This window comes from Protopterus annectens, chromosome 13.part0 (genome assembly GCF_019279795.1).
Source record: "Protopterus annectens isolate FY-2018-M chromosome 13.part0, PAN1.0, whole genome shotgun sequence".
NCBI lineage: Eukaryota > Metazoa > Chordata > Ceratodontiformes > Protopteridae > Protopterus > Protopterus annectens.
In genome coordinates, this window is record NC_056747.1 from 1,129,245,977 (window position 1) to 1,129,390,155 (window position 144,179).

The 144,179-nt window shown below is 39.2% G+C and overlaps 1 protein-coding gene across 1 annotated transcript; it reads left to right on the top strand.

Moving 5' to 3' along the window:
• Positions 1-8,754: 8,754 nt before the first annotated feature.
• On the top strand, positions 8,755-117,773 carry LOC122788407 (protein FAM237A-like). Its single transcript, XM_044055479.1, has 3 exons — positions 8,755-8,864; positions 18,827-19,230; positions 117,135-117,773. Exons 2-3 carry the CDS (start codon positions 18,828-18,830, stop codon positions 117,260-117,262), a joined length of 531 nt encoding a protein of 176 aa, XP_043911414.1. The 5' UTR covers positions 8,755-8,864; position 18,827; the 3' UTR covers positions 117,263-117,773.
• The last annotated feature ends 26,406 nt before the right edge of the window (positions 117,774-144,179 follow it).

Here is a 144,179-nt window from a genome sequence, read left to right on the forward strand (position 1 = left end):
AATTTATGTGACAGGTAAGATACTGTAAAACCCAATGTGGAAGTGTGAATGGGCCACAAAATAGGTATTTCTTCCCAGAAACCTGGCTCCCTTACAACAGATCTCTGTTTGTATTTACTTTGCAACAGGGGGTTCATTTATTTAATAAACAGCTCTTATTTTAAATCTTACGTCAGTCAAAAAATTCAAATTGTATCAATATTGCTAGCCTGTCAGTACTTTAAATTGTTCTAAAATAGGTATGCCCTTACGAGATGATTGTAAATATCATTGTGTTTCAGTAGGTACTCATCGTATTAGTCCCACACCCAAATTATGTTCCCAAGCTTTTTGGATATCACAACACTGGAATTACATGTAGTGTAGTGACAGATGTGATGTGCTGAAAAATGAAACCTTTCCTGAAAAGAAAATCATGAACTGCAAGTATAATTAATGATACAAGAAATACTGAAACAAATTTAGTTGATATCACTGATAGTATGTATCAGTAGGCAGAGAAAAGATACTACGTGTAATTTAAACCATGTCAAACCTGATATTAGCACATGTACTGAGCAGAAGTACTCAAACAAAAGTAAATGCCTTAGTCTCCATTTACAAGGATTTACTGTAAACTGCTGACTGCTTATGCAGGTAGTGAACAGGGTAACAATATTGCTGTCTGCATGAAAGCTTGTCATTTCTGTCTGGCATACTTACATAAGAATATACTACCAAATGAGTCAGATCCTGTGAAATCTAAGCAGTGCTGTGTAAGAAGCTTGCCAAGAAATCAGAGATGTCGCACATTCATGTCTGTGACTGGCTAATGTATAAAGATGAGTATATGGGTGGTGGACCATTTCTGCAAGAATAAAATGTGGCATAACTTACTTTAAGCATGCCACACCATTTTCAGCATAGGTGTGAGTGTGTCTTCGGATGACCTGCACTGACTGATTGACAGCCAAGTAAAATCAGCCATTAGTGATTAATTATGCATGCAGCATCATGTTGTCGTAACACTAAAGTCATAGAAACAGTAAGATGAAAATATATTTTTCATTTATGTACATTACTTTTACTAATGCCTGATTACAGCAAGGGGGCTGTCATCCCCCAACACACCCCTAGTCTATTATTGAAAAAAAAAATTAACATTTGAGAAATAAAAGATAAAGAGGATACACGTTTGTATTCTAACCACAGTTAGAACCACGGGGGGATGTCAGCAAAGGACAACACTTGTGACAGGAGGTCAGTGTGAGCAGAATGTGCTGCTGTATATCCTGTACAGTGCTTAAAGGAAGTTATGCCAAGAATGTGCATGCCATGAAGTTACCACAGAGATAGATCCAGAAAGCCCCGTTTATTATGTTTGTTGGCTCAAAGTTCCCAGATACTCCTTTGCAAAAAAAGTGATTCTATCGTATGCAATTGTATTATGTATGCAATATGCTTTACCTTGAGGAATCCAAGTTCACACTCCATGTAAATCCTAAAGTAACAACATGCCTTGCTGGGTTGAAGGCTGCCATGATGGTTAGCTATTTATCTTACAGACACAAGGTACAGGGTTTGACTCTTACCTTTGAGGGGAAATTAATAGTCTACAAAGCCAGCTAGCCTAGAACTTACTGTAATGCATCGATATGGGCTTTAATCTAGTAAAATATTTACTCTGTGACTGTGAAAATTGCAGACATAGTACATTGACTCTGTGAGTGGGTATTCATCAGTTTTCTAACTTCTTGGTTAAGCAATATGCCTTTTACTTTGTTCAGTTGTACAGCAGCTGTTGTGATTATGAAATTTCTTTATTGACATTATTTGTGTCTTATCATTTAGGGCATTACTAAAGGTGGATCTTTGTTTATTTATTTGCATTTGTTAACTAGGGTAGAGCATTGCTTCCCATGGACCTTTTTCAGACTCAGCCCAGGAGCACTGTCTGGTTAAGGTGCTTGCTCAGCCACACTAGTAAGCAAATGGAGGTTGAGGGAACTAAACCATAGACCACAGAAAGTATATCATTAACAATTCATAGCCTTAGTGCTCTAGCCAGATTGACTGATTGACTGATATGAGATGATAGGTGGATTGAACCATAGGGGCCTTTTCATCCTTGACCTAAAGTGCAATGACAACATTAAAACAAAATAATTAAAAGGTGGTTTAAACATTGTTGTAAAGTCAGAGAAAGACAAATGGAAATCTGAGTATCAAAATTCTTCAAAAAAATGAAGGAAACATTAAAAGCTGTAATTATATACACACCAAAACTACAACTACTGACTATCTTGAAATTATAACACTAATTAGATAAAGAGAAATTCACACATATCTGATTAACAAATAGACTGACAAGACAGAAGTAAAAAAATGCAGTTACTAACCTTAAAAAGTCCTGAGTCAGGAACCTAAGACCATGAACTTTAGGCAAAGAAGCTAAATGGCTCCCTATTAGAAGACCGAAGACGCATTCTTTCGAATGCGTCTTGATCGAACTCAAAAGCCTGAAACGGCAAAATATCTAAGCGACTCTTAAGCGAATTCTTTCCCTGGGAAAGAATTTGCTTGGCTGCTTTGTTACTTTGCCATTTTCTGCACTGTAATGTGGTCTTAGAGTTGGTATATTTCCCCTATGGAGGGTGTGGGGGGGGCGAAGCCCCCCAGTTAATTTAATGTTTAAAGTGTTTTATCGATTTTTTTGTTGGAACATCGATTTTCTTCCCTAGGAAAAAAAATCGCTGTTCTGACAGTTCAAAATTGTAAGCTTTCACTTACATAGGGTCGATTAATCACTGTTCACTTTTTTAAGCATTCGGTGATCTAATATAGACCCGGGTAAATTTGGATCAGTTAAGTCTCCCTGCCAATTAGTTGATAAAAATAGTAAATTGAATGTAAACAATCCGGTTATAAACTCTAGACATTTAGCATGATGACCAATTGTGAGCAAGTCATCCAACAGGTTATCAGTGTATTCTTTTTAAAAAGCCAGCTTGACTAAGATACAGAAAACTATTAATGTGTACAACAGACCTACTTTTTTCTTGTTATATAGTGTTTAATACAGTGTCCCAGGGATTCAGAAGCATTGCGTCTGAGAATAAGGCCAAGCCAGCACTATGTACTATGTATATGTGATGAGCCCAGAGTCTCATTAACAATGCATGTGTGCAGGCCAGTGTGTGTGTGATGATTAGACCTGTTGATCTATTACAGAGAAATTCATTAATGAAGGAAGTAAGGTAAGGATGACTAAGGGTGAAGGGTAGAGGTGGTAATAGGGTAACAAAACCAGAGATGGGCAAAAGACTGCAAAGAGAAATGATTAATGCATTAGGGATGCAGAACATAATAGAAAAGGAGGTATGAGACATACACAAAGATTTGAAATTTAGAGAATGGATAGGTAGGATACAGAAAATATCAGGACTCACCAACCTACACCAGCCCTGCCATCATTAGAGTTTGATCAGTGTACCTATACTATTACTGCAGATATAATGAATCTCCTATTCAAACCTGTGGGGATATGAACTATCAACTTTGTCTAGTTACACTCTACCCAGCACTTGCTGGGCATTGTGATGACACAAGCTAATGCCACCACAGCCATGAAAGAAATATTGAGGATGATCCAGATTGTGCATACTGACCTGTGGGAGTGCATGTCCAGTATGTGAGATTTCATTGATAGACAATCAAATACTACTCAATTAATATCTTCTCCTGGTCATCTAGCAAGGGTGAGGGGCCATCCTCACATCCAGTCATCTGGACATCCACAGATGTTAGCTAACATGGCCATGGACATGCACATTTCCAATCACACAGTGCTAACACTTCCACAGCACCAACTATGTGAAGATGTCTGCTCCCAGAAGAGGGCATCCCCCGTAGTTGTGACCATCATCATGCTGGTACTTATCCTTTGAGATGTCATTTTAGTTTCATAGTTTCATAGTATAGTACTAGGCTATCTGCCCTGGGGCATTTGTAAGCCTAGCCATAGTGATGTGGCTTTTGCCACCCCATGAAATGGTACAAAAATGTACAGAATAAATCTAGAATACTGTGCCTCTGTCTAGTAGTGACACAATGAAGGTCCCCTTATATAATAGAATTAGTTTACTGTGCCCTGTCTAGCAGTGACCCAGATGTGACCCCTGGGGTAAATTTTTGATCTCCCATCCACTCATCAAGATTTCTCTTGAAGAGAGTTAGTGAGGGGCTCTGCCTAATATGAACTGGGATCCTATTCCAAAGCATGGGAAGCCTTTGGGTTATGAATCTATCCCTCCAGCATGTCCTATTCATACTTGTGCTGAGGTTTAAGTCTTTAGCTCTCGTGGTCCTGATGGATTTGGATTTTTTGAGGTGGAGCATGTCCATCAAATCCTGATTGGACATGGCCTTGTACGTCAGGCAGAGATCATCCCTGAGCAGGCGGTATGCCACTGAATAGAGCTGAAGTTTCTTTAGTCTGGCGGAATAAGACATATTTTGGAGACCCTTGATCCTTTTGGTGAGGTACTTCTGTGGTCTCTCCAGCTGTTGCAAGTGCCGGGTGAGGTACATACCAAATGGGGCATTGTACTCAATCATGGGTCTGATGAGGGAGGAATATAAGGGTACAATGACATCCTTGGATCTGGATGTGAATCCCTTCATGATGAGGTGTGCAAGGTAGAATGTTTTTCTAACCACTTTGGCAACGTGGGTGTCAAATGAGAGGTCGCTGTCTACTTGGGTCCCTAGGTCTCTGATTACTTTTTCCATACTCAGTGGGTTGCTGTCTATGTGATAATTTGTGGGTACTTTGTTTTTTCCAAAAGGGATGACTATACATTTTTTTGGCATTTAGTTTAAGGCCGTGACTACGGCACCAGTTGTCCGTTTCAGTGAGGCCTTTTTGTAGGATGTGTGTGTCAGCTGGTGTACCGACTATGGCGCCTAGTTTGCAGTCATCTGTGAACTTTGTCAGCCACAGCCCTCCCATGTTTGCTTTAACATCTGAGAAATAAATGCCGAACAAGAGGGGTCCCAGGACAGATCCCTGTGGGACACCACTTGTGACTGGCTTTGAGTCTGACATTGCTCCAGCGATTTTAACTTTATGGGTTATGTCCTCTAGCCAGTTTGCAACCCATCTAGTGACATAGGGGTTTACTTTAAGCTGTTTAGCTTATCTATGATGCCTGAGTGGGGTATTGTGTCGAAGGCCTTAGCCAAGTCCAGGTATGCTGTATGGACTGCTTTGCCCTCATCAATGGCTCTAGTGACTGTTTCAAAAAAGTCAACCAGGTTTAAAAGGCAGGATCTGCCCTTCACAAAGCTGAACTGGGTGGGGTCAAGTGTATGTAGGTCCCCTATGTCTCTGCTTATGAGTTCCATAATGATTCTTTCCATAGCTTTGCAGACCAGGCTAGTTAAGCTTATGGGGCGGTAGTTTCCAGGGTCTGTAGAGGCACCCCCCTTGTGGAGTGGGACCATTGTTGCTGTACGCCAGTGTACAGGTACATAACCCGAAGTAAGGCTAAGATTAAATAGCATTTTTATGTGTGGGTTTAGCTCCTCTTGGAGTTCTCGTAACACGCACCCGGGATACCGTCAGGTCCCATTGATGCTGTGTTTTTGCTTTGTTTAGGTGGTTCTCACTTGGACATCTGAGATGACAGGGAGATTACAGTCAGCTGGGATGAGTATTTGTTCATTCGGGGGTGAAGGAGGCGAGAAGTTTGCACTGAACCTGTCAGCCAGAATGTTAGCAATATCTGTGGGTTCAGTGTATTTTTTGTTGTTGTGAACCAACTCAGAGCATATCTGAGGGTTTCCGCCCAGGTTTCTAACATAGCTGAAGAAGGCTTTGTGGTTATCTTTAGTGTCCTTAGCTATTTTTCTCTCAAAGTTTGCCTTGGATGTTTTTATGAGAGAACGTAGTTTTCTGCTAATGTTGATCAGAGACGTCTTCCCTTCATGGGATTTCGCTCTGACGTGCAGTAGCTTCCTTCTTTTGTTATACAATTTGTTTATGGCTGAGATCATGTAGCACACCAGCATCTAGCCATGGTTGTGGTACAGCCAGTGCAACTCCTGGTACAGCCAGCCCTTGTGGGTGGAGGCATGCATGGGAAGCTGAGCCCTTTGTCATGCATGCTCTGGGCCTGTTCAGTAGGCCAAAACACAGTTCTGCACCAACTACTGAGGCTGTGTCTTTGCAGACAGACACACACACACACACACACACACACACACACACACACACACACACACACACACACACACACACACACACACAAAACCACAGCCTCAGTACATCATACACATCCACTGAGCCCGATCTTCTCGACTTTAACCCCTCCATACCAGAAGTGACACTTCTCATAAAACCACTTTTCTTTTTACATACATCTGCACTCACACTCACACAATTTCCTGTGAAAGACATGCACTCCTATACTCTGTTTTCCACCTGTATAAATAATGATAACTGTGCCATGCCCTTTGTACATTGTTGCTTGGGTTGTTTATGTCTGATGGACAGAGTGGCCAGACTGTGCATAGGTAAGCACAGCATGCATTATGTCAGCAACAGTGTATCTACTTGACTCTTGTGTAGCTGTATTGTAAAACCATGAGAAATCCACTGCCTCTTTGCTAGAGCTACGACATACTGCGCCCACCACCACCATCTGACATGATCATTCCCCTACTGCTAACTCCTCCTCTTAATCCTTGTCTGTCGCAGCTTCCACCGCCTGTTGCACTGGGAGCTGTTGGCTCTGCAAGATGCGACTCTGCTGTAACTGCTTCCTAAGTATACTGTGTGACATTGCATACTCACAGTCAGTATTTTCGCACCTATGGCAGGGTCATACTGCAGTACACCACCAGATTAATCCAGACAGACACAGCATGCCTTCAGCAGTCAAAACACATGCTCAGTAATGTTTCTGGTTTGTGATAGTGCACAGTTGTACTCCTGATCTGTTTGATCGTGTGGATTTCTGACTGGTGTCATTAGCCAGGTTTCCAGGGCATATCTGGCATTGCCAACAAGATCCCTCTATGAGAAGTCATATCTCACAAACCATTGATATATGTCATGTGTGCCATATGAGGGTGTCAGGAAAACTGCCTGGGTGCCTGCACACACATTGTAGATGATACCATCTGGCGGTTGATGGGAGTTATAACATTTATGACTCATGTACCTCTTTTCCAGTTCATCCAGTAGGGCCCTTATTTCAATTTGCATACAACCTATGGCCCCAGTACATCTGGGAAACAGGCTACATGATAGAACTTCTGCATGGCATTTATTCTCTCCTCTGGAATATGTGGGGATCACATGTGATCCCCCACATACAGAAGCATGGCATTGAGAAACTGATGGAGTATTCTCAAGGCAGAGATACCCACACTGTGTCCCCAGTTGTTTGCTGAAAGGTTCTTGTAGCTAATATATAGATAAAGTGACACATGCCTTAGTATCCACTGGGATAGGTACTCCACAATTCTCACAGAGCTGCAGCCAAGGTCAACGCATTCCCACAATTTGTTGCATGGTGTCTCTATTAACATGGTCCTGGTGTAAAATGTGAGTGTTGTGGAAATGTTAAACACAGCCTGATAACCTGGTGCCTCCAGGGATCAATGTCATGCACTGTTGTGCACAGCAGCTGTGACAAGATACTCCTATAGATACACAGCTACTATGGCTGTGGTTACCTCTAGCATAACTCCACAGTGTACTCCATCTGAACATTGCATATGGCTCAGTTCAAATTTATTGTGGGGACAGCATCATTGTGTAGCATTTAAACATTTTTTAATCACTCTACCTTTTTAATTTACCTCATTTTCATACAAGACACCTCATTATAAAGACAATAGCATATAATATGGTTAACCACATTATTTAACTTAGCTATGTTATGTAGCTTGGTTTTCTGAATTGCACACACTATGCTTGTGGCATCTTGTTGCACAAATTTGCTTAGTATGATATAGCAAAGTTTTCTGAATTTGGTTTTCCTCATACCTGATTTGAACTTTATTGATGAATACTGTCGTATCTGACAAGTATGACTTCCTGCTACAACCCATGCTAGGAACCTCCTAAATATAATCATTTCCGAAATTACTTGCATTTTTAATAAAACTATAATATTGCCACCAAATAAAATCAAAAGCTGTTTAAATGTGTTTATAATACAAAAGCACTGGCACTAGTTTGTTTATGCCAGTTGTGATCCCACTGCTGTATGCAGTTTCTGAATATAATTTATATTTGTCTGTTTACATCTATCTGGTTAACAAGCAGAGGTGGGTAGAATATCTATGACTTTAATGTCTCAACCAAAGAAAAATGATTTCACATCATGACAGCACCTTCATCATTAAACTGTATAGTTTTATTAGTAGGTACCAGACTACATGTCTGGGTATGACTAGGTGTCCAAGCTCTCTAACCATTCTAATTAAGAGACAGTTTTACCACTAACATCTGCTGGTGGGTGAAAGTCAGTATTGTAGAGTCAGATAAAGCTTTAATTATTAAGCTGAAGAAGTGCACATATCATCAAGAATGAAGAGTGATTGACCATTTTAGCAGTTGTATAGCTATTTCTTTGTGAGGTGGGCTTTCTGCCTGCAAAGGACTCCGACTGGTAACCTCCTACAAGGAGTGGCACTTGAAAAGCTGTCTATGCAACTGAGCTGAAGAGCTAAAAGCGGTGTCACACTCCATCTGACGCAGAAAGGTGCACTGATGATTCAGAAAGAGGGCAAAATAAAAAGAACCACCACCCCCCCAGCTGCAGTCCTTGGGAAGGAAATCTGCAGGAAAGTAAACCAAGCAAACAGAAAAGGTAAGGAGAACAGGGAGCAATATAAGCCTGTGATTTTCCTTTTGATAAATCAATGTAGCTTTTGCTTCTCATTTAGAATTACTTTCTGTGAATTGAGTTGTATTTTACATACAACTAGATAAACAGTAAATGAATTATGATATGATAGCTAGAGGTGGGCATGCCTTAGAACAGACTTCTTCAAATTATAAATGTTAATTTTAACTTGTGCAAACTCTTTGGTGCACTTCTGGAGTTTTTTTTGTATGTTTTTGAAATCCGGATGTTCGGTGTGACTAAACAACATGAGCACTTTTAAGTAAACTGAAATAAAATTTTCTGTTCAGATGCATCCCTTGATACATCAATTCATCAAACAGAATTCATTTTGAATATAATATGCGAGAGACCAGTATTTCTGCAAGATCGTTGAATACCACAAATAGGACAATTTTCCCTCTTTCTCTAGTATTGTGCAATCTTGAAGTTGATATATTTAATTTCAAGATGAGTAACCCATGTAAGGGGTGCAGGGGGCCTGCCTCCTTTACAAAAACATTTTTTTTAAATACTTCATTTTTTAAATAGTTTTGTTTGATAAAACGGACTTCAAAGATGTCACCTTTTGACTATTTCTCATAAGCACACACACACACACAAACACAAACACGTGTGTGTGTGTGTGTGTGTGTGTGTGTGTGTGTGTGTGTGTGTGTGTGTGTGTGTGTGTGTGTGTGTGTGTAAAAGAGTATTATTTAGCAATCCCCCTTAAAACTAATAATTGTTGTGCAACAGCTGACTGTATTTTGTATAATTTGATAATTAACACACCACATCTAAAGCAGTGTTGCAACTACCCTCTTGCTTATAATAATATATCACATATGCTAGTTCTTGAGGACTTTTGACAATTTTAATTTGTTATATGAATACATTTTTGTATAGCTACTTATGTGAAAAAAAAGTTGCTATCCCTAGTTGGATGTACATGGCCAACATAAATAAAAGTACTCAGGGTGAAGCCAGTAAAAATGTTTTAACTTGAACAGAACAGCAAAATTGTAGTTCCTACTTCCCTAAAATAGTGTCTTTAGGAATGGATTTGCACTACCTACAGACCAGTGTGGGTATATGGGTAAAAAATATGTGCAGAGATAGTTTGTGTCATAAGGTATAGGAGGAATGCCAGTGTAGTAGAAACACATCACAGAAAATAGGATGTAAGACTCATCGCTATAAGCAATGACTTTTAAGTGTAAAAGGTAGAATATACACCCCTGTATGTATTTATTGTAACTGGCGGAATTTCTTGAATTCTTATGCGTAGTTAACATGCAAACTACACACTACTTTGGTTGTTCTTATCAATAAGTGCTGAAGCAGGAGCTGTCAGAAACTGTAGTTGCCACCTTTTTAGATTCTTACTGTGCCACATTTCTTATAGAAATTTTAGATTATGCAGGAAGGACCACGCTTGCAATTAGTGCAGGCTACTTTTTTATTTTATCACCAACATTAGATTTACTAATGTAGAATATAGTCATTTCTGTTATTTCATATTATGTTAAAGGATTTCAGACAGAACATCATAGATCTTTTCAGTATTAAAAGAAAACTTAGAACATGTTTCCAAACAAACGTTGTCATAGTCACTGTTACTCATATTTTTCCATGGGACACAACAGCCCAGATCAGAATCATCCTTTGAAAAAATGGATAATTGATGACCCTAGTAGAAATAATGGAAGGGACCAGGAGATCTAAAACTGGAAAAAATGGATGAAACTGTGTCCCGTTGAAGTTCTTTCCATGTTTCTTTTTATGTCTCATATCGCTATATTTCATGTTTAATGCTGATAACAGTGATTCAAATATTCAGGAGGGAAATATTATATATGAGTGAGTGACCCACTCAGACTGGTGAGTGAAACTCACTGGGCACAGACCATAATTGGAGGGTGGTAAGATTCAAAATGGAAACCTAGAAAATGTTAATTAACTAAGAGTGCTGGATACATTGGATGCATTTTCAATAGAATGACTGTCATGCAAAAGTATGACTGATTTCATAAAAAGGTTGGACACCTAAAAAGGTAGGGTGGGATGGACAAAAGGAGATGGGAAATCAAATGGGGGAGGGGCGGCTGTGTGAATGACAAGCAAGTCTTACAAACAGATACATTTAGTAAATGTCTCATCATTAAATACCAGCATATCTGAGTCTCGTATCTGTGTCCTGTAACTGTCAGTGGTACTCAATACTAGTTAATGACTAGTCCTGTTTTGTCACCAGTGGTACTCTATACTAGTTGATGACTAGTCCTGTTTTATTACCACTGGTACTCTATACTAGTTGATGACTAGTCCTGTTTTATCACCAGTGGTACTCTATACTAGTTAATGGCTAGTCCTGTTTTATCACCAGTGGTACTCTATACTAGTTAATGACTAGTCCTGTTTTAGAACCAGTGGTACAGTATACTAGTTAATGACTAGTCCTGTTTTATCACATTCATTATGCATAATCTTTTGTATCATATTACCTTTACTGTTAATCAGTCCCCCACAGCTACCATTCATTTTTCAGTAGTCAGTTGTGTTTAGCTTCCAGAATCTGTCTAGCATACTATTAGCCCTAGTATCTATATAACAACCTGACTGCATTTGCCTAAGATTCATTTTCAGCCCTGTGCTGCATTCGATCTTACTGTTTCACAAACATTGCTACTCTTCAGATGTTAGCTCTGTGATCTACGATAATGTGCGACTTTAAATGGCTGGAACCCACACTAACCTGTGTAGCCATAGTTTACACTTAATCAGTACATCTGGCCTTTTTGTGTTATTCCCTTTAAGAAATGATTCAATTTAAATTACTCCTATTACCATTAGCATTGTTTCCCATCTCTAAGTACTTTTACCTTTCTGTGTGAGTTTGTTACTGAAAATTGCACACGTTGTTAAAATAAGAATGAGCTTAGTGGCTGAATAATTTAATACCTTCAGAGGATCAGGGTTTTGATTTCCATAGTTTCTTAATCTCTGCTGAAAATAAATGCACTTTCCTTTCAGACATTATTATATACATACTTGTTTTATACTTAACAATAAGAGAAAAGTGTGTCTTTCATAGAAATAAATTTATGTCATAAAAACATGCTAAGTAAATCAGTAGGGCATTTTTTCAAGGATTATTACCTTAAATACAAAATATTTACTGACTGATTTATCGTATTAAGGAAAAATTCAAGGAAACTGTAATTGAAGGAAACTGTTAGAAAATCGGTGAAAGATGGAACAAACCCAACATTAATCTTATAGGTAACTTGGTGACATTCAGCAGCAGTGTTTAATCTAAAGAAAGGAAAAAGAAGTAAATTATAATATGCAGTGGTGAATATTTGCTCTAGCTCAAAATACCTAAGAATACCATAGTACTTCACATGTACTCATTTTTTGAAAATATCAGTGAAATAATGGAAAATGTAAGATTATAATCAAATAAAGTTTAAAGTCATACATTTCTCAATCTATTTACTATAGTTAAATGAAAAAATATATTCTGTATTGAAGGATTAGTGTAAAAATAATAACCAACAAGGATCTAAGAAAATGTTTAAATTAAAGATAAAAAGGATATGTATATGGTATTTTCAGTATTTATAATTAGACTTGCTAGACCATCCCTGACAATACAGAATCAAATCATTTTCAGGAAGGCATTCACTGACTTCCTACTCGAACCATTCACTGGGTGAAATTCATAAACTTAAAATCAAGCTCTGCAGTAGACATTTTCTGTAACCTAGACCCAACGTGGATCTCAGTTTGTAGTACTGCCTGCCTATGTGATGAATACATTAGAACAAATGACTGGTGGCATATCTGTGGCCTTGACTATATATGCTCTCACTGGTCCCACTGATTAAAGCATGTGGCAAAGTCATAGGTGAACAATAGTATGCAAGTAGATCTACAGCTGAACAAAGAACCATGTATGATCACAACAGATACAAGCGGGATTATTAAGTCAACAATACAATACAACAAAACAACATTTGTATAGGTGTATTTCAACCTGCAGTTTCCATCCCCCTGTACCTCTAAATATACAAACTGCAAAAATCCTGCAAACTTGTGAGTAAGGTGAAACTTTCCCATTACAACAATTCCACAATTTCTTTCTTTTTCTTCCTTTTTTCTTTTACTGCATTTTTTTCTCCAGTGAACCTGATTATTGGCTACCACCGGTGCTTCTCATTCACCACATCTACCAGGCTGTCATGACACCTGAGGACTTACTCTGGCCCATGTTCTGGGCTGGTCAGGAGATTGAGGTATCCCAGTACAGTGTTATATTGCTGTCAATGGTTTTTGTGCTTAGGCCCTAACTACCATTATCCCTTTCACATACTTGCATTATGCCAGTGCACTGACATGCAATAAGGATGTACAGCATATATTCTTGTCTCCATGGCAACTCAGCCAATGCCCTCTGTCTAATCTCACTTAAGACGATGTCCCCTTATGCATCCCCAGCCTCCTGCAGGGATCTAATATGGTGCATTCAGGTGTGCACTTTCCTTCCAGGATAAGCACACCCATCCATCCCGTTATGCCACAGAAACCTGATTTTCTAAATGAACCCAGGTCACCTAGCCCTAATTAAACAAATCTGCAATTTTCATTAAATACAACAATAAGTCTTAAAAGAAACACAGGAGTCAAAAAATAATTGCCATACCTATTTAGTCTAATAATGGTATTTACCATGTATCTCTGCGCAGGCAGTACATAACCTCATGCAATGTATGGGAGTATTCTTATCTAGGGACCCCTTTCCCTTCTCCATCTTTGTATAGAGTAGTGATTATTGCCAAGATTATCGCAGAGAATGAGTTTGTTGTACTCAAACATAATGCTATTGCTTTTACAAGTGTGGGAAGTTTCTGTTTTGATTTTTGTGGTTTGTGCACCATTTCAGGTAGTGCCTTGCATCTGTTTGAGGTAGTGCCTAGGGTGACCCCACCCTATATAATATAAACTGTAATGTAAGGCTTGCTGTCCAGGTGTATTCCTCTGTCCTCCCATACTATATAATGCAGTGTTCACTGATTATGGTAATCCCATCTCAACTCCCATGTCTTTTAAATTCTCATTGTGCAAGTGCAGACCTCCCACCCACACACACACACATACGCACTTTCCACATTGCATAACTTGGTGCTTTTCTGGCTAGGGCAATCCCCTCCCACCTTCTATGTCTTTCAAATATTTGTGCAGGGAAACCTCTGCTTCCTGCCTCATACACTGTATAATGTAATTCTCATTCTCTTAGGGCACTCCCTCCCAGATCTCATGTAACTTTAATGTTCACTGCTTATGGATACTACCTCCCCTCCAGCTTAGTGATGTGCCAAAGGTGCAACTGTGAACCACTGCAGTGAGACATGCATGCACATGAAGTAGCAAGCTAATTTATGAATACGCTTCAACAGAAGTGTATTATCATGTTGTCTGCATGCCATTAGGATAATATGACACAATATGTCTGGCATGGATGCTGAACAGCAGTGAGAGGGCTGCCAGTCACATGGGAAATGCCCAGATATATGGCAACTTTCCTTCTTACAGCACTAAAAAAAAACACACTGAGACTTTACACTGATGTAGACTGTAAAACAGTATTGGTTGTGGAAATTTTAACCTATGTGTTAGTGTCGCTGTGGCAGAATTCATGGGTCCATTCTTCCAAGTGAGTATAGATTCATATGTAGGATTCACAAGGACCTTTCAAAATTTAGAACAAGGTTAGGAAGATGCATAAAAGATTTACGGGCTGCAAAACCAATGAAGAGACAGTTGTGAGATAATAGCATTTGTTGCACATATATAAAGGTCTCAGACATTTTTCATAAAAATTAACAATGAGTGTTATGAAATCAAACATTTGATTACATGGTCTACTGACTGGGTTAAATATTTAGTACAAAGTACCCTTGTCTCTTTTTATGTAGAACTGATATCACTTCTGTTGTATTCCTTATCAGGAAAACTTAAGTAAAGTTGAGTGTAAGAGAGAGGCAGAAATCAATACTTGTATATGAATATATCAAAGAACATTCATACACTCACTGTCAGGCTCATATGAATTGAAATATGCTACCCTCTGACCCTGAGTGATGGACAGTTACACGACTTACTTGACAGACAGGAATACCTGTGGCTAAGTAATACAGGAGCTCTGTTATCCAAAGGATTAAATTAAAGTTTTTAAGCATTTCCATGACTGGGTCCTAAATTACATATCAGTTTACAACAGGGATGGTCCAAGATATTATGTACCGAAAATGTTTAGAACTGGACCAGGTCAGATATAGTTCTATTTTGAATGCAATGTTCACTTGTGCCCACTAGAGGTCTTCACATACCTATGAATATTTAAACTTCAATCTTGGCTGGTCTTGAAAGCTTTGTAAAAATAATCTCTTATTATTTGGATTAAGTCTAGCAATATATTTTTGGATGTAGTATTAATGGATGCAAGTTATTTTGGTAACTTTGGAACATTTCAATTGTAGATTTTTCTCTACAAAGGCATTCAGACTGTGATAGATTAGTAAGGAAAGGGGAAATGCTTATATTTTATTATGTTGTTTTTAACTGAAATCACCTGCGTTCTTTCACTCTTATAACCCCATGATTATGAAGAATATATTTTTGCAGATGATTTTAAATGTATAATCACTGTCGTTGATGTTATTTCACTTGATGATGCTATTTAAAATGGGGGATTTGTTTGTGGCACTTCGAGCAGGAATCTTAATGGTAAAGGTGATGTTTTGGCTTTGGTAATCGGTTCATAGGTGTTTACTAGGCTAATGACCACAAGGGCCTTTTTAAGCCTAACCATGCATCCCAAATCTCTGAAAAGTTTTCATACCCTTGATAAGTGTAAGTTAAATACGAGATTTACCTTGCACAACTATTCCGCAGTGCTGGGTCTGTTTATTAGTGCTATTAAGGTTTGCCCAATTCACCTGCAGTACTGTACAACCAAGAGAACACATAGCAGCACAGAGAAAACATAACAGCAGGTTACATATTAGGATTGATGATATGGAGCATGGGGCGGAACAACAGGACACTGCTGGCACAGTACTTTGATTGACTACTCAGCCCAACGCTGATGAATATGTAATTCATAACTATTAAGTGTTATATATCTTGTTTTCAAGTGCAAAATGCAGCACTGGGTAGTCAAAAAATGCACTTGGACTGCTCTGTGGAGAAGGCATGCAGATGCACCACTTAAATGTGAGTCAGAGGATGACAGCATTCACTGCCCACTGTATGATAGGCTGGTTTTGAAGTGGAAATGCTCAAATTGCAGAGGTCAGTTGTTAGCAAGCCAGTTGTGGGTCAAGGAGATGAATGAAGAACTGGAGAGTTATCACCAACAGGATAGTTAGGCTGGAACACATTCTATAGAATCAGAATGGACAGCCTGGAGAAAAGAAGAAGCTATGGATCTCTTTTACGATGAGTGAAGGAAGTGTTAACGATTAATCATAGTATGATGGGCAGGGTCAGACTCTCCATTCGCTTCCAGTCTGAGGGTTGATTTAGGATGTCCATCACTGTCATGGAACTGAGTATTAGACAGGGCTCTGATCATCTTCAGCATTGAACAGGGGACTGGATAGAATTTCCATCATTGCCAGTTTCAAAAGCACAGTTCCCTGTGTGGTACAGGTCTCCTGTTGTCCATTTTTCTGCTTACATTTCTGCAGGTTAGCTAGCCAGTACTTATAAAGCAGTGCCTACCTTACATCACAGCCTAGCACTGATCATAGTAACTGCATGTAATTAGAAGTGATATACTTGCAGAAACAGCAATCTTCAGACTCCAGTGGAGTGTCATAAACTACGATTTGTCACCAGTTAGTCCCAGGTAAGGTGCAAGCATATTACAGTAAGCATGAGGCACTGAAAAATCTTACCTCATTCTCTTCTGTCATTGATTTTAGTTTATTCCTTCTTAGTTTGTGTGGCATAGAATTGGCACTATATCATACTTATTAGCACAGTTAATAGCACATCTGAGTTCAAGCTGCACAAATTCAAAACTTTCATATAGCCTAATGATGTAGAGAAAAGGCTCCAGACTACAATGTCACTGATTCACTGTTCAATAATGGACCATTGCCAGATGACCAGAGAGAGTGGGAAATTAGATAAAGTAGCCAAAACAAGTTTTATTTTCTCTTGGAATGGTTCAGTGTTTAGCTTTTGCAGATTCATCTCTTCATGGAAGCCAAGGGCCAGCTTCCAGGACTGGATGAATCTACAAAAGCTAACTGTGGCCTAGTAGGCATCTATGTGATATATTTGTAGGCAGTGGGTTTATGCAACTAAGCACCTACAAAAGCCAAGCATTGGAGGCACCGCACACTATGGTGTTTGTGGGTAAAAGTGCACCCTTGTAAATGCCACCAACAAAGTGTCAACCCTTGTTCCAAACAGTGACTCTCAAAAGGTTGGGTCACAAATGTAGCTGGGTTCACTACGAAAGACCGAAAACCCACAAGACCGATGCCCGTAATCCCGAGACCAAATACCCGAAAGACGAGAAGACCGATGGACCACAAGCGCAAAATTTTAAATCGCAAACGATTAACACACATAAAGTACGCACATACACATACAAACAGTGTCCCCCCAAACCCAAACAAATAATCCTACACCCCCCTACTTTAATATTCGAACTCCGAGATCGCACAGACACACACACACAAGGCAAACTTACACCCACACATTACAGTCCCTCACACACACACACCACAGTTACAACACACACACTAACATACAATAAAGCCCCTCACAAACACACTTACACACAGATACTTACCTGAACCACAACACCAGAAGCGCTAACTCAATATCCCTTAACATCGAGATTTTGAATTTCGTGCTTCTGGTCTTTCGGTAATGTGGGGTATCGGGTTTCTGGTCTCAGTAATTTGGGTTTCGGGATTCTGAGCGTTTGGTATTTCGTAGGGGACCCATGTAGCTACACTCCCCTAACAAAAGGGAACACATATGAGGTGGTGTGAGGAGGTCAGAGGACAAGGATTCCAGTCTACCTGTTGTGAGATGCAGATAAAAATATATTAAAAAAAGATTTATACTTTTATACTGTGTGATAAGTTCTCTATTATATCAGCAAATGCTTAAAATAGCGAATGCTGTTTTATCGACCACTTTAAATCGAAACCACGAAATCCCGAACACACGGAACAGCGATTTTTTTCTTAGGGGAAAACAAATCACTGGGCCATTTTCAGGACTTTGCCATTTCCTCCACTGTGGTGCGATCTCGGAGTTGGTATATTTAAGTAGGGGGACATGGAAGGCACAGCCCCCCACATCTGGGGGTGGGGCAAAGCCCCCCACTTTATTTTGTGGGGGAGGGGGTCCAAAGCAGCAGCAAACTATTTCCCTGGGAAAAAATTCACTGTTCCGTATGTTCGGCATTTTGCGGTTACAGTTTTTAAAGGGTTGATTATATAGCATTCTCTATTTTAAGCGTTCGCTGTTATAATATAGACCCATGATTAAGAACAAGACACTTAACCACTATGCATCCTGTTACTATTAAAGTGTGTGAATTGTCCACTGTGCCTTATCTGGTTACCAGAATAATAAAATAAAACTAAAATAGTTTTGCAATATACTTCTTTCTGTTGTGCAGTTGCTACTACCAATTCCTATTTGTGTTGTGTGGCACTCAGTGCTGGTTTATCCTAGGATTCTGTTTAGTCCTGGCTATGTCTAATTCATGCTATATAACTCTCAGTACTATTCTATTCAAATAACTCTCCTGTACTAGTTGAATAATGCTTGCATCCTCAACTTCTTTTTGTATCTGTTGGAGTTTTAACATGTAAAACAAGTAAACAACCATTTAATGCATTTTACAGAATGAAAGTTCCTGATAAACATAAGCATCGATACCATCTTCTGCCCTTCACAGTACTGCTTCTTCTGCTTACTTGTGCGCTAAGGCTAGGGAATCCCACAGGGGTTTCTGAAGTCTTTTCCCAGCTGTCTGAGAAGGAGATCTATGACCCACAGTGCTTTGATATGGCATCTCTGGCCCTCGTCAGGACTAAGAAGATCAAGTTTGTGACCTCAGTGAGTGAGCTCTGGGACTTCATGATCTTTCTGAACAAATTTGAGAACCCAAGATACAGCGCCCTTTTCTGGGACCTATCTGAGATATTTTATCACCTCTATGTTAAATGTATGCAAGCTAGAACTCATGGGCTCGGTAGGAGAGCAATCACCACCAAAAAGAACACAAACAGCTTCACAAATAAATCATGTAAGTATTCTGATATTTAATTTTACTTTTGCATTTTACTGAATTCTACTTCTAGTAATAAGCTGCATGCATCATTTCAGTCATGCAGTACACAGAAGCTGCATATTGTTTCCCTTTGATATAGTAGCGTATAACATGAGAATGATGACATTTGAATATTTGTCATGACAGATGAGAGCTAAAACATCATTCAGACAGTACAGTACTTTTTTACTGTCTACAGGACTGGCTCAGTAGTGTCTCATCTTGCAAACAAATGACCCATCTGTTCCTCTGTTGCGGAAAAAACTTCCAATCCATTTGTTCCCTAGTGGAGGAGAGAGTGATATGTTAATGAGTGGGCCAGTCTGCAGAACTTGTAGACATGCCCTCAGCTGTGAGCACCACGAGCAGGTGAATGCATGCTTCCATTCATGCACAGCCTCCAAACTCTTTGCTGCAGATGATGCAGTTGTAGTCCTGCAACTATCACTTATGCAGTAAGCCAAAGTTGCAACCCCGGCCCAGAATGGACTAGCTGGCACTGGCCACTCACACCCATTCTCCCCTTCCTGATCTCCCCACTACCCATGCTGCTAATCAAACACAGTTCATCTGCAGTGCAGTCAAGGCTTTTTATCTCTGTGCCACAGGGCCAGCTTAGTCCAGAAAAATGTCTGAAATTTGTTATTATAGTCTTAACCAAGTTAAAGCAGGAGAGCAACAAAACTTTCAAATCATTTTTTGTTTAAGGGCAACAAATAGGCTAGTCATATAATGGGTTAAATCAAGAACAATAAAATCATATCACATACTGATCACACTGTGTTGCACAGAAAGCATCAAAACATGCATTTCAGATGTATGCTGATGGCTTTATTAGTATTAGCTGAAACTTTTCCAAATGTTGCACTGCTCTTGTGTGTGCTTAAAGGTAGCTTAATAAGGCTCACTCCTTGATGTTTTATATGCTACATGAGGCAATTTCTTGTGTAAAAAGATGCATAGTCTATAGCCGGTCACATCAGACATTTTCTTGACATTTCTTTGTACTTAACACTGAACTGTTAATCCAAAATTTATAGATATAGATCAATGTGGTATTGTGAAGTGGAGGCAAACATTTGACAACATTAACAGAAAAATAATAATTCAGAGGGAAGCAGAATGTAAGAAAATACTTCTGTTGTTAGATCTTGATGCCAAGAAGGAATCCAACAGAGTCAGCTGGGATTTTAGGATTAGGACAATGGGAACATTTGCATTCTGTAATAGTATAATAAGGTTACTTAGGGAGATATATGAAGGATGAGAGCCAAGAATTAAAGTGGGTGGGGGTTCCTCTCTGATAAGTTGTGTTTGAACAGAGGAACCAGGCAGAGTTATCCTCTTTCCCCTTTCGTATCTGTAGATCAGAGCATGTACATGTACCTTTATAAAGCATTTCCAGATGTAAGCACATGCAAATAAATAGTGAGCAAGTGCAGGCAGCAGTGCCATTTTGAGAGAACAGCCAGAGTGTTAACATGTATGAGTGTGGTAGTCAGTCTGTTTATAAGTTTATTTAAGTTTAAGTTACAAAGCCTCTTGTGTGTAATAAAGCTGCTTGAACTGAACCCACAAATGTTTGTCTGTTTTATCCTGACCAGACGAGCGACATGGTGTCAGAACCGGGATTAAGAGAGCAACTTCTTCAAGCCAGGAGGTGCAGAATTGAAGGTGAAGGCAAATTAAGCTTGTTGAGTGAAATGGAGCTCCAGCAAACCAAAAAGGGCCAGAAACAAACTTAAGGTAAAGAAAAATTGCACAAATGATTTATTTGGCAATGAAAATGAAATGGTGCATTTATAAGGCACAAAAAACATTATTAATCAAATGAGTAGCACAAAACGTATTATTAACAACAAAGGGCACAAAACGCATTATTAATTAAATTAAATGTTCAAAACTACGATATTTGATAAACTAGCCGGGATATTCATATGGGACTCAGAATTACCTTTGGCTTGCATAACGAGCATGTTTAAAATAAAACAGGCACAAGAAAAGTATAAGCATGATAAGAGATTAAAAAGGGCATAACAAGTACAATAAAAGGGCAAATTAAGCTTAAAGAGCAAGGCAACTGCATGTTTTTAGTAAAAGACCGTATTTTGGGCACAATCTACTATTTTGCATTGACCTAAGCCATTCAAAGCATAACTAGAGTTGTTCAAAGTATCTCAGGGCGTGCAAAAGTGTTTTCAAACTGTGTGCTGTATTATGGTGCAATTATTTCAAAGAGTTTGCTGTGTGCAAAGTATAGTTATATTGCAGAGTGCAATCAAAATGTTTCTTACACTGTGCAGAGTTATTTCGCAAAGTATATCCATTTTGAAAGGTTCTTATGCTGTGTACAGTTTATTTGCAAAGTGCATTCATCTTGAAATGTTTCTTACTCTGAGATTCTTCTGTTGTGTACAGTTTATTTGCAAAGTACAGCCATTTTGAAGCATTTCTTACACTGATAAGGAGTGGTTTCACAATGTACAGTGATTTCAAAGTGTTCTTGTGCTACGGAGACTTATTTGGCAAAGTGCAGTTATTTCAAGGAGCTTGTTGTGCTTTTGGGCATAATTACAAGTACTGGCATAAAATTCTGGCATACATATTTATGTGTGTATGTTTGTACATGATTTCAAGCAACTTCACTACTTTGTGTTGATACAGCGGAGGCATTTTGCAGACAAAGTCCACTTGTGTGTGTTCAAAATATAGCAGGGAATTGGAGAGTATTTGAGCAAGAATATATTTTCATACAAACAGATTTTCTGACAAAGATGCACATACAACATCATTCATCTTGCTTAATTTGCTTTAATTTAGCTGGGTCAGAAGCTATTGAAAGAAAGCGTTCATTTGTGTATGCATCAAAAGTATATGCAGGAGAGGTGGAAGCCACCATAGTGTGGTACCTACTGAATCAAGGGAGGACTCTGAGTGCTTAAAACATAAATTTAGAGAAATGCAACCCCCAGACAAATGTTACATTAGAGAGGCACTTAGTTTACACAAGAGACCAAAAGCCATGTGAAACTTTCACAGCTTTTATCACTGACTTGAGAAATAAAGCCAAAACATGCAGATTTGGTGACCTGAAAAACAAGTTAATAAAGGACAGGCTTGTGTGTAGTGTTAATAGTGCTGCAGTAAGACAGATTTTGCTTCGTGACAGTGATTTCATGTTAAGCAAAGCCATAGAGATTTGTCAAATCCATGAGCTCACAGAAAGGCACACAAATATGCTTGCAAGTGATAAGAGCATGGTTTCAGCAGTCTCTAGAGCAAACGTAGACAGTATGCAACACATGGAAATTAGACACAGGCCTAAGCACATGGCAGCTGCAACCCCTGTGGGATTCCCTGGAAGGAGCTGTAGCTTTCTAGCAAGTTCCATGGCTAGCTCAGTAAAAAGGGCATATTCAGTGCAGTATAAGGGTGAGTCAGCAAAAACCAAGTCAAGTCTTATTGTTAACTGTCGTAATTGTGGAGCCAATCATGAGTCTAAAAAAGAGTAGTGCTTAGCATTTCTTCAGCAATGCCACAAGTGTAAAAAAAAATGGAACCACTTTCAAAAGTTTTATAATCAAGCAAGCCTCATTCAGTTATTAAGAAAGGTCACTCAAAGAAACAAGTTGATCATGTAGAGAGCTTGCAACCCTACTTTCTATGTAGTTGATGCATCAGTGATCAGTGAAAATGTTAATGCAGTAGATTTGTTGGCAAAGAATGAAGTATTTTGTACTGTCCTGATCAATGGTAAACCCATAGAGCTCAAAGTAGACACTGCTGCAAAGTGTAATGTAATGTCAGCAGAAACATTTGCTAAAGTGAGGGCTGGTGAGCAACTAAATTTTGTCAATTGTTTGAAGCGTGTTGCTTATGGAGATGAAGAGATTCAAACCAAAGGCTCGGTAATGCTTTCATGCTATTCGGCTGGGAACAGTTGCAGCTTACAATTCTATGTAGCCAGAAAACATGTGCAGTCATCATTAGGTCTCAGAGACAGTCTGAGAATGAAACTGCTTTCTTTTACCAAAGAAGTCCATCATGTAAGCACATGTCCCAGTTCCAGCTTCAGTGATACTATTTTCTCAGAGTATGCTGATGTTTCCGACAACAAGCTAGGCAGACTTCCAGGTGTATACTCCATGAAGGTAGACCGAGAGGTCAGTCCAGTGGTCAGACCAGCAAGAAGAGTTCCAATAGCTATGCAGGACAAAGTCAAGGTCCAGTTAGACAAAATGGTGCAGCAAGGTGTGATTTGTCCAGTCACAAAACCAACTAAGTGTCTTCCATGGTAGCTGCTCATAAGGAAAATTCAGATGAGATCAGAATATGCATTGACCGAAGAGACATGAACAAGGCATTAAAAAGACCTCATCATCCTATGCATACAGTTGAGAAGATTGCAACCCTTATGCCAAATGCCACTGCTGTTTCTGTCTTAGATGCAAAGAGTTTATTTTGGCAAGTGATGCTTGATCCCAAATCTTCACTAATGACTACATTCAGTACCCCATTTGGTAGATCTAGATCCCTCAGGATACCTTTTGGAATAAATTCTGCCAGTGAAGTCTTTCGCCATGCAATGGAGCAAACTTTTTCAGGCTACCCGTGTGCTATAATAATTGATGATTTACTGGTTGAAGGCAATGGTGAAGCAGAGCATGGCAGAAACCTCAGGAAAGTTCTAGACAGAGAGCATGAAGTGAATTTAAAGCTCAGTCCTCTGAAGTGTAAATTTAGACTACGAGAATTTACTTATGTAGGTCATTTATTTAGCAGTACAAGCTTACGACCAGATCCTTCTAAACAAGCAGCCATTCTTGAGATGCCAGCTCAAGACAATGTCCAAGCTTTACAGTGTTTTCTTGGTATGGTTAACTATTTGAGCAAATTTATCCCTGACTTTAGTGAGTTATCAGCACCTTTAAGAGAGCTGACATGCAAAAAATGTTGCCTGATCATGGTTAGAACAACACCAGAGAGCATTTGATAGCTTCTAACAGCAAATTGCCAACCCACCTACATTAAGATGCTATGATGTCCACAAACCAGTAGTTCTTTCCTGTGGTGCTTCAAAGTTCGGTCTTGGTGCAGTTATTCTTCAAGAGGTCAGACCTGTTGCCTGTGCATCTAGAACTCTTACCCAAACTGAGATGCAGTCCACTCAAATTGAGAAGGAACTATTGGCAATTGTGTTCATATGTTCGAAGTTCCATGATTAAATTTATGGCCAAACTATCCAAACAGAAACTGATCATCAACGTCTAATCACTATTTTAAAGAAACATATGGATTCAGCTCCAGCAAGACCAGTAAATATTTAAACAGTGAAAATAGCAAAATAGAAAATAGCAAAAAAGCTCTGTAAACAGTGAAAACAGCAATAAAATTCAATGTAAAAGGCACAGTAATGCAGAGAATTGCAATACAATAGTGTAGTTTAGTACACAGTATATAAATACAGTATAAAAGTAGGTGGCAGGCAATAAAAATGCAGTAAATAGTATAAATAACCAAAAAAAAAAAAAAAACAGACAACTTATGTTTTTTTTGGAAGCTCAGAAGCCTCTAGTCGTCTGGTATCTCAGCTCAGAGTTGTGTCTGGTAGCCCACCTCTGTTCAGCTCTGTACAAACAAGCAGAAACCTGCTCAAATGGAGGGCCTAAGTACCAGAAGCTAAAAACCTGAAAAAAAATTTTTAAAAGATTCAAAAGGATCAATGAGTATGCTTATTCTAAGTCCTAGACCAGCCTCCCTTTACCAGACAGGTATCAGTCACCACAATCCTCTCACTGAAGTGCAGATAGGCACCTTCCAATCTAAGATGACCTGGAAAACATGATCACAACAAACAAACCACTACAAACAGACCCAGATGCAGCAAGTCTGTAAATGGACTATGCTACAGCTACTAGCTACCCTAGTTTCATCAAGAAACACTAGAAAATGTTTAACACGGCAGAAAAATACCAGTGAGACACTAAAAAAATATTTAAAACAGAAGATCAGCAAGGAGGCTCTAAAGAAAAGAGAGACTGGAAAAGCAGTTTATAAGGGAACAATGGTAGGAAATATGTATGGCTACCAAGTATGCAACAAAGTCCAGAAGATTTAGGAATTTTGCTTGGAAGTGTTTACATTGGTATTTTTATACCCCAAGCAGACTTCAAATTTTTTTTTTCTCAGGTAGATAGAAAATGTTGAAGGAGTGATGGAAAAGAAAGAGGTAACTGGGTACATGTTTTTGTTGGGAGTATAATGAGTTTGCGTATTTAAAAAATTCCTTGCCTCTATCAGAAATATCATGTCATCAAATGGCTGTAACTAAGGAAATGATTCTTTTGAGCTGGGACACAGGATTTGCCTTATTAAGTTTAATTTTGTTGGCTGCCAAAAAAAAAACTATTTCTAGAAATGGAAATTAAAATCTATACTTTCTGCATTTGAAGTAGAGAATATTGTAAAACAGATAACAGAACTGGGGGAAGGATCTTTAGAAAAGGGAAGGAATGAATTACATAGTAACAAATGGAATTTGTACGAGCAATACATGCAGTATAATTCTCAGAAGGAGGAGGAATGAGGTTTAAGAGAAGGCAGGAATTGTGTAATATTAGACTGAAAGACAGTTGTCATAAAGAAAGAAAACATATAATGTAGAATTTGTATGCATGTTTTTTTTTCTGTCATCTCATTAACATCTGTGTGGTGTGGAATGTCACATCTGTAGCAGCCTACACACATTTTGCATTCCTGAGCATTTTCTGAAAAGTAAACTTAAAAAGCATAAGTCAAGCACATGCAACTATTTTGTGAACAATAACATCTATTAAAACTGTACAGATATCAATGCTATCAGAAAGAAGTATTCTTCACAGTGATAGTAGCCAAAGCAGTCATAGATTTTTCCATAAATACTGTAATGAATTATAATGCACACAAACCCCAAATTATATATTTTTCTAAACTTTCATAAACAAATTTTAATATATTGAAAGCCATACAACCTAGACATATATAGTTAGAACATTTTTTGTTAACCATACATAAGCTTTCACATGACAACAAGAAATCCCTAAGTCCATGTTTATTTACATATTTATATTTTTGCAGAAATATGAAAAATGTTTAATTGTATAATTATCAATAGAAATAACACTAGATATTCATCAAGATGTGCAACTTAAAGTGCAAATATCAAAGATAGTTTTTTTAACAATATCTAAGGTTTCACCTAATGTCATGCAACACTTTGTAAACCACTTGTTTTTTGAAGTATTAAGTACATATGGAAATAGTACTTGTTTTCATAATGCCTAACAAACAGCTAGAAATATTTCCAACTATAGTGTGATATAAACTAACATTTTCAGTGAATTGTCCTGTCTCCCACATTCCCTGGGATTCATAAAGCTTGCGCCAGGTGCAGGCGTAGCGTTGGCGTTCTAACACCAAATATGGCCGCCGAGCGATTCAGGTACGAGCTGTTTCCACGTGCACTACCTGCGTACGCTACTCCTGCACAACTCCCGAGCCTTGTACGCTAATTACCCCATGTGCAACAGTGTAGCATGCAAATGAAGGCATGTAGCGATTCAGGAAGTGGTGCAGGCGTAGTATAAGCATGCAGAAATATAAACCGTAGAAAACGGTTTGCATGTTTGCAAACATAAAATCGGAGCCATGACAGCTGACCAAACACATGTAATATGTTAATATATGCCAATGGCTAAATATATAGCCATTGGCATAAAAACAAAATTTACAAAATATAAAATTAACATTTAATATATATAGTCGCACTATCGCGACATGGAAGTGCAGGGAAGCGGTGCGCAAAGGGGATCACAAGGAATATATAAAAATATAAAATAAAACCACAATGAAACACATATCATGATTTCCCCATAATAGTCAATGGCAGGCATGCTACACCATACTTATGGCGCAAGGGTTGCTAAGGGGCAGTGACAGTGTTATGCGCAGTAGCTAGGAATTAGTAGGCAATGCCATGCAAATGAGAGGAGTAATAGTGAATCGCAGATTCCCCGCTGGTGTATGGATGCACCTCACAGCGTAGCATTATAACACCGAGGTGTGCCCTTGAGATAAAGATGACATCAAAAGAGGGGTGTGTCACCATTGCTGTAAGCACACTGGAGCATTGCTAAACCGGTCTGCCCCTAGCTAGGCAAAGCTGCAGGATAGGGGTGTGTCGAATTGGCCATAGCTATGCTTATCTGAGAGTACACAAGGTAACCAAGTATGCATGTGAATGGAGATGAAAATGCGCGTAAACCCAGTAAATGGGTATGCGCGGCGCGCACTGCAGCTGAAACAGGAAGGATATAGGAAAGAAATAAGGAAATGCTGCAGCAGTGAAATTGGAGTACAAATGACTAATTAACACCTAGGAGCCTACAGTAGGCCATTGCCAACAGCTAACATGGCTGCAAGCAGCTACCTGCAGAATAGGAAAGGGGAGCAGCTGTACTGCAAAGAAAACAGTAAAGTGTCAAAGCAGAACATAGCCGATTTACAGTATATCAGCTACAAGGCACATTTGCTATGACTGGGTAGGGAAAGTACAAAACAAGAAAGACGGCAGGTGGATGCATGCCTGATAATGGGAGGGGATCCAGGTCTAAAAGTGAATTAAAGGGCAACAGATTAATCAAGGCAGGCAAGTAGATCTCCACAGTAAAGACCCCACACTTGCAGTACTCATTGCAAAACTCATAATTAAGACACCCACTAACATCAGCAGCATCCATAGCACACTACTATAAAGTGTGAAAGCACCTCACACACATTTGTGTATTCCCATACACTCTGCACCAGTGGTGTATACAGATGGGGAACTTTTAGTATGTACATGTTAGGGGCTGCCATAGCTTTGATCCACCAGCATGTGTCGAGACTGAAGGTGGTATGGAGGATGATGCACATGACCACCTCAGACACCAGAGGAGGAGGAGAGTGTTCAGACCCAGGGTAACCTACCAGGGGCTACATGATCTGGAGATAGTAGAGCATTACAGGGTGGACAGAGACATCCTACAGCAACTTATGGAGCTGTGCCGGCCATGCCTCAGAGCCAGAGCAAACAGAGGGGAACCCATCCCAGTGGATACGAAGGTATGTCTAAGCCTGAGAATACTAGCTACAGGTACCTTTCAAAGACCAACTGGGGATATCATAGGGATTTCACAGGCATCAGCATCCAGGTACTACACCAGTTCCTGGATGCCATGTTACCACATGTCAATGAACACATATACTTCCCCTGAACGCAGGAGGAGTTGGCCAGCAATATGCGTCTCTTCCACCATGCACTATGTGACAGAATACCCGAAGGTACTGGGTGCAATAGACTGCACACACATACACATCAAGTCACCACCCGGTGAGCAGAGTAGGCACTACATAAACCACAAGAGATACCCCTCCATTAACTGCCAGGTCATGTGCAATGCCCAGGGCATTATCATGGATGTGCATGCCTCACAGTGGTATCGGTTATTTGCCAGGGGGGACATCCCAAATGGCCACCTGGTGGGGGATGCTGGCTATGCACTGGAACCATGGATGATGACTCCCATCAGAAATGCACACACACCCATGCAGGAATGCCATAATGAGGCACACGCACAAACCAGAATCATCATAGAGCGTGTGTTTGGGATGCTGAAATCATGGTTCCATTGCTTGGACATATCTGGTGGAGCCTTGCAGTACTCTCCACGCACATGTGCCCACATCTTCATAGTATGTGCCACAGCTGCAGCAGGGACAGAATGATGAAGGCCCTCACAGCCCACCACCATTGCCAAGGGCCCCACAGGCACAGATGTACTCAGACCATGAACACCCTGAGCCAGCCCCATTAGGCAGATGGAGGTGTGCCCAGTATGTCCATGCCTTGGCAAAGAGGGAACGTATAGCACACACACTGACAGTGTAGGCACCTAGGGACTGACACCTTTCTGCACCTGCACACACAGTAAAAATGGATGGCACACACACAAGACTACCTGTAAATTGTCATGTAGTCAACACCTGAACTATAAATTAAGCTATCAGCATATGCAGATACTGTATGTATAGATTCATAGGTAGGTAATTGGCCAACTGCCAGAGGCCATTCATAAGCATTGATTCATTAAATGTCCCACTGTGGAGCAAAGTCAATGGCAGGATCCATGGGGTGCATCTACTGTTCCCCATCCACTATTCAAGGTTTCTCTTGCAGAGTGTTAGTGAGGGGCACTGTATAATGTAGTTAGGGATGTTGTTCCAAAGTATGGGGAGTGTCTGTGACAGGAAGCTGTCCCTCCAGCATCTTCCAGTTATTGTTGTGGCAAGGTTCAGCTCACTACAGTGTGTGGCTCACTGTGACATGGATTCCCATAGGTGGTGCATACCCATCAAGCCTGAGTTTGACATGTCTGTGTTGGCCAGCAGAGATCTTCTCTGAGTAAACAAGATGCCACTGAGTAAAGCAGGAGTTTATTCAGTCTGGCTGCATAGGCCATATGTTGGAGGCCAGTATTTCCCTTGGCGAGGTACATTCGTGGACCTCCCAGCTGTTGGAAGTGTTTTCTGAGGTACATCCCACATGGGTTATTATACCCTATGATGGAACTGATGAGTGATGAGTCCCCAGTATGTCTAGATGGGAATCCTTTAGTAATCAGATGGCCTACATAGAAGGATGTCCTAACTACTGTGGAGATCTGATTGTCAAAGGGGGAGATCACTATCTACCTTAGTCCCCAGATGCCCCATCACGTTGTCTGTATTAAAGTGGCTGCCACTTATGTGTTAATATGTGGGTGCTAATTCCACAATGGAATGACCATGCAGTTAGTGGGACTTGGCTGGTGGCCATGACGTTGGCACCCTGTGATGTTCTCCGTAAGGCCCCTTGAGGGATGTCTGTGTCAGCTGGACTATCAATCATGGCTCCCAGTTTGCAGTCATTGCCAAACATGGTCTGCCATAGTCCACCTGTATTTGCCTGTACCTCTGAGATGTATATGCTGAACAGTAGGGCTCCCAGGACTGAGTCCTGTGGGACACCAGTTGTGACTGGTCAAGAGTTGGACCTGGAGACTGCTAGTCGTACCATGTGGGTTTGTGTGTAAGCCCATTGGCAACCCAACCTGTGATGTATGGGCATATGTACAGGTTGGTGTGTTTATCAACAATACCTGAATGGGGCATGGTGTCAAAATCCTTGGCAAGGTCCAGCTAGTATGTGTGAACCACGTATCCCGTCATCTGACGTCTTGGTGACTGTATGTAAGATGTCAAACAGGTTCAGTAGGCATGAACTGCACTCAACCAAGCTGATCTGGGTTGGGTCACGTGTTCGGAGGTTACCAATGTCTGTTAATGAGTGCCATGAGAATGCAAACCATACCATTGCAGACCAGGCTAGTCAGGCTTATGGGGTGGAAGTTACCATGGTCAGTTGTGATTCCACCTTGATGGAGTGGAATAACTGTTGCCACGCGCCATTGTATGGGCATGTAGCCTGTGGAGAGGCTGAGGTAGGAAAGCTTAATTAGGTGAGGGGAAGGTTGTCTTGTACAGTTTGCAAGATGCAGTCTGGGTCAACATCTGCCTCCACTGATGCTGTGTTCTGCTGTTAGAGAGGGCCATTTCCACCTGTGTGTCTCTGATGTGTGGGCTACTGTACCTTTTGGGTAGTGTTGTGGGCTCTTTACGGGTGAAGTATGCACTGAATGTATCTGCAGGGATGTTGGCAAAATCAGTAGGGTCAGCATATTTTGTGCTATATTTCACCGGCACAGTGCAAATCTGTGTGTCACCATGTAGATCCTTGACATAGCCAAAGAAGGCTTTGTGGTTATCTTTTGAATCCTTGCGTATTCTCCTAATGATGTTAGCCTTGGATGATGTCATGAGGGACCTACGTATCATACTAATAGTGGTCATGGATGTCTGCCCTTCGTGGGATTTGCTGTTTGTCTGGAACACTGTCCTACTTCTGTAGTATAGCCTGTTTATTGCAGAGGTCCACCAGACCGGTGTCCTTGTCTAGTAGGAGTGAGTCTTGGTTTACCAGTGATGGCACGATCCATACATCCATGTAGGTGCTTATAGACTGCATTTGTAAATCTGTCTGTATCTTGAGCAGTGTTTCCCCTTAGCATGGGGGCCGTGAAACCCCTCACCCCCTGTCACTAGTAGTGTAAATTTAGCTGTAGGAAAGGTATACACTGTGGTATTCATGGGTGGGAGAGTTGCTTGGGTGTGGAAACAGTGAATAGTTCATGGTCAGATCTAACCAGTGACTGGTTAACCTCCGCTGTGGTGCACCTGTTGCCCATGTTGGTGATGACCACTTCTAGTAGTTTCCACCCCACGTTAGGGAAGTTACCACCTGATACAGGGCATATGAGGTGATAAATTCCAGGAAGCGCTGGTCCTGGAAGTGAGTACCGGAGTAAGTTTCCCAGTTAATAGTATGGTAGTTGACATTGACCAATGCCAGGGTGTGCGTTAGGACTGTCATGTTCTCCACTGTCTCCAGGTAGGTGGAGTGGTGGTCCTGGGTCATGGAGGGTGATCCATAGCAGGCCACAGTTTACATTGCAGTTGTGGCTGATGTTAGCTGTACATGGATGGTCTCAGAGGTATCATGCTGCCCCACTAACCTGGAGGTGTAGGTATCCCTGATGAATATGGATACAGCCCCTCCATGTCTGTCAGTCCATGTTCTGTGGCTGAAATGTGTGGTATGGATTGTAGTCTGGTAGTGCTGGTATGCTCTCAGGAGCCTTAAGACAGATCTCAGTTACTGCACAGATGTTGATGTTGTCCATCCTGAGGAGTGCTGTGAGTGCATGCATGTTGTGATCACAACCCCTGGTGTTGAGTAGCATAACCCTCATTGAATCTGCTATTGTGCTGTTTATGGAGCTGGTATTCACCTTTGAGACCCTCCTAAATAAGGCACCATGGGGGCGTTAATAGCCATGGCTAGTATTCCAAAGCCTAAGGCTGACACATAGGCCGGTATGGTATCATTGCATGCATGTTCCCCATCTGTGCTTGTTTTTCATCTCTCCTGTAGGTAACCTACTGGTAAGCAATTGAAAGCCTTAAACTTATACAAGTCTTCTAGCTTCCAAAATAGGCTTTTGGAGTGACTAAGTATCAGTGTTCTGTATGTTCTTGCTATACTTAACTGTTTCCTGACTACATGGTGATTTCTCACTGTATGTTGTGATCTGAAGATCTGTTTATTCATATTATGGCTGTGATGGCCTGCACATTAGAGGTTCACAGATAGCCTACTACCTATCTGCCTGAGGGCAATTACAAGCATAGCTACAGTGTGTTGACTTTCCCTGCTCCATTGATGAAGTAACTGAGCCTCTGTCAAGCATAGCCAATGAAGCAATTCCGGGCAGAGTTGCTGGAAGCTGTTGAAGACTGGGGTTGTGGAGGGTGACAGGGGTACTTAGTGATCTAAAGAGGGCATGTTAATATGTTAATGTGACAATTCAACACCATTCAATTCCCCCAACAGGTCTCACAGCTATCAAACTGGACAGGATCCCCCAACTCCTGGCTGTATGGTTCTGGGACACATGATCCCAGGGTTGTTTATTCTGTTACCCATTCACACAACAAGGTTTACCTTGAAGTGTGTCAGTGAGGGGCTATGTCTAATGTAGTTAGGAATGTAATATATTGTCTCACAGTGCATTTGTTATATGTTGTTGTTTCAAGAGTACATGAAGCTCAGTGAGTTTGGGGGCCTTTGCCCTTTGCTTAGCCTAGCTTACACATAGACATCATCTAAATAGGAAATAGGCAGAAGCAATGTTAATGTCAACAGTGTAATGGTTACAGCATCTGCATAGTATCTGTGCATTCGAGGTTCCAATCCTGATAAAGGCAGGGATGTTTATCATGTTCAAAAGTATACCTTAACCACAGCTTGCATATATAGGTAGTAATCTTCTGTATAATAAACATTCGAAACACCCATATAAACCCATGTGTGCTGGAGAGTACAATCAACAGAGAATGTAATGTTATGTCAGCACATAGTGAGATGTTACTTCACTGACATGTATATATCCTGAGTAGTTAGCGGATTTGGCCATGTTTGCGTGCACAGATTATACGTTACAAAGTTTGTTTAACTGTGTTTAACCGCTGCTATAATGTCACACAAACACTTTTAAACATGCTTACAACTGCTTAAATGACCCTTATTCTGGAGTAAAAAACATTCGTAAAGCATCGCAGTTGCTGAACCCTGGACCATGCACACTATAGTCATGGGACTTACCACTAAGCCATCCGAGGTATATACATGTTTCATGGTCTTGAGACTATACCTTATACCATATGCATTTCACTGTAATAATCACAAATGGGACAGTCACTTTGTGTACATATGTACAGTACATTGTAATGTACTGTAGTTTGTGAACCAACACATTCCAGTCTCCATATGTATTACTGTTACAAATGAATATGAAATATATATATATATATATATATATATATATATATATATATATATATATATATATATATTATACAGTTACATCAATAGCCATATATATAAACATCTATGAACACACTTTGTGACACAGAAGCACTCCAAAGGAATTGGAGTGTACACAAAACACATGCAGCTCTGGTATTATAACAATTAATATTAACCTAATTCACCATAGAAGGGGTGATTGTGAAGATTGGGGAGGGGGAGAAATGATGGGTAATGCAATCATGCATCAAGTAGGGCCTGGGTTGGATGTCCAATAAGTGAAATGGAGGAGTGTACATGGAGTATGGGGACAAAATAAAAAGGACACAAAGCAAGAACCTTACTCATTCATAATACTCCCTCTCATGTCACATTGCAACACCTAATTTCACAAACATATGAACATTAACATGTATCAGACATATGTACACCAACTGACTGTCACATTTGTTTTCAGTAGTGAGGAATGTCTATAGTACAATGTATATTCTAAACACCATAACATTTGTACATATCTCAGATGCCTTAGTGGTAAAATCAGTGACTGTGGTGTTCATGGTCCAGGGTTCAAGACCTGCAAGGGCTGTTAGGTTAGGTTATTTTGAAGGCCAGAATAAGGGATTTTGGATGCAGGTGGATTAAAGCACTCTTAAGCAGATATAAGCGGGTTTCCATGGGTTTGAGTGACGGTAAGCACCTCTGAAACAAGGTAAACGGAGAAGCGCTTCACAGGTTTAACCTTTGCTTAACGTTGCGCAGACCACAGACAAACCTGCTTACAACCGCATAAATGTGCGTTATTCATACTTTCCCTACCAGTGCTTACTCTGAGAGGTAAAATAATAATACCTTCCAGGACTAGAACCTACAACCATGTACTCCATCCTCAGAGTAACCTAACACTAAGCTACCTGGGATGTACCTATCCCAGCTGTGTATGCAGACAGGTTAAACCACAAAAGGGAGGAATGTGTTGAAATAGGACATCCCGCCATGTACCCAATTAAAGGTGTATGCTCATATATAGATATATATATATATATATATATATATATATATATATATATATATATATATAGAGAGAGAGAGAGAGAGATACATAGAGACATGTCGATATAAACAGGTCTACATATATATGTAGATATATAGATAGGTTAAAAACATCTACACAACTATGGAGGTACAGATAAATGTATGCAATAATATATATATATATATATATATATACATATACACACACATATATATATTTATATATATATATATATATATATATATATATATATATATATATATATATATATATATATATACACACACACACACACACACACATACATGTCTGTAGACAGCATCTGAAGTGTTCATATCTGAGTATAACATGGACCATAGCAATCACACATTCAGCCCCCCCTCCCAAACAATATGAACATAACATATGAAGAGTATATGCCAATACACTATTACAAATATGTTCTATGGACACAGCCACCAACACAACTGCAATGACTGCAAATATCCATGGCAGAAATACACAGACAGCTTTCATTTTGCAAAACTTTATTACATTCTGATGTATTGCCAAAAGGATTCAAGGACTAACAGTACCTGCATGCTATACAGGAAGCATTTAATAGTGCCTTAATGAATCAGCTTGCAATTACCATAGTATTAGTCTCCTAAGGGATAGGTGTTCACATAGGGAAAGAACACCCACACACATATAGATGTTGTATAAAAGGGGTTCCTACACACCTGCATGTGCTATGTACACCCACCAACATCTACCCCACAACCAAAATAATTACATCAATACATACTGTCATACCATAACCAATTATTCAACTACTATACAACATCTGCTGAAACCTTAACATACCTGGACACAGACACACTAACATAGCCCTATGTGAAATAGCTGCCATTATACAATTGAACAGCTGCTGATGTAACAGGGTTTGTATGAACTAATCCTGTTTCAGAGGGCTGAAAGGTTCGTACACCAGGAAGTGTTACCGAGTACTGATTATCAGCACAGTATGATACACAGTAACACCAAACTAAATATGTCTGGTAAGCACACTGTAAACCCCCTAACATTATATGCATAGCTATGCAGCCTTGAGCTGGTCAAACAACCTGGCCAGACTGAAACATATGTAGAAGTATTAGGTACAGACAAACCCTGCACAAGTAGCAATGTTCAGAAATATAACAGCAGTACTCACATTTAGACCAAATCCTCTAGGCATTACACACAATATATTACTGTTCGTCTCCATACAGCTGTTGCAATAGATTCCAAACAACACTTCCACGCTGTCTTCCTCACAAGTAAGGCAAAGGGACAACGCCCAAGTGGTGTACTCAATTATACTCCACTGTAGCCATGGTATTGGCTAAGGCAGTAGCAGCGCAGCTGATATGCATGTAATTAGCTACTTAGGAACACCAATTGGTTATCGGGATAGCACATGTTACTGATCTGTAACTATAAAAGGTTGCCTTGTCACACATTCAAACCGTCTGTATCTACCTGTAGGACAGTACAAAACACTGAATGACAAACTGAAAACGAGTATTATACTAGTCAATAACACCTCCAATTCCTAAGAAGGTATGTATGACATGTAGTATGTCTGTGTATGTAGTACCTGTACTGTAAGAATTATAGTGTAATGAATGCATATAGTGGAAATAACTATCTTGTAGCGATGTATTGTTGAGCAGTAGTAATGCTTGTAGTATTCTATGTGTGTACTGCTGTAGGTCACACGGCAAACTTCACATACACCACAAGGGATGATATGGGCTTGGAACCCACCAATTTGCTTCCAGCCACTGTCAGTGTCAGGATTGGTCCAACAAGTATGTGCTATAACAGGGAATAGTATATGTCGATATATTGTAACAGTCTACATATGTATGGGTGTATAAGTAAGATAAACATGTTAAAGGTGGGCTTACCATGCAAATATGGTGTGCATTGTGGGATATTGTGCCAATAACTGTGTAATGTACAGTATTTTAGGCAGATCTGTATTCTATTCTACATAGCAGTTCTGTTATGTTATGCAAACAGTAGTTATGTCTATTGGCAATTACAATACTCAGTAACAGGATACATATCATTTGTATTCATCTGACAGTTTAGCAGCATGATAGCAAAGATAATTGGAAGAGCCAGGTAACTATCCATGCACATAACACATGTAATATCCACCTCTCTAGTATTGTTTGCAAGCAATAACAGCTGTGCATGTGTACATGTTATGCAAATGTGTAGTGACCCTTGTTACAGGGCTGGACCTCTCTAGTATCATTTGCAAGCAATAAAAGCTGTGCATGTGTACATGTTATGCAAATGTGTAGTGACCCTTGTTACAGGGCTGGTCCTTTCTAGTATCGTTTGCAAGCAATAACAGCTGTGCATGTGTACATGTTATGCAAATGTGTAGTGACCCTTGTTACAGGGCTGAACCTCTCTAGTATCATTTGCAATGTACATGTTATGCAAATGTGTAGTGACCCTTGTTACAGGGCTGGACCTCTCTAGTATCATTTGCAAGCAATAACAGCTGTGCATGTGTACATGTTATGCAAATGTGTAGTGACCCTTGTTACAGGGCTGGACCTCTCTAGTATCGTTTGCAAGCAATAACAGCTGTGCATGTGTACATGTTATGCAAATGTGTAGTGACCCTTGTTACAGGGCTGGACCTCTCTAGTATTGTTTGCAAGCAATAACAGCTGTGCATGTGTACATGTTATGCAAATGTGTAGTGACCCTTGTTACAGGGCTGGGCCAAATGGCTATGTGCACACCTACATAGAGTGGATATTGAGAGTAGAGACACACTGGTTGAACTACCAGGTTTGTGTAGCCCAACCTCTCATTGCCAACCTAACAGCCGCTTGCACATACTGTATGTAAGGTAGTGCACAGCACTGGTAATGAAACAGGTTGCATATCATCTTTAACTCCAGTGTAACATCTGCAGTAGGAGTGTAAGATGTAGGAGACAGCTGCCCATGTGTAATAGCCGCTTCATAGGTGATGGCTCACACTATCTGATTATATCCTGATCATGTTGATAGTGGCATCAGAGTCTATTGATACATGACTCTGTTTGGAGAGTGGGTGTCTGTGCCCAACAGAGCTCATGGTCCTGGTGGATATGTGAGTATATACCCAGAGAAGGAAACAGACCTGTAGACACTTGCATCATCTGTAATCAACTAACAGGATGTGATGTGCTCCTCAGAGGAGGATTGCTGCTAAAGGTAGCTACAATGTTTCTGTAATAGCCAGTGTTGTCACGTCCATAACACAATTATTTACATGTGAGCATCACTGTCTAAAACATCTTCATAAGCAATACATAAACTAAATACAGTACTTGGTACTTGTAGTACTGAATGCTCATACAGGCATGTCCACTAGTCAGCTACTGGTGTTTACTAATGTCAGCTTTGTGTATGTGGCCATCCTGGGGGAATGTAATCTCTATGCCATGTACACTGCCAAACCCAGCTAACACCACACCCCACACATTGTTTGGGATGCAGCTACAGGGTAAGCTGGAAGGCAGCCCAGTCTACAGCCATGACTGGACTGGACAGTCATGAGGTGTAGGTTAACACATGCAGCTCATCAACACAACCAACACATACCCTTACCAGAACACAGTAAGGACACCCACACACACTACCAGAAATCACACACATTCACAGACGCTTCTAAGTATCTGGCCAAACAAGTGACCCCCAAGCAGGAAGAGACAGACACCGAAATACACAAACTGTATGACATAGTTTGCATAATTGTGCCACACCTCAGAACATGTGACTGGAAACATGCCCAACAGTACTCATTTGTGAATGCAAACTCTAGCACTATGTTACACACCAACCTATACGAGGGCATACATACTGTCAGCTGCCTGTCTGCCATGATTAGCCACATACCCATACACTCAGACCACCTTTTGAACTATACACATGGCTCTGGCATATTCCATGTTGTTGTGCAGGACCTGTGATGCAGTAGCCTGGACTGCATGGAAACACATGTAGGAACTGTCAGGTCTTGTAGCCCATGCAGGTATGTCCCAAGGCCTGGGTAGCATTCTGCCATTGGCCAGAATGATACTGCAGTACAGGGACAAAAGGATTGTATTCCACAATTGTCTAGTGTAGTGGTGCAAGTCAAAGGGTATCCAGTATCTGTCTGCCTGGGATAACATGGTTGACAGACCATGATGCTTTGCCAGACAGGGCCTGCACCTGTCACCCTGGGAATCTGGATACTGCCTAGGGCTCATGCTTCCCCTATAGTGCCTTCATCATGCACAGTTCAAGTGAAGGTCCACTGCTGTTACAGGGACAGCCAAGCAATAAACTGCGGGTCTCGCTACACAATGATACATGTCAGAAACACTATACGGACACACATATGTCAATCCCTAACATGGAGAACATATCTGTGCAGTGGCTGAGACATGTTTCAATGCTCTGGAGAGCACACCTGCATGACCATGTTATAACACATACCTCACCTCTTGCCCATTATCCTTTATTGGAACACATGTACACAGGTGTGTCCATATTCCTGAAGGATATGTACACCCCCACGCTAGTTGCACTTGCATAACTTCAGATGCATTATGCTGAGCAACTACCTTTGTGCCAAAGTGGAATTCAAATTGCACCTTGAGACAGATCACCCACCAGGCCGCGGATTTCCCAACTGTCATAATGTGCTGTAATGGGGAAGATTAGGTCTGAGACAGAACCATAATAATGGCTACTCTCAACTATTCCATTATGAACTGGGAAGACTCCTCATGTACCAACACCTGCGCTCAATGCATGTTGGATTCCATTGACCCCACTGACCTGGATCACAGTAGTCACACAAACAGGGCTAACAGTATGCTACACATAGTTAGTCTCCAATGCCAATGTTATGTTTCCTAAGAGCAGAGTGGTGACTGTCATGGCACCCATGCAGATGGACAATGCATGTGCAAATGCTGAATCCTACACAAATGAACCTTAAGCAGTCACATATGTGCAGTGATTGTGCCATTGAAACAGAACCAGGATTCAACCCAACACAAACAAGAAGGCAAACTGGTGGTACCATGCTTTAAACTGTACCACAGAAGGTAGTAACTGTTGCAAGAGTGAACACACATGAGTGTAGGTGATCCCTGGTCAGCCTCAGTAAGATGCAGATACACCATATAAAACCACACAAAGCTACTGTGAAACTAATCAGCCACATATTATGAGGCCAAGCACAGAGCATTCTATAGCTGTGTCATTAATCATAATGGCAATGACAAGACCTGCCGTGCTGCACAGCACTATGGCATGGGAAGTACTGCACCTACAGAAATAGCACCCATTCATCCAGATAGGGTCTTGGAGAACCTAAACCCACTCCCACCCCCCCAACAGGTACACTTAGTAATATATCCATGTACACTACAGGGACCTGTAATAATGACTATGCAGGTACAAGCTGCACTCTCTAAAGCCATACATACAGCTTTCATGGGACCTGTCAACATCCCAGGGTGTATCCTACACAAATGTAAGAACATTCAGCTATCCACATACACATCATGTTCAATCATAGCTCCATGTCAGGCTGTGTACACACCAAATGGTGCACAGCAACAGTTATCACACCCCACAAAGGGGGAGACACCATTGATAATGGGAAATAGTGCACAACTACCCTGCTGAGTCTGGTCTGTAAGGCCATGAACCGTGATCAACGTATTTGATGTACTCGGTACAGATGTAGATGACAGTAGGGTTGATTCACACTGCATATCATGACCTTGCCAGGTCATAGGACACCATCACCCATACTGTGTTCCAGCTACACTCAGTAAACTAGGTGTATATTCCTATGTCACAGGAGTGGTTGGCAACTGGACTGCTGGCAGAACCAACACTACAGAAGGTGTCTGACTAATACATGCACATCAAACCAGTGCCAGCCACAGTAATACAGGGTTCATTCCTGGTACTCCCCTCTTTGTTATCTATACCACACAGACTAACACAGAAGGCATCAGCCTATTGATGTTTGCAAATGACTATGAACTAGGAGCAATAGTCGACTCAATGTGTGCTGTGTTCAACATACAGAAGGGCCTTAGTGTGTCACATGTGTGGTGTGTTGCATATGGCCACAATCTGACAGCTAAGTATTGCATTGTCATCCCCTATGTTACAAACCCTGTACCCATGAACTACCACCTAGGCAGCGGTCAACATAATGGCAACTGTGTGTATGGGATGCAGCTGGACAGTACTCTTTCCTTTGATAGTTACTTCACCACACCAGACAGGTAGTAGTATGTGGCACCCCTAATCATGACAGGGTGCCATCCAGGAATATAGAGATAATTGCTCAGCCATACTCAACACCCATGTGACCCATAATAGATCACATATTTCCTTTAAGGGTTATTGCCCATGTGTAGATGGCCTACACTGCCCTTCCCAATCCCTAGCTGCACTATGTAGCATGCAGCCTACCCTGAATAAAGCCATGTCCAACCCAGAGGTGTTGGACATGCTACACTTAACACATCCTGATCCCAAATAAACACATACTTCATGGACATCCACCTTTCTAGTACAAGGATCACAACATGCCTGACAGATCTCTGTCCCATACACTTAACATACTCTTGCCATACTATGCATCCCTGTCCAGCAAAGCTGCACATCGCCCCTCTCTGTGACATGGTGTGATGACCGCATGCCAAATATATCAGTAACCCTGTGGATCAGTTCTGTGGCACTGCTTGAACTGGCCACTGAAACTTACCTGTCTGTTGCCTACAGCTAGGTAACCTGTCTGCCTAGGCTCATAAATGGCCCAGGGCATATAGCCTACTAGATCACTATGACCATACATGCTATAGTTGATATCCAACCCTGCAAATACCATCAGGCTAGCTATTGTCCCATGTGTTACACATGTGCAACACAGGCAATACATGGCAGGATGCTACACAGCTGTACAGTGCCATGTAGATGTATATGGCAAAACACATACATGCTTGCAAGTCTGCAGGGTCACAGGTCATGTCCCTAATGGCTATGTATGACTATATATGTGACATATACACAGCATTAAGGTCAATTGCATTAATGTGAACACATCCAGGCATGTGCTGATAGGTAAAGACACCAGTACAGGCAAACAGACATGCCCACATCAAGACAACATCCACATGGTGTATGAGCAATGTCATCACATGACACACACATATATGGCGATAACATCACATCACCAGTAAGTGTCAAATGTGTGTGACTTATACATGTCAGTGGTGTTAGTGTCATGTAGATTTGCAAAGACATATTTGTAATCTTAATAAATGTGATACACATGTATGTTCAGCTGTACTGCTGTACTTCTCTGTGAGTTACTGTGACCTGTCTCCATCATTATGTCTTCCAGGTATGCCACGTAGCAGACTGCCAGCATACAGCTGCTTGGAGGATGAGGTCCTTGTCCCATACCTCCTCGACAACCACACAACACTCTTCAGCCATGTGCCACAGGATGCACAGCAGCGGGATGCCCTGTGGGAGGAACTCTGCAGGAGGGTAAATGATGTTGGTGGTCACAATCGCACCTATCAGCAGGTGTGCTGACACTGCACTGACCTCATAAGATGGGCAAAACAGCATGCTAATGCAATCACCAGGAAACAAGGTGCAACAGGTGGGGGCCACTCACCCAGCCCCCACTCACACGTACCGAGGAGCTACTGGCCAACCTGGGGACACCTGCAGACCTCCATCCACAAGCTTTAGCTGGTATTGTGGAGGTGGGTGTCTCTCAACCACCGAGCCTGGAGTTGCCTGGTAAGTCACTACTGCACATATAACACAACTATATTTCACATAGTTACATGTGTTACTGTACAATATGTAATGTAACATCATATGCAAGGCATGTATGCACACATGCCACATACTATAGTCTGCTACTCTATGTATGCACAGATGTGCATACTCCATAGTATAGTGTATTGTACTGGCTTATGTGCTAACATGGACATTGCACCCTGTAGCTATCACACAGGTGTGGATAATGATCTTACTGCTGTGACACTCCTGTTTAGGTACCTCTGGCATTTTGCAGTGACAGCAGCCTGTGTCAGGTGAGATTGTTATTATTTACCAGGCTTGATAATGCATGGAACATATTAATTGCATGCTATCTGCCATAACACATGTACACATAATGTATGGTGGTCCTGTTAATGGACACTGGTCAGACCTGCAATGCATCACAGTGTTTACCCATGTGAAACAATTGAAGACTATATGAAACACCTACACTAAACCTTCCAAACTGTCATTGCCAGATGTGTGGACAACAGTGAATACAATGGTGGAGGTGTGTTCCACTGTAGGGACAGGTACTACATATCAGCATTACACATGTTGGGAATATGAACAGTACTGTACAGAGAGCATATGTGTGCACACACTCTAAATGTGTTGGAGCTGGAGTATGACCGACCCACAGGATACACCCTTGTGGATTATACCCTTGCTATGAATGTCACACAATGTCATGTGCTATCTGACATGTCCATGACATGTAGTGGGCTGACTGCAACACTGCTCAACTATCCTGCAAAACATGTCTCACATCCCATACATACCACCCTTTGTCTGCATAACCCTGTCCTCAGTGGAGCATATGACATCTATGGGTGTATGTCATATGGGATAACACTGACATGTGAAATAAGATGGCCATCACAACCATTGGACAGAACATGTGTACACATGGCCATGGAGGATGGCCAGAGACATGAAGCAACACACACAGTAGAAGTGATGTACATGTGTGTACACCCTGTTGTACATTGGCTCGACACAATACAACTATGGCCTTTGTGTAATGGTGATATTGCAGATGTGAAACACTAAACATCATACAGGCCTGTGCACAGCTTGTGTAGGCATAACATGAAACCACCACATAACATGTCTTGAACATCTTGAGTGTGTCACGACATGAAAGCATTCACCTATACAGTATCCAAATACATACATGTGTTGCACAACATACACATACAACCACATCAGGCCACAGATACAGTACATTCACCTTGCTGGTGTCAGACATCACTGTCATGCCTGCTCCTCATGTGTGTGAGGTACACAGATGGCATGTGGGACATAGAGTACTGCTAAGTTAGCCATGTGTGGGCATAGTTGCCAGGCATCAGTAATATGGTTGCAGATGTGCAGGGGTGTCATCCATATACCCTTCTGTGACCTGTGTCACACATTCCACATTAGGGTTTAGTGTGTATACACCTCAGTGACGTGGGTCACATTCCACATTAGATATGTATTGTATGTGAACATAGTCATGGCTATGAACTGTGTCAGTAGCTCACACTGTATAGCAATTGTGAAGCCACATGATGCCCTGCAATGGCTATGCACATCAGCTCAATGTGCAGTATGTCCCTGCATATTTGTAGGGTGGACAGACAACATTGCATCAGCTGAAGGCCCATGTTAGTATAACACGTCCCTGCATTGGGACACCATTACCATACTGTAGATTGGAAAGGACACCATTGTGTTACACATGTATGCATGTCATTCAACATGTCAGCAGAAGACATGTCATACTACATGTGATTGGCAAGGTCATATGCCACACAGCAGGCTGGTGTACTGTAAACCTGTGCTGGTCTGTGGCACCATTGCAAAGTAGGGACAGCCATGTCAAACATGTGTGTACAGCCACATGCACAATGTCTAGACTCAGCTCAGGGGTAGGCGGAATAATGTTGAACAGACATGCACTGCTTTGGGGAGATATGCAAGCTAGGGCTCAGGCAAACATAGTATGCAGTCAACATACCCTACTGCTCATGTCCTCACACATAGGGGCAGTGGCCAACACAAAGCATCAGTGGCAGATGTACAAAGGTCAGCGATGGTCTGTTAACATGTGGTGTATGTTGCACACACCATGGCAGTGTGGTGCAATGGTGCAAAGTGCATGCATTGTGTTGCAGGTATGGGGCATAGGCTACTAACACAAATGGTGCAATACAGGTATGTATGCTAACCACCACTATAATTGTGTAAGGTGCATGCCATCTGCTATAACACATGCATGCTGTTGTGTGCAACTCAGGGATGTATGATAACTACCACTATAATTGTCTAAGCTGAAACTATAATTGTCTAAGCTGAATGCCATCTGCCATATCACCTGCATGTAGCATGTGTCTGTGTGTGTGTGTGTGTGTGTGTGTGTGTGTGTGTGTGTGTGTGTGTCTCTGGTATAACTTGTAATGTACAGTTCTTGTCTTCCCCTCACAGGTGTTGATGTAGGTGCGTTGCCCTCCTGCGGTCCACCTGATGTTAGTGTCCCCACAGACTCTAGCAGTGATGATGATAGTATGATTGAGGCACAGGCAGGGTTGTCAGGGGCTGAATCTGTGCCATTGGTTGCCATTCCACCTGTCTCCCCCTCATCCTCGCACACAGTTCCCCTGCCTACACATACCCCATCACCACTGGCCATAGAGGAAGGACAGTTGGTGGGTGGTAGCATGGAACAGGGAAGTGTGGAGACTATGGAAGGTGTGCCTGCACACCATGATCCCAGTCAACTGACTGGTGATGTCCCACACAGGCATGTGCCCAGCGCTGCTTGTAGGAGGACCACTGGCCAACATGCCCCTGTGAGACAAAGCACATCAGCTGGAGTCACCAGATGCATGTTTTGGGCTGTAATGGAGGCACAGGCATGTGCTGAATGGCACAACAGAGAAGGTCTGAGGCTTCAGAGGGCTGCTGTCCATTCATTAACTGACAACATCCAGGCACTTGCAAATGCTCACCATCATCTTGCAGATGTTTTGGATAGATGATTGGGTGACATGGTGGGAGTCCTTGACCGTGGCATGTCAATCCTCGAGCGTGGAATGTCTGTGCTGGAACATCTGGTGGGAGTGAGGCATCGGGCACGTGGACGTAGGTCAGCTACATCACCTGTTGAAGGTCTACGTGAACATGCTACTGCACATGCCCGCTCCCATAGTGGTGGTAGCAGCAGCAGTGCAGCTGGTGCTGTGCAGTCCACACCAGGACACAGCAGGCCATGTGCACGTGGTCCTGGATGGTCCCAACAGGGACACGATTCCAGTGGACATGTGTCATCAGACAGTACCCAATCTGGACCTCTGCCTGGTAGTGCCCGTGCAACCCCTGGCAGGCGCAGGTCACGTGGCTGGACACCGTGAACTGTGAAACCTGCCTTGTACAGTCTGCAGCTGTCAATAATACCCCTGTGTAGGCCAGCCACATGCCAGACCTGTGTGCATGCATACACACACACTGGAAACAAATGTAGGGCACCTCAACACACACGCATAACATCCACACACGCCCAATGATATCACAGGCCCTAACACACACACATGATGTCATCCAATGGTGCAGCCTAGGCCTCTGGCAAACATTATCACCCTGTGCATATGATGATGCCTGTGCGCATCCCTGTCATCCACACCATCGGTGCAGGGACATGCTCATATGGTCTGATGCACAGGGTGAACATACTAGGTAGACAATTGTAGATTAATATTGTTGAGTAGTGTTGACAGGCAGCAGACATACCATGTATTACAGTTTTAGAATGCATTTTGTACATTTGACAGTATGTATCATGTGTAACAACACTAACAGCATGTTGATCTTGACGTTCTGCCTTCCTCTTTCAGGTGTAGTTGCATGTGCCGGGGATGTCGGTGTTTGCGGTTAGTGTCCCATATGTACATGTTGACTACCCACAGGTCAGTATGACAATACCTGCATGCACTTTGTAGCTTCCACATCACAGTTATATTCTCCCATGTTTCAATTATGTTTACTGTTCTAATGATCCAAGAGCATGATAGCTGTGTAGTAAGCTACTGTGTTCAGAGCCATCACATCCATAGTGGGTGACATCACAGGTATAGTTACCTGGAGCGGGAGGAGGTAAAAGAGTGGTATGCTGGATGACAAGGGTAAAGGCCAGTGGAAATAGTGGCTTCTCATTGGGAAGCAGTAATACCCACTGCCATGACAGCATGCAAACACAGACACACCCACACACTCAGGGATTCACAGACACAGTAACACACACTCTGACACACACACACACAGTTGCCAGTGTTTGGATGAGAACCCCTGCCTATGTGCATATCATCATTATAGTACTATGCAATTACAAGATGCCACAGAGATTACACATGTACAGGTAGTTGGAATGGCCTAAGATCGAGGACATCGACAGGGATACTACAGTGCAGTGAGTGTATGTGGGGAGGGGGTCCATCAGTAGGCTATGTAACAACAGGTCACACCCCAGGGTGTACATGTTAACAGGCGGTTAGAATGCCCATCTACGATTGATGATATCAACAGGGATGCTAGATTGCATTGAGTGGATGGGGGGAGGGGGCATTAACATTTCACTATGGTAAAATACAGCCTCACTCCAGGGACCAGACAGCCATACACACACACACACACACACACACACACACACACACACACACACACACACACACACACACACACACACACACTGTGGCATTCACAAAGATATACACCTATGTCACACACATACAGACACTTTACATGTGTGAGGTTCAACCACCTGCCTATGCCTTTCTTTCTACACTTCACTCTGTACTGGTGTCAACAACAGTGTTCAGGAGAGTGATAACATGTGGGATGTATTCCCAACCATACGTGACATATATGGACACACACACACCCACATGTGCCAGTACTGTGAATCAAACACCTGCCTATCTCATGATAGGTATTACAGAAGTACAGCACTATCACATCTGGTACAAAGCTTACTGACTCTTTCCTTTGCCAACTGTGCTGATATATGCACAATATATGCACAGGGGAGGTATTACTGTTACAGGTGTCATGAGGTTTGCCTTCAGTGTCACCCTTACAGCATTCTACATTGTCTGTCTTCCACTTCAATTAACAAAACCTGACCTTAGCAGTTACACAGGTTATTGTAGGACTGGTTGTAACACACCAGTGAGCTGTCCTCAGTAATCATTCATCTGCAAAGAAGCCCCACCACTTAGTAGTCATGTCCAAACATCTGTCCATACCTCATGTATGGCTTACTGTACTTAGAGCATATCACCATATACAGTTGGCAATGTTGAGGCTGTATTGCAACAGCATGATGTACTAAGACAACAGTCACCTTCAGACATCAGACACTGCACACACATGGAATCTACACAAACATCAATACATGTACACATATGCGGTCTACATCAGTAAGTGCACTAGCAGGTCAAGAGGATACATTCCACACCTTCCCATGCCATGTGTGAAACATAGCTGAGCATTACACCATAATGGATGTTGTATTCATGTACTGGTAGGACACCACCACCTTCACCGAGTAGCCAAGTGTACATATATGACAACAGCACATATCAGCGAGACACACACAGCATTATTCCATGTCATGCTCCTACAAACTGTTACTTGACAGTGCCATGGTGAAGCCAGGGCACTGTAATGGTCAACAGTGAGCACATCATATTTGCCACACACACCTCATGTTTACTGGAAGAGTGCCAGCAATGTGCTCTGTTAGAGCTAGGCAGTACACTCATTCAAGCATGTGCGAGGTCTGTGGCTTGTAAACATCTCACCCCAGCATGTACTGGCTATTGTGGTACTAAGGCTAATGTCCAGACAGCACACAGCATGCATGGCTTGCAATTGTTGACATGGGGTATATGTAGGAGCTGTGGCCACACATGGCTGTACATGTCATGAACATATCACCTGTGACTACTCAGGAACATACAGAGCAGAGCTGGATTTCCCTGAGTCTGTCAATACAGGCCTTGTGTAGGTCCTATGATCCTGTTATTTGGGTATGTTTGTAGGCATTGCATTAGGTGGACATGTCTAAAGACATACATGCCACATGGGGTGTTGTATGATATGATAGGTGTCATGGGTGACCAGTAGAGAGGGAATATTACCTCTGTTAACATAGATATCAAACCTTATGTACTGTTAGCATGCTATCTGCCATGTGCATGTGTGTAATGACTGTAGCCACCTGTATGTAGAAAGGATAATGAAAGCTATGGTAATGTCATTTATGTTGTATGAGTGTGGGATGTACATATCCAGGGCAGGTACAGTTAGGTCATATCCAACCATGAGGGTGTTGTTTACTGGTGTACAGCAACAGTCGACCGTGTTAATGCTGACAACATCTGAGGGACCCTGGTATGTGTACAACTGAGCTGGTTACAAACAGTGGTATTATTGCATTGCATAACACATTATGCAGCTGTGTCTGTACATGGGTACTTTGCACAGTTGATGTAGGCCTAGGTACAGTCCACCAATCGAGGGTTATCTGGTGGTCTACCATACTATGTCATACCACATATGGATGTGTGTTGGTAGTCTGGGGACAAGGTGGTGGATGTATATGAGGATACAACCTAGAATGCAGCATTTGCCACTGTCACCTGTACCTGACTCATCTGTGATGCGTTATGTCAGAGTAGTGGTCTTTACATGTGAGTAGCCTTTATGAATATGTGTACACCACCACCTGGAATGGTCCATACCACTGTTATGGCCCACATGTCTGGATCTGAGTTATATGGTGGTAGTGCAATTGTGCACTACAGAGCCTTCAGCCAGGTGTTCCTCACTGCACAGATGTCAGTATTCCCCATTGTAGGTTCTACATTGAGCAAATGGATTACTAAAGCCACACATCTAGCACTGGTTAGCATAAGCATCCAATGCAATTGTCTTGTAGGTGTCAGGGTGTTACTTCTGGGTGTAGGACATTTGCCTTGGAATGTGGCTATATGGGTAAATGCGACCTAGGTATTATCCACACACACGTGAAACATGGATGCATGTGCTCTGTGTTGAAGGCTTGTCATTCAGTCATGACAGCCCAGAATGACAGACACTGGACAACCTCATAATAACAGCAGGACATTGGCTCATTGTTTTGGTCTAGCAGTTGCCACTCATACCATGACATCACTGCGAGTGGCAGTAATGTGCTTGGTAGCAAATGCCTCATGTAAGGTGATGGACAGCAGCAGAAATTGTGTATATGACCAATGTGAGATATACTTAGGGTAGCAGTCCTGCTAATAATGACAACTACTAACACAGCCGGGAGAGGTCATCTTGACACCTGCACCTCAGTACCATTACACAATGTGGCTCACACATTATGCTTGCACATGCCACTGTTCCACATATAATGCCACTGTCCACAACCTGCTATCAATGTATGCCTTTCAGGGCAGCAAGGTGTGTGACACATGCTGTAGGTAGCATCCACCTGTGTGACCCAGGTAACCTATTGTCTGTCACGTCCACACATGCATGAATGTGTATACTTAACATATATATGTCAGTACTTCATGTACATGTATGCATGTGTATCACACAGCACAGACACAGATATATCATTTACGGGCCACATACAGGTATCAGGTAGTAAACCAGTATGATGTGCATATATACTGACAGGTAAGATGTACATAGCTGTAAACCTGTGTGTTTACAATAGGAGTCCATTACAATGTGTTCTGTACATGTAAGTGTATGAGCATGCACACTGTGGCCTTCTGTGGTTAGAATTGGAGTGCATCCCAAACAGCCCTGTGCTACTAAGTGTATGAGCGTACCCACTGCCACCTTGTGTAATTTGAGTCAGTGCATCCAACAAGCCCTTTGTTACTAAGTGTATGAGCATGCCCAGTATAACCTTGTGTAGTTGTAGTCATAGTGCATCCCAAATGGCCCTGTGCTACTAAGTGTATGAGCATGCCCACTGTAACCCTGTATAGTGATAGTAGTTGTCCATTCCACAGATGGCCATACTCCAGTTCAGGTTCCTGTTGTGCTACAACTATACCTCTCAGGCCTACCTGCAGATGATGTGTCTTGTTTGTGCATACAGGTTGTAATGGACACCTACTTTAAACACACAGGTTTACAGCTATGTACTTTGTGACTGTCAGTCTCCCTGTTGTTGTCCTCAGTCTTAGAAGGGCAGTCTGACTGCCTTGGAATGTGTAATCTCTGTGGCGTGTCTCGTAACTGCGTAGTACTGTAATAGTGATATGTAGATAGGCAGGAGTTCTGATCCCACCACTGGCAACTGTGTTTGTGTGTGTGACAGCAAATGCCTGAGTGTGTGTGTCAGCAAATGGCTGAGTGTGTGCGTATGTCAACAAATGCCTGAGTGTGTGTGTCAGCAAATGGCTGAGTATGGTTGTGTGTGTGTATTTATGTCTGCATCCTGTCATGACAGTGGGTTATGCTGCATTCCAAAGAGATACCTCCTTTTGCACTGGCCTTCATCCTTGTCAACTGCTAAACCTCTCACTTCCCCTCTCCCCACTGCAAGTAACCGGACCTGTGATGTCACCCAGCTCAGAAGTGGAATCAGAGTAAGTGTAATTGTATGTGTTCTGTGGCACATACCACTATACTAGTTACCTTTACATAGGTAAGACGTGTATGCACAATACTGGCAAGTGGGTGCGTGTTTGTGTGTGTGACTACCCTGTAGCCAGGTATACACATGTGTAATGTCTTTTAGCACACCATCGTAGCCATCTGTGGTAACCGGTGTCTACAAAGTATTACATAGTTAGGAATGGTAAAGAATACACAGTCAAGCATGACTACAGTTGGGTATGTTATTTTCCTGTACCACTGTCGAGCAGTGACACAAAAGTGGTCGCTGGGGGTGTAAGTCCATGCCCATCATTCCTCCACCCTAACTCCACAATCCCCCAGGTAGATTTCATTAGCCATCATTCCCAAACCCAAACTCCACATACACAACAACCATCCCTTCTCTGGTGAACTGCTTAAGATTTAAATGTTATAACACAAGAGATGTCTCTGTTTTGTGTACACGTCAGTTCCTTTGGAACCCTTCTGTGTCACAAAGGGTGTTCAGACGTGTATATATATATATATATATATATATATATATATATATATATATATATATATATATATATATATATATATATATCTATATATCTATATATATATATATATATGTATATATATATATATATATATATATATATATATATATATATATATATATATATATATATATATATATATATATATATATATATATAGTTATGACAGTTGTACAGATGTAGACTTGTCTTTGTTGTTTCACAGAGTACAGTACATTCAAGGGTACTGTACATATGTACACAAAGTGACTGTCCCATTTGTTTTCAGTACTATGGAATACCTGTAGTAAGATGTGCATTATAGACTCCATGCAACATGTATACAACCCAGATGGCTCAGTGGTAAGTCCAGTGACCTCAGTGTGCATGGTCCAGGGTTCAAAACCTCCAAGCCTTGTTGATACTGTCAATTAGGATTGCATAAGGCAGTTGTAAGCAGATGTAAATGTGTTTTCGTGACAGTAAGCAGCGGGTGCACGCAGGTAACAGACATGTACAACTTGCAGTACACTTGAAATGCCCTTCTTTGGCAATCCGGCTGATGTCACCACCTACGAATATAACTCTGGGACTGCTGTAACCCAGTAATCTCCATGGCGCGTGCTGTAACTTTGGAAGGTGTTCTAATCCCAGACAGGTCAACTGTGTGTGTCTGCCTGCCTGTGAAAGAAACAATGCTTTTAGAGTATGCATACTCTTTACAATTCACATACCCACCTTTGGCAATCCTGCTGATTTCACCCACATAGAAATACACCTCTCAGACTACTGTAACCCTGTATTCTTTGTAGCGCATGCTATAACTGTGTATTGCTGTAGTGTGATAAAATAGGTAGGGGTTCTATTCCAAGAGAGGCCAACTGTGTGTGTGTGTCTGTCTGCCTGAGAAATTAACAATGCCTTTTAGAGTATGCACACTCTTTATAATTCACATAACCACCTTTGGCAATCCTGCTGATGTCACCCACCTAGAAATACACCTCTGGGACTTCTGTAACCCAGTAATCTCCGTAGCGTGTGCTGTAACTGCATAATGCTGTAGTGTGATAAATTAGTTAGGTAGGGGTTCTATTGCATGACAGGCCAACTGTGTGTGTCTCTGTCTGCCTGAGAAAGGAACAGTGCTTTTTAGAGTATGCACACTCTTTACAATTCACATAACCACCTTTGGCAATCCCGCTGTTGGCACCCACCTAGTAATACACCTCTGGGACTGCTGTAACTCAGTAATCTCCATAGCATGTGCTGTAACTGTGTAATGCTGTAGTGTGATACACTAGTTAGGTAAAGGTTCTATTCCAAGACATGGTAGGTGTGTTTTTTGCCAGTCAGAGCCTGTGTGGAGGTGGCTTTGAGTGTCTAACCACTAGACATGTTGGGAAGCAGATTTTGTAGTTTTCCTGTATGGTGTCTGTATTATATGTCACAATGTTCACCTCATGAGGAGTACAGATGTCAGTCAGCCAAGGGACTGTGTTGGCAAGCCATACGTCTACATCTGGCAAAAGGCCTGGTGAACAAAGTATGCAACCCTACTATTACCCTGAAAACATTTTGAACCCATGTGTCATACATAAACACACTTGCCTAGAATATCCCGCTATATTGCTAGTACCCTGCACATTGATGACAGATAGTAGGCATGGTGTGATTGCAGTGGGGCTGCAGAGGGCATGGCACCCTGTGCAGCAGTACAATAGGCACATAATTGCAGACTATGTGCCTTCACTATGTTCCCCACTGGATGCCTGCAACATATGTGGTGCCATCAAATGTGATCCACAGAGGCCATATTTACACATGTGCCCTGTATGGACCGATGCCACTGACACCAGGGAATACCTGTATCATGCTATCAATGCAGGTGCAGGGTCAACCTGCTGTCTATAAGCAGATCCTGCCACACTAGGCCAGTATTGGCATATCTGAGGATAACAGTCTGTGTACACATGTGCCTGCCAAACCAGGTACACTTGTACATGTCACTGTACATTATTGTGGGACTTGCACATCCCAGGCAATGTCCATGTCAAGGACTATCAAACACAGACATGGCATGCATTGTAAAGCTATGGCTGTACACAATGGTAACCAGGATGTCAGGACAGTTCATACAATACCCATCTGTGTGGGACATTGCAGACACTACACCCCTGTACCACACTGCACACCATTGTCAGGTGGCGTGATGCCAAGGATTACCCCTCACCCAGCCTTGTACAGCCATCTTGCACAGCCAACCACTACACACCCATGAAACAATGCACACATGCATGTCAGTACTGGCACCTTGTGTCTGCATTTGGGGTATGATGCTCCCAACCACAGTCACACCCAGTATAACTCCCATTGGCATACTGACTGATGTCAGACACGTTCACATGCACTAGCCCACAGAACCTCCGGATATCCCCTGTGGTGCATGTAGTACCTGTGCATTACTGCAGTGTGGCAAACTAAGTACTTAGGAAGTGTATTTGTGGGCCTGGCAAAGTGTGTCAATGTGAGTCCATTAGAGAGTGTGGTTGTGATGACAATGACATCTGTTCATGTGGACAGCCATGTGTGCTACACCTAATGTATGTCTACTATATCTCTGTTGCAGATGTCGCTCACCAGCACACATATATGTTCTTACAGCACACCAACATGTCAGCTTTGTGGCACATGAAGTAACTGCATGCACTTGTAATAGTAATGACTAGTCAGTCAGTGGTTTGAACCCCCGTGCTGGTAGGTGTGTGACAGACGATGCTTAGGTTGTAGTGTGCAAGCCCTTCTCTGATGTACTTTGCCTCTGTCTGTCCCTCCCACACACTATCTGGTGGATGTGGAGTTATACACCTGCTCAGCAGCAGCTTTTGTTTTGTAAGTGATGGTCATGATCAGGTGATGGCCTTTGAACCTATTGCAGTCCTCCTCTATCTGATTGCATGTGGAACAGCTGTGATGATGTTCCCATAGCCAATCACATGGAAACACAGTACAATATCTAGGAACATCATGTTGGTGTTTGCCCATGACATTCGCTGTGAGTGGTACCTGGATCTGGTGTTTGGTAAACGGCATCACAGATGATATATGGATGTTCCTCAAACAACATACACAGTGGGAAATAACCTAAAGACAGGAGGGTGATGTGCCAGACATGACTACAGCATGTAAATGTAGCTATGCTTCACTGAGACTACTGCCAGTTTAACAAGTTGTATGTGGTAATGGCTATTCTTCATGTTTTAAAACTGACAAGACTGTGCTCTGTTTGTGAGGGACCCCCATCTGTAGGGCCATCTGTGGACTGGTCAGTGTGTGGAACCATTTGTTTCCTGTGTTACTCACTAAACACACATCTGTGAACTGCAGGAGCATAGTGTGAGGACTGCAGTCAGTACATGGTGATAGTGATGAGTTACTGCCATCGCATCCCTGATTGCACATATGTCCCATGAAACAGTGGTATGACAGACACTGTCTGGGGTTCTCAGTGACATGCCAGTAATGGGCCACTGTTCATAGCTGCAGTCACAAGTCTTCTACACTTTGTACAGATGTCATGCAGTATATATGCATGTGTTGTGCTCCCTCTGCAAATGTATACCATCTGTTGTGTTGGGTTGATGGTCATATCTATGCATGCTGTTATAAGTAATCCTGAATGCTGTTGACTATTAATAAGCCATATCTGTGTTTAAACTGCAACACCATAGGCTGTATGGGTTTGGAGGTCCCAGCAGAACCTCCTGTCCCACTTCAGCTGGCCATGGCACTGGGCACCAGCACATCTGGGGCCCAGCCTTGGACCTCCACCTCTCCCTTCTGGTGGAACCGCCACTGAGGATGGGGCTTGTCCCCCCTGGGAGCAGGTCCAGACAGGAACATGTCCACTGTCATACAGTCCCAGACGTGGTGCATAGGGGGCTCAATAAGGGGTTTTGAGGCCAGATACGCCAGCTCGAGGGCAGACTGTCGCAGACTGTGTTGTTACACAACACTACCGGTCCCTCTATGGTTACTACGAAAAACAAGTCCAAACAACTGTAGAGTCAACACTATAAATCAGTTTAATACGTACTTGAAGCACTTTTCGTTTGCAAACTATGCAAACTTCATCAGAAGTAAATCTTACTTCTGATGAAGTTTCATAGTTTGCAAACGAAAATCGCTTCAAGTACGTATTAAACTGATTTATAGTGTTGACTCTACAGTTGTTTGGACTTGTTTTTCGTAGTTAACAGTTTTTTGTGCCGTGGAGTTCCCTCTATGGTTACCCCATTTACCTTTTTCATGATGATGATGTCGCACACAGCACCTTTTAAGAGTACTGTTCTCACATAATGATTGGACAGGAACTGTTGTGTTAATGTAAATAAAATGCACAGAGTGATGTATTTGGCCAATGTACAAATGTTTGCGTGTATTAATGACACATGTCTGTCTGAGGGAGTCTTGATATTACATAGGACAACACCACTACATAATACAGGCGTTGCTGGTGTTTTCCTTTTCATTTCTTTGTAACGCTTTGTTGTCACATGGGATGTTTTTGATATATCTCTATATCTATATCTGGACATAAACACACACATACATCTACATGATGGAATAAATTTCCAATACTGTTGAATGACTGCTGGGTGATATGTTTGTGATAAGATGCAATGTCTGTATATCTGCCATGGCTTAGTGGTAAATCACAATAGCTGTGTGTGCAGGGTCCTGGTTTTGAGCCTTGCAGAGGCCATTTATTTTGTTGCTGGCCGTTGGATATGGAGTAATTAAGGCATATTAAAGCAGTTGTGAGCGGGTGTGCATGGGTTTGCATGGAGCTAAGCAATGCTAACCTCCGGTTACAGTTTCTAACACTCAGTTAATATCTACATTGCTTCACCAGTGTAATACTTGCATACTGGCGGCCAAACAGGCTTACACCCACTTGCTTCCGCACTGGCAAATGCACTGCATTTGGTGTTTGCATCTGACACTCACACCCCTGGGTGGGAGTGAGGACTACGATATTACCTTGTGATGCCTCAGATTACATGCCTACAGTATCGGGAATGGCTGCCCATTAGGTGAAAGCATGCCGTTCGACTGTACGGAATCCACAGCCTGTCCAGAGTTTGATTCATATTATTGGTGTGTTCCTCTTACAATCTGCACCTGTCTGGCTAATACATGGGAACTGACACTCTTCAAAACAAACAAGTAATTGGGTTTTGGAACCCACATCCTTTAGCCAAGTCATGCTACTGCATACCTAATATTCTATCATCTTTCTAAGGTTGTCAGTGGAATATGTTCTTTCTGTTCCTATCAGACCTCTCATACAATTGGGGAAAAATACCAACTGAATCAGGGACACGTCATAATAACATCAGGGACACATTTAAATTATTAGTGCTATTAACCTGACACATTGACAGACTCAGAGCATATGAATTCATACACATTTTCTGAGGTAAATTATGTTAATAACTCTTAATTGTTGTCATTATTCATTATGTATAATTCACCACCTTTCCTCCAAAAGTCACTAGTTTTAGGAGGGATTAAGTGGGACAGAGTTAGAAATTGAGTCGAAATCAGGGACGTCCCTGGAAATTGGGGACAGTTCAGAGGTATGGTCCCTATTTGTTCCCCCAATGGTTTATGTCCTGTCCAGTGGATTTGCTCTTAGGGGATGAGAGGTATGGGTGTCAGCTATGCCCATTTCGGAATATTACTTACATCCCCGGGGTGGTCCTAATATGACTGTGCCAGCCAACATCTGCATGCCTAGGCCCATAACTGCATACCCATAGTTCCCCCACCTGCCCCTTCTCTACAGCACTCATCCTTACTGTGGGTGCAGGTGGGGTGAAAACACACCACTACACACTGCCCACTCTCCACGTGTCGGGACACATGTCGTACGTTCTGTTGACCCATGGGTTATCAGGCTTGCACAACCGAGTGGTCCATCTACATCTACAGCCTGGTTTGATGAATAATTACTGGGACTGACTCCGATGATCATTAATTTTTGGGTGTTCCACAAGGGACATCGATGTCTATGTTTCAAGATTACACCTGGCAGGTCTCTCCCACTGGTAGTATCCTGCCGGTGGTCTGGGAAGCAGTGGTGTGTTTACTTTTATTGTGTATCTGTATGTCTCAATGGCCTAGCTGGGGGGGGTTGATGCTACGTGTTACATGTTTGTTTATTGGACCCCTCACCCCCATATGCATGGCCTGTGAACATATGTAACTCGTAACTGCTGTATCATATCCTATCTATATACACGTGTATATTTACAGTCACACACACACACACACATATATATATATATATATATATATATATATACATTACTATATACAGATATATCTGTATATGTATGCATACATGTATATATTTATATATTGCTGTTTTATATATATATATATATATATATATATATATATATATATATATATATATATATATATATAACAACATATGGGTCTATGAGTGTCTGCATATGTATATATCTATATGTGGGTATGTATATGTATTCTGTTTCTGTATGTATACATTTGTACTATGGAGAGGGAGAGGCTTATCTCTATGTCACTATGGGTAGATATACACACACATACCTCTACATATATACATCTACATTTGGATATTCCATTCCTTGCCATATAGATTACACTTTGCTGCAGTGGGACTTGTAGTGGGTATGGCTGCTCGTTGGGCGATGCCTCTCCCCAATGAACACATTTGCTTACATCCCTGGGGCTGTCCATATAGGCCCACATCAAGCAACACCTGCACACCTAGACCCATAAGTAGCTACCCATAGTTCCCCCACCCACACCTCCTCTACAGCACCCATCCTTACTCTGGGTCCTGGTCAGTTCTGGACACACCACTACACGCTGCCCACTCTCCACTTCACAGGACACATTTCATACAATTGTCTCGACCCATGGGTCATCAGGCTTTTCCACCCTTGTATTCCGGGTATGTATATGCCCCAGCCAGAATGTTCGGTTTATCTCCTTCTTTTGGTCTTGCCAGTTTTTGGGGTGTCCCACAAGGGACTCTCCTGTCTGTGTTCCAAGATTAGAATTCACAGGTGTACTGTGTACCCCCCCCCCCGGTTGTAGCCTGCCTGTGGTCTGGGGAGCAGTGGACTCTTTACATTGTTTGTGTGTATGTTTCCCATGTCCGGCTGGAGGGGGTGGAAGGTCATGCTATGTGTTTCATGTTTCTTGCTTGGGCCCCTCACTTCCATTGGCATAGCCTGTGAACAGATGTCATTCTTCTGTGCTGTTTCCTATCATAGCTGTATATCTGTGCATATCTATGCACACACCACACACACACACAAATACACACACAAATGCACATGCACACACACACACACATATATATATATATATATATATATATATATATATATGTATAAATGTATATGTATATGTCTGCAACTACATATATATATATATATATATATATATATATATATATATATATATATATATATATATATATATATATATATATATATATGTATATATATATATATTTATATATATATTTATATATATCTATCTATATATATATATATATATATATATATATGTGTGTGTGTGTGTGTGTGTGTGTGTGTGTGTCTGTAAAGCAATGCATACCCCATGCAAACGCACTTACACACGCTTACTGGTGTTTACATATGCTTAAACCTGTTTACTAGTGCCTTATTCATTATGACACTGACACTTCGCTCCAGTTAACTTTTAATTGTTATTTTGCAGGTTATACAGCAGACAGATGTCGCAATATGTTCATGTACAAATTACCGATGGTAAATGGTATTGATGCAGTGGGATTCGGAACGGGAATGTCTGTTCGTTAGGTGGTTGCTCTAACCAATACACTATTGCTGTGCTGCTTCATTTGCATATATACCCATATACCCATGGCTCTTGGTTCCCCAAACACCCACCCACCCCAACGCCTCCCTAACACTACAGTTATCCATTCTCCAGTTGGATTACACATTGGCCACTCCCTACTCTTATAGACCCATCCCTTCAGTTGACTCACTCCACGTATCCTCAGAACTCCCAAACATTTAGTCCACAAACATTGGTGACATAAGCGACCAAAAGGACACTATTCGCAATTTTTGGGTTGTCCCACACGGGACACGCATGTGTTTATGTCAAGATTAGACTCTATACTTCATTACATCCTTACTCCCGTTAACATGACACTACAATAAATTAATAAGTATGACTATGTGGTAACGCACATGTTACACATGAGAGCCTAATTATGCACGTGTTCGGTGTATTTCTTTTACAAACAGACCGGTTTAGTAATTGGCATTGCCGTAGCAGGCAGATCACAGGAATGATTCCATGTGTGGGAAAATCCTCACATTTGATTTTTTTCAGCACAGCACTGACTTCGGACATTGTACACAGTTTTGGATTTTAGCAGTTTCGTCCCTTCCCTCTTATGAAGAACCTATTATTCTATCTACTGTCGAGGTTTGTAAGGACACATTCATGTTATTTATGTCTGCAAATGGAATGAACATATTACAGAAAATGTACTTCTACATATTGATGTCTACATGTGTGTATGCATATATACTTATAACAAACTCACTGACATCCACGGGGCGGTCCAATTGGAACCATCCCGTCCATCCCTGGCACACCTGGCTCCATAATTTCATACCCATAGTTCCTCCACCCCACCCGAGTTCAACATACACACATACCATCCATTGTCCAGTTGTTATCGCAGCTATGGCATATCTCCACACATTGCCCTCTCCCTGCGTTAGGGGCCCTACATGTATGTTGCCTCAACCCATGTATTCTCAGGCACTCCCACCATTTAGTCCTTGAACATACCTGCTCTTGCTTGTGTAATGGTCGGATGGCCAAATAGCCTATCAATTCTGGGTAGTCCCACCAGGGACTACCCTCTGCGTGTAAAGTAGACTTAGCAGATCAACAATGTTACTCCCACTGGTAATATCCTGCCTGTGGTGTGAGTAGCAGTGCTTTGCTCACTCCTGCCCAGCTTGATAGGACATACGCTGACATCGCTATATAATACTGGGGTTGCTGTTGATTCCCTTCTCATTCCTTTTGTATGCTTTATTGTTACTTCGTTCTTTCTTCATATATATATATATATATATATATATATATATATATATATATATATATATATATATATATATATATATATATGTGTATATATGTATATATATATTTATGTGTATATATATATATATATATATATATATATATATATATATATATATATATTATATATCTGTACATACTTATATACATTTCCTATGCTGGGCACAGCTTAGACCTGGACAAGCGCACTCAGACTTGCTTACTGGTACTTATATGTGTTTACTGCTGCTTATTTGTGCTTACACCTGCTTACTAGTGCCTTATTTATTATGACAGTGCCACTTTGCTTAAATGATATTTAAGCTAAATATCTCATGCGATACTCTTATGTCAGTTTTACAGAAAAACGACATTTATTCCACATGGAAAATGATATGTGCTATTGTTGGGCTCAAACCTTGAATGCCTGTTCATTAGGTGGATGCCCTAAACACTACGCTATTGACATTTACATTGATTCTCAATGTTTTTCTCTATTTGAATGAATTTGATGTGTAAGCTACGCTCGGCAGAGGGCAGCAATGCACAAACACGCTGCGCTTTGCTTACACCTTTGATATTGCAGCAATTCAAATGTAAAATAGGGACACGGGAAATCTAATTGTGAAAGTTCTAGAGACAGGGTTCAACATTCCACTACGTGCTTGTGTGTTTACTACTTCAATTTTATTTCACTGTACGTGGACACTCTTGTATGCTTAGCATACATGTCGGTATCCACAGACAATGAATTACTGACTTACTATTAGTAGGCATAGTAGGTTTCGCAACTGTCGGGGCATGTTTTTGCCTCCGTAGAGCACTTGTACATGCCCCCTGCACTCGCACATGTTTCCTGTGCATGTCGAGGGTGTGGCAGCTCGCCCTTATACATATTCATATGGTGCTGCTGCACCATCTGTAGTAAGGATCTCGGCGCAAGGCTAAAACCGTCCTTGTGCTGAGCTTCTTGAATCCCGGGGAGTGTATTTCACACCATACACCTCAATAAAGTGTAGGTCTTCAGTTATGAAAATGTGAACATAAATATGAAACTATGACTAATAAGTGGCAAAGAAAGTTTCTCCACTGACAAGCAGATAAGTGTCTGAGCACTCCTTTCACCACTACTGACTGAACTTTAAAATCACTTCTGTAATATATTTCCAGTTAATATAAAAAGTAAGACAGGGTATGAAACATCTTTCACAATATGTAATTAAACTAAAGACAAAAAAACAGAAGTTATTCACCGCTAATTATATTTCCAAGTAGCTGACTGATCACATATACACTTCGACATTTTCCCTGCTCTTTCAATGAAACAAAGAACTGATCCCCATTTATTGAACCGAGACTTGAAAACTATAATCTCAACATCCTAGGTGCAACTTTATGTTAATGCAGTAAAATTATATAAAAATATACTTTAAAGCCTGTTCATATTTTGCATGGATCAGCTTCAGAAATGGACATGAAGACAACATCATGTAGCAGACTGAGGCATTATACTGCATTTGTTCGATGGTAGAAAGAAACATTTAATCTGTCTATCCTTTAAGCTCCAAAGCCAATTTTGGGTTTCTAAAAACAGAGGTGGCTAACTTCACGACACCCATGCAACTGGAAAATAGGTGCATGACTGCTGAATCATATACCAATGCACTGTATGAGCACATACACAAGTGCATGGAACAGGCCATACCAAACACAACCAAGACGCTCTCCTTCAAAAAACGGAAGCCAATCTGGTGGTCCCCCACCATAAACAAACTCTACAACAGAAGGAAAAAAACTGTTGCAAAACAGAGTGAAGTCCCAAGACTGGAAAAAATCCTTTGTTAGCCTCAGCAAAAAACTGAGATCCATCATCAAATCCTCTAAAGCTAGCTATAAAAACAAAACTGCTGCAGATTCTAAAGACAACCACAAGGCATTCTGTAGTTATGTCAAGAATCTGCATGGCAATACTCAGATCTGCTCTGAGTTGCAGCACAATGGCAATACACAAACAGAACCAACTGATATTGCCAACATATTGGCTGACAGGTTCAGTGCGAACTTTACCCCCTTTTCACCTCTAAAGGGCCTATCACAATACCTGAGGAATGCCAAGTCCCTATTATCACAGCTACACAGGTAAAAAACGCACTGTCCAAAGCCAAGAATGCATCTTCCATGGGACATGATAATATCCCTGGCTGTGTTCTACTTGAATTACAAAGTGAACTGGCACCACACCCGAGTACCCTGTTCAATCACAGCCTCATTTCAGGCTTTGTTCCTACCGAATGGCACACTGCTACAGTCATCCCACTCCACAAAGGGGGAGCGACTACAGACCCTGGGAACTACTGCCCCATTAGCCTGATGAGTCTGACATGTAAGTCTGTGGAGTGCATCATCATGGACCTTATAAATAAGGACATAGGGAATCTCCAAACTCTAGACCCCACGCAGTTTGGATTTGTGAAAGGTAGAGCATGCCTTCTCAACCTGATAGACTTCTTCAAGTCTGTCACCAGAGCTGTGGATGAGGGCAAGGTAGTTCACACAGCCTACCTAGATCTTGCCAAGGCCTTCGACACCATCCCTCACTCAGGAATCATAGATAGAATCACTAAACGAGCCATAAACCCCAATGTAATAAGATGGGTTGCCAACTGGCTCACTGATATAACCCGCACTGTGAAAGTAGCAGACTCCAAATCTGACTGCTGACCAGTTACAAGTGCTGTCCCACAGGGATCGGTCCTAGGTCCTCTCCTGTTTGGCATCTACTTCTCTGAAGTTCAAGCCAACACAAAGGGACTCTGGCTGACCAAGTTCACAGACGATTGCAAACTAGGAGCCATTATTGATTCTCCAACTGATGTAGACATTCTACAAAAAGGCCTCACTGACACCAATGACTGGTGCCAGAACCATGGCCTTAAGTTCAGTGCCAAAAAGTACATTGTCATTCCCATTGGGAAAAATTCAGTGCCCATGAACTACCACATAGGCGGTAGTCCACTAAACACTGAAGGTGTGATAAGAGACCTGGGGGCACAGGTTGACAGCAACCTCTCCTTTCATAATCACATTGCCGCTGTAGTCAGAAAGTCCTTCTATGTGGCACATCTCATTACAAAAGGTTTCTCATCCAGGAAGAAAGAGGTTATAATCCCTCTCTACTCGTCCCTCATTAGACCTATTATAGAATACAATGCCCCATTTGGTACATAACTCACTAGACACCTACAACAACTGGAAAGGCCACAAAAATACCTCAGTAATAGGATCTTAGGTCTTAGACACATGCCCTATACAGACAGACTCAAAAAAACTCCAGCTATACTCTGCCTCTTATCACCTACTTAGAGGCAATCTCTGCTTGACCTACAAAGCCATGTCTGACCCAGAGCCGCTAGATATGCTACACCTAAAGAAATCCCAATCCCTCTGTGCCACATGCTCCAGGGACCTTAACCTCATTACCACAATAAACAGAACATGCTGGAGGGACAGGTTCCTAACCCAGAGACTTCCCATACTCTAGAACAAACTTCCCATTCACATCAAGCAGAGCACTTCACTGGCCCTCTTTAAGAGAAATCTTGACGAGTGGGTGGGCAATAGGAAGCTCACCCTGGGGATCACTTCAGTGGCCTTGCTTGACAGGGGCACTAGGAACTAACCTTGGGTGGTATGATGCCAGGGAATCATCTTGGGCTAGGCTTATATAGGCTCCAGGGCCGTTAGCCTAGTACACACCTATGACCCTATGAACATTCTTCCTTCCCTCCTTTCTTTCCTTTCCCCTCACCACTTTTCTACCTATCTCATGCTCTTTTGAATGACTTTATGGGCTTCCTCTCCACTATCAATTCCTGTAGTTTAGTTCAAGGGGTTCACAACCATAGGTTCATAGGAATATGCTAGGCTAATGTCCACCATGACCTTTGTGAGCCTAGCTGTGCAACCCAAGCCAATTGAGTCCCTATATATCATGGGAGTTTATTAAGTGGGGATATGTTAGTTAGGAAGTTTCTAGATGTTATGTGGGGGGAGATATGTTATTTGGGCATTTCTGTATTCCTCTGTCTGTCAGAGACATGACAGCCAGACCCCAGATGAATTTCCGATTTCTCAGGGCTGGAGTCTGCTTAACATGGACGGGCAACCTGTTCCAGGGCATGGGGATACCCTGAGACACGTATTCTCACCAACATGTCTTATTTATGTCATAAGCAAAATTTAAATCCTTGAATTCTAGTGGCTCTGAAGTTATTCATTTTGTGGATGTGCAAAAAGTCGATCATGGCTGGATCCAAGGATGTCTTGTATACCAGGCATAGATCATCTCTCAGTAACCTGTCACAGACTGAATATAGAGAAAGGGATTTAATACAATCCATATAGGACATAGCTCAATGATCATCTCTCAGACAACCTATAAATCTATGAATGTGTTTATAGGTTCATAAGTTCATAGATTCATAGGTGTATACTAGGCTATTGACCACTAGTACTCTTGTAAGTGTAGCTGTGCAACCTAAATGTGACCCACAAATTTGATTTATATAAGGGGTGATTTACTGACTGCCTCTGTCCACCACAGACATAGGTGACAGACCAGGGTGAATTTCTGATTACCCATCCATTGGTCCAAGCTTTGCTTACATAGGGATAGGGAGGAACTGCAAATTTTCTGAGAAACATTTGTGTCTCCCTATCATGTCCTGTTTATATCACAAGCAAAATGTAGGTCTTCTAATGTAGCAGTTTTGATATTGTTTGTTTTGTTGATGTGCAAAAGTTCATCAAAACAGTGTCCAAGGATGCCTTGTATGCAAGGCAAAGATCACCTCACAGAAGTCTGCCGAGTAAATAGACAGGGCTTTGTGGCGATCAGCATATGATATTGTGTTTATTCACTGTATTCTTTTTTTGTAGGGAATATTTGTAAACATTCAAGTTGCTGTATGTGTCATGGGTCTGATGAAGGCCAAGTACAGTGATAAGATCTCTTCTCTGGACCTAGATGCAATGCTCTTGCTTATATGTTGAGCAACACAGAAGGATTTTCTTACTACCTTGGACACACATTGGTTGAAGGCTAGGTTGTTATCTACATGAAGTCCCACATCTCTGACTAATGAATCAGCTTTAAGGGGTGTTTTCATAGGTTCATAGGTAGGTACTAGGCTATCGGCCAAAGGGCCTAAGTAAGCCTAGCCAACAAGGTTCCCTGGTTTATGCCACCCAAGAAAGTTATTTTCCTGTGCCACTGTCGAGCAGAGCCACAGGAGTGATCCCCGGGGTGTATTTCCTATTTCCCATCCACTTATCAAGATTTTTCTTGAAGAGTGCTAATGAGGAACTTTGCTTGACATAGATGGGTAGCTTGTTCCAGAGTATGAGAAGTCTCTGGGACAGGAATCTATTCCTCCAGCATGTCCAGTTTATTGTGGTGACAAGGTTTAGGTCTCTAGAGCATGTAACTCGGAGGGATTGGGATTTCTTTAGGTGTAGCATGTCCAACAGCTCTGTGTTTGACATAGCTTTATATGTCAGGCAGAAATCACCTCAGAGTAGGCAATATGCTATGGAGTAAAGCTGGAGTTTTTTGAGACGCTCAGTTTAGGGGATTTGTTTGAGGCCAGTAATCCTCTTTGTGAGGTACTTCTGTGGCCTTTCCAGCTGTTGCAGATGTCTTGTGAGGTACACTCCAAAAGGGGCATTGTACTTTATAATGGGTTGAGTGTCAAGTAGAGGGGAACAATGACCTCTTTTTTCCTAGATGAAAACCGTTTTGTGATGAGGTGTGCCATGTAGAAGTATTTCCTGACTACTGTGGTGATGTGATTATCAAAGGAGAGACTACTGCCCACTTGGGTCCCCAGGTCTCTTATCACACATTCGGAGTTAAGTAGACTGCCGCCTATGTGGTAGTTCATGGGTACAGAGTTTTTACCAAAGGGGATGACAATGCACTTTTTGGCATTGAGCTTGAGGCCAAGGCTCTGACACCAGGCATCTGTCTCAGTGAAGCCCTTCTGTAGGATGTCCCCATCATTTGGGGACTCAACTATGGCTCCTAGTTTGCAGTCATCTGTGAACTTTGTTAGCCAAAGGCCTTCTGTGTTAGCCTTACTTCAGCGAAGTAGATACCAAACAGGAGAGGTCCCAGGACTGAACCCTGTGGTACTCCACTTGTCACTGGTTTGAAGTCAGATTTGGAGTCTGCAACTTTTACAGTGTGGGTTCTGTCAGTGAGCCAATTGGCAACCCATCTTGTGAAATAGGGATTTATACCTAGTTTAGTGAGTTTAGCTATAATTCCAGAATTGGGGATGGTGTCAAAAGCCTTGGCGAGGTCAAGATAGGCTGTGTGATCCACCTTACCCTCATCTACAGCTTTGGTGACTGCCTCAAAGAAGTTGATTAGGTTCAGGAGGCATGATCTGCCTTTCAGAAACATGAACAGGGTGGTGTCCAGAGTTTGGAGGTTACCAATGTCTTTGTTTATGAGTTCCATGATGATATGTTCCATGGCCTTACAGACCAGGCTCATCAGGCTAATAGGGTGATAGTTCCTCGGATCAGTGGTGGCTCCCCCTTTGTGGAGTGGGATAACTGTTGCTGTGCACCATTCAATGGGCACAAAGCCTGATGTGAGACTATGACTGAACATGGTGCTTAGGTGGGGAGCCAGTTCATTCTAAAGTTTGTGTAAAACGCAGCTTAGGATGTTGTCCGGTCCCATGGATGCTGTGTTTTTGGCTTTAGAGAGTGCAGCTTTTACCTGTGTGGTTGTGATTACAGGGACTCTGCATTCTTCCTGTATAGATATGGGCCATTTAGGGGGTGAGAGGGGGGTAAAGTTAGCACTGAACCTATCTGCCAGGACGTTGGCAATATCAGTTGGTTCTGTAATTTTCATGTCATTGTGCTGTAACTCAGAGCAAATCTGGGTGTTGCCATTGAGATTCTTGACATAGCTATAGAAAGCTTTGTGGCTGTCCCTAGAATCAGTGGTGATTTTGTTTTCGTAGCTGGCTTTGGAGGATCTTATAAGGGATCTCAGCTTCTTACAGAGGCTGACCAGTGAACTCCTCCACTTGTGGGATTTTACTCTCTTTTGCAACAGTTTCTTCCTTCTGTTGTAGAGTTTGTTTATGGCAGGCGACCACCACATTGGCTTCCTTTTCTTGAAGGATAGCATCTTGGTTCTGTTTGGGATAGCACGATCCATGCACTCGTGTAAGTGCTTATAGAGTGCATCTGTGTAGGATTCAGCAGTCGTAACTGCCTGAATAAAAAACTACTTTCCTCTAGACAAGTGAGGAAAGTGAGTATAAGAGCTGTTTTTCTCTAAGTGAGGAAAGTAAGTACAAAAACTGTTTTCCTCTAGGTAAAGAGGAAGGTTGAGTGCTGTAGTAATTTGTAGCTTATTTAGTGCTAACAACAAGTTCTGAACAAGTACTGAGCACGCATCATTTTCTGTTGCACTGCCTTTTCTCCTTTTTTGTCTCAAACTTTTGCCATTGCTCATCTGATTGCCCTAATATTTGACAAGTAATATGGTCTATGGTCAATTACCCAGAGTGGTCGACTTTTCAAAAAGTACTATAATGTATTTCTTGGTACTGAGTTTTAAGTCATGGTTTTGGCACAGAGTGTGAAGTTTGAGGTGAATTTGTCAGCCACAAATTTGCTGTCACTCTGCTCTGTGAAGGTGGCACAATTGATCACCAGTTCTGCACACTTATGGTTTCAGACATAGCTGTAGAAGACCTTGTGGTTGTCTTTAGCCTGTGAGGCTATCTTGACCTTGTAATTGGCCTTGTTGAACTTAATTAATTAATTATCTTAGTTTCCTGTGTAGTTTAATTAGAGAGCTCCTATCATTATGGGAGTTGTTTTTCCTAATTTTAGCCATAACGTTTTTCCTTTTGCTATATACCCTATTAAGTTTCGGATTAGTCCTGTTGTGTCTAAGGCTCATTTATGGGGGAAAATACTGCAGAAATTGGTTTGCTAGTGTAAAGATGCACTGTACGTGGGAATACAGACATAGTTGCTGCCCATGACATGTGACCAGATCGTGAATCAAAGAATAACTGGGCAGGAATTCCTGACTGCTCTCCAGGTTACAATTTTTGAGAAATTCATCAAACTGCTGCCAAGCACTGTAGACCAAATTACTTGTCAAATATTAGGGCAATCAGATGAGCAGTGGCAAAAGTTTGAGACAAAAAGGGAGAAAAGGCAGTGTAACAGAAAAAGATGCATGCTGCAATATAATATTAGATGGTTTTTGTTGTGTGTGTGTGTGTGTGTGTGTGTGTGTGTGTGTGTGTGTGTGTGTGTGTGTGTGTGTGTGTGTGTGCACATTCAACCAAGAAGGCAAGCTCAGCTACAACAGCACTAGTTTTACTGCATCAACCTACAACAAGGAACATTTAAAAATAAATAAAACAAAAATTCTGAATTGATTCAAAATGGCAGTGTTGGTCACTCTTTTGCTAGCATTTCACTCTTTTGCTAGCATTCTCACCTTTGGTGCAAGACAATCTGACATCTGTGGTTCTATTCCCAAGTCAGGTGCTTGGATTCATTTTCAGTTACTACCAATATAATGCAGCATGAAGGGGTTACTGCAAGCCTCAGTTCACGTCCACAAACTGAGATAGAAGGGAAATAGTGGAACAGGTTAACAGCTTCAATTATCTGTTAGGGGAGGCTGAAGACAACAGAAGTCTGAATGAGGAGGTCAAAGTTAGAACCAGAGTGGCTGCACCAAGAATGTTAAAGAACCTGAAAAGTAAGGCGTACAAAATGGTGGGGTAACCATTACTTCTGTAAGGTACAGAAACCTTGATAGTGAAGGCAGCTGATGAAGCTAAAGGTGATGCAGATGAAGTGACAGGGATTGGAGATAGGATACACATTATGGCACAAAGAAATGACAGCATCACAGCAGAAGCCAAAGTAGCTCTAATTGCAGAGATGGTCAAAGATAATAGATTATAGTGGTTCAGGCACATCTGCAGGAAAGCAGATGATGGGTTGGTTAATAAGATTTGAAAGAGATGTAAAGAAGACAAGAGGAAATAAGGATGTCCAGCAAAGAAAAGAATATATTGTGTGAAAGAAGCCCTGTAGCAGTAAGGCGTGACTCTTGCAGAAGGTAGGAGACTGAGTGAGGTAGAGACGTCACATGACACCTTGACTTTTGTATAGAAGTAAGAAAAACGGCAGGGGTTGATGATGATGATGATCAGCTGTTGTCCATAAGATAAGATGGTAAATCTTGGCCCCATCTACCTACACTGACAGTAGTTCAGGCAGATGTGAATGTTCTAGTCACTCCCTGAACAAAGAACAGGGGATTACATGCATTTTATTCAAATGTCAAAAGGAAAACACAACAACCATGCAAAACGCGTCATGGCATGAAGAAAACAGAAAAGGTAAGTACAACAAAAAACACAACAAAAAGCACATTGGAATGAGAAAAAGCATCTCTAAGAAAAAAATGCTTGTGATACAAATATTGTTGCTCTTCCTAAGTACTAATACTTTAAAGCTATTTATTTAACTCTTAACAGATGAGCATAAAAAAAGAATCCCTAACTTTTTCATATTCCAAAAGAAAAAATGAAATAATGTACTCTGAAAAAAGTCTCAATTATGTAGAGTAAAAAAACTGCATCAATAATCTATTGTGGATATACTGAGCAACCACTTATACAGTATACTGACTATGCCTAGAAAATCACGGAAAGCTAGAACTCTGACCCTCATCATTTCTTCATTTATAAGATCATAAGATCACAGGAGGTTACTTGGCTAATGACTAGTCTAATGGCCCTATAACCTTTTTTCTTCCTTTTTTTTGTGTTACTCTTATGCATAGATCTGTTCTAAACTGATACCTGCTGTTTAAATCTCAGGTCCCTCAGATATAAGAAACCTCCCTATACTTTCTAGCTTTAGAAGTGCCTCATTCGCCCACATAACACAAATTTATGCACACAGACAGATGCCTTATTGTCAATCAAAGATATACACAGATTTTTGGGAGACCATGCTAACGTATGGAGTGTAGCCCCTCCCCCACAAGGGTAGACACGCCACTTCTCCAACCCAAAAGTAAATGTTTACTACTGAAAAAAAAAAACTCCTGAAATGACAAGCTTAAGCAAAAACACATGTATGGCAATATAGATTAGAATGATAGATAGATAGATAGATAGATAGATAGATAGATAGATAGATAGATAGATAGATAGATAGATAGAGATAGAAAATAAAAATGTAAATTCAAACTCATCTCTCTGAATAAAGAGTTTTTAAAAGGACTACACCATAGCATACATGCAGTATGCTTGGCTGCATCCAGGCTGCCAATAGAATAACCTGGATGTTGTGACTGACAGCCTCTGTACTACTTTACGGCACTCAGACTGGCTAGAATAACATCAAAGGTTTGCATTTTTATTTGCATTTTGTTGAACTGATTTAATGCACAAAATCTGCTTTAAATACTCTGTATCATGTTTTGTTATTTTTTTCATTTGTATATTGAAGTCTGTTTGAATGCCTTGTATTTTGCCTCTGGGGCAGATTGTGGCTTAATAGGGTCCCCTGGACTACTTTACCTTTCTGCTTAATTAACAAAGAGACACATAGATTAACTAATAACTTATAAATCCAGCAGCTGCCCTTTTCCTTCTATTTTCCTCTCCAATATCAAACTCAAAATGGTTTTGTCCACTCTCCCCATGCTCTCAATGTCTCAAATTTTATTATAGAGAACAACATCGCAAATTTCCCACCCATAATCTCCAGAAAGTAATCACCCATACCAATCACATTTTATGGCTAAATCTGCTCTATATTATATTTCTTCTATCCACCCATCCCTCAAACCTATGTCCCACTTTTGCACATGGGGTCAGGGTGTCACTTCAACAGTGGCAATTATCTCAAGCCAAGGTTTACACCACTTGATGGCTAGCCTTGCCATGGTAGTTCATCCATACCACTCACTCACACCTGACAGGTTGTGTACCATGCTGGAGCTATGAGACGTAGGCATATGGGTGTTTAGTCTGTTAGCCAATGTTGGACAATAACTACTAATACTATCTGGAATGGTCTCTGAAGAATGTTTCTGGAAACTGGAACACCCAGAGAATACCCACATGACCACAGGGAGGACACGCAGACTCCACACAGAAGGCACCCCAGATGAGAATCGAACCAGAGAACCTCTTGCTGTGAGGTGACAACCCTAACTGCTGCACCACCGCGGCCACCCATATATTTTCCTCATTTATACTATATTGAAACTTCTGATCCCTAACTGGTATTCTGCTCTGTTCCTGAGAAATCTGAAAACCTTCAACATTCTGAAAAGACAAATTTACTATCTTGTTTGTCTTCCAAACCCTGATGTGAAATATTCTTCCTTTTTTTACATCTCTGACTTCCTTTTCTTTACATTTCTTCTAAACATTTACTTGTAACTTTTATTAATTGATCTTTAATTTAAGATCCAAATTACTGCATTTCTTTTTATCTTTCCTTGTCTCATTTGCATTTTAGTCACCTCTCCCAACAAGAATCACATGCAAAATTATTCACAATGTCTGCATACCCTGTTCTCCTGTTATCCCAGTCACCATTGTTATATGTTTCCAACATGTCAGTCTAGAACCCCTCATATTTACATATTTTCTTCCTTTTTTCAACCAACCCCTTTACTTCTCCCATACCTCCCAACAATGAATCAGGGCCATTTGTCAATACTTCAAACAAGTGATCCTGATATAAAATGGCACAATGCACAGCTGAAGCATATCAATACCCCTTACCCTCTCTTCTATGAGATTCAAGTGAAATGTCCAATTTACTGTGAAAACGGTTCATTAAGTTTTAGCCCTTCTAGACTCATTCTTCCCCACCACAGTACATGTAAAGGACCACAATCCTACTTATACTGATTTAATAAACCCTTTTTGTAAATGGCAGCACAGCTCTCCAAACAAACTTGGCTGTTTCTCTCAGTTTATCTACTACCCTTCCCCAAGACTTTATACCATCTTCTTTACTACCAACCCCCACTCTCAAGGTCTCTGTTTCCACTGCCCCAAAAATATTCCATCTTACATACATTTCATGTTTATACACTAGTATCTAATTTACTGGTTCCTAATCCAAAGTCAGCAATTTCCTTTTCAAGAGCCATCATTGTTTATTTTACGCTTTACACATATACTTTTCAGACTCAGGGACAAGAATTATCCATTTTGGACTCTATGATTTTAAACATCTGAGCAGGCCCATAGACTCTGTAGACTTGGGGACAAGAATTATTCATCCAGGTGTTTATGATTCTAAAGATCTGAAGAGCCCCTCCCACAAGTTTTGGTATACTGCTGCTCCTGTCTTGAATTACACAATACTTGTGAACCTGTTACTCAAGTGAATATTTTGCAGGTACATAGACTCTGTAGACTTGAGTACAAGAATTATCATCTGGGTGTCTCTTTAAGGATCTATCCAGCTGTTTATTTCTACCATTGTGAACTTTCTGCCATCCAAATGGATCTTCCTTGCTCTTATACTTACAGTATGTATTTTCTACACCTTTCTTTATTTCTTCTATCTTGTCTGCCAATTCTTTCTACATCTTACTTCTCTGTTAATTTTCTACATTGATAGTATCTACTTGCTTCTTGTTTTCTCTGCTGTTTCTCATTCCTTCTTTACATAAATTCTTCTGAACTTGTTTGACTGCCTGTTATTTTCATTGGAGACACAGTTGTTCTGTTGTCTGTCACCTTTTTACCTTTTTCCCTTACCCTTTCTGTTACTGCTGGTCAACTCACTCATTATCTCATCTAATCCCCATCTTTATTCACTTTACTCATGATTGTCTTTCCCTTCTCTTTATTGCTTCTACCTTTTGTCCAGTCTTTAACACTGTAAAGTCTGCTGTATGCATACCACTATACTCTGGTATGGTATCTATCTTTCTGAGACTTTCTCTCCACATCATCACCCATCTCTCCCTCTCTCTCTCTCTCTCTCTGCTTTTCTACTTCCAGTCAGGTCAATACATTCATTTTAAACTGTTACTTCTCTGGATTTTATTTATATTCAAACTTACATTGCTTGTTGTATTTGAAATTGTACTCACCAACATTGTTAGGCTTGGCCCACTATGTTCACTTACCCTACCACCATTTTCTACCCACCCCCTCTTAGTCTACATTTGTACTCTCTATAACTCTACCCCCACATTACTTTACCTAATCTAGTTTCTTTCCCATAAAAAATAAGCCCACCATATTGCTTCTTCACCCTGCAATTAACAGACATCGGCAATGAAGCAACAATAGCTGTCTATCAACTAATCCCATCTGCTCTACAGTAACACCCTTACATAAATTCACACCCAAGAGACTTGCATACCTGCCCCTTCTCCAATAACAACAGCCAACTCAGTAACTCTAACCTGACTATTTTCTTTTATTTGTACCATACTTAACTATAAACCTATCTTCTATTTTATAAATCACCTTTTCTGATCCACTTACCTATCTGTCTATACCATCTCTGCTGTCAACAGCAAGCCCTTACTTTTTGAACTCACTGGAACAAGTACAGTTGCTGTCCTCATTCATAGGTTCATAGGTTCATAGGTAGGTACTAGGCTATTGGCCCTAGGGCCTATATAAGCATAGCCAAAAAAGTATCCTGGCTTTTGCCACCCAAGAAAATTATTTTCCTGTGCCCCTGTTGAGCAGAGCCACAGAAGTGATCCCTGTGGTGAATTTCCTATTTCTCAACCAATCATCAAGATTTCTCTTGAAGAGTGCTAATGAGGAGCAATGTTTGACATAGATAGGTAGTCTGTTCCAGAGTCTGGGAAGTCTCTGGGACAGGACATTTTTCTTCCCCTTCACACTACAACTTCATCTTACCTTACAGCACACTACCACATCCCTGTAATGACACTCATATTATTTATAAGGTCTGTCTTCCTATTCCTCTTTCTTAGTAATCTCACATCTTACATCTTAATGCACTATATAGTTTGTATACCATCTGCCATTCCATAATCACATTCCTCTTAATTACTTCACCGCCTGCACACCCCTCAGTACAGCATCAAACCTCTACAACACATCTCATAATCATCAGACTTACATCTCTAAACTGCTCATTCACCCTACACAAAACCATACTGAAAGGTAGATTAAAAACCAAGATACTCCCTGCAACATTAATTTTTATACTAAAGGGACACCTATGTGGTGATACTCACCCTAATTCTGGCCCAATAAAGTTGATCTCAAGCACAAACTGCTAATCCAGTACAACCAATCAACAACTCATTAAATACCAACTACAGTAAATTCCCAGTTAAACTGGAACTCAAGCAACTGCCACTCTCAAGCAGCCAGCAAAAAAAAAAATCACATAAATATAGTACAATTTTCATGTGTTGCACCTTCTGTTTCCCCCTCAGAAACATGCCTTACATTTTTAGAGTTTTAGAGTTTTAAAAGGACGATAGGAATAAATTCTCTCTATCCCCAACCTGAGAACAAGTCAAACCAGACAAATAGTATAGGCTACAGTATTAGTCAGGCCTATTTTTAATAGAAACTCCGGTCCACTGAGAGTTTACTGTAACACCCCTGTCTGCTCAACCTAAACTGCATCTCAACAAACTCTTGCTAATAGTGCTGGCTTGAAACTAATCAGTATCAATATACTCATCATTTGCAAAAAACTATCAGAATTCCATGCTTGGATAAGCATTCACTCCCTTGATATATCAGCAATCACTGAAACTTGGTAATATCCAAACACTAATGATGTTCCCTGCCAGGTTATAACATGATCAGAACTGACAGCTTAAAGAAAAAGGGTGGCAGTGTTGCTATTATCTATTCCAGCTCACTGGAGGTTACACGATGCCCACATACTATCCCATAGTTTAGCAATGCTGAGCTCCTAATTACATTCCTCAAAGTTAATAAATACAAAAGCCTATGTGTAATTGCTTTCTATATCCCTGCTTATCCAAATGCCACCACAGCTGAAAAGATCTTATCTTGACTATCAACTACCATCCCCTACAAAACTGTTATTCCAAGTGATCTAAATATTGATTGGTAACCTTTCACTACCAAATTCCAAAAACACCATAAACCTCTATGGCTTTGCTCAACTTGTTAACCCCCCCCCCCCCAATAAGATATAGCAAATACTGTAATAAAGCTTCTATATTAACCTGGATACTTACTTCCACTTCTATCAATTTTTCATCTTCAGACACCATTCCAAATAGCATTAGTAGTTATTGTCCAACATTGGCTAACAGACTAAACACCCATATGCCTAAGTCTCATGGCTACAACATGGTATACAACCTATCAGGTTACAATATAAATATTTTTACATCCACATTACGCAAGCAATAATGCCTGACAGGTTGTGTGTTAATGTGTAATTAACAGCCGCCCAGGGGTGGTATGAGGTCTGATGCCACAGGCAGAGAGCCTCTACACCACTGGAAAGTTGTTAATTACACATTAACACACACATGGCCATGTATTATTGCACTTAGAGAATGGGTTTTGTGTAAAATAGTTGTGTTTTACTTACTTATGTATTTTTTAAGTACTATATATTTTTTATCTAAAATAGTTCCTCTGCCTAATGTTTCAAACTTGCTGTAGTAAGATGGCACTCCTCACTATCATCTCCCCTTCCAGTGAAAATGGGTGTTCCCCAAGGATCCATCCCTGGACCACTACTTTTCAACATCTCCACCAACTCACTCTACTCCTCTTGTTCACAATCCTCATTAGTCCAATATGCAAACGATTCCACAGTTATCACCATTGCTAACTCATCCTCTGAACTTCTAACAGCTACCCAGTCTTATTTCAACTCTGTTGAAACCTGGCTCACCAATAATCAGCTCATCCTTAATCCCCAAAAAAAACCTCTTACTCTTTCTCCCCAAAACTGTTACTCATATCAAATCTACTTTTCAAATAAAATAACTAAATCACACTCTCATAGTTGCTGACTCTAGTACTAAACTCCTTGGTGTAACCATTGATGATCAGCTAAAATTTGACCTCCATATAAATAACCGTATCAGGAAAACCCATCAAAAACTAGGACTTCTCTACAGAAATGAAAAATTCCTAACCCCTGAATCTAGAACCACAATCACCCATACTTTATCTTTTGCCATGCCTAACATACTGCTCCCAAATACTCACAAACCTTAACTCCACCTTACTTAGCAAACTCTAATCACCCTATCACAAAATAGCCAGATTTGCTGCACAACAAACCTACAAATCTCACCACTATATCTCTCTCAAACATCTAAACAGGCTAAAACTACCACACCTCCTACTTCTCTCTCAGTTCCAAATTATACACTCCATTATATATTCACCATCCTACTGTCCAGCACTAGGCACCATAATCTCCCACTATGTCTCATCCAGGCTTCTCAGGAGCTCCATCAAAGACCTTTTACAAATTTACAAGCCCAAGTCCAAAATAGGAGCCATTACATACAGCATAAAGTATTCAAACTAGCCACTAAAGAGTACTTAAAAAGTCACTGTATTTGTACCTTTTCTCAGCCTCCTTGAATATACCTTCACTAAATAACAAACCTAACTTCCTCTGTCTTACCATCATTTCTTCCCCTCTATACCAAAACATTTACAAATTAAACTAGTGTACTTCATAATTTTTTACCTTACACTATCTCCTTTCCTTCTGCTGCACTATTCTTCATAACACTTTTATAGATAATTGTAACTGTATACATATATATATATATATATATATATATATATATATATATATATATGGTTTACTATCAAAAAATCGAAAATAAAAAAAAAGTGTACAAAACTTCGACTTTTAACATCGGAAATGAACATTTCCATATGTACCTAATGTTGAAAACAGCTGTTAATTGTCGAAAATGTCGCTCGCGACATTTTCGACAATTAACAGCACTCCCACCCTTCCCTTAACTCCCTACCTAAGTAGCCTAAACTCACATCTATGCAGGGGGGCAAGCCCCCCTGCACCTCCCGCACCCCCCTAACTTAATATTCCAACTCCGAGATCGCACTATAGTGAGGAAAGGGATGTATTTCCCTAACTGCACTGTACCGCGATCCCCTTACATGAGCGAACGTTATAATTGCGAATGCACAGTCCATTCACAATGATAACGTTCGCTCACATAACCTGCCGAACTATGAATTATTCGAACATATGTTGTTCGAATACTTCATAACGTGCAATTACGGCATTTTGATAGTAAACTATATATATATATATATATATATATATATATATATATATATATATAGATAGATAGATAGATATATATATATATATATATATATAATAACTGTTTTACAAATTTTATTATGAATGATTTTAATGTTAACTGTGTTTGTAACGGTTATATTTTCTTTGTAACTATGTTTTGAAGCTTTTCTTCCCGGCCTCTGCTGAAAAAGGGCTTTTGCTCAGTCAGACAATCCCGGTTAACAAATGTAAAATAAATAAATAAATATGTTAATGGTGTTGGAGGAAGTATTTTAAATTCAAAATATGTCCAGGTATTTACCTTATATATTTTTTTGTTCCTTTGTCCTAAAGCATTTGGTTTGTTGCCATATATTAGAGGTTGATGTCTCTAAATGATGACATAAATTTGAGTTTCAGACTTTCCTTTCATTTAGAAAATTCATTCCAGCATAAAGCCTGTTATTTAAGCAACTTTTATAACAACAATAATTAAACTCTGCTCCTACTTTTAAGACTTTGTTTTTTTCTCGCTTTATTTATCTATATTTCTTAAGCTGAAAGGTCGAGAAGTATGTAAATCTCTTTACTACTATTGCCAGTGGTCAATCTTTCATGCAGGTACACATAATGCACACCTCTACTTCAGAAAATGCAACCTGATAGAAATCCTAATGCTGACACACACACACACACACACACACACACACACACACACACACAGCCTCTTCTGCTTCCAAACACACATACACTCTCATTCACAGACATACACACACTTTATTTTAAATTCATTTTTTTTTCACTTTGCACTCACTAAACAGCAAAAGCGCTGCTTAGTGAGCATAAAATAGCTTGATCGATCTCACTGTTTACTCTCTCTCTCTCTTTCTCAAACACGTACACAGTCTCTTCTGCTTTCACACATACATACATATACACACACAGTCTCTTCTGCTTTCATGCACGCATTCACTTACACATGCAGACAGAAACAGAAGCACATTCATACACATACATACACAGACATACACTTTTTTTTTCCTATTTATTTTTTTCACACTCGCTCAGCAGCAAAAGCGCTTCTCAGCGACTGGAAAATAATGGCTCGATCGATCTCACTTTCACTCACATGCATGCATACACTTAAGCACAAACAAACACACGCACTTCTTTTTTTTTTTTTTTTTTTAACATTTTACACTCACTAAACAGCAGAAGCACTGCTTAGCGACCATGAAATAATGGTGGCTGTTAGATTTTCTTCTGTCTGAGCTCCACATTGGCTTGATATGCTGCCATGAAGTGGCAGACTCATTTTTCAGTAGGCATTACTTGTGTATTAATAACCTGATGAAGAATGTTCATTACCCAATCAAGATGCAATCCACAGATCACCCATTCTCTAAAGAGCTGTAACTGGTCCATTCAGAAAACACTTCCACTTGATAATACCGCTGCAACATTCAGTATTGTGTTTCTCAACATACTTAATGAACAGGCCCTCATTAGAAAAAAAAAGAGTCAAAGCCAACCCTGACCTATGACTAAACAAATCAACCAAAGAACTCATGTACTCTAGAGATTTGACTTGGAAAATTTGGTCTCAACACAAAACACAACAAATACTCCAAGCCTATAAATAATAGCCTTACCAAAACCAAAATTATAACCAACAAAAAACAATATATTCCCTACCCATTAAAGCAATCCAAAGCTTTTCTGGCCATTCATTAAGCATTTGTTATCTCCTGGGGAGAAAGATTATTGCAATCGATCACCTAACAGCACCCCATCAGAGATTACATCAAATTTAACTCATACTTCATTGATACTATAACCACTTTAACAAAACGTAACTCAAATACCTGTTATCCAGCAAACAACTACTCTGCCACAGTCACACTACAAGTAACATCAACCTACTCTATAAAAAAAACTACAAAAAGAAAATCCACTACTTTTGTTTTAGTCAACCTTCCCAAAGAGCACCTCAAATTGCCTTTACACTTTATCCATTTTAATAAAAATATATATCAGTGAGTCCTATGTACCATTCCTTTGGGAAAAAATCATATTATCTCATTACATAAGGGTGGGAACTCCACTAATTTCTCAAAATTTAGGCCACTTCCCTAAAACCCAAAATTCAAGAAAAATGTGTCTACAGACAACTTCTCCAACATCTCATTGACAATCATCTTCTCAGTCCTACTCAGCATGGCTTTTGCTCTGGACACAGTACTATCACTGCCCTTCTCAGCTTTGTCAGCACCATTAACCAAGCAAGACACAACAGTATCCTGGTTTCTTTCTTATTTCTCGAATTATCAAAAGCCTTTGATACTGTGTCTCATACCAAGTTGTTTCAACAGCTATCTTCTATCAGTCTCTTACCCCTATCCCTACAATGGTTTAACAGCTACTTACTAGATGGACAACAATCTGTCAAAGGGTAAAGTGCCCATTCACCTTTCCTACTAGTCCCTATTGGGGTCCCCCAAAAATCTATTCCAGGTCCTCTGCTTCTGAATATTTTCATTGGCAGTCTCCATGCTACATCCACGTATGGCTCCTTAATCCAATATGCCAACATCTGGACCCTTATTTGTTTTGCCAAAACTCTGTCCATCTTCAACGTAAAACCCATAAATCCTTTACTTACATTAAATCCTGACTTAATAACTCTGAGCTCCTAGTAAATCCAAAGAAAACAAAGCTACTTCTATTCTTTCCCAAAACACATGACGTGAATAAGACTGCCTTCACTATTACCTCTTTAAATAACACAAAAATATAAATTGTCTTGGCCATAAAACTATTAGGAGTCATTATAGATAACTTGAAATTCAACTTGCACATATATCAGACCATCAAACAAACTAACCAAAAACCTGGGATACTTTAGAGCAGGGGTGCCCAACAGGTTGCCCTGGGGTCACAATCTGGACCACCAAAACATTTTATCTGGCCCTTGGTATGTCCTGCAACAAATTGTTCTGAATGGACAGATACATGTTGGACATGATGATGTACCCTCCAAACCTTGCCAAGTATGGTAAGTTGCCCCTGAGCTAAGAAGTTTGGATAACCATGCTTTAGAATCAAACATGCCCTCATAGAGAGCTCCACAAAAACCTTGGCACCTACCTTCATCTTACCATCTCTGCCATACATCTGTCTCCAATCTTGACAAATCTACAGGCCACACTTACATCTAAACTAGAATAATGCTACAAAATTAGTTAATTATGCTCCACAATGTAGTACAAAATCCTCAAAATGCCCATACTTGACAGGAATCATACAGCATGATAGATAAACAAGTGTTAAGAAATAACTTTTACTAATACAGTAATTCAATCATTTAATCATGAATTAATAACAAATACACAGTACAAGTTCTCTCTTTCATAGTAGCTTTATTAGCACACATGGGAGACCCCAAAGTCAGTATAGGGAATCTCCCTGAACAAAGAAAACTGTGAGCTGATATACACTTAGATAATACTAATATGGAGTTGATTATTCAAACCAATAGTCAATAGAAGATTTACATTTACCAATCAAGTAATTCCCCATAAGCATTAAGACACACCTAAATACTTATTGCTAGGTAGAAAGAGAAAAGTGGACATAAGACCATATAAGGACTTGTTTCCTGACCACATAACTTTGTTGGACTCAGTGTTTACTTACTTCATGCAGTCAATCACGTACTCTTAACCGTCAATGCACCTGCTTTTCACCTTTTAGATTTTGCACAAGAGAAATTTGTTCACAAGACAAACTTTGTCTTAACATTCACTAGTGCAATGACACACTCAATCTATGGCACTAAAATACAGCACTCACTCCCACTTAGGTTAATAATAACCTTCTTGCCTTCAAATTATTTTTTAGATAGTTTTGCCCAGCCCCAGGGTAACCTCTCACAACTTAAATATAATTTCTGACTGGCTCCTATTAACTAAACCAGTAAAATGTTTTCAACTCACATGATTCTGCTCAACTACCAGTACATATTGTAAATATCCCTATCCCATTTCCAATAACCATTCAATAGCCAATAACCATCCTTTCACCTATTTCATCACCTCACTCTTAATGTATCTCTAACACTATTCCCCTGCCTCTTCCTCCTCTTCCCTTCCTCTATCTCCAACCATTCTTAATTTGCACAGTCTCAAAACAACCCACCTGTCTAGTCTGTCTCCTATACTCTACCTCCCCTACATCTCCTACTAGCCATTCTTACTTTCCTTTCTTGTTTCCAAATTCCTATACAACTAGATCCGACCCACTTTAAATAAGCATCTGCCTAACTATTAACTAATATATATATGTGTGTGTATGTGTGTGTGTGTGTGTGTATATGAGTATACTTTACATGGCCGACATTTCATAAAGTCGAAGACCATATGGCTAGGACCATATGATCGAGTTTTAAAATGTCGATCATGTAAAAAAAAAAAAGCACAATAATCACTTACCTTCAAGTTGCTAGCAGGGGCCAAGCCTCCCACACCCCCCTGAAATTAAATATACCAACCCCGAGATCGCACTACAGTGTGGGAGATATAAATCTTTCAATTCTGCACTGTATGGAGATGCCCGTTCCGCATGGTCGACATTTCAAAAGTTGATCATATGGTCTCGACCATATGGTCTTCGACTTTATGAAATGTTGACCATGTGAAGGGGACCCATATACATACATATATATATATATATATATATATATATATATATATATATATATATATATATATATATATATATATATATATATATATATATATATATATATATATGCCATATCATCCCTGTTACATCACTTAAAAAACTGCCTATCCTAACTTGCCATCTTCTCACATCTGTCTCATTTTCTTAACAACTAAATTCATACTAAGCTCAAATAAAACATAATTCAGAACATAACACTGATTTGCAACTTGGCCTTTTTCAACTCTGGCACCTAAAATAATTGATTATTGGAATAACAGCCAAAAGCAGTACACCTCTCTACATTATTTTCTGAAACTGTTTTTAAATGTAAAACACTTTTCATAGTAGTCTAACTTCCATAAATTTATATGGCCAAGGGCTTTAGGAGTATCTACATTTGAAAGATATCCACTAACTTCCCCAGTGCAGTATTTTGGTTAAGATGAACTGTAATACATAGTACTCTCTCCCTAATTTTTACACTGCCAATAAATAATTCGTAATATCCCTCCTTTTCCTGTGCACTAACCAATTTCGGCAATTACATCCCCAACCACATACTCATTCATACATTTAAAATACTAACAAGTATTACAGACTATGTTTATGGGGACCAAAGGATGACACTTATTAATGTGACATTACAGCCAGTCAATCATTAATAACGCAAGTACCTCTTCATCTTCCTCCACTGCAATGCTCATATATGACAATTTTTCTTCTGTTAGCTCTTCTACATAAGCCTTCCTTTTTAACATATTGACTTCCTGTCATTTTTTTCTGTGAGATGGTGTTTAAAGGAATGTACTGTTTTCAAACCCTCCTTAGATATCGTCAATATCATTCTCACTCTTTCCTTTTGTCCTTCCTCCAAAACTTCTTATTTTATCCTCCGTTCCTTCATAAATGGACATAGGTCTTTTATCTTACCTTTCACCATAAGTTTGTTTCTATTAAACCACATGTTCAACATGAACACTCTCCCCCTTGGATCTTCTACTGTCTTTGTCTTTGATCAAAGATTTATGAACTTCCATCACTGTAATGCCATAATCAACTTCCTCCTTAGTTTTCAGAACCCCATATGTCTCCTTATAAAATCTTGCCATCTTTTTCTTTAAAGCCCTTCACTAGTCCAGCAAGGAACCATAAAGCTCCTAGGTGATCTTACAGTATTCTTATAATTGTAGAGTATAGTGTTTCCTCAAGAATATGCTGTCTTATCTTTGGCTGAGTTGAATAATTTTTGCTGTGGACTAAATGTAAAACTTGGCTGTTTTGGAAATTTCAGACAGCCATCAGTTACAGATTTAGAAATGTAGGGACTCTTCTTCCCCCTGACAAAAAAAAAAAACTTGCTTCAGTGTACAGCCGAATTTTGAGTATTGACTTCATATTTCAAAATATAGCACTCTAAATGTTAATTTTGCCAATCAGTGATTCAACACCTATGCATATTTTGGAATGGTGTTATGCTGCTATAATGTTGTACCACTGCCTACCTGCATTCCTTATAAAATGGCCAGACTTGGATCCCCACATTATTTGAGTAGTACTATGATATGGATTACTGAGATGTACTTATTCACAGTTAGGATAGGTAGTGTATATATGTATTTATCTATGCATTGTTGACCACAATAGAGCACTAATCTAAGAGGACCATTTTCAGTCTCAGTTTGGGGTTTGCATTGATTACTAAAGACAATTATACTTCATAAGGAATTTTCTTCTACACTAAGAGCTCTAGTAAAGGAATCCTGTTTTATATCATATACTGAATCTTCTACAAAACTATGAAAACTAGTAAAAGCTTATTACTATCACTGAGATATATACATCAAAAAGAGGAGGGCAGTGGGGGAAGGATTTCTGGATGTAATAGGTGAGAAGGGAAAGTGTAGATGTGCTGGGAGGGACAGCAAATTGAAAACTGAGATAAAGTTATAGGGGAGTGAATTGTTGTGTCTTAGAATGTAGGAGGGAGGAGGAGGAGGCGGAAAGAAAAGGTATAGGAAGAGGAGCTTTGTGGGGGTGACAAATTTCTTAAGAACTGTATTTATTGTCTGGAGTAGTCTAGAAGTGACAGGAGGAAGGCCTGAGCTTGGGTGGTTCTGCGACTGTGTGTGTGTGTGTGTGTGTGTGTGTGTGTGTGTGTGTGTGTGTGTGTGTGTGTGTGTGTGTGTGTGTGTGTGTAGAAGGCAACATTGTGTTGTATATTTATTGGGCTGACGTGAAGCTGCTGCAGTAGGATCAATATTTTAATGTGAGGAATAATGAGGGGTAGTGGACTTCAAAGAATTTGGAAAATTGGCAGTCAGACAAATCCTAAAAACAAAAACTCCTGTCTTATCGATACCTTTAGATTTATATGAATCCTGCCAACCCTACGAAAATCTTAGAAAAACTAATCTAAACCCAATTAACCAGCCACATAAAAACTTACAGAATACCTAGTGTCCAACAACAAGGGCTTTGGTTGGAAGAAGTACTATGCATGTCCTATATACTTTGACAAACAACATTATTAGCAGTAGAGCTAAAGGACTACTAAATGGAATAATCTTTGTTGACTTAATGAAAACCTTTGTCACTGTTGATCACTTTCTCCTACTACCCCCTTAAACCACTGCAAACATCATCCCCAATGTGGCCCTATAGTTTAAAGGTTTTCTGCCTTACAGACACTTCAAGGTATAAACTGCATACATATACTCTCATTTCCTCTAGCTCACATTTCCAAAGGTGCCCCTCAAGACTTAATACATTCTCCTATTCTCTTCTTTCTTCTCTCTTTTATCAGTAGCCTCACTTGGAACACCTGCCCACTCTCTGTTTCACTATATGCAGATTACATGGTCATCTGCAGATTTGGCCCCCACTTGCCATCATAAAACAGCAGTTTGAACTTGACCTGTCCTCCAGAAGTAACTGACTAACCAGAATCAACCTAATCTATTAAATCAAAAACTGGAAACAATACTCTTTATGAGTCTCCAAATTTACAACTGGAATATGGCTAGACACAGTCACGTACTACAGGTACCTTGGAATATAGTGAGACACAGTCCCATACTACAGGTACCTTGGAATATAGCTAGACACAGTCCCATACTACAGGTACCTTGGAATATTGCAAGACACAGTCCCATACTACAGATACCTTGGAATATGGCTAGACACTGTCTTGTACTACAGGTACCTTGGAATATGGCTAGACACAGTCCCGTACTACAGGTACCTTGGAATATGGCGAGACACAGTCCCATACTACAGGTACCTTGGAATACGGCTAGACACAGTCCCATACTACAGGTACCCTGAAATATGGCTAGACACAGTCCCATACTACAGGTACCTTGGAATATTGTGAGGCACGGTCCCATACTACAGGTACCTTGGAATATGGTGAGTCACAGTCCCATACTACAGGTACCTTGGAATATGGCTAGACACAGTCCCATACTACAGGTACCTTGGAATATGGTGAGACACAGTCCCATACTACAGATACCTTGGAATATAGCTAGACACTGTCTCGTACTACATGTACCTTGGAGTAGGGCGAGGAACAGTCCTGTACTACAGGTACTTTGGAATATGGCTAGACACAGTCCCATACTACAGGTACCTTGGAATAGGGCTAGACACTGTCCCATACTACAGGTACCTTGAGTATGGCTAGATACAGTCCCATACTAGAGGTATCTTGGAATATGGCTAGACACAGTCCCATACTACAGGTACCTTGGAATATGGCTAGATACAGTCCCATACTACACATAACTTAGAATATGGTGAGACACAGTCTCATACTTCAGGCTCCTTGAAATATGGCTAGACACAGTCCCGTACTACAGATCCCTTGGAATATGGCTAGACACAGTGCCACACTACAGGTACCTTGGAATAGGGCTAGACACAGTCCCATACTACTGATACCTTGAAATAGGGCTAGACACAGTACTGTATTACAGGTACCTTAGAATTTGGATAGACACAGTCATACTACAGGTTCCTTGAAATAAAGCTAGACACAGTGCCACACTACAGGTACCTTGGAATAGGGCTAGACACAGTCCAGTACTACAGGTACCTTGGAATACGGTTAGATACAGTCCAGTACTGCAGGTACCTTGGAATATGGCTAGATACAGTCCCATACTGCAGGTAACTTGGAATATGGCTAGACACAGTCCTATACTACAGGTACCTTGAAAAATGGCTAGACACAGTGCCACACTACAGGTAACTTGGAATATGGCTAGACACAGTCCCATACTACAGGTACCTTGGAATAGGGTTAGACACAGTCCTGTACCACAGGTACCTTGGAATATGGCTAGATACAGTCCCATACTACAGGTACCTTGGAATAAGGCTAGACATAGTCCTATACTGCAGGTACCTTGGAAAATGGCTAGACACAGTGCCACACTAAAGGTACCTTGGAATATGGCTAGATTCTTCTCTTAAATTCCAGATTCACATTCAAGTTACCAAAGTTAAAGTTAATAAGTTACTCTTTTGGGCCAGGAAACATTCCCACTTCCTGCATCCAGCAGCAAGAACAACAACAGAGAAAATAGTCTTTCTCCTTCAGCTTAAATATACAGTCTCCCATTCATTGCTTCTGTCTCACAAAATAACTGTACTGCCCAGCAAACCACCTTAAACATTTGCCAGTTCAATAACATGTACCCTCAAAGGGGAATACCACTGCTTTACTCTTGCAAAAGGCTACCTAGACCACAAAAAGCTTTTCTTCTTCTGGGTACCCTATGACACAAACTGGTAAGAAGATAAAGCTTCTTCTTCTCTGCTCAGAGAATTCCCAAAATAGCTCTGCCTCCTTAAAATGTAAGGTCCCTTTCTTAAACAATACCCCATTTGCAAACTCCACTGTCCAGCCTGAAATGCACAGAGTACACTTTTTCTGTACAGTTCCCAAAAGTCTGGGAAACCATACATGAAACACATCATCTTATACCTATCACCTTAAAGCCCTATCTCTATATTCTGTCTCTTACATGTAACTAAGAGGTGATCTATGCCTAGTATACAAGGCATCCCCAGATCCAGCTCTGATGGACCTTTTGCACATCAACAAAATGAACAGCATCAAACCAGTTGATCCAAGGATTTCAATTTTGCTTGTGACATAAATAAGCCATTTTGGAGAGACAGTTGTGTATCTCAAAGGATCCCCATGCTCTGGAACAGGCTACCCATCCATGTGAATCAGAGTCCATCACTAACCTGATTTAACAGTAACCTTAACCAAGGGATGGGATGTTATAAATTCACCCCAGGTCTGGCCTTCTTGTCTCTGATAAAAAGAGGCAGGCAGTAATGCCCTAAGTAACACCCCCCTCACATAACCTCTGGAAACTTCCTAACTAACATGACCCTCTTAATAAATGCCCATTATACATAGGGACACAACTGGGTTGGATTACACTGCTAGGCTTAGCCTAGTATATACCTATGAACATATAAGTCAGAAGACATTAAATCATTACAACCAATCCTTAATTTCCGTAAACAGCAGAAACACTTTCTGCTCAACCAATTCAAATACAGTTGCTTTAAAGCCAGCACCAACACTTAATCTGTTCAACAGTACAGTTCAACAATGCTTCCTGCCAGTTCTTAAGGATGTAATAACACCACCTAAAAATCATGAAACAGCGATGGTAAGCTTTGTAAAATCCTATAACTGCAATGGTCAGTGAGAGTTCAAGTTTGTGAACTAAATTATTCAAAAATTATGAGAAATTCAACACAGAATGTAACTGTGGCCAAGAAAAATTAAGACAAAATGGATTAGGATTATTAGTTTGCGTAACAGTTTGAAGTCTGATACTATACGCAAAGATCTTTTATTGGATTCTACAATAAACTTTGCTGAGTGACCATCAACCACCAAATATCAAATTATAGAGATTACAATGGGAGTTCAGTTTGCTTTATTTAATTTCTTTTTTTAGGAAGCAAGTAAGGCAATGAAAGGTAGTTTAGTCAGATCATGTAAATGCCATGGAACTGAGGCAGGATTGCTGAGATCCTATTTTATAAAAAGTATCTTTGTTATACTGTATTTGTGCATGTATGCTATTGGGCATATTTTCATGTTTATTTCAACAGTGGGTTTTTTTTTTTTTGGTTAATTTATTTTTCCCCCTTCAACTATGCTATTGCCTTTATTATTACACCCATATATCTGTACGATCTACACACTCTACAGCCTCTCCAGGAAACCTACTTATGTTACCACAGGAGTTCAGACATTTCAGGCACATCACAATGATAATGTAACACAACAGTCTCGAGAGTCTGTATACAATCAATAAAGAATGCAAGTGGAAATCAGTCCGCCTTACAACAATGTGCCACAGATGCGTAAGTTTTATATATGTGAAAAACCTATACACATTAAAGTATTCTTAGTACTGTTATTACTGGTTCTGTATCAGAGAGGTGCAAGGTGTTCTACCTATAAATGACTTTGTAATATTAAGAGGAAGTGAACAGTACCCCAACCCTGATTAGGGACCAAGTCATGCATCTTTTTGCGAAACAAAATAAACCATGTGAAAAGACGTCCCTTTTTGAATAATATGTTTGCTACGATGATATGCTGTAAGTATCAAAGAAATGGGATAGTCTTACATCCTTAACTGGTAGATTGACTTATGGCTTAACAATGTAAACTTGATTTGATCAGCACAGTAGTCTGAATCTCACATCACAACATCAGCAAAGACGCTCTTTCCACAAGATACGGTAATTTAAAGTTAGATAAATAGAAATATGTAAGGACTCTCTTCTTGCAAATAATGTGTGGTTGAGATGGAATTAAATCTTCATAGAAAAGCATTATTTTAGTTTTACAGCTTGTATGTTGAAGTGCCATTTCAGCAAGTAGGCAGCATTGAATTAATACTCAATGTACATAGCAATGACTCATCAACCAGTACAGTAGAGAGTCGATTATCCGAATGTTGATTATCAGAAATGTCAATTATATGAACGCAACCTTCCAAAGTTTTCAGGTAGGAAAAATCATAAAGTCTGAATATGTAAACAGTATACATATTCATTTTTGTGTGTTTTTTGAGCTTGTAGCCTCCTCATGTAAAAAAATATTCTTTATTATCCACTGGAATCGCTGAGTGGTTGAAAAGTGTATTCCCAGCATGCAGAAAAAAACAAGATTTTAGAAGTTTTTTATCCAGTTCAATGTATGTTTGATTACTTGAACAGTTTGATTATCTGAACTACCCTAGGTCCCAATTAGTTTGGATAATTGAGTCTCTACTGTAATCCCTCCGCATGCAATATATTCTCCTACATCATTGCCAAATGTCTCAGAGCAGGACCATTACAGCTCCTACAAGTGAAATGAACGCTATTGCACTGAATATAGAGCAAATCTGCACTCTGACATTCAAGCAGGATACTCAATGCCCATGCCAGGTGTGATTGGCTAGGCTTAAAATGGCTCACAAGGGCAGTTAGCCTAGTACTAATCTATGAACCTATGAACCTGTGGAATTAATGATGACACAAGAAATGCATTAAAAAGTTATATGGAATGTATGTGTAGATCACATATTCATAATGCACATAAATAGTTCTGTTAAAGTGCATTTAGCTAACTAACAACTTACAGCCCAGGTGAAATGAGGGCAGCAACCATAGCAATGGTGATATGAAAATACAAGTTACATATGCAGGAAATCATATATTCCTTGACTGAGTAGCAAATGATATTATATAAATGTATTATTCTGAAAAGAAGGAAAGTAAATACGTTTTGTGTGCAATACTCATCTCTGATGTACAGAATCTGAAATGATTGCATATCAAAGCTGTTGATAGTCAAGGTATATGAAAGGGGCTACTTCTCCCTTCATAATTTTTTTTTTCTCATTTAATACATGCACATAATTTCTGAAATCATTTACACTAAATGTTTGAGGAAAACCCTAGAGAAAACCTTTTTCATTCTTCCATTAACTGCTTTATCCAATTTGGGGTCATTGTAGCAATCAATGAGTACAAGGCAGAGAAACCAGTCCCAGACAGGATGCCAGCTTATTGCAGGATACGTAAGTGCACATGACCCCCCACACACACACACACACACTCATACACATTTGAAAGATTACCAGTTTTCTGTGGGATTTCTTTTGGAAGAGGGAGTTGAGGAAGGAAATCAGAGCACCTGACATAAATCAACCATGGGCACAGGGAAGGTGTGCAAAGTACACAAAAAAGGCACCTTAGCAGAATACTACATTAGAGATCCAAGCATTGTGAGGCAGCAATGCAAAGCTCTGTTCCACTTTGAAAACAAATTTCCTGTGTTCTTTTAATAATGCCGGTCACTTCACAATTTTAAAAGTGACTTTGAATATATAGATATATGTAAGCTCAACCTGAACAACACTGTTTATTTTAATCTGAGTAACACTGTGGATTTTTAGCATTTTTTTTTTGTGGATTTCTGTGAAGATTAAAGTCCTTCTGCATAGAACTCTTTGTGGTACCTCATTGTTTGGTGATTTATGTGATGATATATGTAAGTTCCAACACTGGACAGTGGCCATTAAGTTTCTAGAATGCCATTAGGCTATAAGGCTGTTAGTGAATCTATGAACCTACATACACTTCTTAAGTAAAGAATACATACAGATGCATGAGATGTGCAATTACCATATCTGTAGACTTCTTGTAATTTTATCTTGTACAATTTCTGACATAGTTGTAATTTTTTTTTTCATTTTTCCACACTATCTGCCAACTATTAACCCTTCCATGAATTGACTGGTCTCTTTGCTCCTTATGAGTGAGAGCTAGACATGGATGACTGTCATCCAAGCAGCCACCAGGGATTTTCGTATCCTTCTTCTACTTATTCTTCAGCAGCTCTAGCAATGCCAGCTCATTGGCACATACATGCTTCATACATGTGCTGTTTCTGGTTTACCGACATAATGTTGAATGCTAAATGGTTGAAACTGAATTGGTTGAACACACTATACTGAATGATCAAAATGCTGAAATAAAATTAGTCTAAATACACAATGTCGAAATTATCAAATTGCCCATTTCTGCACTGTAGTGCAATCTTGGAGTTGATATATTTAAGTAGGGTGGGTGTGGGGGGCACAGCCCCCCACACAGGGGTGCAGGGGGGCATAGCCCCCCTGCAAAATAGTAGAATTGATCTCATTGCTTTTTCAATGAAATGGCTGTAGACATTTTGATAATTCAATGTTTTGGGTTGAGATGTTATTTTTCAACCAAATGACTATTAGACATTATGACATTCAACATTATGTCGGTAAACTGCTGTTTCCAGCTGCAGTGTATTCACATTGCTAGTAAGGATTGTATACCTTGTCCTTGCACCAGGTCCTGTTCCCTAACCTCCACAAGATAGGGTATCTTAATTTGCCATGGTGAACCACATCATCTCCCTCACTCCAAGAGATAGGCAAATTGGTCATTGGTTGATTCACTCCTATCACTCTGCCAGCTGGCTCCTCCAAAGATATGACTACTAATTAAACCTTGGTCATTTGAGTCATAGTTCAGGCTTCATCCTTGTATGCCACTGAACTGACCATTTGTAATAATCTTTACCAGCTAGTTCCATTATGGATAAGTCAGCACAGTGGCACAGCGGATAGTGTTGTCACCTTAAAGCAAGAGGTTTCCTGGTTCATTTCTCAGATGGAGTGCCTTCTAGGTGGAGTCTGCATGTCCTCCCTGTCTTTGCATGGGTTTCCTCCAGGTGCTCTGGTTTCCTCCCACATTCCAAAGACATGCAGTAGGTGGATTGGACACTCTAAGTTCGCCATAGGTGTGAATATGTGTGCGAATGTGTTGTATGGAAGAACTACCATGGCAAGGTTAGCTACCTGGTTGTGTAAACCCTGTCTCTAGATGATTGTCACTGTTGAAGTGAGAACCCAACCCCATGTGCAAAAATGGGGTTGTGGATGAATGGATGGAGTCCCATTATGGGTATCATAAAGTAACTTGGACAGATACTCCTCAAGGCCTATATTGTGAGATTTTATACATATATTTATAGTGTCAGGCTGTTGTGTGGCATTCCTTGTTTCCTTGTAAATCAAGATTTCTTCATTATGTCTGATTTTCTGCAGTACTCAAGTTGATCCAGCAGCAGAAAGATGTCAAATTGTAGGGTGTACAAAATTTCTCCAAAAGATTTTTGCTGACTGATAATTTGTGGAATACTCCTTCCCAAAACTAAGGAAAATATACTAGAATATATTTTTCTCTGGGGTTGTGTCATCTTCTATGAATTGTTAAGGCAGGCACTATGATGTTTAATGTTCAGAGGATGACAGATATGTATGGGACACTAAAAGCCCACAAAAACTCTGAAGATGTAGAAGCACTCTAGTTATATAGAACCTTTAACTATCTGTATACATCTGTCTATCTATATGTATAGAGACAGAGACAGATGGACATGCATGACATCAACTGAGATTCATAAAAGTATTATACTGGTTACCAGGAGTAAAGTTTGGCCTCATGCCTCCATCCATATAGCTTCTAGTATGTAGAGGATTATGATCAGGTGTCCAATCGTAAGTATCTTATTATGTGTTCAGGATATGGATACCAAGAAATTCATCTCAAGAGCAAAGCTCGATAGGTGAATCTTGGCATCTATGATGAGAACACATAATAAGGGTTGTGAATACAGACATGATCATAATTCTTTGTAGTGCATGGAGCTTTATCCATGCACTACCAGTTACAAAATAAAAAAGTACAGGAGCACAAAGTATTTTACTGGCTTTGAAAGCTGGTAAAGCACTAAGCGAGTGCTATCAAACAGACAGTAGCATACCTCTCAAGTTCTTTGCTTACAAATTCTGCACAAATTCAGAAATAATGAGGGACAAAGGATTCAAAACAGGTACAGTTTCTACATATTGCTCTTATTCAATTGAAAAGTTAATAGAACAACAGGTTGGCTTCAACATGCATTTTTCTGAACAGCAAGATATACTAAACTGAAAATATCTGGCATTACCGGCTGACTGTACGCGGTGGTGGTGCTGCGGTAGCATTGTCGCCTTACAGTAAGACGCTGTCCGGTTCGATTCTCAGCTAGAGAGTCTTCTGTGTGGAAACATGCATGAATGGGCGTACCTTCATTGAAGGTTGTGTGTCAGGGCTGGCAACTCGGCACGTAAAAATCTATCTGCCAATCATCAGCGGACTGGAGTTCTGCTGTGGCGACCCCTAACCGGGAAAAGCCAAAAGACACAACAACAACAACTGGCTGACTGTACTCTTCAGTTTTTTACCACAAAATCAAAACATTTATGAGGGAAAGAACTAAAATATAAGGCAAAATCAGGATACTCTGCAAAATTCTGCACCACTCCAAGGAACTACTGGCAGAAACAAAGTGCTCCTCTTAGCAGAAGGTAAAACACGTTGTTCTGCCACACTTCCTGTTTGGAAGGGCAGAAGAAGTTGTAACAGATTTCAAAAGCTGTGCTGCCTTATGCTGCTGTTGTTTGCTGTCTGGCACTCTCTCTTGTTAGTCGCAAGAGCGAGATCAATTCTCAACAGTGCTTAGGGCGTCATTAACAAGGTCTTGTTAAGCAGTCCATAGCACTATCTTTAGACTGGCTATCACACTAGGGAAGCACTCAACAAGTTTTCTCAATTTCAGAGAGTAATCAAGCCATACTCTGCACTACAAAATAGTTACTTCCTTTTCTAAAAAGTGTTACTCATTTGGTTACATCTAAGAACTGAGGATAATCATGTATTAAATGCAGTGCTCCCTTGTTGATGATGAAATGCAGATTGCGCCCATCTACAAATACATGGTTTAGCCATGAAATCCATGCTGCCTCTTATTGTATACATCAGCATCTTATCATGGTAATGAAGACAGCAGGCATATTGGATTCTTTTGCTGTATCACCTATAAACCCACTCATGTTTTCCCTGTTTGTTTTATCCTACATTCAATTGCTTATTATGAAATCACAATTGTAATACATGAGCTCCCAGGAGTGACTTACTGTTGCATAAATTAGCCAAGCTGAAGTCACACACAACACGGCAAAATGTTCAAATGAGATCGAACTATAAATCTGATAATATAATAAACAGAAATATCTACATACAGTGGCAACTATCAGAACTTGAAGATAACTTTAAACAATAAAATGTGTGTTATAATTAAATTTCATTTATTTTCTAGTTGCAAATATAGTCGCTGTACATGAATAACTGAAAATTTGCACTGAAAACTGTTTCTGCATTGTCCTGCAAATTAGTCTATTTGCACCCAGTGGAACACAATGGAGCAATCAAAGGAAATTTGAGTGTGTATTCACACCATTCAGTGTCATAGCTATGGTCTCCACTCTTTGCAGCTTGAGCCATTATTTGCTTCTGTAACTATTTCTAACCTAACTTATAAATTTAAAAAGTTGCTCCGTTGAAGAAGCTGGAATGGCAAATTTGCCTTAACACCTACAACCCACCTGGGCTTAACTCTGCGTGTTCAATTAAGTGCATTCTTCAGCTTAGGAAACTTGACCACAAATTATTTTATTAATGGTTTTGACAGGTTTAATATCAAAATGTCGAATGGAAAAATAACTTCTGTTCAACACATCGAATACAAAACCGAAAGTCAAAATGTAGAACAAGTCACAATGTTGAATCAGCTGAACGAATCCAGCAGATGCTACATTGTTGCTGAACAAATCACATGATGTCCATATAGGAGCTCAGGGAAAGGAAACTCTTATGCCTAACATCATGTTTTTGCAGGGGGGCAACCCCCTGCACCTATGCCTCTCACACCCCCTGCTAACTATATATTCCAACTCCGAGATCGTACTATAGTGAGGAATGGGATGAATTTCCCAAAATGCACTGTACCGCAATCTCTGTATGGTTCTTTGAGTTTATATTAGTGAATGCACAGTGCATTCACTAATATAAACTTTTGAACACTGAGATGTTCAGCCAGATGGAAGTTTGAATATCTTGTGTTTTGAGTTTTCCATCTGCAGGCATCTCAAATCAAGATTCTGACATTAAACCGTTGACATGATGCACATTGTTCCTTTCTTCACGTTTCTTGGACATTTTTCATGGCTGCATTTTTGTTGTTTTCTGCTTGTTTTCTGTTCTTCTACAACTTAAACATATGCATTGTCATTTGTATTTTTCCACACATTTTATTGATTGTTTTTCTCCCAATTTTTAGTGTATTATTGATTTTATGGATGCTCAGTTTTAACAGTGATCTGATGAAGCCTTATGGATGAAAGTGCTTTTCTTTTTTTGTTTGTTTGCTTTTAATACACTTATTATTACAATTTGTATGTTGGTTGTATTTTTATATGTTATTTTTTTATATTGCATCTTTTCCAATATAAAGTCAATCCTTTACCTTAATGCTGGTGACAGCTGTCTCCTTGCATCTTTGTTGTGGGTTTAGTACTCAGAATTCTCATAGCATCATTCCACTGCATCACAACTTATTATAACATCAGCAGTAGTTGAAGTTATTCTTTAAAGGAGAGTGTTCTACTTGATATATGTTATAAGAGAGCCAACAACACCTGAAATCATCTATCTCTGATTTCCTTTCCATTGTTATTTAACTTAGTGATGTCACACATATAAACCCTTTGCTAGAAATAATGGAAAAAACAGAGGAGAGAATTACACAAAGCTATGCAATCTATTTATTTATTTATACAATCGGGTGAGCAAGCCTCAAATTTCTGAAAAAAACTGATCTATGACCAAATCAAGGGCCTGCTTTGACTCTTACTTACAGCTCCTTAAAAGGTAAGTTGAAATGAATAGTAATATAGCAGCACTGATTTTAAGAAGCTGGTCTTTTAACTAGAATTAACTTTTTAAACCAGTTACCTAAAGATTAAAAAAAATGAATGAAAGAAATTGACAGAAAATTATATTTTGGTCACTAACCACACAAGCACACATGTGCACTTTCTTTGGCACTGGGAACTTGATGGTCATTTGTAAAAGTGCAAAAAAGTAAAGAGTAATTATTTGTGTTAGGGTGGCACTAGATACAGTTCAAGTGCTTGTGAGTTCTGCAGAAATGGGCCAAGAGCTGTGCAAACTTGCAAAATATTTAGAAGCAGAGAAAACTGACTAGACAAAGCAAACAGCCTTCTTACTAAGCAAGCAGTTTCACTTAAGGCCTTCCTGGTGTAACTGCCAGCTCAGACAAATCAGGCTATCTTATGACCACTAGAAATGCAGTCCAGGCCCTTCTTAATCTAAAACCATACTGCAGTTAGGCTAAAGTGAATTCAAACAGGGAAATCAAACAAACTAGCTATAAACACACATTTTTAAAATGACTATAGTGGAGAGATACCAGTAGCTAGATCAGTGAAAAGCAATGGCGCTTTACAATGATAAAGGGCAGAAAATACAATACATACATTAAAAATACAGTAGCAGTACCCTTAAATATCTTATAAAAGTATATAAAAAACAATGTAAAGTACTTATCAGTGCTAGGATGGCTCTGGATACATACCAGGTCTTTGTGAGCTTGAGCACCATATCTGATTCATGTTTATAAGGTATTGTATTTACTCCCCTGTAAGCAATCTGCAAAGTATTTAGAACAGTAAACAAGTTCCTCAAGTACAATCTCTGGATATAACCGAAAACTCCAGGCCCATCTGAAGGTAGGGTCCTTGATAATTTGATACAGACTTCTCTAAGATATGTTCCAGCCAATGATTTTTATTTCTTGAAACTGGGAGACAGCTTACATGATCTGTTACAATTTAGCTCAATTAGTTGTTATGCAGAGCTCTACTAAATAATAAACTATCTTTAGCTGTAAAGTCTGAACTATTTAAAATGCATTGCTGTGCAAAGACCTTAATTTTACAGTTCTCCAGTCTCCATCTCAGTTTCAGCATTTCATATTCAGTACATATCTTGCAAAGAATCTTATAATGCTCATAAAGTAAGAGTGCAATATGGTTCCAAAGTATGGATGAAAGAGGTTAGTAAATGAAGTGCTAATGCTAATGCACCTAAATTAAAATCGTAGAAGCTACGTACTGTACCCAGGTATCTCTTAGCTGCTCAGCCCTCAGAAGTTCTGAAAGTTTAGTTACTCTTGTGAATACTAGGGATTTTTATAAAGATAAAGCTGTCTTAGGCAGCACAATGACACAGTAGTTAGCACCCTGCCTCACAGCACTTGGTTGGGTGATACATTTCTTGCATTTGCAAACATTACTGCTATTTATCTTCCATTTATTGGTACTCTCTGAGAGAGGAGGGAAGTCTGCAGGTGCAGAGGGTTGGCCAGTGGAGATCTGAGCAGTGTGTTTTCAGTAAAATTTACAAAGATTCTTTAATGTATCTGCAAAGCTAATAACTGTGTGTTTGTCTTTTTTTCATTGCTGACTGCTTTTACTCAGAGATGAACTGTATACGGGTACAAATAATTAATCTTGAGAGCTTTGAGTACTCTTTGCTTAGGAAAATGTAAGAGGTACAATGTAATTAACATCTAAAGGTACAGTGGCTAGCAGTTCACTGAAAAATAATGTTTGAATCTGTGACGTGACTATATTATAACAGTAGTCACCTCCCCAATAGCCTTAAAACTTAAATGCATTTAATATAATGGTGTACAATTTCATTTTTTTTAACTTTTTTTCTTTAAAGTTAGCCAGTGCACTTTTTCTTAGGATTAGAAGTTATTATTTACTGACAGTACGCAAGCTATTTTTCACAGCTGGGTGGGGAACTGAGATAAGAAGAAAATACATAGCAGACTGCAACATGCACTTTAGTATGGGTAAGCTCAATTTTAGACTAAGTAATGCCTGTGGGTGCAACTGTTGATTTGGAACAACTGATTAAATTGAGAGAAACTTCACTTGTTGAAAATGTACAAAGTTTTGTCTGCTTGTTTTAAGATAAAAAGATATTTAGTTTTTTTCAGTATCTCACTGAAGTAGAAAGGCTTAAAGAATGTGACATAAGTTCAAATGGAGATGAGACATAACAACTGCATAAAAGATCAGCCTGTGAAACATCAGTGTGTGCATGTAAGCCAAAGGTTTGAAATACACATTCAAAAGATCTGTCATGTACAACAGGTAGGAATAATAGTTTCCTATCAAAATTACTACTTTGTCCATATTGCCATGGAATGTAAAGGGCCCCAGAGGTTTAGACAAAAAAAAAAAAACAAGAGTGTATGGAATTATATTAAGAAATGTAGGGTGCAACCAGCAATGTTCCAGGCAATACATTTGGACTGAAATGAACATGTGAATTTGACAAATAAATAATTTCAAAATGGACATTAAGCTGAATATCAGGGATAAAGAAAAGGGAAGAAATAGTAATGATGGGGCTCCAATAGAGACAGAAGAGGAAAAAAGACAATAATGGTAGATTTATAGTAGTAAGGGGCTATTTGCAAGGGAGGAGGATTACTCTGGCAATAACTGATGTGTCATTGTGCTGCCTAGGGCAGCTTTATCTTTACAAAAATCCCTATATACAACCAAACAAAAAGGCTGTTATGGAGCTTGTGAAAAATTTGGGAGAAAAATTCAGCTTTCAGCAGGGAATGTTATTTAAAGGTTGGGACTGGAACTTGATCTGCAAAGGCGAGGCTGTATCAGGGAAGTAGAAGGTAAAATATGACAACACAGGGTAGAGTTCTGAAGAAATATACCAAAAGATTTGGTATAGAAGATGAAGTTCAGAAGCAGGAACTCATACACAACTGACATTAATATCTAAGTACAATAACTGGGCTAGACTGCATATAAATTATATTTCACAGGAGCATGTGTATTTAATTGAAAGCTTTGATGCATACCCAATAAGAATTTCAGATCCTGCAACAAATGAGACAGTGGTACTTTCCTAGTTATTTGTTAAAAAAATGAGAAATTTAAAGAATGGATAATGGAAGTTGTTCAATACTTATTAAGGAAGAATGAAATTACTTCAGAAAGGAGAGAGAGAGAGATTCCAATAGATATGAGACGGCAGTGATCTTTCTAGACTGCAAGATGAGGTAGGGAGATGCTTTGTAGAAGACATCCAGTTTTACATGGGTTTTTGATAATATTTTGGATGTGTATATCAAATTTTAGATTATCAACTATGGTGAAACCAAATAATTCAGTATGTCTGACAACATCAAGTCTTGTATTTTGTGCGGATAATACAGTAAAGACTTTTGTGACCAGGATACTGTTTTGGGGAAGAAAAGTAGAATTTTTGTTTTGTTTTGGGGTCAGGAGAAGATTAGATTGGTTCAAAAAAGAATCAACAGAGAGGTAGGGTTGTTGTGTAATTATTTTAGTGATGTCATACTTGATGCTGAGTAGATTAATCTGCATACTGATCCAGGGTGCCTTGCCCCGCTGCATTACAAATGTTGCTTTTAAAATACTGAAGAGGGGAGGACCTAGGATTGAGCCCTGAAAGACATTAATGGTTATAGGTAAGTAAGAGGAGTAGCATATGTGTCATTTGACACCTTGTATCCTATCTAAGTTTTTAAAGCATCTTAGGGTAGAGGTGGCATAATGTTTATAGTAATTTAGTATGGGAGACTGTATCAAATGCTTTTGATAGAGCCAGGAATGTGAAACAGAGTAAGTTATCTTCATCCCTAAGTTGATGATTTATTGTGTTGTGGAAGGAGAGGAGAGATATAGAGGTGCTATGCTAAACTAAAAAGCCATGTTGGGTACTTGAGAATAGATTGTTATCTAGGAGACATTTTAGTAATTGGGAGTGCATACCTACTGGATCTTTAACAAGGGAGAGAGAATGGGTATTGGTCAATAGCTGGATAATTCCACTGATTTTCCTAATTTATGTAATGAGATAATGTATTTTTTGTTTTCCATAGTTTAGGTACATATGATTTTAATATGGACTTATTGATTGGCATTAACATAGCATAGGCTGTGGCATCTGTGGGAGATTTTAAGTAATCAGCAGGAAGTTGGTTGGCTGCTAATATTGTAAGTCTCAATTGTGACTGTTTTTGTATTATTTTAGTTGGGACTGGTAGAAAAGAAAATGCTGAGGTACTATTCTGAATTAAATGAAGGGCATCTAATCAATTGTCAGATTCTTTAGTGCTGCAGTGTTACTTGGATGAAGTGGGAGTTGAACTGTTGAGTTATGTTTTGGTTTGTTTTTTCCAAATTTCAGAAGTTTGTTTATGATTACCCATCAAGCTTTGTTTTTTATGTAATTTGAATGAGTTTCTTGGAGAGATTTCTCAGCTGTCTATATATCTGGTAGGTGGTCTCAATTTCTTTTTCTTTATACCATTGCTTCTATGCTTTCTCTCATTTTTGCATTACCTGTTTTGTGTTTCTAGTATGCCAAGGAGTTGGATTAAATCTAACACTTTTTTACCCTTAGTCAAGCCTGCTTTTTGAGATCTGATAGAAAGTAAAAATTAACCTTTTCAACTGCTTCATCTAGAGGTAAAGTTTTTTAGGGAAGACCAGTTGATTTGCCTAAGTGTAGAAGTAAAGGAGGGTAAACTGAAATTTGTGAGGTTTCGAACTAGGATATACAAGATGTTTTAATAACTTTTGGTGCACTGTCACATAGCATATGTGGGATTATGATCAATTAGTTAGTCTGGAAGTGAGACAGTAGTTGAGATTTTGCCAGGTGCATACTTAATAATCATGGACCGTATACTTGTTAAGTCTTTCTATTGAATCTGGTATGGGAATCAGTCATTTGAATAAAGTTATATGTACCAATGGTGTTAGAGCCTTCATTTTGTGTAGTCCAATCATTAAAATTCAGAGTATGATAGTGTTTGGGTGACACAATCTGTGGTTCATGGTATTATATCTTCAGTTATGGAGGAAATGGTATTTCAGGGGATGTAGACTGACATTGCACATAGTGACTTCTTTGTGTTAAGTTTTAGTAAGGTAAACAAAATTTCAGCTTTGTCAAATAGTTGAGCACTGTATGTAGATAACTATAGAGCTCCAAGGTATTACCATAAATAATAGCTACTCCACCACCTCTTTTGTTTAATCTTTCAGACATGATAATATTGTAACACTATGAGAGAAATTCTTCATCTTTATAGGAGGGTTTTAATCAGGTTTGGTAAAGGATAGAATATCTGGTTTATATGATGAGACCCATGTTTGTAGTTCTGGTACTTTATTGGATACCTGACAAAGAGGATCCTAGGCCTTAAACACTTCCTATATGGACAGACTCAAAAAAACTCCAACTATTCTCTGTCTCATATCGCCTACTTAGAGACGATCTCTGCTTGACTTACAAAGCCATGTCTGACCCAGCTCTGTTAGAAATGCTACATCTAAAGAAATCCCAGTCCTTCCGCACCACATGCTCCAAAGACCTCACCCTCATTACCACAATCAACAGAGCATGCTGGAGGGACATGTTCATAACCCAGAGACTGCCGATGTTATGGAATAAACTTCCCATACATGTCAAACAGAGCACCTCACTGGCCTTCTTCAAGAGAAATATTGATGAGTGGATGGGAAATAGAAAATTCACCCCGGGGATCACTCCAGTGGCTCTACTTGACAGAGGCACTGGAAACTAAGGTCGGGTGGCACGATGCCAGTGTAATCCTACGGGCTAGACTTGTAAAGGCTCCAGGGCCATTAGCCTAGTACACACCTATGAACCTTACATTAAAGAGCTTGAGACCTGATGGCATAGTAGGTGAGATTTCTGGGTTTGAATTATTTGGTGATAATGTGATGACTGACTGGCACTGGGCTTGAGGGTATATCTCCACAGAAATATAGGACTGAAGTAGTGATAGGGACTGAACATGTGTGTTTGATTTTGTGTGCAATTACATATTCTTGCATGAAGCAGTTATTGAGAAGGGGAAGACAACAAAATAAGTTTTATATCTTTGTATTTACTGTTCTGCAATTTTAGGTGTTGCAATTTTTTGTAGTCAGTTATTTTGCAGTTATTTAGTGATGAGGATGTAGAACTATACTGAGAAGCATGTTTCAGGCTGTAAGGCATGTAGAATGTGGAAACCAAGAAACGGCACAAATGCAAATATTTATGGAAGACTTAATTATGCCAAAGTTAGAGGCAGATGAAGCTAAACAGTTGATGCTGATCTGGCAGTTGGCACAGAGGATTAATGCTGTGAGCTGTAGTTTATCTGGTGCAGAGTTTGATTCCCTCAGCCATAATTTGCCTGCTGTGTGACCTTAAACAAGTCACTTAACCTGACATGCCCTTGAAAAAGGTCAAGTGGGTCTACCTGTTAGGGTTTGGAGTTGGTATAATGGTTAAGCTTTTTACCTTACAGTCACAAGGTGCAGGGTTTGATTCTCACCTTTGAAATGGAAATTGGCTGGGCTTAAAATGGCCTACAAATGCAGCTAGCCTGTAATTACCTATGAAGAGGAGAAGAGATAAGATACAAATATATGATGTATGATCAATCAACAGGGATGTCTCCAGGAACAGACAGTATTCATATGGAAGTTAGAAGGGAAGAAAGTGATAACAATATAAAAGGTTTTACTTAAGAGTATTTTAAAGGGCAGGGAAGCACTAGTATCTTGTAATAAAGCTGCAATGTCTGTATTACCCAAAGAGGGTAAAGAGCCTTCAAAATCAATTTCATATAGACCCATGTCAACTTTAAATCATGATTATAAAGTATTCATGTCTATACTAGCTAAGAGAATTGCACACATATTGCCAAAATTGATAGATCAATGCAATTTTGTGGAGGGGAGGCAAACATTTGGCAACATTAATAGAACAATGATGATCTCGAGGGAAGCAGAGTATAAGAAAATACTGATATTGATGGTTGGTCTTGACTCAGAGACAGCATATGAAAGAGTTATTTGGGATTTTATGAGCAGGACAATGGAGCATTTGCATCCCCTGATAGAGTAATAGGGTTGATTAAGAGGATATATGAAGGGTCAGAGGCAAGAGTTAAGGTAGAAGGATTTCTCTCCAACAAGCTGTGTTTGAACAGAAGAATGAGGAAAGTATGTCCTCTTCCCCTTTTTTATTTGTTTTATATTTAAGTAATTGGCAAAGAAACTATGTGGCTCAGAAATTCAAGGATATAATTGACATGGTAATCACGAAAAGTTAACTTTATTTGCAGATAACATTATTATGTACTTGATAAATCCAGCAAAGGAGCTTTTGGTGTTGTGGACTAGTTTGAGACAGTTTCAAGTGTGTTTGGGATATACAATTAATGAAGATAAAACAAAAGCTATAGGGGTGAACTACATAGCTACACATGAATTGGAACAGCAATACCAATATTTATGGGGACACAATGAAATTAAGTATTTAGTTGCATGGATTTAAAAGGATTCCATTATTGCAGCTAAAGATAATATAAAACTGAGAAATTGGAAGGTCTTCATTATGGATATGGATAGAGAGAGATACAAGCAGAGCAAGTGTTCTAGTATATTTAGTTTTATATACATGTAAAGCATATTTTTATCAACCAGAGGAGAAGTAGCAGAAAATAATTATTAAACAGTTGAAATAATTTATTTAGAAGGGGAAGGGGGCAAAAGTTAAATATGATAAGTTGGTCCTCCCAGTACAACAAGGTGGTTTAGGATTACCTGATCTGAATGGATACTTTAGAGTTACACTATAACATCTCATATATAACACAAGCAGAAGGTTATAAATAAAAGTGGAAAGGGATGATGATGAAATGGGGGAAAGTTCAAGAAATAAAGAAACAGTAGGATTTTGGATGCAGATCCTTAAGGAGAATTACAACAATCTTGCTGGATATTATATTCATAAAGTTACAGAAAGTATTCTAAGAACTAAACCATCACATGAAAGGAGAAAGGAGAGTTTGCCAATAGGGATGATTGCAAGAAAGGGTAAAGAAAATAGGCAAGAGGGGGCTGGAAATTATTCGAGAAAATTGGCAAAGGAAACAAGGTAATGGGAGTAAATAACTAGAAATGGAAAGGTAATAGGGAGGGATGAGGCCAAGCAGAGTTTGGACTGTAGGTCAGAGACTGTCTTCCTTACCAGAGATTAATATCACTGTATAGGCAAAGTGAAAGTGATAGGGGAGTGCTAAGTGACAGCCCAGCTGTGGTGGAGTTTTTATCTGAATCTAGAACAGAAGCTGTTGTTAAAAAAGGATAATTAGTAGGGCACATAAAGGGTTATAATTGGGTTTCCAATCATAATAACCATGTTATTAAGTGTTTGAGACATGAATGCCAAGAAATTCACTTAGAGAGCTTCGCTTTCCAGGTGACTCTTGGCATCCATGGCTCGAACACATAATACACTGCTATGATTGGTGAGACTCAGTCATAACTCTTTGTTGTACATGGAGTTTTATTTATTCCATGTGCTACCAGTTACAAAAAAAAGCTGTAGTGTTTTATCAGCTTTGAAAGCCAATAAATCACTTAGTGAGAGCTGTCGCACTGACAGCAAGTAAATATAATTGGAGGGAAAAGTCAAGGTTAGTTTTTAAATACTGCTCTAATTTAAAAAAAAGTTACTTACAGACTGACATCTGTAAATTTCCATGGATAAATGGGGCAAGATATTAAGGGACAATTCACAGTAAAGACACACTCCTTCCATGATACCCCACTGTAACAGCACTTAAAGGGCTGTTACTGTTGGATCTCATGATACAGAAGTGCTTTACAGGTTTATTTTTTTGTCTGATTTTGGAGCTTAATTACAGCTCTCCCTACACTATATGAATATTGCAAGATATCTATAAGAATCAATCAGAGGAGGTTAGAACAGACTGGGAAGAGAGACTGTAAAGGCAAATTTGTAAGTAAACAATAAATGGACATCTATCTCTATAGCTCCCAAGTATGCAACAACATTCAGAACATTTAGGATTTTTGCCTAGTAGTGTTTACATAGGTGTTTTTATACCCTCAGCAGACCTCAGAGAAATTTTCCTTGGGTAAATAACAAACACTGGAGATATGATGGGAAAAGAGAGAGGTAACTGGGAACATGTGTTCTGATGAGTTGATAGATTTTAAAACTTCGTATTGTTGGAGAGAGCAAATAGCTGTAACTAAGGAAATTATTCTTTTGAGCTGGGACACAGGATCTGTAAAGCACTGACACAGTAAGGCCTTACTAAGTTTAATGCTATTGGCTATCAAAAAAGCAATTACTAGAAAATGGAGATCAAAATCTAAACCAACTGTAATTGAATAATGAATATTGTAATGGAGATAAAAGACCTGGCAGTGGAATATTCAGAAAAGGTAAGAAGCAAATTACATAGAAATAAATGGAATTTGTGGGAACAATACATGCTGAATAATGTTCAGAAGAAGAAAGAATAAGGTATAAGGTATAAGGTAAGGCAGGAAATGAATAATTTATAAAATGTTAGAGTGAGTAAGTAATGTCTTTCAGCTTTTCCCAGTTAGGGGTCACCACAGCGGAACTCCGGTCCGCTAATGATTGGCAGTGGATTTTTATGGTGCCGAGGTGCCAGGCCGACGCCCAACCTTCAGAGAAGGCACACCCATTCATGTATGCACCTACCTGCATGTCTTTAAACTTCACTCGACCATGGGGAGGACATGCAGACTCCACACAGAAGGCACTCCAGCTAGGACTCGAATGGGAGACCCTCTTGCTGTGAGGCGACAATGCTAACCACTGCACCACCGCGGCCTACAATGTTAGAGTGAGTGATAATTGTTAAAAAGAAAGAAAACATATACAGGTATATAATGCAACCAGCAATGTTCCAGGCAATACATATGGACTGAAATGAACATGTGAATTTGACAAATAAATAATTTCAAAATGGACATTAAGCTGAATATCAGGGATAAAGAAAAGGGAAGAAATAGTAATGATGGGGCTCCAATAGAGACAGAAGAGGAAAAAAGACAATAATGGTAGATTTATAGTAGTAAGGGGCTATTTGCAAGGGAGGAGGATTACTCTGGCACTAACTGATGTGTCATTGTGCTGCCTAGGGCAGCTTTATCTTTACAAAAATCCCTATATACAACCAAACAAAAAGGCTGTTATGGAGCTTGTGAAAAATTTGGGAGAAAAATTCAGCTTTCAGCAGGGAATGTTATTTAAAGGTTGGGACTGGAACTTGATCTGCAAAGGCGAGGCTGTATCGGGGAAGTAGAAGGTAAAATATGACAACACAGGGTAGAGTTCTGAAGAAATATACCAAAAGATTTGGTATAGAAGATGAAGTTCAGAAGCAGGAACTCATACACAACTGACATTAATATCTAAGTACAATAACTGGGCTAGACTGCATATAAATTATATTTCACAGGAGCATGTGTATTTAATTGAAAGCTTTGATGCATACCCAATAAGAATTTCAGATCCTGCAACAAATGAGACAGTGGTACTTTCCTAGTTATTTGTTAAAAAAATGAGAAATTTAAGGAATGGATAATGGAAGTTGTTCAATACTTATTAAGGAAGAATGAAATTACTTCAGAAAGGAGAGAGAGAGAGAGAGAGAGATTCCAATAGATATGAGACGGCAGTGATCTTTCTAGACTGCAAGATGAGGTAGGGAGATGCTTTGTAGAAGACATCCAGTTTTACATGGGTTTTTGATAATATTTTGGATGTGTATATCAAATTTTAGATTATCAACTATGGTGAAACCAAATAATTCAGTATGTCTGACAACATCAAGTCTTGTATTTTGTGCAGATAATACAGTAAAGACTTTTGTGACCAGGATACTGTTTTGGGGAAGAAAAGTAGAATTTTTGTTTTGTTTTGGGGTCAGGAGAAGATTAGATTGGTTCAAAAAAGAATCAACAGAGAGGTAGGGTTGTTGTGTAATTATTTTAGTGATGTCATACTTGATGCTGAGTAGATTAATCTGCATACTGATCCAGGGTGCCTTGCCCCGCTGCATTACAAATGTTGCTTTTAAAATACTGAAGAGGGGAGGACCTAGGATTGAGCCCTGAAAGACATTAATGGTTATAGGTAAGTAAGAGGAGTAGCATATGTGTCATTTGACACCTTGTATCCTATCTAAGTTTTTAAAGCATCTTAGGGTAGAGGTGGCGTAATGTTTGTAGTAATTTAGTATGGGAGACTGTATCAAATGCTTTTGATAGAGCCAGGAATGTGAAACAGAGTAAGTTATCTTCATCCCTAAGTTGATGATTTATTGTGTTGTGGAAGGAGAGGAGAGATATAGAGGTGCTATGCTAAACTAAAAAGCCATGTTGAGTACTTGAGAATAGATTGTTATCTAGAAGACATTTTAGTAATTGGGAGTGCATACCTACTGGATCTTTAACAAGGGAGAGAGAATGGGTATTGGTCAATAGCTGGATAATTCCACTGATTTTCCTAATTTATGTAATGAGATAATGTATTTTTTGTTTTCCATAGTTTAGGTACATATGATTTTAATATGGACTTATTGATTGGCATTAACATAGCATAGGCTGTGGCATCTGTGGGAGATTTTAAGTAATCAGCAGGAAGTTGGTTGGCTGCTAATATTGTAAGTCTCAATTGTGACTGTTTTTGTATTATTTTAGTTGGGACTGGTAGAAAAGAAAATGCTGAGGTACTATTCTGAATTAAATGAAGGGCATCTAATCAATTGTCAGATTCTTTAGTGCTGCAGTGTTACTTGGATGAAGTGGGAGTTGAACTGTTGAGTTATGTTTTGGTTTGTTTTTTCCAAATTTCAGAAGTTTGTTTATGATTACCCATCAAGCTTTGTTTTTTATGTAATTTGAATGAGTTTCTTGGAGAGATTTCTCAGCTGTCTATATATCTGGTAGGTGGTCTCAATTTCTTTTTCTTTATACCATTGCTTCTATGCTTTCTCTCATTTTTGCATTACCTGTTTTGTGTTTCTAGTATGCCAAGGAGTTGGATTAAATCTAACACTTTTTTACCCTTAGTCAAGCCTGCTTTTTGAGATCTGATAGAAAGTAAAAATTAACCTTTTCAACTGCTTCATCTAGAGGTAAAGTTTTTTAGGGAAGACCAGTTGATTTGCCTAAGTGTAGAAGTAAAGGAGGGTAAACTGAAATTTGTGAGGTTTCGAACTAGGATATACGAGATGTTTTAATAACTTTTGGTGCAGTCTCACATAGCATATGTGGGATTATGATCAATTAGTTAGTCTGGAAGTGAGACAGTAGTTGAGATTTTGCCAGGTGCATACTTAATAATCATGGACCGTATACTTGTTAAGTCTTTCTATTGAATCTGGTATGGGAATCAGTCATTTGAATAAAGTTATATGTACCAATGGTGTTAGAGCCTTCATTTTGTGTAGTCCAATCATTAAAATTTAGAGTATGATAGTGTTTGGGTGACACAATCTGTGGTTCATGGTATTATATCTTCAGTTATGGAGGAAATGGTATTTCAGGGGATGTAGACTGACATTGCACATAGTGACTTCTTTGTGTTTTTTAGTAAGGTAAACAAAATTTCAGCTTTGTCAAATAGTTGAGCACTGTATGTAGATAACTATAGAGCTCCAAGGTGTTACCATAAATAATAGCTACTCCACCACCTCTTTTGTTTAATCTTTCAGACATGATAATATTGTAACACTATGAGAGAAATTCTTCATCTTTATAGGAGGGTTTTAATCAGGTTTGGTAAAGGATAGAATATCTGGTTTATATGATGAGACCCATGTTTGTAGTTCTGGTACTTTATTGGATACCTGACAAAGAGGATCCTAGGCCTTAAACACTTCCTATATGGACAGACTCAAAAAAACTCCAACTATTCTCTGTCTCATATCGCCTACTTAGAGACGATCTCTGCTTGACTTACAAAGCCATGTCTGACCCAGCTCTGTTAGAAATGCTACATCTAAAGAAATCCCAGTCCTTCCGCACCACATGCTCCAAAGACCTCACCCTCATTACCACAATCAACAGAGCATGCTGGAGGGACATGGTCATAACCCAGAGACTGCCGATGTTATGGAATAAACTTCCCATACATGTCAAACAGAGCACCTCACTGGCCTTCTTCAAGAGAAATATTGATGAGTGGATGGGAAATAGAAAATTCACCCCGGGGATCACTCCAGTGGCTCTACTTGACAGAGGCACTGGAAACTAAGGTCGGGTGGCACGATGCCAGTGTAATCCTACGGGCTAGACTTGTAAAGGCTCCAGGGCCATTAGCCTAGTACACACCTATGAACCTTACATTAAAGAGCTTGAGACCTGATGGCATAGTAGGTGAGATTTCTGGGTTTGAATTATTTGGTGATAATGTGATGACTGACTGGCACTGGGCTTGAGGGTATATCTCCACAGAAATATAGGACTGAAGTAGTGATAGGGACTGAACATGTGTGTTTGATTTTGTGTGTAATTACATATTCTTGCATGAAGCAGTTATTGAGAAGGGGAAGACAACAAAATAAGTTTTATATCTTTGTATTTACTGTTCTGCAATTTTAGGTGTTGCAATTTTTTGTAGTCAGTTATTTTGCAGTTATTTAGTGATGAGGATGTAGAACTATACTGAGAAGCATGTTTCAGGCTGTAAGGCATGTAGAATGTGGAAACCAAGAAACGGCACAAATGCAAATATTTATGGAAGACTTAATTATGCCAAAGTTAGAGGCAGATGAAGCTAAACAGTTGATGCTGATCTGGCAGTTGGCACAGAGGATTAATGCTGTGAGCTGTAGTTTATCTGGTGCAGAGTTTGATTCCCTCAGCCATAATTTGCCTGCTGTGTGACCTTAAACAAGTCACTTAACCTGACATGCCCTTGAAAAAGGTCAAGTGGGTCTACCTGTTAGGGTTTGGAGTTGGTATAATGGTTAAGCTTTTTACCTTACAGTCACAAGGTGCAGGGTTTGATTCTCACCTTTGAAATGGAAATTGGCTGGGCTTAAAATGGCCTACAAATGCAGCTAGCCTGTAATTACCTATGAAGAGGAGAAGAGATAAGATACAAATATATGATGTATGATCAATCAACAGGGATGTCTCCAGGAACAGACAGTATTCATATGGAAGTTAGAAGGGAAGAAAGTGATAACAATATAAAAGGTTTTACTTAAGAGTATTTTAAAGGGCAGGGAAGCACTAGTATCTTGTAATAAAGCTGCAATGTCTGTATTACCCAAAGAGGGTAAAGAGCCTTCAAAATCAATTTCATATAGACCCATGTCAACTTTAAATCATGATTATAAAGTATTCATGTCTATACTAGCTAAGAGAATTGCACACATATTGCCAAAATTGATAGATCAATGCAATTTTGTGGAGGGGAGGCAAACATTTGGCAACATTAATAGAACAATGATGATCTCGAGGGAAGCAGAGTATAAGAAAATACTGATATTGATGGTTGGTCTTGACTCAGAGACAGCATATGAAAGAGTTATTTGGGATTTTATGAGCAGGACAATGGAGCATTTGCATCCCCTGATAGAGTAATAGGGTTGATTAAGAGGATATATGAAGGGTCAGAGGCAAGAGTTAAGGTAGAAGGATTTCTCTCCAACAAGCTGTGTTTGAACAGAAGAATGAGGAAAGTATGTCCTCTTCCCCTTTTTTATTTGTTTTATATTTAAGTAATTGGCAAAGAAACTATGTGGCTCAGAAATTCAAGGATATAATTGACATGGTAATCACGAAAAGTTAACTTTATTTGCAGATAACATTATTATGTACTTGATAAATCCAGCAAAGGAGCTTTTGGTGTTGTGGACTAGTTTGAGACAGTCTCAAGTGTGTTTGGGATATACAATTAATGAAGATAAAACAAAAGCTATAGGGGTGAACTACGTAGCTACACATGAATTGGAACAGCAATACCAATATTTATGGGGACACAATGAAATTAAGTATTTAGTTGCATGGATTTAAAAGGATTCCATTATTGCAGCTAAAGATAATATAAAAACTGAGAAATTGGAAGGTCTTCATTATGGATATGGATAGAGAGATACAAGCAGAGCAAGTGTTCTAGTATATTTAGTTTTATATACATGTAAAGCATATTTTTATCAACCAGAGGAGAAGTAGCAGAAAATAATTATTAAACAGTTGAAATAATTTATTTAGAAGGGGTAGGGGGCAAAAGTTAAATATGATAAGTTGGTCCTCCCAGTACAACAAGGTGGTTTAGGATTACCTGATCTGAATGGATACTTTAGAGTTACACTATAACATCTCATATATAACACAAGCAGAAGGTTATAAATAAAAGTGGAAAGGGATGATGATGAAATGGGGGAAAGTTCAAGAAATAAAGAAACAGTAGGATTTTGGATGCAGATCCTTAAGGAGAATTACAACAATCTTGCAGGATATTATATTCATAAAGTTACAGAAAGTATTCTAAGAACTAAACCATCACATGAAAGGAGAAAGGAGAGTTTGCCAATAGGGATGATTGCAAGAAAGGGTAAAGAAAATAGGCAAGAGGGGGCTGGAAATTATTCGAGAAAATTGGCAAAGGAAACAAGGTAATGGGAGTAAATAACTAGAAATGGAAAGGTAATAGGGAGGGATGAGGCCAAGCAGAGTTTGGACTGTAGGTCAGAGACTGCCTTCCTTACCAGAGATTAATATCACTGTATAGGCAAAGTGAAAGTGATAGGGGAGTGCTAAGTGACAGCCCAGCTGTGGTGGAGTTTTTATCTGAATCTAGAACAGAAGCTGTTGTTAAAAAAGGATAATTAGTAGGGCACATAAAGGGTTATAATTGGGTTTCCAATCATAATAACCATGTTATTAAGTGTTTGAGACATGAATGCCAAGAAATTCACTTAGAGAGCTTCGCTTTCCAGGTGACTCTTGGCATCCATGGCTCGAACACATAATACACTGCTATGATTGGTGAGACTCAGTCATAACTCTTTGTTGTACATGGAGTTTTATTTACTCCATGTGCTACCAGTTACAAAAAAAAGCTGTAGTGTTTTATCAGCTTTGAAAGCCAATAAATCACTTAGTGAGAGCTGTCGCACTGACAGCAAGTAAATATAATTGGAGGGAAAAGTCAAGGTTAGTTTTTAAATACTGCTCTAATTTAAAAAAAAGTTACTTACAGACTGACATCTGTAAATTTCCATGGATAAATGGGGCAAGATATTAAGGGACAATTCACAGTAAAGACACACTCCTTCCATGATACCCCACTGTAACAGCACTTAAAGGGCTGTTACTGTTGGATCTCATGATACAGAAGTGCTTTACAGGTTTATTTTTTTGTCTGATTTTGGAGCTTAATTACAGCTCTCCCTACACTATATGAATATTGCAAGATATCTATAAGAATCAATCAGAGGAGGTTAGAACAGACTGGGAAGAGAGACTGTAAAGGCAAATTTGTAAGTAAACAATAAATGGACATCTATCTCTATAGCTCCCAAGTATGCAACAACATTCAGAACATTTAGGATTTTTGCCTAGTAGTGTTTACATAGGTGTTTTTATACCCTCAGCAGACCTCAGAGAAATTTTCCTTGGGTAAATAACAAACACTGGAGATATGATGGGAAAAGAGAGAGGTAACTGGGAACATGTGTTCTGATGAGTTGATAGATTTTAAAACTTCGTATTGTTGGAGAGAGCAAATAGCTGTAACTAAGGAAATTATTCTTTTGAGCTGGGACACAGGATCTGTAAAGCACTGACACAGTAAGGCCTTACTAAGTTTAATGCTATTGGCTATCAAAAAAGCAATTACTAGAAAATGGAGATCAAAATCTAAACCAACTGTAATTGAATAATGAATATTGTAATGGAGATAAAAGACCTGGCAGTGGAATATTCAGAAAAGGTAAGAAGCAAATTACATAGAAATAAATGGAATTTGTGGGAACAATACATGCTGAATAATGTTCAGAAGAAGAAAGAATAAGGTATAAGGTATAAGGTAAGGCAGGAAATGAATAATTTATAAAATGTTAGAGTGAGTAAGTAATGTCTTTCAGCTTTTCCCAGTTAGGGGTCACCACAGCGGAACTCCGGTCCGCTAATGATTGGCAGTGGATTTTTATGGTGCCGAGGTGCCAGGCCGACGCCCAACCTTCAGAGAAGGCACACCCATTCATGTATGCACCTACCTGCATGTCTTTAAACTTCACTCGACCATGGGGAGGACATGCAGACTCCACACAGAAGGCACTCCAGCTAGGACTCGAATGGGAGAACCTCTTGCTGTGAGGCGACAATGCTAACCACTGCACCACCGCGGCCTACAATGTTAGAGTGAGTGATAATTGTTAAAAAGAAAGAAAACATATACAGGTATATAATGTGTGGTGATAATGGAGACCACTAGGCCTTGCACAAGTGTGGGTTCAAAATATTGAATGGCATAATTATGCATGGTGTATTGTTCTCTGTAATGACAAGTGTTTTCCATTATCATCACAATTTATTCAATTGATATGACTTTTAGAAAGACTGTGAGATTACATGAAATTTCTTCATTTTTCAAATAAAACATATTCATTCTCTTCACAGCCTTCGTTAGTTTTTCAGTGCTACTTTTAAACAGAGCAGATTGCTGTAGTGGTTTACTATGGTAAGGTCGAAGTGGGTTCAGTCGAACTTACTTCAGTCGAAGTCCAGAGGCCAAACAGCAACAATGTCGAACCCAACATTGTCGAAGTATGAATCACTCCCCTATCTCGACCCATGTTAAAGCCCATTTCAAGGTCGAAGCCGAGTCATATTTCTACAATGTCGGAATTTGACATTGTCGTTTTCGCCGACGTGGATCGATGATCCCATCACTTGATGGGGGTCCAGTTCAACCATACCATAGTAAACCGTTGTAATCATAACTCTCAATTTCTTTGCTCAAAATTTCTGGATAAAGCCAAATATAATGGGAATACAGAGGTCGAAAACCAGGGACAATTTCCAGGTATTACTATAATCTACTTAAATATTAGTACAGATTTATATTAATGTTCATTTTCTGAACAATGAGAAGTATGAAACTCTAATGACTGATTCTGTTTAACTGTATCGTTTGCGATTTGTAGAAAATTCAGTATTCTATTAGGTAAGGGGAAACAATATAACAGAAAACCAAGGACAGTTAAGAGGAATGGATTACAGATGTTTCACTTCATCTTGCATGTTCCTCCCATCTCATAACCAATGTTTTTCAGGTCCTCAATACTCTAACCAGCCTAAAACATATAGGTTCTTCCAAAAAGGGATTACTTTATTTTAAGCAGCCAGATATGTTTAAATTCTTGTCTCACTGCATGAAAGTCACATAAATGTTGTCATTATGTACTGTAAAAGTTTCTGGATCCTGCTATATAAGAAGGCTTATTTAGCATTAAAAGAGCAGTGACTTGTGCAATGGTAACTTTAAGTTAAGACTCTTGAAAAAAATGTCATATGACAGGTAAAAAAAGCAACTTCTAAACAATCTAAACTGCCAAAAATCTTTAGAGACCACTGTAGTGTCAGCTCTCATGTTAAGCGATCACTGCAGCTTGACAGCTACACTACAGGGGCAGCCAGTGCTGATCTTAAATTCGCAACCGGTGCTGATCTTAGATTCTCATTGCAAATATAGACTAGGTCTACAAGGGAACAAGGGTATAACATGACTAGGCTTGTAAAGGCCCTAGGGCCAACAGCCTAGTAACCTCCTATGATCCTATGATAAACCTCAGGTGCGAGCCAGTGATCTCCATTACTGCCTAATGTATATTGCATAAATGAAAAATGTTAATGTGGTTTGTTTTCTTTTATTTTTATGTATGTATGTATATATGTTTTTACATTTATATCATAAGTGATAATTTTGATAAAGGTGTTTAAAAAATACTGTTAGTCAATAGTCAATAGGCACATGATGTGTGCATGAGTTTATCAGCTATCATTATTAGTGGTCCATTCTCTATAGTGGAGAATAGGAGTGGATAATGGATGCCTGCTGCAGCACTATCAGCCACAGAGTTTTTATTGTTACATTTTTTATATGTACATTTTTTCCCACCCCAACCCTTCACTTTGCATTCTCTCTCTCTCTGTCTCACTTTCTATGGTAGAAATTTCAGCTTTCTTTATGGCAGAATGACTGACGATTGTTTCATATGTGTCTAACCTTCCTTTACATAATTCCAGGTAACTGATTATTGGGTATGCATGCAATGGACACAGAGAAGGGACATTAATCTCTCCCACCAGTGACATAACCCCACGGGCAACCCTGCCCCTTTTGAATATATCTGCCTCTTCTCAGATTCCTAGTCTCCACATGAGATTCATTGATGGGATGTGCTCCCACAAGACATTCCCCCTTTTCACCAAGCACCCCCCCCCGAAGAAGAGAGCGGGCAGAAGACTTGTCACTCCTCTCCCTCTCTGGCCAGCCTGCTGAAGTCCATAATAAGACAGGCTATCAGTACCACAGGTGGATGCCCCGTCCCTTCTCCAGGGAGCCAGCTACTTTTTTCTCTCCACATTGTAGGAGTAGACACTTATAAAATGATGGATTTTATGTATTTAGGTCTCTTTCTCACAGAAGAAGGAGCTGTGATATATGAGTTTTTTATCATGGGATCCCCCTTGCAAGTCCATGGTTAATTTTGCCTGAGAACAACAGCTTTAGTTTAATGTCTGATTATTCCTCATCCATCCCAGTGTCCAGGCAGCCTAAATCTTTTACCAAACTCAGGTCACCTACTAGAAGAACATTGAGAATGGCAGGAGATTACAGAAAATGTCTGCTATAAAACGGTACAGTTATGCAAACAATGTTTTGTACATGCATGAAGATGCTGCCTTAAATTTACATCCTATTATTTGTTTAATTTTCAGTGAAACGGAATACCGTGAATAAAAAAGAGATACTGGACAAGAAACCAACCAAGATAAGACAAGTCAAACATGAAAACCTCACAGTTCTTAACAGATCTAACAGCCAGCCTCACCATCAAGCATTGTAGAAAGACAACCACAGCTTTTTTAAATCTCTTAAACAATGTGATCACATATTATATATTTTTATTGGTGATGCTTTTCCAGGAATTTCACAGGCAACCTTTCTGGATGCATAAACTGTGACATTTCTTAGTGAAATATTATATTTTACAGGATAACTACAGCCTCAGCCAAATTAAAGGACTTGCTCGTTTTATTATTAAAATCATTTCCCACTGTTGTAAGAACATTGTACTGTTTTGTAGGTTGCATCATACAATCATTTTTAAATGTAATACTGTATTCTTCTGTAACATTAAAAAGGAGGCTAGAAAATAATTTTCTTCTCTACATTACAGGACATTTGCATTTTAATGTGATCTCACAGGACACGATTGTCAAAATCAGGAATGCTGTGTGAAAATAGACAATAGGTAATTCTAGTTTAAAAATGCTTGGTATGAGTAGTTGCTTTGGATGAAAAAGAAACAAAATTTCTACATTAAACTTGTTTTCTGGACATAGAACTTAAAAGATTGCTGGAGAACATAAAACATTGTTTGTGTTTTTTATTATATTAATTATTGTGTTTATAAACAGAATCTATCTATAAAGCCGAATTCCCCTCTTTGCATGACATCTAAATGCTCCAATGAAGATTACTGTTCTGGGGTACAATCTGCTTAATATCAACACATAAGAAATAAGGAACTAGGTATAAATCCCACAAAGGTGGATTCACTTATATTCAAAATACACAACAGCTGTCCAGTGAAACAAGTTAAAACGCAGAAGACGCAGAGTCAAGGAGCTAGTTATCTTTATAAAATAACATGTCTGAGATTCATTGGACTTCTTGTGTATGTCCATAGTATATACTGGCCTTTTTTTAGAAATCCTTTGGTGGATTCATGCTGCAGAATTAATTCATTTATACATAGGACTTGACTCAGTTATCCAAGCTCAGGCCATAATCTTAGGCTCACTCAAAGCAAACTTATTCAGTTTCAAGGCTTGTGTTACATGCAGTCATATGACTCGCCGTGACCAAGGACTGAACTGCCAGTCTACAGTCCAAGATTCAGACATCCACAGCCAATTCTAGTTGTGAATTCAGTCCCACACAGCTGTTCACCATCTGACAGTTTAGACATTTCTTCCCAAGTCCTTTATTCAAATCATGAATAGTCAAGCGACTTCAGTGGCCTCAAATCATCCACAATCATACTATGCCTTTCAAGGAATAATAAAAAGAGAGGCTTGTTTCCTTCTTTACTAATCCAGAGCAACTGTAGTGTACTGTCAGGTCATAATGCTCAGTTCTTTGGCTTGGAGTTAGTCATACATGGTCAGTCTATTTCTCTGCCTTCATTTATACAGAGACAATGAGACTGACCATAAGCAGAACACAGAGTAATTCACCCAGACCTGATCCACATTTATGGAACAAAAACAGACAGTGGGACACCCTTCAAGGGAAGCACTAGATGACAAAATGTCCTTTTTGTTTCTAGAAATGCATCACTCTTTATTAAATGAGTTATCTCCATGACCAAAGACAGATATATGTAAATTGATTTGCCGACTGACAGAGACCTGTATGGCTGCCTAAAGGCTAAATAAAAACAGAAATCCAGTCACAGTTTAAAACATGACAGTAACTGCAAATTTAGCTGTGTCAGTTTCTGAATATGTCTTGAGCTGTAGTTTTAGCAACCATGCAAGAATCCCCTACAAATGTAACCTATAAACCAAAGTATTCCTCAGATATAATTCATATATATTTAATTAATTAATTATTTATTTAACATTTGTTTACCGGGAAAGTCAGACTTGGAACAAAGCCAATTTTCAGCAGAGGCCTGGGGAGAAATACTCCAGATGCATGTCTTTGTAACGTGGGAGGAAACTGGAGTACACAGAGAAAACCCACACGAACACAGGAAAGACGTGCATACTCCACACACAAGGCACTCCAGCCGAGAATCGAACCGGGGATCCTCTTGCTGTGAGGCGAGAACCGCTGCACCACTGCGCCATTTAATATATATGTCATATTGCAGGTGCATGGGTTGTAAACACACACACACACGTTCACATATAGATATTGATATATAGATATCTATATGTATGTGTGTGTGTGTGTGTGTGTGTGTGTGTGTGTGTGTGTGTGTGTGTGTGTGTGTATGGGTGTTTCAGGTCTTTCACTATCAAGTCTATACGTTTTGCATACTTCCCTTATTAAAAAAATGTTATCTTCCTTTCATTTGTGTCCTTAAATATTTTACTCCTGTTCTCGCTTTGGTGCTAATTAAAGGCTTGTGTACCAACTAACCTAATTTTCCCTTAAGACTATCATCCCATTTTCTCTTCATGTTACTTAAAGGCTTATGTAGAATAGCGTGTGTTGTACCTTTAAGAAGCATTTCTAAGACCTGAACATGCATATAAATAGCAAGCACGTGCTAGCTTCAGTGCCATTTTGTGAGTACAGCCAGAGTGTGAACAGCTATGTATGAGACAGCTAGTTGTATACAAGTTAAAGTTATTTAGCTTCATTTCTAATGTGTTTGTACATAATAAAGCTGCTTGAACAGAACCCACAATGTTCGTCTAATTCATCTTGACTAGACAAGCAACTGTTTACATACTAACTTACCTTTTCCCTTGATACTATCATCCCCAGGTGCACTCTAATTACCAAAAGGTAATGTGCTGTATTTACTAAATTACATTTATACACAAAATAAAAATTTTGAAACAATATAAATAGTAAATAATGTATAAATCTTTAAATAAGAAATATAAGTAACAGATAAATGTAGGTAGATAGGTAGATAAGTTTTAATTCAGTGTTAATTACTAAATCAACATGCTTGTACATATATAGTATTGCTCATATTTCTTATTTCTGTGTAACTCCTAATCTGACAAGTGTTGTAACTATGCACCATATTGTAACTGTCATATTTCTTTGTGGAGTTTTTCTCCTCTTATCTATGTTGAAAAAAAACGCTTCTAGTCCAGTTGGATTATCCCAATCAACAAATGGAAACATAAAATAAAAAATAAATAAATATATGGACATTTATCCATGTTTTATTTCAGGCAGTATCACATTTATGGCTTTTAACTCTGGATTAAAATTTTCTAATAGATGATATTAGAGATGATTTTTCCTAAAAGAATCCATCCTTTAACTTATGCATCAGTAAGTAACCAAAATTGGCATAAATTAATAGTTAAGCCATTAGGACCAGTAAGTGCTACCCATAGCCTCAAGCTCCTGTGTTTAAATTACTATTTTTGTTAATATGAACACCTCAAGATGCTGGAAGGGAGGGTGGTGGTCTTCTAAATCTGCCTGATATTGTTTGATAAAGACTATATAACTAAAACATCATACACATCTGAGTTCCCTTATTCCTCAAAGTTCTTAATCTGTTCATTGAGTTGCACTCCACCAAGCAGGTTATTCTGCAGTTCACCCACTCTCTTGGCAAAATAGTATTGCTAAGTCTGACTGGAATTGCCCTTCCTCCTCCTTTGGTTTGCTATTATAGGTTCATAGGTTCATACTAGGCTATCTGCCCTAGGGCATTTATAAGCCTAGCCAGAGTGTGTTTGGCTTTCGCCACCCATTTTAAATTAATTTTGCTATGCCCTTTTTCGAGGTTAGTATACTGTGCCTCTGTCTAACAGTGACATAGAAGTGATACCCGGGGTAAACCTATGATCTCCCATCCACTCATCAAGATTCCTCTTGAAGAGAGTCAATGAGGGACTCTGCCTAACCTGGACTGGGATTTTATTCCAGAGTGAAGGGAGCCTCTGGGTTACGAATCTGTTCCTCCAGCATGTCCTACATATTTCAGTGCTGAGGTTCAAGTCTCTTGAGCGCGTAGCTCGATGGGATTTGGATTTTCTGAGGTGCAGCATGTCCATTAATTCTGGGTTGGACATGGCTTTATACGTCAGGCACAGATCGCCTCTGAGCAGGCGGTATGCCACTGAGTAGAGCTGGAGTTTTTTAACCGGGCAGCATATGGCATCTGTTTGAGCCCTTTGATCCTCTTGGTGAGATACTTTTGGGGTCTTTCCAGTTGCTGCAGGTGTCTGGTAAGGTACATCCCAAAAGGGGCATTGTACTCAATTATGGGCCTGATGAGGGATGAGTAAAGAGGCACGATGACCTCCCCTGATCTAGATGTGAATCCCTTCATGATTAGGTGGGCTATATAAAATGTTTTTCTAACCACTTTGGCCACGTGGTTGTCAAATGAGAGATTGCTATCAACTTGGGTCCCCAGGTCCCTAATTACTTCTTCTGTACCTAATGGATTACCACCTATGTGGTAATTTGTGGGCACTTTGTTTTTGCCAAAGGGGATGACTATACACTTTTTGGCATTTAGCTTGAGGCCATGGCTCTGGCACCAGTTGTCTGTTTCTATAATGCCCTTTTGGAGGATGCTTGTTTCAGCTGGAGAGTCGATTATGGCACCCAGTTTGCAGTCATCTGCGAACTTGGTCAGCCACAGTCCTTCCGTGTTGGCCTGTACCTCCGAGAAATATATACTGAACAAGAGAGGTCCCAGGACTGAGCCATGTAGGATGCCACTTGTAACTGGTTTGGAGTCTGACATGGCTCCAACAATTCTAACCATGTGGGTTCTGTCCTCGAGCCAGTTTGCAACCCATCTAGTGACATAGGGGTTTATATTTAAGCTGGTGAGCTTATCTATAATGCCCAAGTGGGGTATTGTATCGAAGGCTTTTGCGAGGTCCAGGTAGGCTGTGTGGACCACCTTCCCCTCGTCAATGGCCTTGGTGACTGGTTTCAAATAAATCGACCAGGTTTAAGAGGCAGGATCTGCCCTTAACAAAGCCGAACTGGGTAGGATCCAGTGTCTGTAGGTCCCCAATATCTTTATTTATGAGGTCCATGATGATCCTTTCCATAGCTTTGCAGACCAAGCTAGTCAGGCTTATGGGGCGATAGTTTCCAGGATCCGTTGAGGCACCACCTTTGTGGAGAGGGACCACTGTTGCTGTACGCCACTCTTTGGGTACATATCCTGTAGTAAGGCTGAGATTGAACAGTAGTTTTATGTTTGGGTTTAGCTCTTCTTGGAGTTCATGTAGGATGCAGCCCGGGACACCGTCTGGTCCCATTGATGCTGTGTTTTTTTGCTTTGGAGGGGGCAGCTCTTACCTGAGCATCTGAGATGTCAGGGGGGCAGCACTCTGCTGGGATAGATATTTGCACTTTTGTTGGGGAGGGGGGGAGAAGTTTGCGCTGAACCTGTCAGCTAGGATGTTGGCAATGCCTGTGGGTTCGGTGTATTTTTTGTCATTTTGGACTAATTCTGAGCATATCTGGGAATTCCCACCCAGGTTCTTAACATAACTAAAGAAAGCCTTGTTATTATCCTTAGTGTCCTGTGCAATTTTTCTCTCTAAGCTGGCCTTAGATGATTTTATGAGTGCCCGTAGTTTTTTGCTAATACTGATCAGAGATGCCTTCCCTTTTTGGGATTTTGCTCCATCATGTAGTAGCTTCCTCCTTTTATTGTATAGTTTGTTTATGGCTGGGGTCCACCAGACAGGACGTCTGCCTTTGGAGGATTGGGTCTTGGTTTTATTTGGGATTGCATGATCCATGCATTCCTGAAGGTGTTCATAGAATGCGTTTATAAAGGATTCTGCGGTCTGGGCCGTATTTTCCACAGGCCATGGGGCTTTGAAGGATTCCACCTCGGTTTTGAGGAGTGTGAAATTTGCTTTAGAGAAGTTTTTCACTGTGGTTTTCTGGGCAGGGGGTGGGGTCGGGATGTGAATATCCAGTGAGATTAGTTTATGGTCTGATCTTACCAGTGAGGGATACACTTCTGGTCTGGAGCATAGAGTCCCCATGTTGGTGATGATCAGGTCCAGTATGTTTTCCCCTCTTGTGGGAGTGGTAACAAGTTGTTCCATAGCATTTGAGTTTATAAATTCTAGGAACCTTTGGGCTAGGGTGTTGGAGCTAGAGTAATGCTCCCAGTCTATGTTTGGGTAGTTGAAGTCGCCCAATATAATGGTGTTTGGAGAGACCTTCATATTTTCCAGTGTTCTCAGGAAGGCTGAGTGGGGTTCCTGGGTTTGGGAGGGTGGTCTGTAGCAGGCTATAAACTGGAAGGCAGTTTTACCCACTGTTAGTTGCACATGGATAGTCTCTGATGCTTCGTGCTGTGCCACCAACCTGGAGGTGTGGGTATCTTTGACGAATATTGATACTCCTCCTTTTGTGGTTCGGTCCAAGTTTTGGGGCTGAAAAGCATGGTATGAGGTATAACCTGGTAGTGCTGGGGTGCTCTCAGGAGCCTTGAACCAGGTTTCTGTTACTGCACAGATATCGATGTTCTCCATGCTAAGGAGAGGTTTTGAGTGCGTGCATCTTGAGGTTTAGACTTCTGGCGTTGAGTAGCATTACTCTTAGTTTCTTATCCCTTGTGACACCTATGGAGGTGGGTTTGTCTTTTGAGCCTTGCCTAAAAAGGCACTATGGGGGTAGCAAGAGCCTTTGCCAATATCCGAAAGCCCAGGGGTGACAGGTGCAAGCCATCCCTAGCGAAGCATCATGGCTTGTCGAGCATGTCATCCCAGGCTGACAGGCATTGGATCCCCTTTGAATGACACCAATACTTAAGCCAATTGTTGAAATTGATCATCTTGTCTTCATATTGTGGCATCATTCTTGGTGAGGGTAAGATGCTACTCAAGGTCAGGGTCATACTGGCCTGGGCTACATGCTCAGAGAGCTCCTCTATGTCTCTTTTCATGTAGTCCAGGGAGGTACGAGTCAGGTCATTCACAGCAGCATGGACAATGACTGAGTCATATTTGTACTTGCCTTGGAGTGACCTGAGTGCTTGTGTTATGTGGCGGATCCTAGCGCCCGACAGGCAGCTCACTGTGACCTTCTCCTTGTTCAGCCTGGTGAGTGGGACGTCAGTGTGCCTGATGATAGAGTCACCTATTACAAGTGTATCAGGTGTGTTGTTTAGCCTTAAGGGCTGTGACTGTTTGGCACACTGGCTTTGTGAGCTATGTGTTGCACGTGTTTTGTTTTGGGGTAGTGGTTGCTTGGGTGTCTGCTTTGGAGGTCTCTGCTGCTTAGGCAGATTTTTATTTAGAGCCTCCGAGTATGTTTTGTGTGTTTATGTGTTTGGTTTGCTGTCGTGGTAGGTCTATGTGAGACTGGAATTGTAGTGAGTGTGGTTTCCTTCTCCTCCTGACTGGTTACGCCAGTACTGAGTTGAGAGAGCTTAGCCACCAGTTTGGCTATATGGTTGCATCTCTCACATGTGTTGGAATTTGTTGGGAGGAGGAGAGGGTTGTCTGTGTACATGAGGCAGTTGTAACATTGCCTCAAGATTCCCAGATTCACCAGCTGGACCGAGAGGAGATTGACAACTGACCTTTGGACATGCTAGAATAGTATTGGGAATTCCTTTATAATTGAAAAAAGGGCCAATGGGGAACAAGGTACTCAAGGGGAGTTTGTGAGGGTGTAGTGCTTTTAATTTTTTAGTGCTGTCTTATATAATTGCTTTAGTGAGCAAGTGCCAGGTAACTTAAATGCAATGTGTTACAGGTAACTTAAATGCAAAAATGACAAACAGTAACTTTCTTTCAAGTGAAACAAGGAAATAAGTACAGTAAGCAATGCAGATATCACTAGGGATCCACAAAAGCACTGAAAAGTTGCGTTTTAGGTGGAATTAGCGTTTCAGGGAAATAACAAGCAAACAACAACAAGCATACAAACAAAGCTAGATTCAGCAGGCCTGGATCTAGTCTATGCTACAGCAAACAAGGTGTACCAATTTCAGTAAGAAACAGTTCAAATATGCAGGCACTATAAGCCTTTAACCAGAAATTCCCAGCTCAGAAGGGCAGAGTCCAGCCTCTCCTCCCACAAGAGTGCAGACCACAAACCTTCTTAATGTAAAATAACTGGCCTGAAGCCCAAGTGCTTAAACCAGAACTAATACACTTTTAGAATAACAGACACTGAGCCCTCAATCAGCAGTTCCCAACTTAGAAGGATGTAAGCTACCTGTCCTGCCACCACAGTGCAGGCCACAAACCTTCCTAATGTAAAACAACTGGTCTGAAGCCCAAGTGCTTAATCCAAAAGACTTAGAATGATAGCTACACTTTAATCAAGTTACTACCAAGCAGTAATAAATACAATTGAATACTTTAAAGAATGCCTGGATTAGTGCTCAAGTTATACAAACAAAGCTAGATTCAGCAGGCCTGGATCTAGTCTATGCTACAGCAAACAAGGTGTACCAAATTCAGTAAGAAGCAGTTCAAATATGCAGGCACTATAAGCCTTTAACCAGAAATTCCCAGCTCAGAAGGGCAGAGTCCAGCCTCTCCTCCCACAAGAGTGCAGACCACGGACCCTCTTAATGTAAAATAACTGGCCTGAAGCCCAAGTGCTTAAACCAGAATTAATACACTTTTAGAATAACAGACACTGAGCCCTCAATCAGCAGTTCCCAACTTAGAAGGATGTAAGCTACCTGTTCTGCCACTACAGTGCAGACCACAAACCTTCTTAATGTAAAACAACTGGTCTGAAGCCCAAGTGCTTAAACTAAAAGGCTTAGAATGAGTTACACCAAGCAGTAATAAATACAATTGAGTACTTTTAAGATGACGCAAAAGCAAAATAAAGTAGGAAGAAACACAAATACAGTAAAAGCAGATACATTTTTTTTTTTTGAGTGAGCAAATGAGATGGGCCCAGGAGGAGTATCCAAGTGCAAATTTACAAGAGGGGCGGGCAGTTTCAAAGCCACCAAGATTAACACCAAAACAAAAACAGGGAGGGTGGGTGGGGACCTACTGAAAAAACAGAGTCACAACTTCCAGCTAGATATTGCTCAATGCAACACAAACAAATTAATTTAAATTGTGTATTATTTGAAAAAAGTGCAGATAAAAATTTACTTAACTTCACTTATGCATTCAGTTGATTGCATGCAGGTCTTAGCTGGCCAAAGCTCACAGTTTAAACAGAAAATAATTCACTGTACCACTTGTATAAGACAGAAACTGAATAACAATGAAGTAAACTACCCCCACTTATCACTGGCTATGCAGGTTTTTTAACAAGCCTTAACTGAAAAAACAGAGTCACAACTTCCAGCTAGATATTGCTCAATGCAACACAAACAAATTAATTTAAATTGTGTATTATTTGAAAAAGTGCAGATAAAAATTTACTTAACTTCACTTATGCATTCAGTTGATTGCATGCAGGTCTTAGCTGGCCAAAGCTCACAGTTTAAACAGAAAATAATTCACTGTACCACTTGTATAAGACAGAAACTGAATAACAATTAAGTAAACTACCCCCACTTATCACTGGCTATGCGGGTTTTTTAACAAGCCTTAACTGAAAAAACAGAGTCACAACTTCCAGCTAGATATTGCTCAATGCAACACAAACAAATTAATTTAAATTGTGTATTATTTGAAAAAGTGCAGATAAAAATTTACTTAACTTCACTTATGCATTCAGTTGATTGCATGCAGGTCTTAGCTGGCCAAAGCTCACAGTTTAAACAGAAAATAATTCACTGTACCACTTGTATAAGACAGAAACTGAATAACAATTAAGTAAACTACCCCCACTTATCACTGGCTATGCGGGTTTTTTAACAAGCCTTAACTGAAAAAACAGAGTCACAACTTCCAGCTAGATATTGCTCAATGCAACACAAACAAATTAATTTAAATTGTGTATTATTTGAAAAAGTGCAGATAAAAATTTACTTAACTTTACTTATGCATTCAGTTGATTGCATGCAGGTCTTAGCTGGCCAAAGCTCACAGTTTAAACAGAAAATAATTCACTGTACCACTTGTATAAGACAGAAACTGAATAACAATGAAGTAAATTACCCCACTTATCACTGGCTATGCAGGTTTTTAACAAGCCTTAACTGAAAAACAGAGTCACAACTTCCAGCTAGATATTGCTCAATGCAACACAAACAAATTAATTTAAATTGTGTATTATTTGAAAAAGTGCAGATAAAATTTACTTAACTTCACTTATGCATTCAGTTGATTGCATGCAGGTCTTAGCTGGCCAAAGCTCACAGTTTAAACAGAAAATAATTCACTGTACCACTTGTATAAGACAGAAACTGAATAACAATGAAGTAAACTACCCCACTTATCACTGGCTATGCAGGTTTTTAACAAGCCTTAACTGAAAAAACAGAGTCACAACTTCCAGCTAGATATTGCTCAATGCAACACAAACAAATTAATTTAAATTGTGTATTATTTGAAAAAGTGCAGATAAAAATTTACTTAACTTCACTTATGCATTCAGTTGATTGCATGCAGGTCTTAGCTGGCCAAAGCTCACAGTTTAAACAGAAAATAATTCACTGTACCACTTGTATAAGACAGAAACTGAATAACAATGAAGTAAATTACCCCACTTATCACTGGCTATCCAGGTTTTTAACAAGCCTTAACTGAAAAAACAGAGTCACAACTTCCAGCTAGATATTGCTCAATGCAACACAAACAAATTAATTTAAATTGTGTATTATTTGAAAAAGTGCAGATAAAATTTACTTAACTTCACTTATGCATTCAGTTGATTGCATGCAGGTCTTAGCTGGCCAAAGCTCACAGTTTAAACAGAAAATAATTCACTGTACCACTTGTATAAGACAGAAACTGAATAACAATGAAGTAAACTACCCCACTTATCACTGGCTATGCAGGTTTTTAACAAGCCTTAACTGAAAAAACAGAGTCACAACTTCCAGCTAGATATTGCTCAATGCAACACAAACAAATTAATTTAAATTGTGTATTATTTGAAAAAAGTGCAGATAAAAATTTACTTAACTTCACTTATGCATTCAGTTGATTGCATGCAGGTCTTAGCTGGCCAAAGCTCACAGTTTAAACAGAAAATAATTCACTGTACCACTTGTATAAGACAGAAACTGAATAACAATGAAGTAAACTACCCCACTTATCACTGGCTATGCAGGTTTTTTAACAAGCCTTAACTGAAAAAACGGAGTCACAACTTCCAGCTAGATATTGCTCAATGCAACACAAACAAACTAATTTAAATTGTGTATTATATGAAAAAAGTTCAGATAAAATTTACTTAACTTCACTTATGCATTCAGTTGATTGCATGCAGGTCTTAGCTGGCCAAAGCTCACAGTTTAAACAGAAAATAATTCACTGTACCACTTGTATAAGACAGAAACTGAATAACAATGAAGTAAACTACCCCACTTATCACTGGCTATGCAGGTTTTTAACAAGCCTTAACTGAAAAACAGAGTCACAACTTCCAGCTAGATATTGCTCAATGCAACACAAACAAATTAATTTAAATTGTGTATTATTTGAAAAAGTGCAGATAAAAATTTACTTAACTTCACTTATGCATTCAGTTGTTTGCATGCAGGTCTTAGCTGGCCAAAGCTCACAGTTTAAACAGAAAATAATTCACTGTACCACTTGTATAAGACAGAAACTGAATAACAATGAAGTAAACTACCCCCACTTATCACTGGCTATGCAGGTTTTTAACAAGCCTTAACTGAAAAAACAGAGTCACAACTTCCAGCTAGATATTGCTCAATGCAACACAAACAAATTAATTTAAATTGTGTATTATTTGAAAAAGTGCAGATAAAAATTTACGTAACTTCACTTATGCATTCAGTTGATTGCATGCAGGTCTTAGCTGGCCAAAGCTCACAGTTTAAACAGAAAATAATTCACTGTACCACTTGTATAAGACAGAAACTGAATAACAATGAAGTAAACTACCCCCACTTATCACTGGCTATGCAGGTCTTTAACAAGCCTTAACTGTAAAAAGAGAGTCACAACTTCCAGCTCGATATTGCTCAATGCAACACAAACAAATTAATTTAAATTGTGTCTTATTTGAAAAAGTGCAGATAAAAATTTACTTAACTTCACTTATGCATTCAGTTGATTGCATGCAGGTCTTAGCTGGCCAAAGCTCACAGTTTAAACAGAAAATAATTCACTGTACCACTTGTATAAGACAGAAACTGAATAACAATGAAGTAAACTACCCCCACTTATCACTGGCTATGCAGGTTTTTAACAAGCCTTAACTGAAAAAACAGAGTCACAACTTCCAGCTAGATATTGCTCAATGCAACACAAACAAATTAATTTAAATTGTGTATTATTTGAAAAAAGTGCAGATAAAATTTACTTAACTTCACTTATGCATTCAGTTGATTGCATGCAGGTCTTAGCTGGCCAAAGCTCACAGTTTAAACAGAAAATAATTCACTGTACCACTTGTATAAGACAGAAACTGAATAACAATGAAGTAAACTACCCCCACTTATCACTGGCTATGCAGGTTTTTTAACAAGCCTTAACTGAAAAAACAGAGTCACAACTTCCAGCTAGATATTGCTCAATGCAACACAAACAAATTAATTTAAATTGTGTATTATTTGAAAAAGTGCAGATAAAAATTTACGTAACTTCACTTATGCATTCAGTTGATTGCATGCAGGTCTTAGCTGGCCAAAGCTCACAGTTTAAACAGAAAATAATTCACTGTACCACTTGTATAAGACAGAAACTGAATAACAATGAAGTAAACTACCCCACTTATAACTGGCTATGCAGGTTTTTTAACAAGCCTTAACTGAAAAAACAGAGTCACAACTTCCAGCTCGATATTGCTCAATGCAACACAAACAAATTAATTTAAATTGTGTCTTATTTGAAAAAGTGCAGATAAAAATTTACTTAACTTCACTTATGCATTCAGTTGATTGCATGCAGGTCTTAGCTGGCCAAAGCTCACAGTTTAAACAGAAAATAATTCACTGTACCACTTGTATAAGACAGAAACTGAATAACAATGAAGTAAACTACCCCCACTTATCACTGGCTATGCAGGTTTTTTAACAAGCCTTAACTGAAAAAACAGAGTCACAACTTCCAGCTAGATATTGCTCAATGCAACACAAACAAATTAATTTAAATTGTGTATTATTTGAAAAAGTGCAGATAAAAATTTACTTAACTTCACTTATGCATTCAGTTGATTGCATGCAGGTCTTAGCTGGCCAAAGCTCACAGTTTAAACAGAAAATAATTCACTGTACCACTTGTATAAGACAGAAACTGAATAACAATGAAGTAAACTACCCCCACTTATCACTGGCTATGCAGGTTTTTAACAAGCCTTAACTGAAAAAACAGAGTCACAACTTCCAGCTAGATATTGCTCAATGCAACACAAACAAATTAATTTAAATTGTGTATTATTTGAAAAAAGTGCAGATAAAAATTTACTTAACTTCACTTATGCATTCAGTTGATTGCATGCAGGTCTTAGCTGGCCAAAGCTCACAGTTTAAACAGAAAATAATTCACTGTACCACTTGTATAAGACAGAAACTGAATAACAATGAAGTAAACTACCCCACTTATCACTGGCTATGCAGGTTTTTTAACAAGCCTTAACTGAAAAAACAGAGTCACAACTTCCAGCTAGATATTGCTCAATGCAACACAAACAAATTAATTTAAATTGTGTATTATTTGAAAAAGTGCAGATAAAAATTTACTTAACTTCACTTATGCATTCAGTTGATTGCATGCAGGTCTTAGCTGGCCAAAGCTCACAGTTTAAACAGAAAATAATTCACTGTACCACTTGTATAAGACAGAAACTGAATAACAATGAAGTAAACTACCCCCACTTATCACTGGCTATGCAGGTTTTTAACAAGCCTTAACTGAAAAAACAGAGTCACAACTTCCAGCTAGATATTGCTCAATGCAACACAAACAAATTAATTTAAATTGTGTATTATTTGAAAAAAGTGCAGATAAAAATTTACTTAACTTCACTTATGCATTCAGTTGATTGCATGCAGGTCTTAGCTGGCCAAAGCTCACAGTTTAAACAGAAAATAATTCACTGTACCACTTGTATAAGACAGAAACTGAATAACAATGAAGTAAACTACCCCACAGATCACTGGCTATGCAGGTTTTTTAACAAGCCTTAACTGAAAAAAGAGTCACAACTTCCAGCTAGATATTGCTCAATGCAACACAAACAAATTAATTTAAATTGTGTATTATTTGAAAAAGTGCAGATAAAAATTTACTTAACTTCACTTATGCATTCAGTTGATTGCATGCAGGTCTTAGCTGGCCAAAGCTCACAGTTTAAACAGAAAATAATTCACTGTACCACTTGTATAAGACAGAAACTGAATAACAATGAAGTAAACTACCCCCACTTATCACTGGCTATGCAGGTTTTTAACAAGCCTTAACTGAAAAAACAGAGTCACAACTTCCAGCTAGATATTGCTCAATGCAACACAAACAAATTAATTTAAATTGTGTATTATTTGAAAAAGTGCAGATAAAATTTACTTAACTTCACTTATGCATTCAGTTGATTGCATGCAGGTCTTAGCTGGCCAAAGCTCACAGTTTAAACAGAAAATAATTCACTGTACCACTTGTATAAGACAGAAACTGAATAACAATGAAGTAAACTACCCCCACTTATCACTGGCTATGCAGGTTTTTAACAAGCCTTAACTGAAAAAACAGAGTCACAACTTCCAGCTAGATATTGCTCAATGCAACACAAACAAATTAATTTAGATTGTGTATTATTTGAAAAAGTGCAGATAAAAATTTACTTAACTTCACTTATGCATTCAGTTGATTGCATGCAGGTCTTAGCTGGCCAAAGCTCACAGTTTAAACAGAAAATAATTCACTGTACCACTTGTATAAGACAGAAACTGGAATAACAATGAAGTAAACTACCCCACTTATCACTGGCTATGCAGGTTTTTAACAAGCCTTAACTGAAAAACAGAGTCACAACTTCCAGCTAGATATTGCTCAATGCAACACAAACAAATTAATTTAAATTGTGTATTATTTAAAAAAGTGCAGATAAAAATTTACTTAACTTCACTTATGCATTCAGTTGATTGCATGCAGGTCTTAGCTGGCCAAAGCTCACAGTTTAAACAGAAAATAATTCACTGTACCACTTGTATAAGACAGAAACTGAATAACAATGAAGTAAACTACCCCCACTTATCACTGGCTATGCAGGTTTTTAACAAGCCTTAACTGAAAAAACAGAGTCACAACTTCCAGCTAGATATTGCTCAATGCAACACAAGCAAATTAATTTAAATTGTGTATTATTTGGAAAGAGTGCAGATAAAAATTTACTTAACTTCACTTATGCATTCAGTTGATTGCATGCAGGTCTTAGCTGGCCAAAGCTCACAGTTTAAACAGAAAATAATTCACTGTACCACTTGTATAAGACAGAAACTGAATAACAATGAAGTAAACTACCCCCACTTATCACTGGCTATGCAGGTTTTTAACAAGCCTTAACTGAAAAAACAGAGTCACAACTTCCAGCTAGATATTGCTCAATGCAACACAAACAAATTAATTTAAATTGTGTATTATTTGAAAAAGTGCAGATAAAAATTTACGTAACTTCACTTATGCATTCAGTTGATTGCATGCAGGTCTTAGCTGGCCAAAGCTCACAGTTTAAACAGAAAATAATTCACTGTACCACTTGTATAAGACAGAAACTGAATAACAATGAAGTAAACTACCCCCACTTATCACTGGCTATGCAGGTTTTTAACAAGCCTTAACTGAAAAACAGAGTCACAACTTCCAGCTAGATATTGCTCAATGCAACACAAACAAATTAATTTAAATTGTGTATTATTTGAAAAAGTGCAGATAAAAATTTACTTAACTTCACTTATGCATTCAGTTGATTGCATGCAGGTCTTAGCTGGCCAAAGCTCACAGTTTAAACAGAAAATAATTCACTGTACCACTTGTATAAGACAGAAACTGAATAACAATGAAGTAAACTACCCCCACTTATCACTGGCTATGCAGGTTTTTTAACAAGCCTTAACTGAAAAAACAGAGTCACAACTTCCAGCTAGATATTGCTCAATGCAACACAAACAAATTAATTTAAATTGTGTATTATTTGAAAAAGTGCAGATAAAATTTACTTAACTTCACTTATGCATTCAGTTGATTGCATGCAGGTCTTAGCTGGCCAAAGCTCACAGTTTAAACAGAAAATAATTCACTGTACCACTTGTATAAGACAGAAACTGAATAACAATGAAGTAAACTACCCCCACTTATCACTGGCTATGCAGGTTTTTAACAAGCCTTAACTGAAAAAACAGAGTCACAACTTCCAGCTAGATATTGCTCAATGCAACACAAACAAATTAATTTAAATTGTGTATTATTTGAAAAAAGTGCAGATAAAAATTTACTTAACTTCACTTATGCATTCAGTTGATTGCATGCAGGTCTTAGCTGGCCAAAGCTCACAGTTTAAACAGAAAATAATTCACTGTACCACTTGTATAAGACAGAAACTGAATAACAATGAAGTAAACTACCCCCACTTATCACTGGCTATGCAGGTTTTTTAACAAGCCTTAACTGAAAAACAGAGTCACAACTTCCAGCTAGATATTGCTCAATGCAACACAAACAAATTAATTTAAATTGTGTATTATTTGAAAAAGTGCAGATAAAAATTTACTTAACTTCACATATGCATTCAGTTGATTGCATGCAGGTCTTAGCTGGCCAAAGCTCACAGTTTAAACAGAAAATAATTCACTGTACCACTTGTATAAGACAGAAACTGAATAACAATGAAATAAACTACCTCCACTTATCACTGGCTATGCAGGTTTTTAACAAGCCTTAACTGAAAAAACAGAGTCACAACTTCCAGCTAGATATTGCTCAATGCAACACAAACAAATTAATTTAAATTGTGTATTATTTGAAAAGTGCAGATAAAAATTTACTTAACTTCACTTATGCATTCAGTTGATTGCATGCAGGTCTTAGCTGGCCAAAGCTCACAGTTTAAACAGAAAATAATTCACTGTACCACTTGTATAAGACAGAAACTGAATAACAATGAAGTAAACTACCCCACTTATCACTGGCTATGCAGGTTTTTTAACAAGCCTTAACTGAAAAAACAGAGTCACAACTTCCAGCTAGATATTGCTCAATGCAACACAAACAAATTAATTTAAATTGTGTATTATTTGAAAAAGTGCAGATAAAAATTTACTTAACTTCACTTATGCATTCAGTTGATTGCATGCAGGTCTTAGCTGGCCAAAGCTCACAGTTTAAACAGAAAATAATTCACTGTACCACTTGTATAAGACAGAAACTGAATAACAATGAAGTAAACTACCCCCACTTATCACTGGCTATGCAGGTTTTTAACAAGCCTTAACTGAAAAAACAGAGTCACAACTTCCAGCTAGATATTGCTCAATGCAACACAAACATATTAATTTAAATTGTGTATTATTTGAAAAAGTGCAGATAAAATTTACTTAACTTCACTTATGCATTCAGTTGATTGCATGCAGGTCTTAGCTGGCCAAAGCTCACAGTTTAAACAGAAAATAATTCACTGTACCACTTGTATAAGACAGAAACTGAATAACAATGAAGTAAACTACCCCCACTTATCACTGGCTATGCAGGTTTTTAACAAGCCTTAACTGAAAAAACAGAGTCACAACTTCCAGCTAGATATTGCTCAATGCAACACAAACAAATTAATTTAAATTGTGTATTATTTGAAAAAAGTGCAGATAAAAATTTACTTAACTTCACTTATGCATTCAGTTGATTGCATGCAGGTCTTAGCTGGCCAAAGCTCACAGTTTAAACAGAAAATAATTCACTGTACCACTTGTATAAGACAGAAACTGAATAACAATGAAGTAAACTACCCCCACTTATCACTGGCTATGCAGGTTTTTTAACAAGCCTTAACTGAAAAAACAGAGTCACAACTTCCAGCTAGATATTGCTCAATGCAACACAAACAAATTAATTTAAATTGTGTATTATTTGAAAAAGTGCAGATAAAATTTACTTAACTTCACTTATGCATTCAGTTGATTGCATGCAGGTCTTAGCTGGCCAAAGCTCACAGTTTAAACAGAAAATAATTCACTGTACCACTTGTATAAGACAGAAACTGAATAACAATGAAGTAAACTACCCCACTTATCACTGGCTATGCAGGTTTTTTAACAAGCCTTAACTGAAAAACAGAGTCACAACTTCCAGCTAGATATTGCTCAATGCAACACAAACAAATTAATTTAAATTGTGTATTATTTGAAAGACGTGCAGATAAAAATTTACTTAACTTCACTTATGCATTCAGTTGATTGCATGCAGGTCTTAGCTGGCCAAAGCTCACAGTTTAAACAGAAAATAATTCACTGTACCACTTGTATAAGACAGAAACTGAATAACAATGAAGTAAACTACCTCCACTTATCACTGGCTATGCAGGTTTTTTAACAAGCCTTAACTGAAAAAACAGAGTCACAACTTCCAGCTAGATATTGCTCAATGCAACACAAACAAATTAATTTAAATTGTGTATTATTTGTAAAAAGTTCAGATAAAATTTACTTAACTTCACTTATGCATTCAGTTGATTGCATGCAGGTCTTAGCTGGCCAAAGCTCACAGTTTAAACAGAAAATAATTCACTGTACCACTTGTATAAGACAGAAACTGAATAACAATGAAGTAAACTACCCCCACTTATCACTGGCTATGCAGGTTTTTTAACAAGCCTTAACTGAAAAAACAGAGTCACAACTTCCAGCTAGATATTGCTCAATGCAACACAAACAAATTAATTTAAATTGTGTATTATTTGAAAAAGTGCAGATAAAATTTACTTAACTTCACTTATGCATTCAGTTGATTGCATGCAGGTCTTAGCTGGCCAAAGCTCACAGTTTAAACAGAAAATAATTCACTGTACCACTTGTATAAGACAGAAACTGAATAACAATGAAGTAAACTACCCCCACTTATCACTGGCTATGCAGGTTTTTAACAAGCCTTAACTGAAAAACAGAGTCACAACTTCCAGCTAGATATTGCTCAATGCAACACAAACAAATTAATTTAAATTGTGTATTATTTGAAAAAAGTGCAGATAAAAATTTACTTAACTTCACTTATGCATTCAGTTGATTGCATGCAGGTCTTAGCTGGCCAAAGCTCACAGTTTAAACAGAAAATAATTCACTGTACCACTTGTATAAGACAGAAACTGAATAACAATGAAGTAAACTACCCCCACTTATCACTGGCTATGCAGGTTTTTTAACAAGCCTTAACTGAAAAAACAGAGTCACAACTTCCAGCTAGATATTGCTCAATGCAACACAAACAAATTAATTTAAATTGTGTATTATTTGAAAAAGTGCAGATAAAAATTTACTTAACTTCACTTATGCATTCAGTTGATTGCATGCAGGTCTTAGCTGGCCAAAGCTCACAGTTTAAACAGAAAATAATTCACTGTACCACTTGTATAAGACAGAAACTGAATAACAATGAAGTAAATTACCCCACTTATCACTGGCGATGCAGGTTTTTTAACAAGCCTTAACTGAAAAAAACAGAGTCACAACTTCCAGCTAGATATTGCTCAATGCAACACAAACAAATTAATTTAAATTGTGTATTATTTGAAAAAGTGCAGATAAAAATTTACTTAACTTCACTTATGCATTCAGTTGATTGCATGCAGGTCTTAGCTGGCCAAAGCTCACAGTTTAAACAGAAAATAATTCACTGTACCACTTGTATAAGACAGAAACTGAATAACAATGAAGTAAACTACCCCCACTTATCACTGGCTATGCAGGTTTTTAACAAGCCTTAACTGAAAAAACAGAGTCACAACTTCCAGCTAGATATTGCTCAATGCAACACAAACAAATTAATTTAAATTGTGTATTATTTGAAAAAAGTGCAGATAAAATTTACTTAACTTCACTTATGCATTCAGTTGATTGCATGCAGGTCTTAGCTGGCCAAAGCTCACAGTTTAAACAGAAAATAATTCACTGTACCACTTGTATAAGACAGAAACTGAATAACAATGAAGTAAATTACCCCCACTTATCACTGGCGATGCAGGTTTTTTAACAAGCTTTAACTGAAAAAAACAGAGTCACAACTTCCAGCTAGATATTGCTCAATGCAACACAAACAAATTAATTTAAATTGTGTATTATTTGTAAAAAGTTCAGATAAAAACTTACTTAACTTCACTTATGCATTCACTTGATTGCATGCAGGTCTTAGCTGGCCAAAGCTCACAGTTTAAACAGAAAATAATTCACTGTACCACTTGTATAAGACAGAAACTGAATAACAATGAAGTAAACTACCCCCACTTATCACTGGCTATGCAGGTTTTTTAACAAGCCTTAACTGAAAAAACAGAGTCACAACTTCCAGCTAGATATTGCTCAATGCAACACAAACAAATTAATTTAAATTGTGTATTATTTGAAAAAAGTGCAGATAAAAATTTACTTAACTTCACTTATGCATTCAGTTGATTGCATGCAGGTCTTAGCTGGCCAAAGCTCACAGTTTAAACAGAAAATAATTCACTGTACCACTTGTATAAGACAGAAACTGAATAACAATGAAGTAAACTACCCCACTTATCACTGGCTATGCAGGTTTTTTAACAAGCCTTAACTGAAAAAACAGAGTCACAACTTCCAGCTAGATATTGCTCAATGCAACACAAACAAATTAATTTAAATTGTGTATTATTTGAAAAAGTGCAGATAAAAATTTACTTAACTTCACTTATGCATTCAGTTGATTGCATGCAGGTCTTAGCTGGCCAAAGCTCACAGTTTAAACAGAAAATAATTCACTGTACCACTTGTATAAGACAGAAACTGAATAACAATGAAGTAAACTACCCCCACTTATCACTGGCTATGCAGGTTTTTAACAAGCCTTAACTGAAAAAACAGAGTCACAACTTCCAGCTAGATATTGCTCAATGCAACACAAACAAATTAATTTAAATTGTGTATTATTTGAAAAAAGTGCAGATAAAAATTTACTTAACTTCACTTATGCATTCAGTTGATTGCATGCAGGTCTTAGCTGGCCAAAGCTCACAGTTTAAACAGAAAATAATTCACTGTACCACTTGTATAAGACAGAAACTGAATAACAATGAAGTAAACTACCCCCACTTATCACTGGCTATGCAGGTTTTTTAACAAGCCTTAACTGAAAAAACAGAGTCACAACTTCCAGCTAGATATTGCTCAATGCAACACAAACAAATTAATTTAAATTGTGTATTATTTGAAAAAGTGCAGATAAAATTTACTTAACTTCACTTATGCATTCAGTTGATTGCATGCAGGTCTTAGCTGGCCAAAGCTCACAGTTTAAACAGAAAATAATTCACTGTACCACTTGTATAAGACAGAAACTGAATAACAATGAAGTAAACTACCCCCACTTATCACTGGCTATGCAGGTTTTTAACAAGCCTTAACTGAAAAAACAGAGTCACAACTTCCAGCTAGATATTGCTCAATGCAACACAAACAAATTAATTTAAATTGTGTATTATTTGAAAAAAGTGCAGATAAAAATTTGCTTAACTTCACTTATGCGTTCAGTTGATTGCATGCAGGTCTTAGCTGGCCAAAGCTCACAGTTTAAACAGAAAATAATTCACTGTACCACTTGTATAAGACAGAAACTGAATAACAATGAAGTAAACTACCCCCCGTTATCACTGGCTATGCAGGTTTTTTAACAAGCCTTAACTGAAACAAGAGTCACAACTTCCAGCTAGATATTGCTCAATGCAACACAAACAAATTAATTTAAATTGTGTATTATTTGAAAAAAGTGCAGATAAAAATTTACTTAACTTCACTTATGCATTCAGTTGATTGCATGCAGGTCTTAGCTGGCCAAAGCTCACAGTTTAAACAGAAAATAATTCACTGTACCACTTGTATAAGACAGAAACTGAATAACAATGAAGTAAACTACCCCCACTTATCACTGGCTATGCAGGTCTTTTAACAAGCCTTAACTGAAAAAACAGTGTCACAACTTCCAGATAGATATTGCTCAATGCAACACAAACATATTAATTTAAATTGTGTATTATTTGAAAAAAGTGCAGATAAAAATTTACTTAACTTCACTTATGCGTTCAGTTGATTGCATGCAGGTCTTAGCTGGCCAAAGCTCACAGTTTAAACAGAAAATAATTCACTGTACCACTTGTATAAGACAGAAACTGAATAACAATGAAGTAAACTACCCCCACTTATCACTGGCTATGCAGGTTTTTAACAAGCCTTAACTGAAAAAACAGAGTCACAACTTCCAGCTAGATATTGCTCAATGCAACACAAACAAATTAATTTAAATTGTGTATTATTTGAAAAAAGTGCAGATAAAAATTTACTTAACTTCACTTATGCATTCAGTTGATTGCATGCAGGTCTTAGCTGGCCAAAGCTCACAGTTTAAACAGAAAATAATTCACTGTACCACTTGTATAAGACAGAAACTGAATAACAATGAAGTAAACTACCCCACTTATCACTGGCTATGCAGGTTTTTTAACAAGCCTTAACTGAAAAAACAGAGTCACAACTTCCAGCTAGATATTGCTCAATGCAACACAAACAAATTAATTTAAATTGTGTATTATTTGAAAAAGTGCAGATAAAAATTTACTTAACTTCACTTATGCATTCAGTTGATTGCATGCAGGTCTTAGCTGGCCAAAGCTCACAGTTTAAACAGAAAATAATTCACTGTACCACTTGTATAAGACAGAAACTGAATAACAATGAAGTAAACTACCCCCACTTATCACTGGCTATGCAGGTTTTTTAACAAGCCTTAACTGAAAAAACAGAGTCACAACTTCCAGCTAGATATTGCTCAATGCAACACAAACAAATTAATTTAAATTGTGTATTATTTGAAAAAGTGCAGATAAAAATTTACTTAACTTCACTTATGCATTCAGTTGATTGCATGCAGGTCTTAGCTGGCCAAAGCTCACAGTTTAAACAGAAAATAATTCACTGTACCACTTGTATAAGACAGAAACTGAATAACAATGAAGTAAACTACCCCCACTTATCACTGGCTATGCAGGTTTTTTAACAAGCCTTAACTGAAAAAAGAGTCACAACTTCCAGCTAGATATTGCTCAATGCAACACAAACAAATTAATTTAAATTGTGTATTATTTGAAAAAGTGCAGATAAAAATTTACTTAACTTCACTTATGCATTCAGTTGATTGCATGCAGGTCTTAGCTGGCCAAAGCTCACAGTTTAAACAGAAAATAATTCACTGTACCACTTGTATAAGACAGAAACTGAATAACAATGAAGTAAACTACCCCACTTATCACTGGCTATGCAGGTTTTTAACAAGCCTTAACTGAATAACAGAGTCACAACTTCCAGCTAGATATTGCTCAATGCTACACAAACAAATTAATTTTAATCGTGTATTATTTGAAAAAAGTGCAGATAAAAATTTACTTAACTTCACTTATGCGTTCAGTTGATTGCATGCAGGTCTTAGCTGGCCAAAGCTCACAGTTTAAACAGAAAATAATTCACTGTACCACTTGTATAAGACAGAAACTGAATAACAATGAGGTAAACTACCCCACTTATCACTGGCTATGCAGGTTTTTTAACAAGCCTTAACTGAAAAAACAGAGTCACAACTTCCAGCTAGATATTGCTCAATGCAACACAAACAAATTAATTTAAATTGTGTATTATTTGAAAAAGTGCAGATAAAAATTTACTTAACTTCACTTATGCATTCAGTTGATTGCATGCAGGTCTTAGCTGGCCAAAGCTCACAGTTTAAACAGAAAATAATTCACTGTACCACTTGTATAAGACAGAAACTGAATAACAATGAAGTAAACTACCCCCACTTATCACTGGCTATGCAGGTTTTTTAACAAGCCTTAACTGAAAAAACAGAGTCACAACTTCCAGCTAGATATTGCTCAATGCAACACAAACAAATTAATTTAAATTGTGTATTATTTGAAAAAGTGCAGATAAAATTTACTTAACTTCACTTATGCATTCAGTTGATTGCATGCAGGTCTTAGCTGGCCAAAGCTCACAGTTTAAACAGAAAATAATTCACTGTACCACTTGTATAAGACAGAAACTGAATAACAATGAAGTAAACTACCCCCACTTATCACTGGCTATGCAGGTTTTTTAACAAGCCTTAACTGAAAAAACAGAGTCACAACTTCCAGCTAGATATTGCTCAATGCAACACAAACAAATTAATTTAAATTGTGTATTATTTGAAAAAGTGCAGATAAAAATTTACTTAACTTCACTTATGCATTCAGTTGATTGCATGCAGGTCTTAGCTGGCCAAAGCTCACAGTTTAAACAGAAAATAATTCACTGTACCACTTGTATAAGACAGAAACTGAATAACAATGAAGTAAACTACCCCCACTTATCACTGGCTATGCAGGTTTTTAACAAGCCTTAACTGAAAAAACAGAGTCACAACTTCCAGCTAGATATTGCTCAATGCAACACAAACACATTTATTTAAATTGTGTATTATCTGAAAAAGTGCAGATAAAAATTTACTCAACTTCACTTATGCATTCAGTTGATTGCATGCAGGTCTTAGCTGGCCAAAGCTCACAGTTTAAACAGAAAATAATTCACTGTACCACTTGTATAAGACAGAAACTGAATAACAATGAAGTAAACTACCCCCACTTATCACTGGCTATGCAGGTTTTTTAACAAGCCTTAACTGAAAAAACAGAGTCACAACTTCCAGCTAGATATTGCTCAATGCAACACAAACAAATTAATTTAAATTGTGTATTATTTGAAAAAAGTGCAGATAAAATTTACTTAACTTCACTTATGCATTCAGTTGATTGCATGCAGGTCTTAGCTGGCCAAAGCTCACAGTTTAAACAGAAAATAATTCACTGTACCACTTGTATAAGACAGAAACTGAATAACAATGAAGTAAACTACCCCCACTTATCACTGGCTATGCAGGTTTTTTAACAAGCCTTAACTGAAAAAACAGAGTCACAACTTCCAGCTAGATATTGCTCAATGCAACACAAACAAATTAATTTAAATTGTGTATTATTTGAAAAAGTGCAGATAAAAATTTACTTAACTTCACTTATGCATTCAGTTGATTGCATGCAGGTCTTAGCTGGCCAAAGCTCACAGTTTAAACAGAAAATAATTCACTGTACCACTTGTATAAGACAGAAACTGAATAACAATGAAGTAAACTACCCCCACTTATCACTGGCTATGCAGGTTTTTAACAAGCCTTAACTGAAAAAACAGAGTCACAACTTCCAGCTAGATATTGCTCAATGCAACACAAACAAATTAATTTAAATTGTGTATTATTTGAAAAAAGTGCAGATAAAAATTTACTTAACTTCACTTATGCATTCAGTTGATTGCATGCAGGTCTTAGCTGGCCAAAGCTCACAGTTTAAACAGAAAATAATTCACTGTACCACTTGTATAAGACAGAAACTGAATAACAATGAAGTAAACTACCCCCACTTATCACTGGCTATGCAGGTTTTTTAACAAGCCTTAACTGAAAAACAGAGTCACAACTTCCAGCTAGATATTGCTCAATGCAACACAAACAAATTAATTTAAATTGTGTATTATTTGAAAAAAGTGCAGATAAAAATTTACTTAACTTCACTTATGCATTCAGTTGATTGCATGCAGGTCTTAGCTGGCCAAAGCTCACAGTTTAAACAGAAAATAATTCACTGTACCACTTGTATAAGACAGAAACTGAATAACAATGAAGTAAACTACCCCACTTATCACTGGCTATGCAGGTTTTTTAACAAGCCTTAACTGAAAAAACAGAGTCACAACTTCCAGCTAGATATTGCTCAATGCAACACAAACAAATTAATTTAAATTGTGTATTATTTGAAAAAAGTGCAGATAAAAATTTACTTAACTTCACTTATGCATTCAGTTGATTGCATGCAGGTCTTAGCTGGCCAAAGCTCACAGTTTAAACAGAAAATAATTCACTGTACCACTTGTATAAGACAGAAACTGAATAACAATGAAGTAAACTACCCCCACTTATCACTGGCTATGCAGGTTTTTTAACAAGCCTTAACTGAAAAAACAGAGTCACAACTTCCAGCTAGATATTGCTCAATGCAACACAAACAAATTAATTTAAATTGTGTATTATTTGAAAAAGTGCAGATAAAAATTTACTTAACTTCACTTATGCATTCAGTTGATTGCATGCAGGTCTTAGCTGGCCAAAGCTCACAGTTTAAACAGAAAATAATTCACTGTACCACTTGTATAAGACAGAAACTGAATAACAATGAAGTAAACTACCCCCACTTATCACTGGCTATGCAGGTTTTTAACAAGCCTTAACTGAAAAACAGAGTCACAACTTCCAGCTAGATATTGCTCAATGCAACACAAACAAATTAATTTAAATTGTGTATTATTTGAAAAAAGTGCAGATAAAAATTTACTTAACTTCACTTATGCATTCAGTTGATTGCATGCAGGTCTTAGCTGGCCAAAGCTCACAGTTTAAACAGAAAATAATTCACTGTACCACTTGTATAAGACAGAAACTGAATAACAATGAAGTAAACTACCCCCACTTATCACTGGCTATGCAGGTTTTTTAACAAGCCTTAACTGAAAAAACAGAGTCACAACTTCCAGCTAGATATTGCTCAATGCAACACAAACAAATTAATTTAAATTGTGTATTATTTGAAAAAAGTGCAGATAAAAATTTACTTAACTTCACTTATGCATTCAGTTGATTGCATGCAGGTCTTAG

Bases quoted from the DNA above. Each gene is read 5' to 3' on its own strand.
- LOC122788407 (XM_044055479.1), top strand. From the start codon at position 18,828: ATGAAAGTTCCTGATAAACATAAGCATCGATACCATCTTCTGCCCTTC. The intron at 19,231-117,134 runs GTAAGTATTCTG...TTTAATTTTCAG, and splicing joins CAGCTTCACAAATAAATCAT to TGAAACGGAATACCGTGAAT.